The sequence below is a fragment of the Leptodactylus fuscus genome, chromosome 2 (assembly GCF_031893055.1).
Source record: "Leptodactylus fuscus isolate aLepFus1 chromosome 2, aLepFus1.hap2, whole genome shotgun sequence".
In the NCBI taxonomy this organism is placed as follows: Eukaryota; Metazoa; Chordata; class Amphibia; order Anura; family Leptodactylidae; genus Leptodactylus; species Leptodactylus fuscus.
This window is the reverse complement of record NC_134266.1, coordinates 138,472,616-138,591,427: the sequence shown is the minus strand read 5'-3', so window position 1 is coordinate 138,591,427 and position 118,812 is coordinate 138,472,616. Positions and strand designations below refer to the sequence as shown.

At 43.2% G+C, this 118,812-nt stretch overlaps 2 protein-coding genes across 6 annotated transcripts; one reads left to right on the top strand and one right to left on the bottom strand.

Moving 5' to 3' along the window:
* The first annotated feature begins 27,950 nt into the window (after positions 1-27,950).
* On the top strand, positions 27,951-77,528 carry LOC142195205 (CYFIP-related Rac1 interactor A-like). Of its 3 annotated transcripts, none has more exons than XM_075264796.1 (12): positions 27,951-28,070; positions 40,692-40,756; positions 41,420-41,500; positions 66,675-66,796; positions 68,753-68,858; positions 69,053-69,189; positions 69,459-69,536; positions 69,617-69,733; positions 69,915-69,994; positions 72,022-72,148; positions 76,253-76,323; positions 76,409-77,528. In XM_075264796.1, exons 3-12 carry the CDS (start codon positions 41,431-41,433, stop codon positions 76,470-76,472), a joined length of 972 nt encoding a protein of 323 aa, XP_075120897.1. In that variant the 5' UTR covers positions 27,951-28,070; positions 40,692-40,756; positions 41,420-41,430; the 3' UTR covers positions 76,473-77,528. The 3 variants fall into 3 exon arrangements, with proteins under 3 accessions (XP_075120897.1, XP_075120896.1, XP_075120898.1); XM_075264795.1 differs by lacking the exons at positions 27,951-28,070; positions 40,692-40,756 and adding exons at positions 41,094-41,279; positions 59,803-59,882; XM_075264797.1 differs by lacking the exons at positions 27,951-28,070; positions 40,692-40,756 and adding an exon at positions 41,094-41,279.
* A 19,446-nt stretch (positions 77,529-96,974) lies between these two features.
* TRIT1 (tRNA isopentenyltransferase 1) lies at positions 96,975-115,511 on the bottom strand. Of its 3 annotated transcripts, none has more exons than XM_075264776.1 (11): positions 115,371-115,509; positions 109,398-109,538; positions 109,225-109,324; positions 108,959-109,115; positions 106,811-106,953; positions 106,593-106,704; positions 104,210-104,319; positions 103,634-103,711; positions 102,423-102,532; positions 97,669-97,786; positions 96,977-97,556 (listed from the first exon to the last, which is right to left on the bottom strand). In XM_075264776.1, exons 1-11 carry the CDS (start codon positions 115,503-115,505, stop codon positions 97,309-97,311), a joined length of 1,452 nt encoding a protein of 483 aa, XP_075120877.1. In that variant the 5' UTR covers positions 115,506-115,509; the 3' UTR covers positions 96,977-97,308. The 3 variants fall into 3 exon arrangements, with proteins under 3 accessions (XP_075120878.1, XP_075120877.1, XP_075120880.1); XM_075264779.1 differs by having other exon boundaries at positions 96,978-97,556; positions 108,959-109,125; positions 109,229-109,324; positions 115,371-115,511; XM_075264777.1 differs by lacking the exons at positions 106,593-106,704; positions 106,811-106,953 and having other exon boundaries at positions 96,975-97,556; positions 108,959-109,125; positions 109,229-109,324.
* Between the last annotated feature and the right edge of the window lie 3,301 nt (positions 115,512-118,812).

Genomic DNA, 118,812 nt, shown 5'->3' with positions numbered 1-118,812 from the left:
GTCGGGGCAGAGGTCAAACTCTGCAGCCAGTGTAGGCCGCGGTCGCGCGATCCGCGGCCTACCCTGACAGCTTTCAGCTGTATGTGCATTTGCACATACAACTGAAGGCAGTGATCGCTCATCAACGGGGAATCCTGTACCGGATTCCCTGTTGGTGAGCGATCCGGGCGACCGCACGCGTGCCAGCATGGAGGGCTCTGCGTGCCCTCTCTGGCACGCGTGCCATAGTTTCGCCATCACTGGTTTAGGGTGAACTGGACCGCAGAGTGAAGGCAAAAGGGCCAACAAGTGCTAAGCATCTCTGGGAACTCCTTCAAGACTGTTGGAAGACCATTTCAGGTGACTACCTCTTGAAGCTCATCAAGAGAATGCCAAGAATGTGCAAAGCAGTAATCAAAGCAAAAGGTGGCTACTTTGAAGAACCTAGAATATAAGACATATTTTTAGTTGTTTCATACTTTTTTTTTAAGTATATAATTCCACATGCGTTAATTCATAGTTTTGAGGCCTTCAGTGTGAATCTACAATTTTCATAGTCATGAAAATACAGAAAACTCTTTGAATGAGAAGGTGTGTCCTAACTTTTGGTCTGTACTGTATATATATTTTCCCTATTCAATGAACATTATAAACATAATAAATAAAAATAAATGGGGAAAGTGACCATTCCTTATATAGATTAACATATTATCCAGAGGAATCTAAAGGTTTGCTTACAGGCTGATAATCTAGTGGTTTAGATCTGGGATATCTATGAGAGCATTTGGAAGCATACAAGTCCATGGAAACCACATATCTATAAAAACACGGAGCCTATCGTTTCTTACAGCAAACATCTTCTCATAAATACAATGCTCTGTCTATACTAACACTTGTCAAAAACCCAGGCATGATTTGCTTATTGTGACTGGTTTATCTTCTGATGCAGGAACACAAAAGAAGGCCAGAACAGAGAATGCATGAGATTACCCAGCCACAATAGGAGTTTGATGCATTCATCTCATGAATACATTGGACTCTTTCGTACTCAAGTTTCCATCAACCAAGTCTAGTTTGGCCCTGCAGATTCTCAGACAGGACTACAATGAAATATTTACTTCCCTGCACTCTGCATCCCAACAGCTATTAAATGATGTCCTCAGAATGGGCAACATTTTCCTACTGACTGGATCTCTTTATAGTTTACCAGTTATTTCAGGTGAATTTTGAGGTAAACTGTTATGTTAGTGTATATGAGGATTAACATTATTTCTTATTATATGATTTGCATGGTTTAGTAATTTCACTCCCTGCATGCTGTGTTACTTCTCTCTGAACTGGTGGGTAAAGACTAGTTACCATACACTGCTCACAGTGAGTACAGGAAAATCTGCCCTGTAAATGTCTCTGTCACTCAGAGCCCCAGGACATATATGACATGCAGGACATATACAGAGAAGTATTGATATGTGCCAATATCAGTAAAATATATAGGTTGTGATTGAAATCCCATACTTAGCTCCAGCATCAGTTTATGGCTCCATGCACATAACTGTGTGCTTTGTCAATGTGCTAGTCATATTTGTTTTTTAACAGCTATCATACTGACCCATTCTTTTCTTATGGACCCATATATATGACCATGTATTATAACAGGTGCTTGTGGGAGGATGTGAGTCTGTAGGCAAAACTCAGAATAGGTCCACCATTCTGAAGGTTAAGAGGATCAGTCACAAAAACATGGATCATCTCTGATATACAGGGCATCCGTTTAACTGATTGGTAACATATTTTGTCTTAAACCTAACAATTGGTTAATGGGTTTAACGGGGTCGGCTTTAGATGCGGAACAGTTTCTACATGATCTTTCCATAAAGCGGTAATAATACAAACTACCAGCAGATGGCAGACACTGATAATCCCTTGTTTCCTCACAGGGTAATGTTCAGGAATAATTTATCACATAGTGAATCAGGCCACCAGTAATGAATTTTGCATCATCTGCTAATATGTAGGGCAGTGTGTATATATGAATAAATACAGTTCTTTTTGTTGCGATATAATGACTGTTATGATGATAAAAGTGCTAGTGGACACATTATACCATATTGTCTGACATCATCTTGGCTACAGCAATGAAATGACAATTGCTGCAATTAACACACGCCGATCTATAATCCACGTCCCTTGTGCATTAACAGTTACCATTGCCCACCTAAAATATTTAGCTTGCAGAGCTTTTCTACAAAATGGATCCCTGTGCATTGGGTTAACCAAAATCATTGATATACACTTTACCTGTTTTATAATCTTTTAGGACATATTTTGCAAACAGTTTCTCCCCTACTCTTCTCTTCATTCCTGTATCATTTATTTTGCACGTCTTATATAGCCACTTCTGCATATAAGAACCAAGCAAAGGCTGCAGTTACTGCACAATGTGAGGACAGGGGGTTCCCAATCATTGGTAAGATCAAAGAGAAGCTGATAGAAGCCATCTTGCAGTAGGACCAGGACCAAGAGAGAGTTATGTACCAGGGAGGCTTCAGTCTAGCTTCAGAGACTGGCATGGGCCTGGAAATTGCTTCAGGAACTGGATTATTTTCTGAGGACTCTAAGGGCTCGTTCACACGGGGCATGAGGGGGCAGATTTTGACACTGAATCCACATCAGAATCTGCCCCCTCACAATAGAGGTCTATGTAGACCGCTAGCTTACTTTTTTGTCTATCATGCTGCTCACGGAAAAAAGAAGGGAGCTGCTCTTTCTTCAGGCTAATTCTGTGGCTGATTCAGCCCCGGCGGCAGCACGAGCAGGAAGCCGTGACTGTCAGAACTCGCGGCAGGCGTATTTTGGTCCTATTCTGACGCGGCTTCCTGTGTCAAAATCAGGACCAAAATACGCCCCCTTGCCCCGTGTGAGCTAGGCCTAACAGCTCACATATGAATAGTGCTATGGACAGATATTTGCAAACTACTTTAAAATTTCTTGGCTCCAAGTTAACCAAGTTAAAACTCATTCAACAATCTGAGGATAGAGCACAGTGGCTAGCCGAACAAGAAGCCTAGCTGAGGGAGAAGAGCTCATAACTAAGCGAGAAAAAGTGCCAAGCTATGCGAGAAGCCACAAATCGTGACACAGAAAGGCACCATCAGCTTGAGTTTGCAAAACTTGCCAGCTAACCAGAGGCCAGAGAGGCTAGTATCCACAGGCCATGTGGGGAGCATTTCACTTTTTTGGACAGTACTGGAGATCTGGACACTTTTCTGTGTGGATTTGAAAGAAAGATTATGAATGATAATCTGTTTTCCCTTAGCCCAAACTGCAGCACAACTGGGGGTATTCCTGCCCCTAATGAGCTGTTAGGACAGGTGGAATTTTTAATTACCTAACAGCTTTTGACCCCTATAAGAGGCCAGAAGACATGCTCCTCCCTTGTGTTAGTAACAAGTATGATATACAGAGAGCAATTTATGCCAAGAGCTACACACACATACACAAAATCTGTACAACAGTACCTCCTAGGGAGGGAGCCTTGTGCTGCTGTTTGGGCTAAGGGAAAACAGATTATCATTCATAATCTTTCTTTCCCCCTACGCCCAACAGCAGCACAACTGGGGATTTAGCAAGTATTGTTTCCCCTAGGGTGGGTCCTCCTGGCAGGCTGATGCCAAGACGGAGTGCCCAAATGCTGTAGCATCGGCCGTACGCCAGTCCAATCTGTAGTGTTTGGCAAAAGTCAGCTGTGAGCTCCATGAGGCTGCAGCACATATCTGGTCTAGAGAGAGGAACCGTGTCTCTGCCCATGATGTCGCCACTGCTCGGGTGGCATGGGCTCGTAAGAAATCTGGAACAGGAAGATTCTGGGCCCGTAGGGAACAGGTGATGGCTTCTCTGATCCATCTAGACAGGGTTACCTTTGATGCTTTAGCGCCTCTATTGTGGCCAAACACATTAACCAGAAGATTCTCTGATCTTCGGAATGGTGCTGTACGGTCTAGGTAAATACGTAGTGCTCTTACCAGATCCAGTGTGTGTAGCTTCTCCTCCTGCTCTGTAGCAGGAGAGGGAAAGAAGCCCGGTAGGGTGATCACTTGGTTGGTGTTCTGAAGTGTTGGTACCTTTGGCAAAAATCCTGGAACGAACCTTAGCTGTACCCTGTCAGGGAAGAAGGTTATGAAAGGTTCGGAGGCCGCTAGGGCCTGCAATTCGCCAACCCTCTTGGCGGAGGTTATTTCCAGCAGAAAAGTCACCTTAAATGACAGGTACTTCCAGTCCACTTCAGATAATGGTTCGAAGGGGGGCGCACATAGCCCTTGTAGAACCGCGGCCAGGTCCCACCTGGGGACAGGGGGCCGTACCTGGGGGCGGAGCCTGGCAGCCCCCCTAAGGAACTGTTTGACAAGAGGATCTTGTGATAACCGTGTCTCCAGGAGAGCAGATAGAGCTGACACTTGAACCTTGAGGGTGGTAGGTGCTAGTCCTCTCTCCAGGCCGTTCTGTAAGAACTCTAGGACTGCATCTCTGTCTGGATCGCGGTGGCTGCCTGTACACCAATCTCGGAATATCCGGGCGATCCTTTGGTAGCTCTGATTGGTTGCCTCTGCTCTTGAATGGGCTAAGATACTTAGTACTCCCTGGGACAATCCTCTGTCTGCGCGTATGGCGCGGTTAACCTCCAGGCAGTGAGGTTGAATTTGTCTAGGCCCAGGCACGGCCGACTGTTAAGTGACACCAGGTTCCTGACTGGTGGAAGCCTCCAGTAGTTCCCCCGACTCATAAGGATAAGGTCGGTGAACCATGCCCTTTTTGGCCACAACGGCATGATCACTATTGCCAAAGTCTGGTCCTGCCTGAGTTTCGCCAATACCTTTGGGATCATCGGGATGGGAGGGAACACGTATGCCAGTTCGAACCTCCATGGTATTGACAGGGCATCCACAGCCAAAGGGTTGTCTTCCCGGTACAGGGAGCAAACCTTTCTACTTTGGCATTGTGTTGGGTGGCCATCAGATCCACCTCGGGGAGACCCCACCTCCTGGTCAGGTAGTGGAAGATGTCCTGATTCAAGGACCATTCGCCTGCGGTCGGGCGGCCTCTGCTGAGTTGATCCACTAGGATGTTCAGGCGGCCCTGGATATGTACCGCGGCCAGCTGGGAGAGGTTCCGTTCTGCCCAGGAAAAGATCAGGTTGGTGACTTGCAGGAGCGAGGGGGACCTGGTTCCTCCCTGCTTGTTGATATAGTGGACTGTCGTCAGATTGTCTGATCTTACTTTGACCGCTTTCCCTCGTAGAAGTGGTGCAAATGACAGAAGGGCTCGATGAACTGCGGTAAGCTCGCGCCAGTTGGATGAGTGCGTCCTCTCCCGCTGATTCCATGTACCTTGAACCGGGGTCTCCCCCAGATGAGCTCCCCAGCCTGTGAGGGAGGCATCTGTAGTCAACAGGGTCCAGGCGGGCTGGACCGAGGACTTCCCATCTCGCAGATGGGTCCACCAGGGCAAGGTTTGCCGGGTGCTGATGGTTAACTGGATTGGCTTCTGTAAACCTGAAGGACTGTGAGTCCAGACTCTCAAGATCTCGTTCTGTAGAGGGCGCATATGCCATAGGGCCCAAGGAACTGCATCTAGGGTAGCGGACATCAATCCAAGGACCTTCATAGCCGTCCTGATGGTGACCTTCCGTGTAAAAGACAAATGATGTGCTGCCCGAGCAATTTTCCTTTTGCGAGGAGAGGGTAGAGAGACCGTCATGTTGAGAGAGTCTAGAATAAGTCCCAGGAACTGAACTCGTGTTGATGGCACCACTGCTGACTTCTGCCAGTTTACCAGCCACCCCAGCTTGTCTAGTAGAGCTACGACGGCCTGCACCTGCGTGGTAAGAACCTCCTTTGAATGAGCCTTCAGAAGCCAGTCGTCCAGGTACGGGACTATGAATATGCCTTGAAGGCGCAGGGCGGCAGCGACCGGAGCTATGACCTTAGTGAAGGTGTGGGGGATGGAGGATATGCCGAACGGGAGGGCTGCGAACTGGAAGTGCGCCTCTTTCCCTTCTATGTATACGGCAATCCTTAGAAACTTTCGGTGTGCCGGAAAGATGGGTACGTGGAGGTAGGCATCCTTCAGGTCCAGAGTGACGAAGGATTAGAAGGAGGTGCCCTTACGTTTACGAGAGGAGCCCCGACCTCTACCTCTGCCGGATCGTCGCTGGCCTCTAGTTCCTCTTCTGGAGGTGCCTCTTCCTCGAAAGGAGGGACTCCGACCTTCAAGGGGCTGTGGCAAATTCTTGCCTTTGGAGTCGGCCAGAGATTCCATAATCCGGTCGAGCTCCCTCCCAAACAGCCGTCCCGGCTCAAAGGGGAGACCACACAGCATATTCTTGGAGGTGAGGTCAGCCTTCCAGGGCTTCAGCCACAAGGGCCAGCGAGCAGCAGTAGCCAGTGCCATAGATCTGGCGGCCAGACGGGTCTGAAAATGGGTCGCCTCCGTCAGATGATCCACCAGCAGAGAGATGTCCGACATTGTTGCCAGGAGGTCATCTCGATCCACTCCGGAATCTATGTCCTTGGCAAGTGACGAGAGCTCTGCCCGCAGACCAGTGGCCACCTCGTTCGCAACCATGCCCAGGGAGGCCTGGGCCGAGGAGGCCGAATAGACTCGTCTCAGTGATCCTTCCACCCGACGATCCATGGGATCCTTGAGACTCGACCCGTCCTCTGTCAGGAGGACAGTGCGCTTTGACAGCTTCGCCACAGCGACGTCAACCTTCGGCGGAGGACCCCACGCCTTTAGCTGACCCTCAGGGACCGGGAATAAGGTCTTAAATCGCTTGGATGGCGCAAAGGGTTTTTCCGGGTGCCTCCATTCGCTCTCCATCAGGCGAAGCATTTCCGAGGACGGTCTGAAGGTACGAGACCTTCGACTTGGGCCTTCACCACCTTTCTGGTCTCTGATCCTAAGTGTCTTGAACACCCTGGACATCTTCTCTAAGGGGAAGATCTCCTTTTCCTCCTCAGAATCGGATGATGACTCCACGTCCCTAAGGCGCAGGTTCTCCAGGGGCAGAAGGGACAACTCGCAGTCCAGCCGTGGTCTTTTGGCTGAGGACTCCATCCTTTTCATCCAGGATACCATCTCCCGCATGGGGGTTGCCTCAGAAGGGGGGGCTCTACATCCTGGACAAAAACGAAACTGGGAGTCGTCAGGCAGTGGGACTCTGCAGGTAGCGCATGAAAGATGTTTCCTCTTTGCCACGGCCTTCCTCCGAGGAGGAACAGTAGAGAAGGAAGAAGAAGAATTTCTGAGAAGGAACAAAGAAAAAGAATACTAACAACCTTTGCCCTCCCATAGTGGGAACCGCTACCACCCCTTCCCCCTGGCCGCCTCGCCCAAACCTGAATCAACGGAGCTGCTTTCTAGGACAAATTGACCAAGGAGCTTCTCTAGTTGAGGTGCCAGTAACCGGAGCAACAGGCACTGAAAGATGGTTTTGGAGGGGATATATAGGCCAGGGGGCGGGACTAAAAAAGGGCACGCCCCTTCCTTCTTTGGGGCAATCTTTTTTTTTGGGGGGGGGCAAAGGCAAAAACTCACAGAGGGGGGGCCCCTCAATACTGACAGGATCCCCAGAAACTGGAGGGGGCCCCCCCCCCTCAGGAACCCCGGCATCTGCTCGTCTCCAGGGGGTTTCGTTCGCCCACCGCGCGAACCGCATACCGCGCATGCGCGGCGGACGAGTAGGGCGGCGGACCCGGGGAACCAAAAACAAACGGTTCCCAGGAGATAGTGTCCTAGCCGCGCAGGGAAGCCCGGCTCCGGCGCGGCAGCACTCCAGGCGCACGCATGAGCCGGCGGGCTCCCCCGGTGGGGGAGGAAGCAGCAGAGGCTCAGAAGAGCAAAAAGAAAGGAAAAATATAGCAAAGTCTTCCGCTTGTCAGGTAAGAAGGAGGGGGGAGAGAGAGTAGCAGACCCCTATGAGAGGTCAGAACCCCTGCTCCCCCTACCACCTGTCCTGTCCCACAGGACAGAAAAAAACACAAGGGAGGAGCATGTCTTCCGGCCTCTTATAGGGGTCAAAAGTGGTTAGGTAATTAAAAATTCCACCTGTCCTAACAGCTCATTAGGGGCAGGAATACCCCCAGTTGTGCTGCTGTTGGGCGTAGGGGGAAAAAACCTACAGACAGTAGTAGTTGCCTCGCAGTCAATGGGAACGGCACTTCACACCTAGACTGAAAGGGAAAGCTGTACCCCTGGTTCACACTAGCGTATGTATTCTGTCCGGGGAGAGTCTGCATGGAGACCCCCCGGACAGAATACAATTGCAATTGCAAGCGCTGTGCTGTCAAAGCACAGCACCCCATTATATTCTATGGGGCCCGTGCGCTTTGACAGCACAGTGCTTGTAATTGCGATTGTATTCCATCCGGGGGGGGTCTCCATGCAGACTGTCTCCGGATGGAATACATAAGCTAGTGTGAACCAACTCTTAGAACCCTTGCAGACCTTCCACCTGAGCTGCATCAGGATAATGACTTGATCAAAAATGCCTTGCTGTAGCATTTTAACATTAACCCCTTCCCGACAACCGCCATACTAGTACGGCGGATGCTGGGTGTTTAACTATAGAGTAGCCTGCAATAGAAGCCAGTGAATGACAATCCAGGGAACCTTCACAAGGCTACCTGCTGTCATGGCAACATGATCCTGGACCCAGAGCTTGCTCCGGGGGCTGGCGATCGCCAGGAAAATGGCGCCTCGGTCAGCTTTGACCGAGGTGCCGGAGAGGTTAATGCCACCGATTGGTGCGGGCACCAACCAGGGGCATTAGCGCTGGGTGTCTACTGTATAAAACAACAAGCTCTGGGTCCAGGATCACCTTGCCATGACAGCAGGGAGCCTTGTGAAGGCTCCCCGTTCTGTCATTCCCTGGCTTCTATTGCAGGCTAATCTATGTAGCCTGCAATAGAAGCCCTGGTATTTTGCAATGCATTAGTGATCAGACCCCCTGGCGTTCAAGACCCCTAGAGGGTCTAATAAATGCATAATTTTTTTTATTTTTTATTTATTTTTTTAAGTAAAAAAAATAATAATAATAATAAATCATAAAAATTCTAATCCCCCCCCCCTTTCCCTAGAACACATATAAAAGTATGTAAACACAGTGAAACATATGCATATTAGGTATCACTGTGTCTGAAAATGCTTGCTCTACAAATCTATAAAAATATTCTTCCTGTACGGTAAATGCCATAGCCGGAAAAAAGTCCAAAGTGCAAAACCGCCATTTTTTCAGTTTTGCCTCTGATAAAAATTTGAAGAAAAAGTGATCAAAGCAATAGCAATTCCCCAAAATGGTAGAACTAAAAATTACACCCCGCTCCTCAAAAAAAGACGCCTTATGCATCCCCGTACACTGAAGTATAAAAAAGTTAGGAGTGTCAGTATATGGCAACTATTTAAAAAAAAAAAAAAAAAAATTTTTGCAAAGTTTTGGATTTTTGTTAAGGGGTTAAAATGTAAATAAAACCATATAAATTAGGTATCCCTGGAATCGTACCAAAACATAGAATACAGGTGTCATGTCATTATGGCTGCAAAGTGAACGCTGTAAAAACGAAGCCCGTAAGAAAATTGCACAAATGCACTTTTTCTTCAAATCCACACCATTCTGATTTTTTTCCAGCTTCCCAGGACATTGTACAGCAATTTGTCCCGCAAACATTAAAACCTCATATGACTCTGAGAGACATAAAAAGTTATGGGATTTGGCAGGGGGGAGTCAAAAACGAAAATCAAAAAATGCTGTGGTTAAAGGGGTTGTCCAGGATAAACTGAGAATTAACCCCTAAACTAAACTCCCTCCCCCCCCCCCCCCCCCCCCGCCTAGCTGCTAATGTACTTCAATTAAAAAAATGTGTAATTCCCCATGCATCTGGAGCGGTCATGTGACCACCCCTTGGACACTTTCTGATAATCTGGTGACATTTCGTTTCACTCTTCCTCCTCCTGTATCCCCATCAATACTTACCAAGCCTCCCTGTGTCTGGGGAAGGGCTTCTCCTCTCTTCCTGCCTGCTAGACTGCCAAGATGGAGTCTCTGGACCTGTGCCTCAAGACTCTGTGGTTTGAGTGTGGATCTTGTGGATCTGGAAGATGCCAGGAAGAGAACCCAGAGCAGGAAGGGGGTATCCAGGTGTGAGTGACTCACAGCTTAAGCCATAGAAGTATCTCTACTAAGACTGACGAGGAAGATAATATCAGTGAGCCTGAAGCAGTACCAGAACCAACGCTAGGTAATAGAAATGGAACCTACATCACACCTGTAACCAAGACTGCATTGGGGGGAACTCAGTTAGATTTCTATGGGAGTAGTAGATGGCTTCAGCTTCCTTCTAGTACAGAGCAAGTGGAGTAGAATCTGGAGAGTAGAGGCTCTCATGAGGGTGCTCCACCTATGGTTCTGTTTAGGCCCAGGTTGCCCCAGGAAAAACAGGTAACCCACAATGGTCGCATGAAAGAGGGTTCGCCGCCAAAGGAGGTGCCATAAGAGCAGGGGTGTAACTTTAGGGGGTGGAGAGGGTGCAGTCACACCAGGGCCCACAAGCCTTAGGAGACCCATAAGCACTGGCATCAGTATAGAGATTGCAGCTTCCATCTGGACCATAAGCCAAAGAGACCCACAGATTACCCTAACCACACTAAGGTTTATTAAACTCCTTAGCACCTATAACCATCACTATCAAGAATTTGCTGTAGGGATGAGGTAGGGGGCCCAGGACAAAAGATTATACCAGGGCCCACAAGAGTTTAGTTACACCACTGCATAAGAGGTACAAGGCCACCCCATGACCCAGGACTTTGAGGGTTGTAAAGGTCATAAATTGTCAGTTGTTGGGTATGGTAATATAGTACACTGAATTCAACTGTTGTGGCATGCAGTAATTAAAAGGTTAACCATTGCACACCTTCCTGTAAGTGGAGACCAGACACTTCTAGACTATGTGCAGCAAAAAGCTTTAAAACCAGCAGGAGGCCCCAGCACAGAGTTAACAGGAGGTCTTCTTTTGTCCAGCAATGAGTTCAAAGACCCAGTTGATGTGTAAATGTGGTAATACTGTATGGGAACTGGATTTACAGTACTGACTTTTATGTAATGTCTATCCCCTGATAATGATATTTTGAAGTTTGAATGTGCCATTTTGAATTTATTCAAAAAAGAAGGAGAGATGTGGTGACATATCTAAGCAACATAATAATGCTAGTCTGGGCCTAGCCCTCCCCATGTTTATCATTTGTGGTCACTTCAAAGGGGTACTATTAGTTGTGTCACTGGTCTGTGATTTGCATAGCTGAAATCACATAATACTGACTCCCACCCCTAAAGCCATCCAAGGAAAGGGGAGGTAAACATTAAAGACAGAATGTTTAAATGTATGAGAAAACAGTGCTAATTGTCAATCCTCACAAAATGTGAACATTTGTCCTGTTTTCTCTCTGACTGCCCCTGCACAGATCCTAAATCCAACTATGTAAATTTTAGATTTCACTGTTTATTATATTATATTTATTATTGTATAATTTTACTGTGTTTTATTTATCTCCTTTTTATGTATAAACATTTTCACCCTTTTTGTCATATTAAACTTCCTTATAAGTTCTGTCCTGTTTTCTTGAAGGAATTTAAATGCTACGCTTGATGCACATATTGCCACCTATCCACATTATAGTTCCTTGCTTTCTCTAGACTGATTTCTCTGTGCATCTGCTGAAAGGTGCAAGGACGTACCGATACGTCCTTGTAGAACAGGAGAGGGACCACCAAGACGTAGCAGGTGGGATGATGTTAATCGTTAATTATGTAGATAATTAGAGATGAGCGGACACTATTCGAAACAGCCGTTTCGAATAGCACACTCCCATAGAAATGAATGCCGGCTGCTTCCATTCATTTCTATGGGAGCGTGCTATTCGAAACGGCTGTTTCGAATAGTGTTCGCTCATCTCTATAGATAATCTGTTTTCCCTTAGTCCTAACAGCAGTACAATGCCGAATACTTCTGCCCCTGTGTGCTGGTAGGACAGGCAGAACTTTAAATCAACCTAAATTGAATATGTATTACTACACCCCTATAAGAGGCACAGAGACCTCCCTCCGCGTGTTAATACAAGAGTGCAATAAAGGCGTGGCTTTTAAGGAGGGAAGCCTGTGCTACATAATCAACGATTCCCTTACATCCTACCAGAAACACCATGCGGGGATGTAGCAAGTAATCCCCCTAGGGAGGGTTTCCTCGCTTTACAGATTTCAACTCAGAACGCCCAAAGGCGGTAGCCTCTGAAGCATGGGTGCTCAACCTGTAGTGCTTGACAAAGGTAAGTTGTGAAGACCAGGAGGCCATGGAGCAGATCTGGTGCAGGGACACAGCACTATTCTCTGGCCAGGAAGTAGAAACCACCCTAGTGGAATGGGCCCTAAGAAATTCAGGGGTAGTTAACCCCTGAACATAAAAAGAAATTTTAATAGCCTCCCTAACCCACCTGGAAATGGTAGCCTTTAAGGTCCTAAGGCCCCTGAGTCTAATGAACATATTTACAAGGAGTTTTTCAAACCTCCTGAAAGAACGGCCGTGATAAATCTATGTGAAGGCACCTTACAAGGTCCAACGTCTAAAGTCTCACTTCCTCAGCAGAGGAAGGTAATGAAAAAAGGCAGGGAACCCAACAGATTGTTGTTAGATGGGGAAAGCACTTTGGGCCTGAACTCCAGAAGAAACCTCAGTTGGAACCTATCCTCAAAAAAAAAGGAGATGTAAGGCTCCTCCGAAGAGAAAGCCTGAAAGGTCGCCCACCCTTTTGTCGGAAGTAACGACCAAAAGAAAGGTGGTTTTGAAGTCAATGAAAAGAAGAAGAAGAGGGCTGGAAAAGCAGACTTTAAAAGTAAAACACACCTTCTTCCAAACCATATAGGAGGCCACAGAGCTTCCTCTACCTGTCCCACCACACAGGACAGAACAAAACATGTGGGGGGGGGAGGTCTCTGTGCCCTCTTATAGGGTTGTAGTCATACAGTCCTATGAAAAAGTTTGGGCACCCCTATTAATCTTAATCATTTTTAGTTCTAAATATTTTGGTATTTGCAACAGCCATTTCAGTTTGATATATCTAATAACTGATGGACACAGTAATATTTCAGGATTGAAATGAGGTTTATTGTACTAACAGAAAATGTGCAATATGCATTAAACCAAAATTTGACCGGTGCAAAAGTATGGGCACCTCAACAGAAAAGTGACATTAATATTTAGTAGATCCTCCTTTTGCAAAGATAACAGCCTCTAGTCACTTCCTGTAGATTTTAATCAGTTCCTGGATCCTGGATAAAGGTATTTTGGACAAACAATTCAAGTTCAGTTAAGTTAGATGGTCGCTGAGCATGGACAGCCCGCTTCAAATCATCCCACAGATGTTCAATGATATTCAGGTCTGGGGACTGGGATGGCCATTCCAGAACATTGTAATTGTTCCTCTGCATGAATGCCTGAGGATTTGGAGCGGTGTTTTGGATCATTGTCTTGCTGAAATATCCATCCCCGGCGTAACTTCAACTTCGTCACTGATTCTTGAACATTATTCTCAAGAATCTGCTGATACTGAGTGGAATCCATGCGACCCTCAACTTTAACAAGATTCCCGATGCCGGCATTGGCCACACAGCCCCAAAGCATGATGGAACCTCCACCAAATTTTACAGTGGGTAGCATGTGTTTTTCTTGGAATGCTGTTTCTTTTTGGACGCCATGCATAACGCCTTTTTTTATAACCAAACAACTCAATTTTTGTTTCCAAAATGAAGCTGCCTTGTCCAAATGTGCTTTTTCATACTTCAGGCAACTCTATTTGTGGCGTACGTGCAGAAACGGCTTCTTTCTCATCACTCTCCCATACAGCTTCTATTTGTGCAAAGTGCGCTGTATAGTTGACCGATGCACAGTGACACCATCTGCAGCAAGATGATGCTGCAGCTCTTTGGAGGTGGTCTGTGGATTGTCCTTGACTGTTCTCACCATTCTTCTTCTCTGCCTTTCTGATATTTTTCTTGGCCTGCCACTTCTGGGCTTAACAAGAACTGTCCCTGTGGTCTTCCATTTCCTTACTATGTTCCTCACAGTGGAAACTGACAGGTTAAATCTCTGAGACAACTTTTTGTATGCTTCCCCTGAACAACTATGTTGAACAATCTTTGTTTTCAGATCATTTGAGAGTTGTTTTGAGTAGCCCATGATGCCACTCTTCAGAGGAGATTCAAATAGGAGAACAACTTGCAATTGGCCACCTTAAATACCTTTTCTTATGACTGGATACATCTGGTTATGAAGGTCAAAGCTCACTGAGGTTACAAAACCAATTTTGTGCTTCAGTAAGTCAGTAAAAAGTAGTTAGGGGAATTCAAGTCAATAAAATGATAAGGGTGCCCATACTTTCGCACCGGTCAAATTTGGGTTTAATGCATATTGCACATTTTCTGTTAGTACAATAAACCTCATTTCAATCCTGAAATATTACTGTGTCCATCAGTTATTAGATATATCAAACTGAAATGGCTGTTGCAAACACCAAAATATTTAGAACAAAAAATTATTAAGATTAATAGGGGTGCCCAAACTTTTTCATAGGACTGTACATATTCAATTTATGTTCTTTAAAAGTTCTGCCTGTCCTACCAGCACACAGGGGCAGAAATACCACATATTGTGCTGCTGATAGGACGTGAGGGAAAGGGGTTGGCTATTTTCAGATCAGTATTAAGAGACAAATGTTATTGTTTGTATAATAAAAAGTTGTACAATTTTCCAATATACTTTCTGTATTAATTCCTTGCAGTTTTCTACATCTCTGCTTGCTGCCATTCATTCTGTTACCTTCTAACGAATAAAATTCTGACTATAGTCATGTGATTTGTGGCCATGGTCATGTGTTGAGTACAGAGCAGGAAAAGTCATATAAAACTAATGCCAGTAATTCATAGCGCGGCTTCTCTACACTTTCCAAAGATGTCTTTCTTATTCTGCATTATAGCCCTATTTTCATGAAAATCAGTGTTTCATTTTCATACAAATTAGCTGAAAAGCACTTTAGGGACGTTTCTTCTCCTACTGGAGATTCACTTTAGATAACCAGCCCTACTACTGCGGGTATTTAGTATGCCAAAGGACAATTGATACCTTTGGAAGTTTCATTTAGTGGTCTAATGGTGAGCTGCAGTAAATTGATCATTTACCCATATATTTTATCTATATTATGATCAAAAGTTAATTTTGCCCTTTCCCCAATGATTTATAGTTTTTACGCTGGTTGTATTCAGAGTGGTTTTGCTGCTTTAGGTCAGGACCCCCCATTGCAAAAACGCAGCCTTTTGGCTACAGCGAAAAATACTGCATTTTACATTACCTGCAAAGTGGATGGGATTCTGGCTAATCCCATCCACATATTGCAGAAAAAAAATTGCAGTGGAAATGCTGTGATTTAAAAAATAAAGTGTTTTTGCAAATCGCGGCATGTCAATTATACCTATGGAAATGCTGGTGTTTTCTGTATAGGTATAATAGAAGCAGAAAATCCGCAGAGAAAAACTCTGCAGACTTTCAGTGGAAAATGGTATTCTACAAATGGAACTTCTGCATCAAAATCCACTGTTTCACCCCCCCCCCCCCCCTTACATCACCTGTGTTTAAAGGGATTCTACCATTAAAAACTATTTTTTCTAGGTAACACGTCGGAATAGCCTTTAGAAAGGCTATTCGTCTCCTACCTTTGGAAGTGATCTCTGCCGCGCCGTTCGTTCGAAATACCGGTTTGTATCGGTATGCTAATCAGTTCTCTCGCAGCGATGGGGGCGGGCCCCAGCGCAGGAGATGCGATGGGGGCGACCCCATTGCTGCTCAAAAACCGACTCCAGCGCCGCCTCTGTCTTCTTCTGCATCCTCCCCTTCCTTCTTCGGCTGGACGTCGGACACCTGCGCAGTACGCTCTGTTCGTCGAACTTCGCCGAACGTACTGCGCATGCCCGCGGCCATAGTGCCGACACCGCAAGTTCGCCGAACAGAGCGTACTGCGCAGGCGTCTAACGTCCAGCCGAAGAAGGAAGGGGAGGATGCAGAAGAAGACAGGCGGCGCTGGAGTCGGTTTTCGAGCAGCAATGGGGACGCCCCCATCGCTGCGAGAGAACTAATTAGCATACCGGTACAAACCGGTATTTTGAACGAACGACGCGGCAGAGATCACTTCCAAAGGTAGGAGACAAATAGCCTTTCCAAAGGCTATTCCGACGTGTGACCTAGAAAAAAAAGTTTTTTTAATGGTAGAATCCCTTTAATGGCGTGGCTGTTGATGTTGTGGTTCTCAGTTGTCATGGATTTTTGGAGCCTGCTATCCAGACCATGCTCAAGGCCTGGAAACCCCATTCAGCTAAGATCTACCATTGCATGTGCAAGGCATACATCCGCTAGTGTGAGAGTAATGGAAAGGGCCCCCCAGAGTAAATTGCTCAGGGGACGCATGGTGCCACAGCATCCTTTAGGCTTTTTATTAAGGGTTAATTTTTCCTGTCAGTAGCTTGCTTCTTTCCCCTCTATATGTTAATTCTCATCACTTTTTACTTCAAGTTTGGGTCTCTTGCAGGTTTAAGTATAACAGCGGGATGCAATTTATTAAAGGCTTGGGGAGCTTTCATGTTTGACTTCTATAGGTGAAAGGGACATGGTTTCAGCTTAAAGAGTGGAGAATCAGCTGTTCACGCTTTTTACCTTCAAACCAGCCCCTCCTGCCCACCCCTGTTGTATTAGCACTGTCCCGGTGTTAGTTGGGGGGGTTAGTCTACCACCTAAGTCAGGTACGACAGCTTTCATTCATCTCAAATTGTTCCTTGTCGTTATGTTATGGATTTGATTAAAATGATTTAGGAAATAATTTTCATTTATTTATCATTAATGGAGTGTTAATGTTTTTGTGGTAACCTTAATAAACAATGCGCCCAATTATTTCTTTATAGTCATTTGTTGTGTTTTTATTTTCTCTATGGTATTAAGAGTAAATGGGTGCTTGTGGTACCGTGATTTTTATCCCCTCTCCTTTTCACTTTCCAGGATCCTAGCTTTTCTTCAATCCAGTCTGGACCAAGGTCTTGGTCTTTCTTCTCTTACGGGACAGGTTTCTGCCCTTTCCATTCTGATTCAGAAGACCCTGGTCTTCTGGCCTCAGGTGAAGACCTTCATGCAGATAGTGGGACACTATGCTCCTCCCAATCGTCCTCCCATGGAACTGAGGAACCTTATTCTAATTCTTGAGGTGCCTCAGGCTCCCACATTGAACCTTTGCGCAGTATCTCTCTTTGCCTTCTGTACTTGAAGCTTTCCATCCGCAGGGTCTCCGAGCTGGCTATCCTGTCCCAGAAGCCCTCTTTTCTTGTTCTCCACAAGGACCAGGTTGTCCTTTGTCCGCCTCCATCTTTTTGTCTAAGGTGGTTTCTTCCTACCATCTTTCTGCCTGGACCACAAGCACCCACTTGAGTGTTCCCTTCACTGCCTGGATGTGATCTATTTTTCTCTCATTGACGCCTTCTGTCATTTGGACACCTTGTTCATTCACCCCGGGGGGCCCTTGCGGGGTCCTGGATGCATCCAAAGCGTCCATCTCCTGATGGATTTGGTCTGCAATTAGGGAGGCCAGCACACAGTACCACATGCCGGAGGATTAAATACGCATCTCTGCACACAGTACCACATGCCGGAGGATTAAATACGCATCTCTGCACACAGTACCACATGCTGGAGGATTAGATACGCACCTCTCCACACAATGCTGCACGGGGGAGGATTAGATATGTGCCTCTGCATACAGTACCACATGCCAGAAGATTAGATACGTGGCTCTGCACAGAGTACCACACATTAGAGTTTTACTCTAGGTTTCCATAGCAACCCAGCCATTTTTCAGCTTTATAGAAGCAGGGCACTGTGGATGACACTATTACACAAGGTCACATTCACACAGCTTTACTCCAGGTATCCATAACAACCGATCACAGGTTTTTCACTGATATCCAAAATGAAATACACATGATCACATGACGCTTATGGACACACATACAAACGACATACAAAATACACCAGTGCAAAACTGGGCAATTCTTATGGGGCCACTACACAAACAAAAAATAAAATATACCCGTGCGAAGCCGGGTCCTCCTGCTAGTATACAATAATAAACATCACCAATAACAACCCAACTAACCCTGAAAATAATTGTATGGGGAGAGTGTCCTTGAAGCTACAAAGATCTGGCTGCCAATCTGTCCACCACACCGATTACCCAAAGCTGCAAACCACAGGCTCAGACGCACCATAAAATACAGATGGCTAAACCAAAATAAAACCACTCCCCAGGACACCACCCAGCAGGAGCCCAAAAGTAGCCAGACCAAATGCTGTTAATTTTAGGGGAAAACTAACCACAACATTCCCCTCCCCCCCCCCCCCCAGAAACTTAACCTACTCCAAGGACCCTCCCACCCTGCCACCATGAGAATACTGAAGCCGCTTCATATATGCGACTGCACCAACAAGGCTAAGGCTCGCACAACAGCCCCTGCAGCCCTATAGCTCACATATCTACCCTATCTGCCAACCAAAAACCACCATGAATGTTCTTCAGCTCATGGTGACGCACAAACAATCCCCAATGCGCATAACAAAAGCACTAACCGCCTGTTAACTAGCGATCACGCTTTATTAAGCCGCTCGACCAATCTGGAAACTCTCCATGCCCTCCTCACAGTGTCCAACCACACTATGACAACTAATGGATAGATCACCCCCAACCACAGCAAGTCATGCTTTAAGTCCCAAACTAGCTCACAAAATGGACAAATCCCCAAATCATTGCGGCTAAGATGAAGGACTAAAACATCTGGGGCCCTATCCAAATGAGCATACCAACTGAATTCCTGCAACATGCGACCCAACTGCGTGCCTCGGAAACCGTAACCAGCGTACCCCCACTTCTCACCTGGGGAAGGCAAGCTGTCTGTCATCAGGCCCCATATCCGCTCTAGCAGCCCACTCAATAGACAAATTATGTCCAAATATCCAGACCAAATGCAGGGGGAACCTAAAAATCAGTCATAAGCAACAAATGAACAAAAAGCGTGATAGCAGTACAAATAACACCCATCCCATTCTACCTATAATGAGAAAAACACCACCTATTCCCCTCATAACAGCAGAGGTTGGATGTACGATAAAAATTGCCGCAACTCCCATCTCCCAATGCGACGGACCACCTGCAGCCCCAGACTCCAAACAGATGCCTCTGTGGTGGCCTCAATCCTAAACGAATGTGGGGCAAAAGGTGATGAGTCTAGGCACAACAACGGAGCACGCAGGAAAATTGATACTATGACAGAAACTTCCCAACCCTATGACACAGTAACGGGCCACTGCAGCACAGATAGATCCTCCGAAAATCCCTAAAACACTTAATTGGACAAAGGGAAACCGAATCCTGGGCAAATGATTCTGACGGCGTCCACATCTGGGGCCAGCTGCCGAAACCACTCCCTCACATTGAGCAAGAGAATCGGCTAACACGTTGATAACCCCTGGGACACAGACAAGCATTAAGGGCCAAACAACACAAGACCAGATGCTGCAACAGACAGCGAGTTGATGGCCAACACAACCACCTGATTATCGCAGTGAAAGCGCAGCTTTCCAATCCCGGAAACGCCCCACAAATGTCCATCTGGAACAGTTCCAACAAACACAGATTACGCACTAGCTCACATTACTCTCAAACTGCCGGCCATTGCACCACACACCATTGGCCCCCGCAGTGCTCCTCAAAACCCACAGCCCCCACCATGTCCATCTACAGTTCCCAATCAAAACTGGCCGCCCCATCACCAAGGAACAGCCGTTAAACAAAACTAAAAATCTGGCCCACACCTCCAAGTCATTCCTATGCCTGGGAGACATAACCCCAGCCGTCGTCCCCGTCAGCTGTCTACAAAATACCCGGCCCATGAGCATAATCCTACAGGCGAAGTTGAGCTTGCCTAACAGCTACTGAAAGTCTTGGAGCATAATTTTATGCAGTTTTACAACTTCCACTCCACCTCCAGCTGTAGAGCTATTAATTTATCCTCCTGTAAACAACATTCCATGTGAATGGTGTCAATCAATGGAGTCAATTTTGATGCATGACGATGGATCCTCCATTTTTCCCAGGGTGAAGGGATGCCCAAACTGCAATGAAACCCACTCCAATGTACAAAGCAATGAAAAACAAACTGTTGAATCTGTGGGACCGATGCATAAAAAAATCTTCCAAATAGTGGAAAACAGACCCGACACCCATCAGATTCCTAACCACCCACTCCAAAGACAAGCTGAATGCCTCAAAATAGGCGCATGAGATATAGTAGCCCATCCACAAAATATGCCCCGTTGCACTAACACCCTAAGGGTGCATTCACATGATGTCTTTTGGCTCGTAATTTGGCACGTCTACGCTGTGAGAGCTTTTGCAGGCCGCATACGCTCCCATTGATTTCAATGGGAGCGTGGATCGTATACGCGGCGCTATTTTGCGGCCGTGATTTTGCGGCGCGTATCACATTGAAAGCAATAAGTAAAAAAGCCTCCCATTGATTTCAATGGGGAGTGCACGTATGCCGGCACCCAAAGAAATCAATGGGATCTGTTTTAACGCCGCTCATTCTGAACGAGATTACATTCAGAATGAGCGGAGCGTATACTTGGTGTGAAGGCTAACATTGTTAGCTTTTCCTACAATGCTTGGCCAGTAGCAAAGCATTGTGGGAAATAATCACTGATCTCGGTCACATCACATCTCTAGTAGCTACTTACCTGCAGAGATGGCTGGTCCGGTGCCCGGTGTTCTCGGTCTTCTTCTCCTCGCTGCCCCCGCCTCCCAGGTTAGTGTTAAAGACCTAGGAAGAAGACGGGGCTTGTGGCTTAGGAGAGTGTGGGCGGGTACTGGGAGGGGAGACATCGCAGGGGCAGCGAGGCGAAGAAGAACGAGAACACCGGGCACCTCTGCAGGTAAGTGGACACCAGGGGGGACTAAGTAGCCAGAGGATTAAAAAAAAATCCTCTGGCTACTTAGTAATTAAAAAAAATCACTACACGGCGTGGATTCTAACAATTAAAGCATTCAATTGTTAGATTTCATGCTATATAGTGAATAGGATCATTTTTAAAATCTGATTTCCGATTAGTAAAAAAACATCCCATTGACTTGCATTGGGATCGAGATCAGGTTCGAATGAAAAATGATCGGAAATCGGATTTAAAATTGATCTTGAAAAGTCAAGATCGGCTCAACCCTAGTCACCAACAATGGGTGCTGGTGTGCCTATTCCAAATTCTTAGTGTACAAGGAGGCACCCAGGACCACAGATGGGATCCGTTAACCAAATTCAAACCTGTTGTGCAACGCACCTTAAACCAGTCAAGATAGCTAGAGGTGTCATTCCCTTGTCCAGCCTCAGCCCCAGACTCTCTACCCTTCCCTTCCTAGAAACACTGAGTAACAACCCCTCACATGCGGAGCAGGAGTGCTTGAACTTACAAGCCGCTCCGAATTTGCACTGACTCTTATTAAATTACCAGCACAAACCTAACTTACCTCCAGCTACCTCCGCTGGGGAGGACTGACCTGATTGGATGGAAGAGCCGTCCCCACCACCCAAAAGGGCTGCCCAAAATGCACTGGAGCCATGACCCACAGCCATAAGCCTATACAGTGGGGCAAAAAAGTATTTAGTCAGTCACCAATAGTGCAAGTTCCACCACTTAAAAAGATGAGAGGCGTCTGTAATTTACATCATAGGTAGACCTCAACTATGAGAGACAAAATGAGAAAACAAATCCAGAAAATCACATTGTCTGATTTTGTAAGAATTTATTTGCAAATTATGGTGGAAAATCAGTATTTGGTCACCTACAAACAATCAAGATTTCTGGCTCTCACAGACCTGTAACTTCTTCTTTAAGAGTCTCCTCTTTCCTCCACTCATTACCTGTAGTAATGGCACCTGTTTAAACTTGTTATCAGTATAAAAAGACACCTGTGCACACCCTTAAACAGTCAGACTCCAAACTCCACTATGGTGAAGACCAAAGAGCTGTCAAAGGACACCAGAAACAAAATTGTAGCCCTGCACCAGGCTGGGAAGACTGAATCTGCAATAGGCAACCAGCTTGGATTGAAGAAATCAACTGTGGGAGCAATGATTAGAAAATGGAAGACATACAAGACCACTGATAATCTCCCTCGATCTGGGGCTCCACGCAAAATCTCACCCCGTGGGGTCAAAATGATCACAAGAACGGTGAGCAAAAATCCCAGAACCACGCGGGGGGACCTAGTGAATGAACTGCAGAGAGCTGGGACCAATGTAACAAAGCCTACCATCAGTAACACACTCTGCCGCCAGGGACTCAGATCCTGCAGTGCCAGACGTGTCCCCACTGCTTAAGCCAGTACATGTCCGGGCCCGTCTGAAGTTTGCTAGAGAGCATTTGGATGATCCAGAAGAGTATTGGGAGAATGTACTATGGTCTGATGAAACCAAACTGGAACTGTTTGGTAGAAACACAACTTTTCGTGTTTGGAGGAAAAAGAATACTGAGTTGCATCCATCAAACACCATACCTACTGTAAAGCATGGGGGTGGAAACATCATGCTTTGAGGCTGTTTCTCTGCAAAGGGGCCAGGACGACTGATCCGGGTACATGAAAGAATGAATGGGGCCATGTATCGTGAGATTTTGAGTGCAAACCTCCTTCCATCAGCAAGGGCATTGAAGATGAAACGTGGCTGGGTTTTTCAACATGACAATGATCCAAAGCACACCGCCAGGGCAACGAAGAAGTGGCTTTGTAAGAAGCATTTCAAGGTCCTGGAGTGGCCTAGCCAGTCTCCAGATCTCAACCCTATAGAAAACCTTTGGAGGGAGGTGAAAGTCCGTGTTGCCAAGCGACAGCCCCAAAACATCACTGCTCTAGAGGAGATCTGCATGGAGGAATGGGCCAACATACCAACAACAGTGTGTGCCAACCTTGTGAAGACTTACAGAAAACGTTTGACCTCTGTCATTGCCAACAAAGGATATATAACAAAGTATTGAGATGAAATTTTGTTACTGACCAAATACTTATTTTCCACCATAATTTGCAAATAAATTCTTACAAAATCAGACAATGTGATTTTCTGGATTTGTTTTCTCATTTTGTCTCTCATAGTTGAGGTCTACCTATGATGTAAATTACGGACGCCTCTCATCTTTTTAAGTGGTGGAACTTGCACTATTGGTGACTGACTAAATACTTTTTTGCCCCACTGTATCTTTTTGGTCCCACCTGATGGACAGGCGGAGAGCTTCCATTGCAAAAACTGCTTATCATACTACAACCACGTCTGTCCACCTTAAACTCGGTGTGCCTCACCAATCGCATCCAAGTAACAATAGTCCCGAACAATTTCAGGAGTCTTTTCAAAGATGATCCTGGCCAAAATAGCGATCGTAAGGCCAATTAGTACAAGTCTGGGGGAATAAGATGCCAACACCGCTTTTATTTCTCCTCATTCTTACTTATGTCCCTCTTCCCCTTATCCAGATTAAACTTTTCTAACGGTATCAAGGAGAAGATTTTAACGTATTCATCCCCAGCGGCCCTTCAAAACAGATGTAGACCTCCCCTCTTGTACTATTGTCCAAACAAATACTGTTTCCCTACTTCTCCATTTGCACTTACACCGTAACCATGGGCTCCCTTCACACCAAACTCTCAGATGGCAAAAGAATAACCAAGGACGACCCAGAACCCCCAACCCAGATCAAGACCAGAGACCGATCACTCTCTCTCTCTGCCTGTGTGTCTAAAAGTCTACTTCTGTAGCCACACCTTTGCTTTGCAATGTCTCCGTTCCTAATCTTTTGTTTGGAGGCATGCATGCTACCCTCCTGCCTCTATATGTGAGTTATATAAACGAGCAAAAGGGTAACAATGTTTTGAACGTTTGACTTTCAGGCTCCATGTCTTACCACCCACTAGAGCTTCAAACATGAGACTACCATCATTTTATAGACAATCATCTTGGCTATCTCATACATAAATTTGACTTGCAGCTATTGAGCATATGATTAGTTATGAACATTCTTATCATGTAACTGCACTGTCACTGTTTTGTTCTTATAAATCTAAATTTAAATTTTTATTATTTTGTTAATACTTTGTAAATCCACCTTTGGCTTTCAACACTGCCTGAAACCTTCTGGGCATGCTCTCTATCAGATTTAAGAATGTCTCCACCAAAATCTGATTCAGATCTACATGTTCCCACTGTGGTTGCTTACTGGCAGACTCACTTGGGTACGAATACAGCTTTCTCTTCTTTTCTTCGACTCTACCCACAAGTGTTCGATTGGGTTGATTATGTCTAATGCTGGAATTATTTTGAAAAGTCTGTGGACACTTGTCCTGTCTGCTATGTCTGAACTATGTTCTAGAGCAGCGGTCCTCAAACTATGGCCCGCGGGCCACATGCGGCCCGCCAAGGACATTTATCCGGCCCGCCGCATGTGGCCCGCGCTGTCGCCTGGATCGCTCACTAACGGGGAATCCGATTCCCCGTTAGTGAGCGGATCGCCGCTTTCAGTTGCATGTGCATTTGCACATACAACTGGAAGCTGTCAGAGGCCGCCCGACCGCGGCCTACACTGATGGCAGAGTGACCTCTGCCCCCGACGCAGGCACGATGACGTCATCGCTCCTGCAGTCTGGAAGGAGGAGGACGCACCGCGGCGGCTCTTCATGGGTAAGTATGACAGTGTGGGTGTGATTGTACTGATGAGCATATAATACAGGGAGGGAGGATACTGATGAGGGGGGAGGGTACTCCACCCACTGTATTATATGCTCATCAGTACCCTCCCCCCACTATATTATATGCTCATCAGTACCCTCCCCCCACTGTATTATATGCTCATCAGTACCCCCCACTGTATTATATGCTCATCAGTACCCCCCCACACACACTGTATTATATGCTCATTAGTACCCTACCCCCACTATATTATATGCTGATGAGCATATAATACAGTGGGGGAAGGGTACTGATGAGCATATAATACAGTGGGGGGAGGGTACTGATGAGCATATAATACAGTGGGGGGGGGGTACTGATGAGCATATAATACAGTGGGGGGAGGGTACTGATGAGCATATAATACAGTGGGGGGAGGGTACTGATGAGCATATAATACAGTGGGGGGGTTACTGAGGAGTATATAATACAGTGGGGGGTACTGAGGAGTATATAATACAGTGTGGGGGGTACTGAGGAGTATACAATACAGTGGGGGGTACTGAGGAGTATATAATACAGTGTGGGGGGGGTTACTGAGGAGTATATAATACAGTGGGGGGTACTGAGGAGTATATAATACAGTGTGGGGGGGTACTGAGGAGTATACAATACAGTGGGGGGTACTGAGGAGTATATAAAACAGTGTGTGGGGGGTACTGAGGAGTATACAATACAGTGGGGGAGTACTGAGGAGTATATAATACAGAGGGGGGTACTGAGGAGCATATAATACTGTGGGGTGGGGGCATACTGAGGAGCAGGGGTGAACCTAGCCTTTTTGCCGCCTGAGGCGAAATATTTCGGCCCTCCAGTGTTTTGAGGGACAGTGAACTGGCCCCGTGTTTGAAAAGTTTGAGAACCCCTGTTCTAGAGTCTGTCTGCCTGTTTGGATCCTAGTCCTTTCATCTGCCATATTCTAGTCTCTGTATACCTGTCTGCCTGTTTGTCCTTCCATTCCATATAATTGGCTTCCAGCTATGTATACATCTGTTACCATGTGGCCACAATGGAGAGGAAAAGTGGTGTAAAATAGCCGCACATTGACAATTTGCAACTTATTAATGCCACTAAATATTACTAACATTTTATATGTCTAAAATATTTGATAGGATTGTTTTTATGCCGCCATCAGCACCTTTCTGACAGTGGGTGGGGCATGGGTAGGGCCACCTCCGAAACCATAATGATGAACATGAAAGTGACAAAAATGCTGCTAGAATTTATGGCAGCTACAGGGCTGTTGTAGATTTGCTACTAGGTACAAGGGCGCCACAGGGAAGTGCCTAATTTACTATGAATTAGGTGCTCCCTCCGCTGACTAAGGGGACCTCAAAACTGTTTTATAAAGTATGCCGGCTTTTATGAATTCCCCTTGTTCTTCTGCTGATTTTACCTGTATGGATACATAGTCCTTCCACCATGTTTACATCCTTGCTCTCTGTGGCCTTTAGGCTTTCGCTATACTTCTCCAACCTGTGGCCTTTGGGATTCTGCCATGTTTGTATTTCTGCTGCCTGTCCTAATATCCTGTCCTGATTCCTGTCTTTGACCTGGCTTCTGCTTTCTAGATATTCTGGCCCTTTTTCATAACGTAATACCTCTGTTACCAGTCCTGAACACCTATTTTTAGTCTTTGCACATATATTCTGTCTGTCCTGATTATAGTCTGTATTCACAGAATGCATTTTGGCTGTTTTTGGGGTGTACTGTATTTAGTCCTGACCTGCCTGGTCAGCTGCTATCAAGCTGGGACCACCTTAGGAGGTAGTGACCTGGCAGACTCCTGACAGCAAAGTCCATATTCCCATATGGGAGATAAAGGGTGAAAACTGGGGGGTCAGCTTAGGCAACACCCTTAGAGGTGGCCCCAATCCTAAGTGGTTTGGTAACACAGTGGGTCCATGTTTTCACAGCCTCACATGGCACCATGGGGACTCATAACAAAACTTATAATGGGGCCCCACTCTACTATGACCATCTTAAGTACTAAGTTCAGCACTTGAAAAGTTTACCATCATTTTTGTCTACTTTACACACAGGGATAACCACATAGTGATTTTACAGTACAGGTATCGCACACAGTGATGTCATACTACAGGGACAGTAAATACAGTGATGTCATAATACAGGGATAATGCACACAGAGATAATGTACACACAAAAAGATCACAGTGTACACTGTGACATCACAATATATGAAAAAGTATTATGATGATGTCACACACAGGCATTATGATGTCCCAGGAAAGTTATGGAGGTGCATTCAGTTTTCCACATCTCCTTCCATCATCTATAGTCATCACTATTTGCACCCTATGTCTCAGAGGAAATGCGTCACATCCATGAACACAACCGTTTGCATCCTATGTGTTTGGTGTAAATTTCGGGAAATACTAATGGCATTTACAACTGCTTAAAGACATGTTCTGAACATTTAGAAATGACCTTAAGTAAAAGATATCTTCTTCTAGCCACATCTTACACTAAAGATGTCTTGGGTTTGTAGGACTCAGTTACTAGGCAGGGGGAGCTCTTGGCAGATTCCTATTGGTTCTCTCTACAGAAAGCGCTTTTGGTACAGAAGAGAGCTCATCCTCATCTGTGACTGACATTTCGTTCTGCAAATCCACATCCTGGATTCTTGCTTCATTCATGATTCAGATGGTGGACATGTTCTTTGACAGACACTTCCTTGAAACTAAGGAGTAAGATTTCTAGCATTTTATTTTCAGAATTTGTGGTTGATAGTATTTCTTTTCTTTTTACAGTAGTGAAAGGCAAATAAAAGCTACTGCCAGGAACAGTAGGGCAGATGTATCTGACATTCTTTAGGGTTGCGTGCATATTTTAGATGTAGTAGGGTGAAGGACTGCTGTGCTGCTATTTTAAGAAAGAGCTCCAAGGTGCTGATGCTCCATCCACATGGGGGTGATCCGCCAATTGTCAGCATACAGCAGGTTAATCTGCCCATGCACACGTCACAGTTGGTCTGGGGGGAGGGTGTCTGCTTTTGTAATGTATTTTGCACAGTTAGCAGCTGCAGGACTCCTTGGTACAGAGACATACACATACACACACACACAGCCACACTGTGCTGCTGACTCTCCTATCCTCACACGCTCCTGCAGATGGCTGTGCGGTGAGTGCTGTGTGGTAAGGGCACTAGGGGACATTGGTCATTTGTGCGTGATGTGCGGATTTATATTTATTCATTCATTCATCTTATATGATAGAAATGGAATAACAGATAGACAGATAGATACATGTGTGTCCAATGCAAGGTGCATGTTACAATGTGATATAAAACTGACATATTCATGTAATTTGGCGGTGTACATGTTACAGGAGATGGGCATGCTGTATATAGTTGCTTGCAGTTATGAAGAATAGAGTGCCTGTTATATATAATGCTTATGTTACATGTACTGAATACTACAGAGGCTTATATGTCAGCTCATTCATTTTGTTAGACATCTTCCTTATAAGATCTGTATAAAGCGGGGGCTTCTGTACAAAGCTCTATGCACATCTGGCTCTATGTTATGTGAGGTGTGCATTAAACATGGTTACCCAATAGGATAGAGAAGGTTCAAAGTATATTTGTAGACTGTACATTTTACAATAATGTTCTTTTGGTGTATATTATGTCTCAGTAATATCTATAAGGTAGGTTATTACATGACAATTTAGTGTATGTATAAAGATTTATGATATTGTTACATTACATGGAAGTCAAACCTAACACCAAGATCCTACTCTGTCCTTTTCATCCTTACCCTCAGCTTTTTATTCTTTGTAATTCTTTTATTCTACCTTTTCCCTCCATTTTTCTCTCCTTCACTTCTCCTGCCGCACTGTGCTTCAACCCCTCCTTACTGTCTTCACTCCCTCCAGTGATGCTGGAAAATGGATTTGCACTATGTAAGACACAGCTGATTCAATGGGAGAGGCAGTAGAGAGGAAGGTTGGGAGTTGTCTGCAGCCGGGTAATGTGGTACATGGCATCTACAAAGTGGAATAACCCTCTAATGGTCAGCATAGGGGATGTTTCAGCATGGGCAGGTACTGCAGCATCTCATGTCGGAACAAAGGAGGTGATTTTGTCTTTCTGGGTGGTGTTTTACAGAAGTTGCAGAAAATTACAGCTGTAAAAATAAGTTTCATGATGGTACCATTACCTTGTTGCATAAGTCACCTATGGGTTTATGAGAATATGTTATTTTGTATGCTATGGATGCAGTCCACTATGTGATGTCCTATGTATGTATATTATCTCCTATGTATGTATATTATCTGCTATGTATGTATATTAGATCCTATGTATGTATATTATGCCAGTATACTAATTTGTCCATGTTGGAGACCATTCAATTATTTAATATATCTGTCCTTAAATCTTTATTTAACACATATTTAATAAGAATATCATATTTAATAGTAATAAAAAGACTGAGAAGGTTGCATTGTGTTCTGGTTAAGATACCAATAACAGACCCAGTTATTTTGTGCCTTCATCAGGTTAACAATAGCAGTTCTGTCACAGCTTTATGTTCCCTTACTGCTTAAAGGACAGCTGCACTTATTGTCATAGTCACCAATATAAAGCTTAAAATAATCCAAATAACACAATTTTTGTTTAGTCGCCAAGGTATGGAACCCCTGGTATTCACACAGGCAACCTATTATACCACATATCTATATAGAAAACCATGCTGAACATCTATCCTGCTACAGTCTTCAGCCTTATGGTAAAGAGTACAGGGGCTGTCTGGAGAAATACCACTTCATTGATGTGTTTGGCGTTAGAATAAATGAATGGATGCCATCAGTGGCGGATCCAGGGTTTGCGGGGCCCTGGGCAATTGACTTTGGCGGGGCCCTACTTACTGGGGGTCTCGCACTTCTAACCTGTACTTCCCAACTGTTGAAGACTAGAAAGAGGGAACAAATTAGGCCCCGCCCACTTTTATGTTGACTCCGCCCATTCTCATTCAATTTTCATGTGATTCCACACAGTATAATCCTCCTACAGTCACCCGTAAATTATGTGTCCCACCTCCATCACTCCCCCATTTTCATATACACCCTTCATCTACCCCTAGTTTCATGTCCCCCCATCTCTGTCCCCAGTTTCATGCCATTCTCCACCTTTATCTGCCCACAGTTTCATGTCCCCCCGTCTCTGCCCCAGTGTCATGCCGTTCTCCCCCCTTCATCTGCCCCAGTGTCATGCCGTTCTCCCCCCTTCATCTGCCCCAGTGTCATGCCATTCTCCCCCTTCATCTGCCCCAGTGTCATGCTGTTCTCTCCCCTTCATTTTCCCCAGTGTCATGCCGTTCTCCCCCCTCCATCTGCCCCAGTGCCATGCCGTTCTCCCCCCTCCATCTGTCCCAGTGTCATGCCGTTCTCCCCCCTTCATCTGCCCCAGACCCAGTGTCATGCCGTTCTCCCCCCTCCATCTGCCCCAGTGTCATGCTGTTCTCCCCCCCTCCATCTGCCCCAGTGTCATGCTGTTCTCCCCCCCTCCATCTGCCCCAGTGTCATGCCGTTCTCCCCCCTTCATCTGCCCCAGTGTCATGCCATTCTCCCCCCTTCCATCTGCCCCAGTGTCATGCTGTTCTCCCCCCCTCCATCTGCCCCAGTGTCATGCCGTTCTCCCCCCTCCATCTGCCCCAGTGTCATGCTGTTCTCCCCCCCTCCATCTGCCCCAGTGTCATGCTGTTCTCCCCCCCTCCATCTGCCCCAGTGTCATGCTGTTCTCCCCCTCTATCTGCCCCAGTGTCATGCCGTTCTCCCCCCTCCATCTGCCCCAGTGTCATGCTGTTCTCCCCCCTCCATCTGCCCCAGTGTCATGCTGTTCTCCCCCCTCCATCTGCCCCAGTGTCATGCCATTCTCCCCCTCTATCTGCCCCAGTGTTATGCCGTTCTCCCCCCTCCATCTGCCCCAGTGTCATGCCGTTCTCCCCCCTCCATCTGCCCCAGTGTCATGCTGTTCTGCCCCAGTGTCATGCCGTTCTCCCCCCTCCATCTGCCCCAGTGTCATGCTGTTCTCCCCCCCTCCATCTGCCCCAGTGTCATGCTGTTCTCCCCCCCTCCATCTGCCCCAGTGTCATGCCATTCTCCCCCTCTATCTGCCCCAGTGTTATGCCATTCTCCCCCCTCCATCTGCCCCAGTGTCATGCCGTTCTCCCCCCTCCATCTGCCCCAGTGTCATGCCGTTCTCCCCCCTCCATCTGCCCCAGTGTCATGCTGGTCTCACACTCACTCACACACACACTCACCTTCCAGCAGCTCTCTCCCTCAGACACATATTGTAGCCGCGATGTGATGACGTCATCACATCGCGGCTACAAATGCCGGAGGCCCGGAGCTCAGCATTAAAGCAGGAGCTGAGCTGTGACAGCTCCTGCTTTAAACAGCTATGTATACAGCTCATGAGTTGAAATTGGGACATGCAGAGCAGCCGACCGGGACCATTTTGTTAGGTCCGGGCTGCGCCGCGGGGCCCCACTAAGCGCGGGGCCCCGGGCGGTTGCCCGGCTCGCCCGGCCCTGGATCCGCCCCTGGATGCCATTACCCATGGCCAGAGGTGTAAGACTTTAACCTGAAGAATAGATTTCCAGTGACTGTCAGTCTGTAGACAGCATTCATTCCCAATAAGTATTTGCTCATGGAAAAATCAGCATGTTTGTCAGACAGCAGAGCAGCATTGGTGCACAGATGCACTTTCTTGTAATGTTTTCCTTAAAAGGAAAATGGTCTATCTTTTCTTTCTTTTTTTTTTAATTTTCACCTTGCTTGCTACACATGGACAACCCCTGCCAGTGATATAAGTAAAGTATTGTGGGCCCTGGTGCAGGCTGTTCTCCAAAGCCCCCCTACCTCATCCCTACAGCGAATTCTTGATAGTGATGGTTACAGGTGCTAAGGAGTTTAATCAACCTTAGTGTGGTTAGGTTAATCTGGGGGTCTCCTTGGCATATGGGCCTGATGGAAGCTGCAATCTCTGCTGATGCCAGTGCTTACCGGCTTACTAAGATTCCTGGGCCCTGATGTAACTGCACCCTCTGCACTCCCTCAAGTTATGCCCCTGACCCCTGCTAACCTTAAATAAACATAAAGACCCTCTTATCTTCTATACAGAATCTATGCCCATTGAGATGCATTTGTCCAGTGTGGTGGCTAGGTAGTCTTTACCATCTTAGGCCCCATTCACATCAGCTTTTTTAATCTGTGGAGCATATTACATTGTGTGGAGGTCACTGTGGAACATATTATATTTTGTGGGGGGGCCACTGTGGACCATATTATACTGTGTGGAGGCTACTGTGGAGCATATTATACTGTGTGGGGGCCAGGTGGTGAGGCATTAGGAGAAGAAAGCCTGCAGTGCCCATATGTGCCTCCATCACAGGACTGGTGTTTCCCACATTAACATAGGCAAATCCCTCTGATAATGTGGCCCTACACCTGGACAGGTTGGGATTATTATGGGAACTGTAGTTTGGCACCAGCTGCAGAGCCACACAGATTGTGCAAAACTCCTTTCTACATACAAGAGTGTTGCACAGCCTATGGCCCTCTAGCAGAAGATCGACACCATAACAGTGTCAGCAGAAGATTCCCCCCCCCCCCCCCATATATTTTTTTTTCCTCACTTTCTTCCTCTAAAACCTAGGTGTAGCTTATGGTCTGGTGTGTGCAAAAAATATAGTACTTCGCTCTGCAATCCAAATGTATCCAACTGACATGGAAAGATGATGTGAAAGTGACCTTATATGGTCTTGCTATAAGATTAAAGGGGACCTTTCACCACTTGCAACAAGTCCAGCTTTTTGCATCATTTAATAGGCACTTCTCCACTGATTCCGGCATAGTTGGAATTTTTTTCTCCAGCCCTCACCTTTTCCAAGCAATCGATGCAGCTAGTTTTGGTGCCTGATGTGCTATTTAGGCTATGTTGTGTCAAGAGGGCGATGTCAGGCAGGAGCAGGCAAAGGGTGTCATTCTGAGCTCTGACACTGGCTGCCTCTGATTGGGGCTCTGCATCATACCCTGCTTAACACCACTCTTCTGACATTATAAAACTTCAAGGGGTTGACAACTTCCAGACCAATAGCGAGAGACATTTTTTTTGTTTGCATAATAATAAACTTTCTGTATCAATTCCTCGGTTTCGTAGATCTCTGCTTGCTGTCATTCATTCTTCTTACTCCCAGTGGATAAAAATCAGTCCATGGTCATGTGATGGACACACAGGTAGACAGCTCAGACTGTAATGAGTTATACGCCTGTGTATCCATCACATGACCATGGACTGATTTTTAGCCATTGGGAGTAAGAAGAATGAATGACAGCAAACAGAGATCTAGAAAACTGAGGAATCAATACAGAAAGTATATTGGAAAATTGTATAACTTTTTAATATACAAACAATAAAATTTGTCTCTCATTATTGGTCTGACAGTGGCCAATTCCTTTAACTACTTCAGTACCTATTTTCCCCGGTTCAGGATCAGACATATTTTCTATCTTTTCCTACAAGCCATTTTTAAGGGCTGAAACATTTTTTTTTTGCTCAGGTTATTCAAATAATGTATGTGTCTTCATTCGGTAGGTAGGGAAGGGCTAGTAGTTGTGAGTGGGATAGCTAGAGAAACAGGGAGGGGTGTATTGGAGTGAGTGAGAGAGAAAGGGGGGAATGAGGTGAGAGGTAGCTAGTGTGGGAGTTACATAGCAGGAAGCTGAAACATATAAACAAATGCAGAAGATAACAGGAGCTCCCAGAGACAATTGTTAAAGTTATATGGGTGCATTTATTAATCCATTAATAGCACTAACAGACTTTAAAAAAAAAAATAATTTTTGCCCGGAAAACCCCATTAATACTTCATACAAAAGCAGTTGTTGATGATGACAGCTTCAAGACGCCTCCTGTAAGGAGAAACAGATTGCTTGCATTGCTCTTATGTCGTTTTGGCTCATTCTTCCACACAAATACTCTTCAAATCCTGAGGGCTCAGTGGGCTCCTTCTATGACCTCTAAGCTTTAGTTCCTTCCATAGATTTTCTATTGGATTCAGGTCATGGGATTGGCTGGGCCATTCTAGCAGCTTTATTTTCTGAAACCAATTGAGAATTTCCTTGGCTGTATTTGGGATCATTGTTTTGCTGAAATGTCCATCCTTGTTTCAACTTCATCATCCTGATAGTTGGCAGCAGTTTTTTGTATCAAGAATGTCTCAGTACATTTGTCCATTCATCCTTCCTTCAAATACATGAAGATTGCTAGTGCCGTATGTCGAAAAACAGACCCATACCATGATGTTCCCACCTCCAAACTTCACTGTTGGTATGGTGATTTTGGAGTGATATGCTGTGCCTTTTGGTCTTGAAACATGGTATTTATAATGGCATCTAAAGAGTTCAGTTTTGGTCTCATCTGACCAGACTATATTCTCCCAGTATTTCACAAGCTTGTCTAAATGTTGTTGAGAAAACTTTAAATGCACTTGAACGTGCTTTTTGTTCAGCAATGGAGTGTTGCATGGTGAGCATGCCTACAAGCCATGGAGTTTGAGTGCATTACTTATTATTTTCTTTGAAACAATTGTACCTGTTGTTTCCAGATCTTTCTGTAGCTCTCCACTGGTGGTCCTGGACTCTTGGACAATTCTTCTGATAATTCTTTCACTCCTGTGTCTGAAATCTTGCTGGTTGTGGCCAGGAATGGTCAATTGATGTTTTTTCCACTTCTGGATTATGGCCTCAACAGTGTTCACTGGAGCCTTCAGTGGTTTAGAAAGGCCAATGAGTAAGGGACTGCATATGGCTTCTCGAAAGGCGAAAGCTACGTGTCTGGTTTTATTCCTGTTTCTTGGATCCTTGTTACCTGGATATGTTTTTTTATCATGATATGAAGTAAAAGTTATATTTTAGCAGTTTTTGTGCTTATAATGATATCAGTATGTTTTGCAACAATAAGATTGTGAAGGTCTTCAGAATGCGTAGGTGTGTTTTCTCTTCAGTGTCCTGTATGTATTGTGACCATGTTTTTTTGTTTGTATGTAGATTGTGAGCCCCATATAGGAATCAAAATGTACATTGTATTTTCCTATCAGTATGTCTTTGTAGAATGGGAGGAAATCCATGCAAACATGGGGAGAACATACAAACTCCTTGCAGATGTTGTTCCTGGCGGGATTTGAACCCAGGACTCCAGTGCTGCAAAGCTAACCACTGAGCCACCATGTTGCCCCTGTATTGTGACCATGTTTTTGTGAACTTTTTTCATTTTTTGTTTTTGTATCTGATGTTTTTATGGATATATTTATCCTATTAAAAGCTAAATTTTAATTTATGAAGAAGTTGCCTCATTGTGCTGGATTTTTTTTCTCTGTGAATAGTGTTACTTTTTTCTTATGTCATTTCTAACTATCACACATAATTTAAGTTCTGGTTTGATCTATTTGCCTGTGTGGATTGAATGGGTTGTTACTGACATTTGGTGAGAATTTCATGTCAGCAGCACCTTTAGAAATAGATTTACTTAGAAAACTGGTAAGGAAACAGATAGAGGTAAAATCAGTGCCTGGCACTTGGAACAGTGGTACATCACCCAAAATGTAAGACTGCCCTGCTGGATTTGGTTTAGCTGATGGGGCCCCAGCAACCATAGGGCTCGGTGCATCTGCATCATTGAACCTATGTTTAGAGCAGCCCTGGCCCCATAGTAATGATCTGTATCACTATGGTCTTGCAGTGTTATGTTACCATGGATGAAAAGTCATCCTGCCAGGTAATAGTACCAAAGCAGAATTTAAAATAGAATTATAATGCAAAGTCTAATGAACTTTCATTGAGTTAACTATTAGAGACCTATCCTTATGTGTTTGAAGAGACCACCACAGCAGTTGGTTGAGATACCAAGCATAATTCCGTACATTGCATAGATGCTGTGCTTGTTGTTGTAACATACCTCCATTCACTTGAATGGGACTGAGCTTCTGCTATACCATGTGACTGATGAAAGTGACCATTGTGGCCACTTCAAACATTTCAAATTCAAGTCCATTCACAAGCACATCATTATGTTTTCTTATTAACAGGAAACTTCTTTATATTCTATTTTTATACACAGCCACATTTCTGTGCAGTTTACACATTTATAAATTTGCTCTACACATATTTTAGTTGTATTTCCAAATAAAGCAGTTGTTTGGGAATGTGAGATGGGGGTTCATAAAACAGGTTGTAAAGGGGTTAAAAACTAAAGACAAGTTGTACTTACTGTCCATTTTATCAGACTTACTTGGTCCACGATGGTCTTTACTTCTTGGTCCTAGCTTGAAAACCAATTTTTTCCCTTGACATCCCCTTTAAGCCTGAAAAATTGTATTTGTCAGAGAATCAAGAAATATCAGCTAATAAAGCCATTAAGTTTGAGTATATTATACAATTTGGAGAGACTTTTGTGTTTCAAATTGACAGTAATAAGGTTCAATAGCCAGGATACCTAATACAACAACTTATTGCCTACACTCATGTTGCACACTATTTTATGGTTTTAGGTATGGTGGCAGAAACACATCAGCATTTTTACTGGTGGAGGTTTCTGCCTCTATTATACCTAGATAACTATAAACTTTTTATTTTTTTTTACACTATGATTTTTGACCTCCTAGGGGTGTTGAACTCCGGGGGTCTGATCATTAATGCAATGCATTGCAAAATGATGACACTACTATTACAGGCTACATAGAATAGGAGACAAGCCTGGAAGCCATAATTAGGGTCTTGGCTGTCATAATAATGGATCGCCAGCAATTGATCTCACTCCTAGGGCCGGTGATCCATTGCAAAATGGTGCCAAGGTGGCGGTGGGGTTAATGCCCATGTCAGTGGTAACACTGATTGTAGCCATTACAGTGGAGACATGGCAGAGGCTCAGCTCCAAGCAGCCGCCATATTTAAATATTTGACATCTACCATAATGGGAAAAGGTTAAAGGGCCTTCCAAACCTGCCAATATCAGCTGTTGACCTATTGCATCATTTTCAAGGTAAAATCTTCAGTAAAGCATTATCTATTGAAAATATGTTTGATTTATGTCCAATATCTTCTTTCCTAGGTAGGGGCAGCAAAAAGAGGAATGGTCTAAGTAAAATAAGAAACTAGTTGAATCTTTGGCTGTGAATAAAATAATTGTTCTTAATTTTCAAGGCCATCTTTTTGTTGGACAAAGGATAGGCAAGGTCAGCATAATTTCTTTAATTTCCACAACAACCTGTATTATAGAGACGCACAAATATAGCTTTCTCATTAAACAATTTAAACAATATGACATAGTGGACTTTGATATGAATGGCTAACCAATGGCTGATTTATCAATGAGATAAATCCCCAGGGTGAAGGCTGCTGCTTGTGTAGCATCCCAAGAAAGGAATGTAGGGAGGATGGGAATTGTCGTCTATCATAGTTGAGCTCATGGTGGTGGTAGTCAGCACCATTAAACATCTGGTGTGGATGTTGTTAGTAGGCATTTTCCCATCGCACTTCCTGTAATGAATCTCCTACCTGATGCTGGCTGGGGTACCCTTCATGTTGGTGCAGGATTGAAGGTTCAGTAGACACTTGTAAATGGTACAAAGAACTCACAGTTTCACTAAAGGTTTCTAACAAAACAGATGAACAGTAGAAACAGGGATTTTCTATAAAAATGGCTTTGGATACCAGGGGGCTGGAGCTGAGACTTTAGGATGGTCCTCCCTGGTGTCAGTCACTGTCTCTCAAATTCAGGCCCTCATCTCAAAGTTTCCATCATGCATTTAATTCTCCAAAGTGAGCAGAACAGAAGCACATCTCCATGTTTACTGCAATATTGACACTGGTACTAACCTTTAGCTGAGAGGCTTGGTCAGTCTATCAAGGTCACTTCAGCTCACTTGTTCTCCTGAGTTGTCTCTTCCCTTCACTAGAATGATCTAAGGTCCATCTACCTTATCACTGCTACATTGGCATAGTCCACTTAAACTTACAACAGGTTCCAAAGAGTGAATAGCATGGAACTAGACTAAAGGGATCCTATCTTTAAAACACAATTTTTTTCTGGTTGACACATAGGAATAGCCTTAAGAAAGGCTATTCTTCTCCTACCTTTAGATGTCTTTTCCATGCCGCCGTTCGGTATACAATCCGGTTTTCGTCGGTATGCAAATTAGTTATCTCGCAGCACTGGGTGCAGTCCCCAGCACTCAAACAGCACTGGGGGCGTCCCCAATGCTGCGAAAGAGAACTCTCCAGCACTGCCTCCATCTTCTTCAGGAACGGCCTCTTCATGCGTCTTCTTCTGGCGCAGGCGGGCAAACTTGTAGGCCTCGGGCAGAGCCAAGTGCGCATGCCTACGGCCACAAGAAAAATGGCCGCTTACACGGTAAGTAAGCGGCCATTTTCTTGTGGCCTGTGGGCATGCGCAGTCGCTCTGCCCGAGGCCTACAAGTTTGACCGCCTGCGCCGGAACAAGAAGCATGAAGAGGACTTTCCTGAAGAAGATGGAGGCGGCGCTAGAGAGTTCTCTCGCAGCATTGGGGATGCGCCAGTGTTGTTTGAGTGCTGGGGCCCACCCACAGTGCTGCGAGATAACTCATTTGCATACCAACAAAAATCGGGATTTCTACGGAACAGCGGCGCGGAGAAGACATCTAAAGGTAGGAGAAGAATAGAAGAAGGCTATTCCCACGTGTCAACCAGAAAAAAATTGTGTTTTAATGATAGGATCCCTTTAAAATACCAGTTTTTTAGTATCCCCCGGGACACGCTACTTCTTAGAAGATCTGCATAAAGGGGGTCGCAAGCGGCTTTAATAAGACATAGGACAAAGATTACCTTGATGGGACAACCCCTTTAATGCCAAGGTTTATGTTCTATTTCCTTGTACCTCCCAGCATGTATTGAATGTGTGTTATGATAAGGGCTATAGCTGTATGGCAGTCTGACAAATAAAAATATAACATCCATGGAATTGCAAAAGAACATTTTTACATGAAATGGATGTATTTCCTCTTTAGTCAGTGTCCTTTTATGTAGCAGAATTTACAATGGGTATAAATTACAGAAATGCAATTTATGTTGTCAAATAAGAAAGGGGGAAGACACTATGGTCTGCTTGTGTAAAAAGCAGAAGTGAAAGCTGTGAATAAAGAAGGCATTGCTCCTGCTCAAGCCACTTCCACTATGCAGTTGCAGTCCTGTGACATGCATAGAAGTGTACCTACAAATAGGAACAGCTGTCTACAGAGCAGAGCAAGAGATTCTTGTATAGCTGTAGTGTCCTCTGCAATTCACTATTCAGTGCAATAACAATAAATAATGCAGTGATTTTATAGTCTAACAGGCCATCTATTCACGTATACAAATCAGGAGTAAGAAATGCGTTGTATACTAATATATAGTAGTACCACAGCTTCCAATATCTGGAAAGTAGATACAGTGCACTGGACAATCACCTCTCAGTCCCCACACACAAACATATTTATTTTCCATATACTATCTGCATACCTCCCAACTTTCAAAGGACAGAAACAGGGACAAAATGTGTGGCATGGGGGCCACACGGTGGCTCAGTGGTTAGCATTGCAGCCTTGCAGAGCTGGAGCCCTGGTGTTCAAATCCCGCCAAAGGCAAAAAAAACATCTGCAAGGAGTTTGTATGTTCTCCCCGTGTTTGCATGGATTTCCATCCCATATTCCAATATTCCATTTGTTCAAGCCTATTTGTCCGTGAAAAACATTCAAATACCATCCATGTGCCTCCTTTTCGCTTTACATAAATCCTACACTCATGCGCATGGTAAAATAATCTTCAGAAATGTCCCCAATAGTATCTACAGAGATGCTCAACAAACTGACAGTTTTAGAAGCTGCCCAGAGTGCCTGTTACAGAGATACTCCAAAAAAAGTGCCACCAGAATGCCTGCTACAGAGATGTCCCATGTAGCGTAAGATTCCCCAGCGTACCAGGAACATATAGCGCTACAATTGCTGCTGTGGATGATCTGCCACAGAGATGCCTTGAGTCCATTCACTGAAATTCCTCATAGCTCACGCTGCACTTATAGGGAGCCTGTTGCCAGGAACATGCAGTGCAATCTGCAGGCAGCATGTTATAGAGCACTAGGAACTGGACAGATTTATACATAGTGTTGTGAGAAAAGGTTCAGTGTAATCTGTCATGAATTCATTGAAATTTCTGCTCTTCCATTGCTATATAGTCAAGGAGGTGGTCCTATCAGTCATTGACAACCTGCCCTGTATAATACAGAGAGAGCTTCCAGTATGATATGATAGGACATGATAGTCTCTTTACCTTCATACAAAGAGCAGAGAATTCAATAAATGAAATATAACTGATACTGAACATTTCCCCATCTGCTCAGTTGCTCCTGCTGACTGCACTACATTTTCCTGGTGACAGGTTCCTTTTAACTCTTGTACCAGGCTGAAAATCTTTACCTCTAGTAAATTTATTGGATTTAGTGGCAGAGTAGATCGAAGAAACTCCTTTACCGAGCTGCCAAGTGTACGACATACTGAGAATGAGATGTCTACATATATTTCTTTAATACGTCTGTGTGCTATTTGTGTATCTATATTGAGGATTATTTGGTGATGATAATAGATTTCATGTAGGATACATTGAGACTAGTCATAATTCTTTTTCTGCTATGTATAAATTACAAGATCTTCCATATTTTACCTTTCAGGTCTTTCAGGTGCTAATGAAGTGACTCCGGGTATCTGCTCTCCAGCTGTCATAGAGCTGTATCTGGTAAGGAAATAACGTTGGGTAGCAAACAACAGCCTGTGTTAGAAAATCAGAACCAAAAGACAATTGTCACCCAATGAACTCCAGCACAATTCCTAAGCAAGGAGTTGAGTAGTTATTCCCAGCCATTAGTTTAAGATCACAAGGGCATGCCGCCATAATGTCAATGCAACAGTACAATACCCTTACTGTATAACTACTATTCACAAAGGTATTGTCCATAGTAAAAATACTTTACGTAAATGAAGGTCTCCATGCCATGAATGTACATTATAAGTGGTTTAATGGTGGTTCTGTGATTGGCTGAAACTAGCCATCATTGTAATAGAAGACATAGAAAGATAGCTATCAACATACAGCATTTAGCGTGCTGATCATAGTATATCTCACACAGGAAGTGTGAAAAATACAAACTAACTCCCAGCTTCCTCCTGCTGCTCAGAAATAGACAAAAACAGAAGTGGTAACACAAAAAGCTGCATTTCCGTGAAGAAAGTATGAGAGAAATCTGCACCTAAATCATCATGTAAGCCTGAAGGATCTATACAGTTCCATTTGATTTCTAGCCTTTGAGACAGACATTGCAGGATCAGCATACACCATAGGAAGGATGTGAAGGTATTACATGCTTACAAGTCCTTTTAATCTTTTTCTAATCTTTCTTAGGTTGACGGGTCATGGGAAATCTCATTAAGGTTCTGGGCAAAGACTTAGAAAATTGTCCACATTTTTTCTTGGATTTTGAAAGTAAGTCGTCTATTCAATTAGTTTCTTGAGACTTTGCTGAGGGATCTAGTAGGACATCAGTGAGATATATGGTGTAAGCGAAGAGGGATGATCAACATGTATAACTTCTGTAACAGTTCAACATATCTGACTTATATGGTACATGTACAGTGCGATAGGGCGTTTTATCAAAAAGAATACTATCTAGGCTTCATGTTTTATCACAAATTTGCCACTGAAATTATTATATATAGACAATTGAGTCATATTTTTATTGTTATTATTTAATATTAAATAACTTTGGAGTGAAGTGTTCTCCAAAAATCGTAGACACATTTTTTACCAGCAAGAACAGTTTTGCTGTTAGGGTTATATTCCTTGTACCCGGTTTTAGTGGGTGACCCAACTACCAGTTTCACTTTAACTGTGTTGCCGTCACCTGAGCTAGACGTACTGCGCTCAGATGACAGGAAACCAGCAAAATGCAGAGTTAGACATACATGGAAAAAATGCAATACAAAAGAAACAATATATAGTATTTACAAGCAGACTCGACTAGCTCTGTAGATGGAAATCGTGGATTGGTGTAAGTGATGCTTACAGGAGTAACACAAGTCTAAAAAGAAGTTTAGAGGCGACATAAATACAGTATAATTAGCAGAATATTCAATTACAGGAATATACAGGTAATATAGAAAAAGAGTGCAGATGTATGTGTACGGCAGAGTAGGGGAACGTGCGTGAACGACTTTCATGATATGCATCATATTGATACTAAATAGGTGCAGGTATAAGAGCAAGGATTAATATGAATTATGAGCAGGAAGTGTGAACAGTTACTAAAAAAGGGGAACCATAAACTGAAGTGAAGCAGTAGGAAAAGCGAATGAACAGCACATTTGGTTACACTTTAAGGCTAAGTCCTACATAGCGAACCATGGCCAAAAAACGCTGCGGAAAAGACAGCAGCGGAAATGCTATGCTTTTTTCACCGACAATATTATAGTCTCTTTCTGTCGCTATTATACTGCCAGCGTATCCGTAGGTATAATTGACATGTTGCAATTTCCAAAAACGTGACTGCCCACGCAATGGTGGAAAAGCAATAAGATGGAGTAGCAGCATGACAGTCACACACAGGTTATAAGCTATATTCACACAACAGTGAATAACGACCATGTGACATCTGTTTTTTTATTGTATTTTGCTGAGGTTTTTCGAGCCAACGCCAGGAGTGGATTGAGCAGAAAGAAGAAGTATAAGAGTTTTCTAGATATTTCCCATTCCTTCCCAATGCCGCAATGTGGGGCTTTTGTCTGAGGCTGAAGCCTCATGTTGCGAAAATGTAGCGTTTTTACCTGAAAAGTGAATGAGATTCTGGATAATCCCATCCTCACATTGCAGAAAAATATCTGCAGCAGAAAAACTGCATTTTCAAAAACAATTGCGTTTATGAAGATCACAGCATGTCAATTATACCTGCGCAAATGATGGCGTTTTCTGTATAAGTATAATGAAGGCATACAATTTAGAGGAAAACTCTGTGAAAACACAATGAAAAACAAGATGCATTTCTACCGTGTCTTTTTCCACAGCGTTTTTTTTTTTTTTTTTTTTTTTGCTGCATACAGTTATGTTGGACCTTAGCTTTAAAGTGGTTTTCTGGCACTTTTTAGCATTAATGGCCTTCCCTCATTCACAATAACAATTCTATTTGCATGTTAAATGCCCTTTGGGCCCATTCTTGTTCTCATATTATCCAGATCACCAGTTCCTAATAGAATTCAACTGTATGTTAATGCTTAATTTCGTACATGGATGCTTTTTTGGCCTATGCAGGCATGTTGTATGAGGTCATTGTGTTTTACGTAGAAAGATATTTGCAATGAAAACTAACTTAGGCTGTATATATCAGGGGAAATATCAAGAATAGTGTACCACAAAGCAGAATAAGATGTACTTAGCCCAAATAGAAGACTACTCTCCCTTTTACCCACATAAGCAATAGGTGTTGCTTTTGTCAGTAGAACTTGCTGAATATGATGTTGAGTCCATCAGATGAATCTCCGCAGGGGTACTATATTCTTTTGTATATATGTTCAGGGTACTGAAGGCAGATGAGCTAGATGAAACCTTCAATGGATATATAAATATCAGGTAGCAACACACCAAATAATGTAGTATCTCCATCTTGTACATGTACATTCTTATAATGTAAATTCAAATTGGGAATTTATTATATGCAGTATTTGTAGATATAATGTTGATATTATTTGCAACAAATGTATCAAAGTGTCACATGATGGTGATAAATCTGTTGCATCCTCAAACATGTTTACTTCTTTTTTATTCCAACCACCTACCAAAGTGAGATTGCACAAATAATTTGGGACATTTTTATACTGTACATAAAATCATCAATCCACATGTTTGGTGAAAATGGGCCCCAACTTCTGGGACAAATATTTAATAAATATTCCCCACACTAGATTAGACTCTATTGTATTGAAATGCACCAGAAAAAAAGGTGAAAATAGATTGATAAATATGGGCTAGTATATACACAAGTACCTCTATATCTCTATATTTTTTTGTGGGAGTCATAAAATATTTAAAGAAATCTGTCACCAGAACCCAGCCCATCAACCCAGCCCAGCAGATTGATATGTTAGGGCCACTCGAGTCAGTTTTTTCCCCTTGTGAATTGGTGCCTCTATTGCTGGAATATTGCAGTTCCCTGTCGTCCCTACCAGCGGCACAATGTGGGGTATTTCGTGCCCCTGTGTGCTGGTAGGACAGGCGGAATTTTAATTAGCCATGTATTAATTTCACATGGCTTGTTCCCTTTAAGAGGGCACAGATACCTCCCCCCTGTGCGTTTTTTTCTGTCCTGTGTAAAGGATCGGACAGGTGGGGAGGACTCTGTGTCCTCCTAAAGAGAAAGAGTAAGAAGAAGTTTCAGGTACTTACCTGCTCAGACCTGTTCAGGTGTCTTCAATGATGCACTCTGCCCCTTTGGACTTCTGTCGGTCCTGCAAAGAGAATAGGTAAGATTAAAGTTACCTATTTTGCCCACCTCCCTCACGCAATCCTACCTCCTGTTCCCCGGCATCCAGTCCTGCTGGGCTTCGGAGCCGCGCGCAGCCAGCCGGCGTGTTCGCGCGGCTCCATGAGGGGAACTTCCGGTTTTCGCGGAACCTTTCCTCTGTGTAGGAGGGTTCCGGCCGGTCGTTTAGAAGTGTAACACCGGCAACTTCCGGTTTTCGGCATTCGCCGCTCCGGGACCACGCGAACAGCAGCGTTGGACACTGGAGGTCCTCAGGAGATTAAGGTACGTGCCAATGTAGTTGGCTCAAAGGGGGAGCGTGACTTGAAGGGCTAGGAGTGTTATGAAGGGCAAAGGAACGGAGCTTTTGACTAAGGCCACGCCCCTTCCGGATATGGGGCTGTAAAAAAGGGGGCAGGTTGCATCCCTCATTGCCTGCTAGTCTAATCCCTAGCTGGTTTCTCCGCTGTGGCTTGTGGTTACCGCTTCAATCTGCATTTATTCTACTGCAAACTCTGCTGAAGGTTGGTAAGTGGCCTGCAGAAGCTGGGTGAGTCTCCTCATATGGTTTCTTGAATGTACTCCTCTGATGTTTCATATTCCATGCTTAGGTATCGCTGAAAGCTAGCTTCTATTTGTCATGTCTTCCTCTTCTACCCCTCCCGGGGATCAAGTAAGACGGAAGAAGTCTTCTAAAAGGAGACACCTGGCTTGCATTGATTGTGACGTTCCACTACCTGATGGTAGGTGCGGTTTTTTCGTCTGCTAATTCTCCCAATGGTGGGAGTATCCTGAATGTCATTGTTTTGCCTTTAGGCTATGACTGGTCACGCTGCCAGCAATGCAGGGGACCTCTGCGGGAGGAACCCGTTACCAGTGATATGGTAGCATGGGTCAAGGAGTACATGGTGAGTACGGTTGCCGCAAAGAGGGGAAGGGTCCCCTCCGGCTTCTAAGTATCCTTGTGTTTTTTGCAGGATGATTCTTTAAAGGATATCCGTACTTCACTGGCTCAGCTCACCAAGAAGCAGCGCGTGGAAAGGCGTTCTGCTTCACTGCCCTCCCTGGAGCGCCTCCAGGTGGAGGAGGTGTCCATATCATCGGACGATCAGTCCTCCTGTACCAGCAGACCAATTTTCCATCGGGAAAAGACTAATAAACTGCTGAAGGCCATCCGGTCGTGGGACCAGGTTGGCGAGGGGGAAGCCTCTGCGTCCACCTCTGGGAAGCGGAGGGTTTTCCAAGTGGACGCCTCCATGGCCAGCCTAATGGAACAAGAATGGAAGCAGCCGGAGAAGGCTTACGTCACCACCAGAGCTTTCAAAGCAGTGTATCCGATTGATCCCTCCCAGCTGGATCGCTGGGGTCCGCCACCCAAGGTGGATTTAGCCATCTCTAAGCTTTCCCGTCGCACTGTCGTGCCCATCGATGACGGGTCAAATCTTCAGGATTTGCTTGATAGAAGAGTGGATTCAACGCTCAAGAAGGCGTATTCGTCTGCTTCAGCCCAGGTGACGGTGGGCATCGCCTCAACGGAAGTAGCTGATAAGCTTCAAGCCCGGCTGGACCGCCTGGAACGGGATATCGACTCCGGGGTTAACAGGGACGACATCCTGGCATCCATGGGGGAGATCCGTCTCGCTACGGATTTCCTGAGAGAATCGGCAAGACAGCAGGTGAAGCTGGCTTCCAAGGCCATGGCCCTCAATACCGCCGCCAGGAGGCCCTTGTGGCTCAAACCTTGGCGGGCTGATGTCGCCTCCAAGTTTTCTTTGTGTTCCCTCCCCTTTCAACCTGGGAAGGTTTTCGGCCAAGGGCTGGACGATCTGATGGAGGGATTGGCTGATGGTAGAGGGAGATCACTACCACAAGCAACCAGAGAAAGAAGGCCTCCCCCTTCTAGGGGTCGAGGCTCCACGTCTCAATACAGGCCTCAACAAGGAAGCCAGAGACGCCCCAGATACCGTCCGAAAGGGGCGGGTCGCGGGATCCCCAAGGAGGACCCTAAGAAGAAGGGGTTTTGAGGAGACGCCGCTCTCTGTGACCAGCTCTCCCGTAGGAGGGCGCCTTTCGAATTTCCTTGTGGCATGGCATCTTCACATTCTGGACCCATGGGTCTTTCAAGTTGTTCAGCGAGGATACGCAATAGAGTTCTCCCATCCTCCGGTGGATCGTTTCATCACTACGCGGGTCTTACCAGCCCTACAACAAGACTGCCTGGAGGCTTCCGTCGCAGAATATCTCTTAAAGGGGGCCCTGGAAAGGGTCCCTCCTCCCGAAGTGGGTCAAGGAGTTTATTCACCCGTGTTCTTGGTTCCAAAGTCCACAGGAGGGTGGCGGATGATTATAGATCTTCGGTTCCTCAACCTCTTCATAAAGAAAAAACCTTTCAGGATGGAGTCCATAGACTCAGTAACCAATTTCCTATTGCGCAACGAGGTCATGGTCACCCTGGACCTGAAGGATGCCTACTTACATATCCCCATCTTCCCGCCACACAGGAAATATCTACGTATAGCCGTTCTTATGGCTGGTCACAGAGAGCACCTACAGTTCACTGCTCTGCCATTCGGCATATCGTCAGCTCCGTATGTATTCACCAAGATGGTCGCACCAGTTGCCGCCGCTCTCAGACTTCAAGGCCTCTTCGTGGTTCCCTACCTCGACGACTGGCTTATAAAAGCTCAGTCTACTTCAATTCTCCATCACCACCTCCAGATAGCCATCGCCTTCCTCCAGGAGTTAGGTTGGCTGATCAATTGGGAGACGTCAGAAATAGTGCCATCCACCCGGAAGAAATTCCTAGGGTTTGTTCTGGATTCCCAGAGCATGCAGATTTTCCTATCTCGTCCAAGGCGAGCAAAAATAGAAGCTTCGGTTCGGGGCCTCCTCAGGTCCCGATGGATCACCATTCGCACCGCCATGCGGGTCCTAGGCCTGATGTCTTCTTCAGCCAAGGCGGTCCCTTGGGCTTTATGGCACTTGCGTCCCCTTCAGATGGAAGTGTTGAGAGCCTGGAACGGATCTCCACGGGGACTGCACAGGAAGATCTGCCTTTCTCCCGGTACCCGTCTTTCCCTCAGATGGTGGAGACACCTGAAAGACGGAAGGTCCTCGGTTCAACCTCGTTGGACCCTGTTGACAACAGATGCGTCCCATTCGGGATGGGGAGCCCACCTGGACGGCAGGACTGTCCAGGGTCTGTGGAGGAATCCAGAGGTAGGAACCTCCAACCTGAAGGAGCTAAAAGCAGTGTATCTGGCGCTGAAGTACTTCGCCCCCTTTCTCGAAGGGAAGGCAGTCAAGGTCCGGTCAGACAATATGACGACGGTAATATACTTGAGCAAACAGGGCGGCACCAGGGTTCCAGCCCTACTGAGAGAGGCGAACTTGATCTTCACGTGGGCAGAGAAGAATCTGACCCACCTATCCGCTGTTCACATCAAGGGCTCCCTGAACATAGTAGCGGATCAGTTGAGTCGGGGTATCCCTGTATCAGGAGAATGGTCTCTCAATCAAGACATATTCCATCAGATTGTCCAAACATGGGGCCTTCCGGATGTCGACCTCATGGCAACCCGACTCAACGCCAAGGTGGAAACCTTCTGCTCTCTGTACCAGGAGGACAATGCCTTGGCAGTGGATGCCCTGTCCATCCCATGGAGGTTCAGGCTGATATACATTTTCCCTCCAGTTTCCATCATACCCAAGGTATTGATGAAAATCAGACAGGACCAAGTCTCGGGAATTGCCATAATCCCGTTCTGGCCGAAAAGGACTTGGTTTGCCCAGCTCATGTGGATGAGTCAAGGCAGGTATTGGAGGCTTCCCCCCCTCCCAGATCTGGTGACACAAGGAGAGCTGAGACACCACGATCTGAGGAGATTCAATCTGACAGCCTGGAGGTTGACCAGTCCCTATTAAGGAATAGAGGACTGTCTCAAGGCGTCCTAAGGACTTTAGCCAGCGCCAGAGCCACCTCGACCAATAAGAATTACCGTAGGATCGGTAATATTTTCCAGGCCTGGTGCACGGAACACGAAGTGGACTCCTCCGATCCCCCTGTGAGGGCGATCCTGGATTTCCTGCAGGACGGCCTAGACAGAGGGCTTGCAGCTTCTACCCTGAAGGTACATGTAGCCGCTTTGTCCGCCTATCTGGGGAGGCGGTTGTCTCAGGATCCTTTAGTGAGCACCTTTATCAAAGGGGCAACTAGGCTGAGACCAGCAGTTTCTGCTCCTGTCCACCAATGGGACCTCAGCAAGGTCCTAACGGCACTTTGTGTTGCTCCATTCGAACCTCTGGAGGAGGTGGATCTAAAGTGGCTGACCTATAAGGTATCTTTTCTCCTCGCTATCACCTCGGCAAAAAGAGTAGGGGAGCTTCAAGCACTCTCATCGGAAGCTCCTTACATTGCCTTCTTTGAAGACCGTGTTCAGTTGAGATTTCTGCCAGGATTCAGGCCGAAAGTTTCTTCTAGGGCGAATGTGAGTCAGCTCATTTGCTTGCCAACCTTTTTTCCCGTGCCCACTTCCCCTGAGGAGGAGAAGTGGCATACCCTAGATTTAGTCCGGAACCTGCAGATTTACCTTCAGCGCACACGCGCTTTCAGGAGATCTGAGAACTTGTTAATAAATTATGTAGGGGGCCATAAAGGCCGCAAGGCTTCTAAGGTCACCATCTCTCGCTGGGTGAAGGAAGCAATCAAGTTGGCGTTTGTGAGTCAGAACTTACCTCCGCCGACTGCCCTAAGGGCCCATTCGACGCGGGCAGTATCGACCTCTTGGGCAGAGGTCAAGGCTCTCACCTTGGACCAGATTTGTGCAGCAGCATCCTGGTCTTCAGAATTGACCTTTGTGAAGCACTACCGACTTGATCGGTATGGCTCAGAAGCTACTGCCTTCGGGCGTACTGTATTACATTCTGCTTGTGTTTAATCTCCCACCCTTATGGGGATTACTTGCTATTTCCCCACATTGTGCCGCTGGTAGGGACGACAGGGAACAAAGGATTATGTAGATAATCTTGTTTCCCTTAGTCCTAACAGCGGCACAAGGATTCCCCCCCTATTGTTGTTTATTTTGGAATGTATGTATTATTACTTGTTATTTACGCACAGGGGGGAGGTATCTGTGCCCTCTTAAAGGGAACAAGCCATGTGAAATTAATACATGGCTAATTAAAATTCCGCCTGTCCTACCAGCACACAGGGGCACGAAATACCCCACATTGTGCCGCTGTTAGGACTAAGGGAAACAAGATTATCTACATAATCCTTTGTTTTTGTCAATACGCAAATGAGCTCTTTGGCGCAAAAAGGGCACTGCCATTGTCTCAAAGAGGTGACAATGTTCTCATTGCTCCAAAAAGCTCATTTGTATATTAACAAAAACAGAGATAACTTGGCAACACAGGCACCAATTTGCAAGGAGAAAACATTGTGTGATTCAGCATACTCTAACCCAGGGGTAGGGAACGTACGGCTCTCCAGCTGTTGCAAAACTACAACTCCCAGCATGCATACTGGCTCTGTTCTTCTGGGAACTCCCATGGAAGTGAATGGAGCATGCTGGGAGTTGTAGTTTCACAGCAGCTGGAGAGCCAAAGGTTCCCTACCCCTGCTCTAACCTATCTGTTGGCTGGGTTATGATGACAGACTCTCTTTAACCCCTTCACAACATCCTACATACTATTATGCCATTTTCCCAGTAGAACATGGGCGCTGACACTATTGGGAGGATCGCGGAACCTGGAACGAGATCCAGCGCCAGTAATCTGTTGCCATGACACCTGGGAGCCTAATGAATGTGCCCAAGCTTTTCTGTAATATATTGCTGTTTCAGGCTGTTCTAGGCCTAAAAATAAAAGGTTAAAATGAAAATAAAAGTATATAAATTTGATATCCTTGGAATCGTATCGAAACAGAGTATAGGTGTTGGCTGCACAGTGAATTCTGTAAAAATTAAGTCCATAAGGAAGTCACACAAATGCACTTTTTCTCCAATTCCACCCCATTCTCCATTGTTTTTATAGCTTCCCAGGACATTGTACAGAATTTCAAATGGTACCATTATAAAGTACAATTTATCCCTAAAACAATAAGCCCTTATATAGCTTTGTAGATGGAAAATTTTAAAAAAATTATGGAGTTTAGAAGATGGGGAGTCAAAAACAAAATGCAAAAAATGCCTCCAGCAGGAAGGGGTTAAAGTAGTCTACCACCTTCCTAAGCATATTTAACTGACTCCACTGTATTGTAGAGCACATTACAGTAATAGATAATATAATTTTGTATATTTTGTGCAAAATTACCGTACTTTGAATAATTCAGTTTAGTGACTTATGTCACTTTGGTCTTTACTGCACTTTATGGATCAAAACTAGATTACATATGCTCAGATGCACTTTATTGTTTTGTTGATTTGTATATGATATATTTTTACACTATATTTATGAGATTTGTATAAATATTGAATAAATTGATATTATTTATGATGAATTACACAAACACTTTGTATATGCTATATAATGTTGCTGTAGTCACTTGCCTGAGAAAGGTTCAGGTTGGGACCGAAACGTCACCGTGCTGCTGTTTTTTATTTGTTATATATTTTTATAGATAGATTGATATTGATATAGATATATTTTATTGATCCAAAAAGGAAATTGGTTGTTCAGCAGCTCCTGTAAAAGACATAGTAAGACTCCAAAAGCCATAAACACGAGTGATAGTAGTAAGGGCCCCTTCACACGGCATAAGCGCTCGGATCATTCCGAGCCGTACACGCGAGCGCTTCTAAAAATTTCCCATTCACTTCAATGGGAGCGCGCGTAAAGCCGGCTTTACGAGCGCTCCCATTGAAGTGAATGGGAAGTGTTTAGAAGCGCTCGCGTGTACGGCTCGGAATGAGCCGAGCACTTACGCCGTGTGAAGGGGCCCTAAGATATTCTGGATAGTACTACAAGATGTCCCCTACATTGCCCTAACATTATATATTTGTCAAATTATTAAGGTGTTGTATGAGATTACCTGTGGAATAAATGATCTTCTGAACCTTTCCCTGCCACAGCAAACTTGGGTTAACCCTTCTCACGCAATAAACCAACTGATCAATGTGTGTCCATGCTATATTATATCTGGGCAAAACGTCTAACAGGACATCCATTTGATTGACAGTCATTGATTTTTTTGACAATACTTAGGGTAATAATGCTAGGACACTGAACTTCTAAGATTTACCATGATTCTTACCCCTCGTTCACATCTGCGTTTGGTAATCTGTTCGGGGTGTCCGCATGGAGACCCTCCGAACGGAATACCAAACACATTGACAAGCGGTGAGCAGTGAAAGTACATGGACCCTATAGACTATAATGGGGTCTGTGTGCTCTCCGCTTGTTGCCCACACGAATCATGCAGACATGAAAGTAGATCACAAAGTACTTTTCCGTCTGCATATTCTGTGCGGACACCACACGGAAAGCACACGGACCCCATTATAGTCTATGAGGTCTGCTTGCTTTCACTGCTCACCGCTTGTCAATGCGTTTGGTAGTCCTTTCAGAGGGTGCCCATGCGGACTACCGAAACAGATTACCGAATGCAGATGTGAACCAGGCCTTAGGCTAAGGTCCCATGTTGTGGAAAATCTGCTTTTTGCAGGTTTTGCTAAGTTTTTCTGAGCCAAACCTAGGGGTGGCTACAGATGTAATGTGGAAAATAAATGAAGCTCCTAGGCTAAGGCCTCACGTTGTGTTTTTTTGAGCCAAAGCCAAGAATGGCTATAAGAGGAATGGGAAATATATAGGAAGTTCTTATACTTTTCCCTTCTATTCAATCCACTCCTGGCTTTCGCTCTAATAACTGAAGTAAAATCTGCAACACAAACAGCAGCGTAGCCTTAGGAAGCTATACATCATGCTTTTTTTTTTTTTCTTTTTAAAGCAAACGTGTTAGGTATTTATGATCAGTGTTAATCATTTTTGTTGGTGTAGAAAACACCATATCCATTATTGCAAGTAAAAAGCTGCTATGTAATGCATGCCTAGACCCCATGCACAGGACCATATTTTTCATCTGTGTACTATCTGTTTTCATGGATCCATGAAAGTTGATAGAATATGAATCGATTAATTTCTATGGCCCCATATACATGTCCATGGTTTTCACAGATCAGGGTCCGGGCCATAGAAATTGTCAGAAAAATATGTAGCGCATCCTATCCTGTGTTTGATTATTGGGCTTGCCCATACAGGTCTCTGATTGTGATAGATTAATGCAAAAATGTATTTCCCTATATGTTTTTTGTGGAATAAAGATCCTTTTTTTGTGGAGCATAAAAACCACTACGGTCAGCTGCATGTATTCTAAGGCTGAGCTAAGACTGTGTTGTTTTTTTTATACAATAACTGCTTGCTTTTGCAGTAATATGTTGTACATTATTAAGTATTTCAGCTGGGCAGTACATTTTTACTATGTAATTTGATGGCCATTATAACAAAGAAAAGGACACTGGACACATAGTCCAAAATGATGCGCAATACAATCATAAAAAAGCCAAGATCCAGTGGGTGATAAGTAAGGAAAGGGGATAGGGAGATGTGAGGGTCAGAGCAGAACAATATGAAGCATGGGTAATTGATTGAACGAAGAGAAGCAAGTGATGGGGGGGGAGCATGAAGGAGAAGAAAAAGGGAAGTGAAGGAAAAAAAAACATGTACAGTTCTAATTACAGAGAAAATAGCCAATACAAGCAGGAGTGAAAGGGTGGGATTGTGTCCATGAGTGACCCCTCCTAGTGATCCTGAGTTTCTGACAGCAGTCTCAAGGAGAGTGAGGTATCCTCTGGATGACTGGGGCTCAGTACAGTAGCACCATGTTTTGTAGAATTCCTCATGTGAGCCTGTAATAGAGGATTTAAGATTTAAGATCGTACATTAGCTCATTGACCTTTGAAATTCAGGGAGGGAGGTTCTACTTGTTTCCAACAGAGAGGAATGCAAGTGCGTGCTGCCATGATTATTAATCTAAGCAAAGGGCACTTGTAATTTCACATCAGAGTCTCACAGTAATGATGGAGGAGCAAAGACAAGATTGCTTGCATCTCCATGCATCTGCCATTGCCTGGCCCACTGCAACCAATCAAAAAATATTAAGTCTAAGAGGCCCGGTGTAAATCTTGGAGGCAGCATATAGTACCAATTGGCAGAAGATATGCACATACTGGGCATGAGGAGCATACCCTCAGTGTAGGTACAATAGTTGGATGCAGGGGAGCTAGGTACGCTGGCTCAATCTAGGGAGCTGTATAAAATGGTATGGACGTAAAACAAACAAAGACCAAAGTATCAGTAACCCAAGAGATCATGTCAGAGTTTGAATCAGAAGACAAGGCTTATCTGGTCACAAGTCAAAGTACAATTTCCAGGAGATGCGTCTGAAGCAGCAATACACAAAGGCACAAGTCACAAAGACAAAGAAGGAAAATAATAGCAGGCAGGTGGCGGAGTAGGGAGGAGGTTTCAATAGGCCTTCTGAGCTGATAATTGGAAAGCCTCCCAATAGAGTTCTTTGGAGGCTGATTTTGAGGTGGATTCCTGACCAAATTCCTGACCAAAAAACTCCGTATGAACTCACCATAAAGTGTCCACCAGATGATATGCATTGAGGTCACACTTAATGCTGCTGACCTTTTGTGAGAGATGGGATGTGTTGGAGCATGTATTTAGTGCAGGATCAAGGGCCATATTAAAATCACTGCCCATCACCAGGACGCTCTCCATAAATTCTCCAGATATTTTCATAAGCAGTGGCTCTGTCCAGATTTGGGGAGGAAGAGCGAGGTAAAAGTATAGGTCTGCAAACTATACGCCCCTTTAATTATAATGAAACAGTCTTCCCCATCAGTGCGAGTCTCCAGGTGCTCCCAAGAAAGGAAACAAGAAGCTATAGTACAAGAGAAGGAACCACAGATTAGTACTTTTGAATGGTTTCCAGGAGCAAAGGTTGGTTTATGAAAGGTTGAGAAAACACAGCATTGAGTGCAAACTCCAAAAATTTGTGGTCACCCCGCTATATGAGACAGCTACTGCCCAGCACATTTGCAGAGGGGAGAGAAATGAGTAATGTTCCCCTGAGGATACCTGGTTACTGAGATGGTCTTCAGGGGGCATCTCCAGCTGGTCACAAAATGGGGAGAGGAATGTGGGTCCTTGAGAGGTAATGTCACACACCATTTGTAAAGATAAGTGGTTCTATTTAGTCTTGTCTACAGGTATGAACAGGCCTCTGATGGCAAGTGCACAGAAAGGTCTGGAATATCCGGCACAACTGGGTCTTGTACATGGCTACTCGGCTTCCGAGTAAAAGGGCTACTATCCCGACTTGAGATAGAGGATGAGTGTCAGGATTGGCGTCTGTATCGTGGTAGTAGCAGAAAGTTGCCCACGGAGAGCTATTTAGGTAATGAAATGGGGCCAGCATTCATGAATGCAAACAGGCTTGTAAAGTCATCTGATGTTTGCAGCAGAAAAGAGGCAGAGTCCTGGTAAGTGCCTATGCGGTCTTTAATGAGGCCCAAGAGGTGATTGTGAGTTTTGGCCCCACTGACTTGATATTGAGCCCCATTGATCTGATATCTTTGACAGAAAAAAGGACATACAGAGATACACAAAGTAGAAAAATACAAGATACCAGCAAAAAAGCAGTGGTCAGGTTCCACTTACTGAAGTGCTAAATGAAGGCTCAAGCAGCTGATTGCTATAGTTCTGACTGTGATTACCTCCTGCTATACATATACAGTGGAAGTGTATAGTCTTAGGATAGATCTATAAAATTGAGTTTGTGGGGATCTGACCCCTTGGCCCCCCTCAAATCAGCTATTTTACCAAAGTGTATGACGCATATGTCTCTGTACACTGTGGAGTGTCTAGTCCCCACTATTACAGCTCAGCCCTGTTCATCTGGATGAGATGGAAATACACTGACCTAAATCCTGACCACCAAGCTAAATTCAAATTGTTCTGCACTGATTCCATAACTCCCTTAGAAGTACATTGGGGATACAGAGGCAGCATAACACATCCAAGTCTGCTGTTTTTTTAACTCCATATTACTTCTATGAGAGTTACAGAAACAGCGTATATTTCTGCTGTGTCTGTAACTCCTGACCACCGCAGGTTGCTGGATACATAGGTATTCTCATCTCGGCCATGAAGGATTAAGATAAGAATATCTCTTTAAGTCTATGTCTATTTAATTGTCTAGTATAGTTTTTCACTAAGTCTACAAGAGCGGTGTTGTGTCAAATAATACTCTAAAAGAACAATGGCACTCCACTAAGTAACTGAAAAGTCCATAGTTTATGTGACTTGTGGGGGATCAGACTCAGCAGTCACACATTGATCCTGGTAATTTGCTCTTCTGCATATGATTTTGTACTTCTAAGGGAGCTTTCACACTACTGTCGGTGTCCGACATCTAGTGTCCGCTGCTAATGTCCATTCAAAATCTTGTGCGGACATTAGCAGCGGACACGAGCTATATCCGTGACATTTTGCATTCATTTAAATGGACACCGGATGCGTTCTTTTACTGTCAGTGGGTATCCTTAGCTGTCTGTTCCCAAAGATGTCCGACTTTTCAAGCGGACAGCAAAACCCGACATGTAGTCGGACATGTTTGGGAACGGACAGTTAAGGACAGACGTGGACAGTAAAAGAACGCACCCTATGTCCATTTAAACCAATGCAAAATGTCACGGACGCAGCTAGTGTCCACTGCTAATGTCCGCACAAGATTTTGAACTGACATTAGCAGCGGACACTAGCTGTCAGACACCGGCGGTAGTGTGAATGACCCCTTAGCTGTGTCGCTATGTTACAGTTTATAGCATGCTTATTTATGGCCGCTGGTGTGACTTAAGCACATGGTTTGCAGCTTGGAAATCTTCTAGATTTAGATTTGTCAATAAAAAGAAATTCTTAACATTTAACATCAGTAGACCTTTCTTACAGTCATAAACCTGCTGGGATCATCATTATGAACAGACTTTCTTGCTGGATTGATAAAAAAAGCTCCTACGTGGAGGACTTTTTCCTCTATCTGTTTCAGTTTAAGGCTGAGGCCCCACGTTGCAAAAACACCCTCAAAACGTGGCGTTTTATAGTCACAGCAAAGTGGATGAGATTCTAGCAAATCCCCTTGCCCACTTTTCAGTAAAATACGTAAATTCCATTGATTATATCCACAGAAATGCTGGCGGTTTCCCTGTAGATATAATCAAGCAGAAGGTCTGCAGCGGAAACCTCTGAGAACTTTCTGTGCAAAGCGCTCCGAGAACAACTGCGATGTGCTGCCGCCACGGCTTTTCCCACAGCACTTTTTTTGATGTGGGGTCTTAGAGCCTTAAAATGAAGAATTCCCATCAGACCCCATTATAGTCAACGGAGACCGCCGGGCTCCTTATGTCACCGCTGTTTTAGCGGTTCACTTGTCCATTGTTCGAGCCCCTAATGTGGTGTACTAACTGAAAATTCATCAGAACGGCTGTATAATCCTAAAATTAAAATGAGAATTATGGTCTAGAGACTGGCTTCATCAGGTCTAAGTTAGTAACAAACATTTGTAAAGTACTTTTCTTGCAAAGACTCAAAGCACAGCGAGCATTGTGGAGTAGGGGAATTAGTGGCTGCCATACAAGCACCCATCCCCAACACCTACAAGAGTCAATTCTTTGTACAGGCTGCCCATTTACTTATCGGTATATTTTTAGTGTATGGGAAGAAACCAATGCAACGCGCCCTTTTCCATAGCGTGACAGCATTTCCTCTGGCACAGCGTCTTCTTAAAACTGACCATCCTTTTGCTTCCATAGCGGACCCTTGGTGGCATATACGCGGAGAATCAGCTAATTGCCACATTGAACATACAAGAGCATTTTTCTCTATGCTATCTTCATCCACTACCAAGAGTCTGATGAAGGTATCTTCTGATACCGAAAAACGTTTTACTCTGTCTCTACTGACAAATAAAAACATAAATCCTTGTTTTGGCACAATCCAAGTGTGACGTACTGTTATTACTGCAATGCAAACACAGGGACAACATACAAACTCCATGCAGATCCCTTGGTGGGATTGGAGCCCAGGACTCCAGCGCTAACTGCTCATGATTTATTTAATACTGTATGCACTTTGTACATTTTAGCAAACTTTGTCAATATGTTTTCAAGCTTTCTTCATGCATTAAGGAGGCTAAAAACCTGTAAAATACTAATATGCCTAACAGTTGATAGTTTGCTATATAAGTATCTGTCTAGGCTGTCTTCTGTGAACTAAAATCCTGGACTCTGTTGTATTACATTTGACCTAAAGTAATATGCTGCAGCATAACATCAAGCAATATTGGATTGTTCTCTGTCAACTAGAAACAACTATTGTAATAGGCCAACATCCACTTATAAGCACCGTGCCATTTTTACGCAAACTTTGGTTTTTTGAAGTTTCATAACAGGACATATTATTAGTAAGAGCTAACAAGTTATTAGTGAATCAACCCAAAAAATAGATCTTAGTGGCAACTGGCTCCAAAGTGAGCCCCAGATGGTTTGATTTCTACTGGAGTTATTATTATGTTGGAGCCTGTTCCCAACAGGGTTCCTTTGTTACTATGATAGGCCATTCCAAACCCTACCCTAAGCTCAGAAGAGAGATATGTGCTGTTATTTAGTTATATACTAACTTTAGATTTGTTACTCAAAAAGGCAAAGAAACATCCAGACTGCAGGAAAGAGATGAGATTTCTCATAGCCTAGGGCTACATGGCCACTTTAGCAGTGACAGTTGTGCTGCCTTGCAACATTGCATCTAATGTAAATGTATGAGATGCATTGCAATGCCACGTTTGGCACTTACATATATTAAGATGTTGCAATATAACACTGCAATCTTTAGTTGTTTGACAAAATGTATCCCTAGCCTAAGGAGTTTTTAATAAAGATAATCCATAAATATCTGTAGCTATAATGTTCTTTGGGGTTTGGACAGTTGAAGCTTTTGTTTAAATAAAAAAAAAATGCAATGCATTGTACATTATAGTGTTGTAGTGGTTTTCCCAGAAACACAGCTAGGGAAATACTAATAAGGGAGCGTTCACACTACCGTCGGTGTCCGACATGTAGTGTCCGCTCCTAGTGTCCGCTCAAAATCTGTCGCGGACACTGGCTGTGTCCGTGACACCTGTCATTTATTTCAATGGGCATCGGGTGCGTTCTTTTGCACTCCGTGCCCGTCCTTTCCTGTCCGCAAGTGAAGATGTCCGACTTCTCAAGCGGACAGAAAAACCCTGTATGCAGGGTTCCTCTGTCCGCTTGAGAAGTCGGACATGTTCACTTGCGGACAGGAAAGGACGGGCACGAAGTGCAAAAGAACGCACCCGATGCCCATTGAAATAAATGACAGGTGTCACGGACACAGCCAGTGTCCGCTCCTAGTGTCCGTGACAGATTTTGAGCGGACACTAGGAGCGGACACTACATGTCGGACACCGACGGTAGTGTGAACGCCCCCTTAGAAACAATAGACAGCACTGTATGGAGCAGCAGTTTGCATGCCTTGCTTTACTGTTGATCCATTCAAACAGGGATACACAAGACCCTAATTCTTGTGATCAGTGGGGGATCTTTCACTACTTTCATCATCTCGAGCCCTTAGCATTCTGTAATAAGTGCCACTCCACAAATTCTGCTGCAACTGGAATTTTTTATTTAGCCCTCACCTTTCCTGGGCAATCAATGCAGTTAGTTTTGGTTACTGCAACTACACTCTCTAATGTCAAGTAGGTGGTGTTAAAAAGGTACAAGAAAGGGGGCATGACTGAAAGCTCCAATAAGAGACGGATAGTTTCAGAGCTCAGATTCATGCCCCTTTGTCTGCTCCTGCCTGACACCACTCACATTAGAGAGTCTAGTAGGCATATCAGGCACCAAAACTTACAGCGCTCATTGCTCGGGAATTGTGTGTGTGTGTGGGGGGGGGGGGGGGGGGGTTATAGAAAAAAAATCCATCTATGCTGAATCACTGGAATGACACCAATTAAAGGATGAAAAGAGCTCGAGTTGGTGAAAGTGGTAAAAGGTCCCCTTTAAGCACTTTTATACTGAAACAAACGCTCTCTATTTCCAAATCCTGAAAAAAAAAACCTTTAAGGTCATACTTTCCCCTGCTTATTGCACTGTTTCCCCTCCATCATACCCTCCTTTTTGTCTTTTTTTTCCAGGTGTCAGATGGGGAACCTTCTAAAAGTCTTGTCTTATAACGACCTAGAACAGTGTCCCACTTTTTTCCTTGACTTTGAACGTGAGATCATTTTATTTTTTCCATGTTTTTTAATTTTGTGTTCATTTTATTTTTCTGTTGGTTTTATTTAATGTCATCATGAAGCACTGCATTTGTATTGTGACAATTCACTTAAGGTTTCTTTATTTCTATACACTGTCCCATGTTACAAGATAACATGGGTTGCAATGAAGTAGAGAGGTGTTACAAATGGCCTCCTCTACATTCTCATTTATGGCATGTCATAATTATGTTTTTTTCATGTGGTTATTATTTAGTTCCTTATATCTCTGCAGAATAGATCAACATATACAACTTGAAAGTGTAATGCTAAAAAGTTTCCTTTGGTTCCTTTGCATATTTTACCTACACCTGACTTCTCCATTGCAACCAAGTGTAACCTTTTATGCTTTGATCAGTTTCGAGATTTACGCTAGCTCATATTACAAGGAACGCTTTGAGCCATATTGGTGGATATTCATGAAATGAAGTGTATGGAACAATATCTAATGTTTATGAGAGAGTCAGAAGAGGTAGTTATTGGTAGATTATATTTTCCAGTATGCTTAATCTGAAATCCTTGATGGAAACCTGATAAGTCTAAGGAAACGCAGCAAAGAAAAGAAACACTCCATTTCATAGCAGTAGCAAGGAGAACGAGATTTCATTAATCTTACCCACACATTGTAGAAAAAAAGAGCTGCAAAAAAAATCTTCATTTTAAAAAATTTATGCATTCTTGTAAAACTCAGCACATTCATTATAACTGCCTAATCGCAGTTTCCTATATTTTTAATAGGGGAAAAAATACAGAGAAAAATGCTGCAAAACTTTATGAAAAATTCTAGAGAAAGCAAGCAATGTGTTTTTGCTGCTTCTTTTCGGAGTATTTTTTAGCTATATTTCGGTATGTGGAGCCTTAGCTTAAGGCTGGGGAAACATGGGGTGAATACTCAGCAGAATTTCTATCAGAGAAATTCCACAGTGTGTCCTTCTGCAAGTTGCAGCAGCAAAATCACTTGAAGTTGGGTGGAGTTTTTTTTTTTACTGTCACATACCTGTAGTTTTCTTTAAGGCTGGGTTCACACAGGGATTTTTGGACTGGATTTTGACATGGAATCCGCCTTAGAATCCGGTACAAAAAACACCTCCCATTGACTTCAAAGGGAGCTGTTCAAAAAGAAAAGAAGCGACCTGCCCTTCCTTGCCATGAATTCCGCGGCGGAATCCGCCGCAGCGTCCACGGCGCGACCTCTCGACTAGGCCCATTCATTTGGGCCTAATCCGTAACGGAATGCCGCAACTAGATGCCAATGCATCCAGTAGCAGCTAGCCGTTTTTTGGACCGGATTCTGAGGTCGCCTCCGTGTCAGAATCCAGTTAAAAAATCCCTGTATACGTGCGTATCACATTGGTAATAGGTAAAAAAAAACAAACAACTTCCCATTGAGTTCAATGTGTAGCGTGCATAAGCCGGCACCCATTGAAGTCAATGGGATCTGTTTTGAAGTGCCTCACTCTGACACGTGTGTTTACGTGTTAGAATGAGCGGCGCGTTACTCTGTGGGAACGGAGCCTTAAAGAGCTAACTCCTCAATCCAGAGAAAGGCAAGTTACATAAGACTGCCTGATAATTTGTGATGCCATCTTTATTACCTTGACTTTGTACAAGCATACTCGATCTACCATTATCTAGATGACAGGATTGCACATTCTCTAGCTTTTCAGTGTTCAGGAAAGTTAACATTAAAGTGACTCATTCAGAGACAGATTTACCGCAACTCAAAGATGGTGTAGAGCTGTATCTATTACCAAGACACCCTATAAATCTGTAGTGCAAGTTAAAAATGATCAAAACTGTTCATGTGTGTTGGCATATTGCCCCAATATACTATTTTCCCCAAGCCCTACCATTATATCTTCATACAAGTGTACAGGTGTTACCAGTTGTTTTTTCTTGAAAATCAATAAAATTGTTATTTTCAGATTCCATAAGATAAGATGCAAAGCAGAAAATTCTCTGCAATGTTGTTTCATAAGTATTATAATTTTTTTTTATTGTTTCATTTTCTTTTTTTTGTTGATTGATTCCCATACTATCATTAAATCAATAAGTTCATGTCACTAGAGCTGGCTATAAACACAAACATCTGGAAAGTTTGTAATATTTCCCATTATATTAATTTTTAGCATTGCCCACTTGTGCATTTGTTCACTATTAGTATTGCAACATTTTCTTAGCATGAGCGAGAACAATCTTGAAGGATAAGCTAGCACTTGTAGATTTCATTTGGAGGCCATTGTTGTTGTACAATAGCTGTAATTGTTTTGGCTATTGCCAGCTTTAGCCCACATCATAACCATTCATGTTTCCACAATTCACCAGATCCATCTCACAATTCCATACCCTTAGTAACATGGAAAACAAAAATATACTGGGGTAATTCATCAAAGGCTGTACACAAGTTTTCTGGCATAAATGTTATAATTTGGCACATCTTTGGCACAAGGAACTCTGATGCACCAAAGGTGTGCCACATTCCCAATTTTCTGCCTCACTTTCCTCTTTCCGTGAATATAGGCAGAGAATGGAGCGGGCTGGGAAAGGAACGACTCAGCCGGTATATTTATTATAACTCATGCCAGTTTTCTGGTATGAATTACACAGGAAATCTGCACCAGTGCCAGACTGGCCCATTCTGGGCACGCACCTGATTTATTGAGAGGCTGGAACTTCTTGATAATTTAGGTGTTCCCTGAATCTGTCGGGGTCTTTATTAAAGAGGACCTTTCACGTCCCTTAACATTGGCGGTATTATATACTGTTCTATACTAAGGGACTCTAAGGGACTGCTTTGATATAACTTTATGGGAAGTGTTTCAAGACTCATTTCCAGAGGACATTGAGGGACTCACACATTGCATAACGGACTACATTAATTTCTGTGTGGACAGCACGGTACCAACTAGGAAGGTGAGGTGTTTCTCCAATAACAAACCATGGATTAACTCTGAGATTAAAACTCTCCTCAAGCAAAAAAAGAGAATTTTTAGGTCTGGGGACAGAGATGGCCTGGGGGCGGTTCAGAAACAGCTGAGACAATTGATCAGGGAATGGAAAGCCAACTACAGACGGAAGATGGAGCTACAGATGGGGGAGGGTAGAATCTCTGAGGTGTGGGACAGCCTTAAGGCAATTTCAGGACACAAGGAAAAGACAAGGCACCGAACAGTAGGGGACAGGAAGTGGCTTAACGAGCTTAATCTATTCTTCAATAGATTCGACTCCAAGCAAATGCTCCCTCCACCAGCATGTCAGCCAACCGTCCTCCCCTCACACACCAAGACCCAACCCCCACCGACCTGCGGTCAACTGCAATCTGACTATCTGATCCTGCAGGAGTCTCAGGTGTGTAAGGAAATGAAGAACATTAGAGCGAACAAAGCGGGGGGACCTGATGGTATAAGCGCAAGAGTTCTTAAAATGTGCAGTGACCAGCTGTGTGGTATTATAACGCACATGTACAATATGAGCCTGAAGCTGGGGGTGGTACCTCAACTGTGGAAAACATCTTGCGTGGTACCAGTCCCAAAGAAACCCAACCCGATGGGCTACAATGACTACCGACCTGTAGCACTGACATCACACCTAATGAAGGTCCTAGAGAGACTGGTCCTGACACACCTACGCCCCCTAGTGAGCTCCGCTCTGGACCCCCTCCAGTTTGCCTACCGGCCAGGCATTGGGGTAGATGATGCCATCATCCACCTTCTTCACAGAGCTCTCTCTCACCTGGAGAAACCCGGGAACACTGTGAGAATAATGTTCTTTGATTTCTCCAGTGCGTTCAACACCATTCAGCCAGGGCTACTGAGGGAGAAGCTGAACCTTGGTGGTGTGGACCATCACCTGTCCAACTGGATCCTAGACTACCTGACAAACCGCCCTCAGTATGTGAGAGCCCAGGACTGTGTGTCTGACACTGTGATCTGTAGTACGGGGGCACCTCAAGGTACAGTTCTTGCCCCATTCCTCTTCACACTGTACACTGCTGACTTCAGGCACAACTCATCCAGCTGTTACTTACAGAAGTACTCCGATGACTCTGCTATAGTCGGCCTTATCACTGATGGCGATGATAGGGAATACAGAGACTTAAACCGGGATTTTGTTGAATGGTGCCAGCAGAACCAGCTCAGGATTAATGCTGGGAAGACCAAGGAGATGGTGGTGGACTTTAGTAAACGGAGAGGTGCTCCGACCCCGGTGGAGATCCAAGGAACATGTATTGAGATAGTCAGGACCTATAAGTACCTGGGCGTGCTCCTCAATAATAAACTAGACTGGGCTGATCACCTGGAGGCGCTGCACAGAAAGGGCCACAGCAGACTCTACCTGCTCAGGAGGCTGAGGGCCTTCGGAGTCCGGGGGACACTTCTTAGGGCCTTCTTCAACTCTGTGGTTGCCTCAGCCATCTTTTTCGGTGTGGCCTGCTGGGGAAGCAGTATATCAACCAGGGACAGAAATAGACTTGACAGGCTGATCAGGAGGGCCAGCTCTGTCCTGGGGAGCCCCTTGGACCCAGTACAGGTGGTGGGTGACAGAAGGATACTGTCTGTGGTGACCTCCATGCGGGGGAACAAATCCCACCCCATGTATGGGACCCTGATGGGACTTGGCAGCACTGTAAGCGACCGTCTGCTTCACCCCAAGTGTGAGAAGGAGCGCTATCGCAGGTCCTTCCTTCCAACCGCGACCAGGCTGTATAATCTACATCAGACCAAACGAAGAGCTCTCCGCACAGAGAACTAATGATTATGAGGATGACCATGAGGTCTTCCTCTTTCTCTTCTGTTTTTCCTTAGCTGCCATGGACTCCTAGTATATCTTCTCTTCTCAGCTTATCTGTGTCTACGTCTGTAACATATTACTCTGTATTATCCTGTATCTGTATTACTATGCTGCTGTAACACGCTGAAATTTCCCCAAGGTGGGACTATTAAAGGATTATCTTATACTGCTGGGTAACTGACAGTGTGCTGAATTCAGAACACTGTGAACTTTGCTGGTATGTAGAGATATCTTGTCCCATTTGTAGAGATATCAGTGCCATTAGTTTCACCATCGAGGGTCCAAAATAAAAAATGCATATTCCCCTGTCCCCGACGCTCAGGTTTCCTCCTAGTGCGTTCCTGTACTTCTGCTAAATGGGTCTCTTCCAGAGAGCCGGTCACCACTGAGGCTAATCAGCGTAGGGCCTGCGATGTCACTACCTGTAGCATCACAGGTCTTTTCCTGAGGCCTCAAAAGCAATGGGGACTGGTGAATATGCATTTTTTTAATATTTTTCACTGCCCCGGCTGATTTAATAGTTAAAGGGGTTGTCCAATTTTTCCTGGACAACCTCTTTAAGTAGCGTTACAGTCTTCATCTTTTATTCTGAGGATTGGTGGGGCTCCAGGGGGTCTGTAATATGAAGGCAAAATATTATAAAAAGAAAAATATATAAGATGTCCTTTATTAAAGATAAAAAAGAAGTTTATTAGTAACAAACATGATCTCTACTGCAGCTCCCCTACTTTAGTGTTCCTTGGCAGACATTGATTTACTATCTAAAGCAATGTCCACATGTAATTGGATCCTAACAACAGAATGCAGGTATTGATATGAATGATAATTTGTATACACAAAGTATATGGGACTTTACATGAAGAACATGGAAGTCTTGTCATGGCCACTCTGAAGCTAAGAAGTGTCACACGTTGGTCTTGTACGTCACTTACTAAAAATGTTGCATTGTTTTCAATTATTTCTGTAAAAAAACTTTTATTGTTAAATGTGTTATGAGGTTTATTCTGTGGAAAATAAATAAGATTTATAGCTACAAATGATAACATTTAAAGTCATTGGAAATTTCTCAAAAACTAGCATAGCAAACATATTAAAATAACATTTTCCATAAGCTGCAGGTTCACACTTGGGCAACATTCACGCGTCTGTCCTGTCCAGATCTATCAGAAACTGTCGGCCGAAAAAGTGCTGCATGCCTGACTTTTTCATCCAGCAATTTTAGTTGAAAAAGGGGACACATGACAGACCCCATTATAGTCAATGAAGTTTCTTGGGCTCTGTTAGTGTCTGTCTTTGCATTTTCGAGTTATTCTGGTCTTCCAAAGGACTAGAAGAATAGAAAAGAAGATGTGATTGTAGCATAAGTATGTTGTGTACACTACACATATACACCAGGAACATCTCCCATATATAAATAACAAGCCTATAGACTTCAGTAGCCAAAAGTGTGCTAAAACTGCGCTTGATTTGTAATTTTTTTGTACTGGCAGACATATCCAAATGCATAGGCATACAATCGCATATGTCTGGGCAGTAGGTAAGGTGTAGTCAAAGAGCATGGTTTGAGCCTACTCTTGCCTAGGCACAATAGCTTTCCAGTGCCTTTTTAACAGGTAGCTCATGTCATTTTACTGTCATTGTAGGAGAATTTGGGATATTTTTAGTTAATGGTTAAGGGGTTTCAATCTGACCTGTAGGCAGTACATGAAAAATGGCTTAAGTATATAAGCAATAGTTTGGAGTTATAATATATTGATATCTGCTTATTTCTCACACATTCCCAGGGTCATTTATTGTAATTTTTCTATGTTAGATATTCACAAGTTCTAAAATCCTTACTGATCTCTGTACCAAACTCTGTCTGACTGACATATAACCTGACCCTCAAACATCTACTTACTTATCTGCAGTTTTCTGTATTTCTAACAGTGCGCAATATTTCCTCTGTTTACTGCCTGCAGATGCTCAGCCTACGGAGGCAGAGACTGTAGTGTGGAATCAAGTCAACTCTGTGCTGGAAGAGGCCCAGGGTATCTTGGCTGAACTGCAGTCATATCGGGGAGCTGGGCAGGAAATACGACAGGTGAGACTTCCTATAAGTATCACCCTCTTCCATATGGGTGAAGGGCTGGAAGTAATGCTAAGGTGGTGTTTATTATATTTCATTAAGAATACCCTTGTGTTTTGTACATGGCCCGTCAGCGATAATTTAATTATGGCGTTTGTTGCTAATTACTATTTATTCAAGTTATAATTATAAATAGGACAGGAAGGCTTGTTGGCGTCTTCGTCTTGTACTCTGAAAGATGGAGCGAATGCTTTCAATACATCAGGAAATGATTAGGGCAATATCTGCCTTTTAATGAACTGACATACAGAGATGTGCAAAAGTTTTAAGCATGTGTGGAAAAAATGCAGAGTGAGAATGTTTTGGTGTGACCACCTTGTCTTTAAAATAACATTAATTCTTCTATGTACACTTGTACAAGTTTCTGAAGGAAATCAGCAGATAGTTTGTTCCAAGCATCTTGGAAAACTAACCACAGATCTTCTATGGATATAGGCTTGCTCAAATCCTTCTTTCTGTTCATGTTATCTGAGACAGACTTGATGATATTGAAATCAGTGCTCTGTGGGGGCCATGTCATCACTTCCAGGACTCCAATCTCCAAAGGGTGGTCACACCAAATATTAATTTAATTTAAGTTTAGAGTTCCTTTGCTAATTTTCCATTTCCATCATGGTACGCACATCTATAAACATGGCACCAAAGCTGGCGTTACATTGGATGCTTCTCAGTGCTTTGCCTTTTTGTACCTCTCACCTTTATATAGTGTACCTTTATACAGTGTGCAAAAAATCATGTCATACAGTGCCTAATAAAAAGCTGTTTATAGTACAGTATTTAAAGGGCTATCCCCATCTTGGCATATCATGGCAGAGACATGAATAACTGTCTGTTAACCATAAGGATGGCATTAAGAGGTACAGCTGAGTGCTGCTGCTCCACATTGTCTCTGTACCTCCCATAGAGGTGAATAGGAGCGACTGAAACAGAGTAGCACAACTGAGGTATTCTGCTCCATAGTTCACAGTTACAGAAAGTGTGTCGCTAAATGTGCTAGGCTCTTTCTGTAGCTTCTTCACTTCTATTGGAGTTACAGAAACAGAATCTTGTTTTCTGTATCCATACGTTGCAACCTGGTTGTTGGAACTTGTGGCCGTTTCTTTCCTTCCCTGCTATGATTTGCTGAGATGAGAGTAACGCCTGGTTCACATCTGCGTTCGGTATTCCATTCGGGTAGTCCGCTTGGGGACACACACTCCCCAAACAGAATACTGAACGCATTGACAAGCGGTGAGCAATGAAAGCACACAAACCCCATAGACTATAATGGGGTCCGTGTGTTTTCATGCGGTGTCCACACGAGTCATGCAAAGAGTAAATGAGCAAATATACTTCAAGAACTACTTTCCTCTCCAAATGATTAGTGCGGACACTGCATGGAAAACACATGGATTCTATTATAGTCTATGGGGTGCGTGGGCTTTCATTGCTCACCACATTTTAATGCATTCGGTATTCTGTTCAGGGGATCCCCAAGCAGACTCCCCAAATGGATTAGCAAACGCAGATGTAAACCGGACCTAACCCAATAAAACAGTTTTATACATTGGTAGAATCACACATCGATAGAATTGTTAAAATAACAATACTTTACAGTTCAGATAGCATTATATGTTGCAAAAATAATATACATTTCTACCAAGTAGCAATGCCTCACAATACCCAGGTAAATCCCACAATTCATTGCCAATACCAACAAACAGTGACCAAAGAAGATTTCAATGCAAATGTAATCTAATAATATCATTATATAATTATAATAATAATGATCACATTGTCTAATTAATACAGCTAGGAGCTGGAATGTAGTCTGAAGTAGCATTATTATAGTATATCATCCTGATTCATTAGAATAGGCGATAAGGCAGTTATATGGACAACACCTTAGTCTTGTCATTTTAACTGTGCTAGGCCATCCAGAACCCATCAGATGTGCACCTACAAGAAGAAGCATGGAGAGCGGTCTGTCCTCTTGTAGCTAAACTAAAGCGATTCTATGAATTTTCTTTACGACTTGGTAAGTTGGTCATTGCTCTTATTGATCTAAAACAGGAAAAAAATAGATTACAGTCTCAATTAAAAAAATAAATAAATAATTGCTATGGATAAACCCATATATGTACTCCAGTATTCTATTAATATCACACATTTAATGTGGCATTACTCTGTTCCTCACAAGTATCTATATGACACTAATATGTTTTCTCACAGAAAATGCCCTGCACAGCCTCCTGGAAGCTCTTACATCGCCCCCATATGCTCCGACACAGCACCTGGAGAGGGAGCAGGCCCTGGCCAAACAGTTTGCTGAAATCCTGCACTTCACTCTTAGCTTTGATGAACTTAAGGTATGGTATAAGGGAACCAATTGAACTTAAGATTTTTTTTTTTACTATGATAGAAAAATTAGGTTTACTAATATTATGTAGTTTCGCAGCCTGTTTCTAATAAGTTGCAATATACTAGCTCATAGGTTCCCAAACTTTTGTTCACTGTGGGTGTCATCGAACTTGGCTGGTGGTTGAGAGCCACTTTCAAGTAAAAAGTAAATTCCGCTTTCTCATGAAAGTTAATCTCTTAAATTGGAATTGATCAAGAATAATTATTTTTCCCTTAGATGACAAATCCTGCAATACAAAATGACTTTAGCTACTATAGAAGGACTGTGAGTCGCAATCGATTGAATAATTTCCAGGTAATGGCTACTTGGTTTATGATCAGTTTAAGTCAAGAAAGTTCTTCTTATTATATAAGGAGGTTTGCTTTGTCTCTTAGGTGGACTCTGACTGTGATGTTAACAATGAGATGGCCAATCGCATGTCCCTGTTTTATGCAGACGCCACTCCTATGCTGAAAACTTTGAGCAATGCAACCACTAAGTTTGTCTCTGAGGTAAGTTTGATGGGTACAAAAGCAACTATAAACTGAACTGTGGTAGATGGGGAACTGCAGGACATGTTTGCAAACAGAAGAACATATTGTGGTGGATATAGAAATTGACACACAGGCTGATAGGCCTCATGTCCTGGATATATACAGTAATGACATTTATACTTTTTGTTATTCTCTGTAGAACAAGTCTTTGCCAATTGAGGACACAACAGATTGCCTGAGCACAATGGCATGTGTGTGCAGAGTGATGCTGGAGACTCCGTAAGTATTCAGACATGATCCGTAACCACTGCTCCAATAGACAGGCATAATAAAGCCTAAATATTCTGCGCACTCACCCCGTGCCCGCCTGACACAACAAAAGTGACAATGGGGGAGATTTACTACAAGGAGCAATACATATCCTTCCTTTATAGTTTCCATTTCATGTTAACACACTCCTAGCTTTAGCATAAAAACTGCAGCAAAATCTGCAACTAAAACTTTTTTTTTTTTTTTTTGTGCCATTTGTGTCATTTGACACGGGCATGGTTTAGCAAGACATTGCTGTGGCTTACTATAAAATGTGACTATTTTGCCACAACCAGAGCAAAATTCTGGAGCAAAGAAAATCAACTAATAGGTGGGATAAACTAAGACTACATATGCAATCTGAATATGCATAGAGTTTATCATTCAGCATCCGCCGCTGTAATACGTCTCACATATTTTAGACTATTCAGCCTAGGTTTGGGATATAGAATCCCTGCATAATGTTTCGGTGTAACAGTTCAAAATTATCATTATTATGAAGTTTTATTCTGAAGTCATACTGGTCATATAATGTCATATAATTGTCAGTCATAAGCCTTCTAGGGGTATTTTAGATTAAAAAAATCTTAATTATTGCATAATGAGAATTTCAGAAACTTCTTAATATACTTGTGGTTAAATTTTTCACTATTTTCAAGATCCTTGAATAAATAAGGACAGTTTACATTGTGTACATTTAGTTCTAGAAAATAACATTTTATATCATTGCCCACAATGCCATCAACGGTCCTAAAAATAAAATATATACCTATACATATAGCCTAGTATACAGCTTTGCCTTAGCTCTGACCTCCATCCACCCCCAGTCACTAAATGTGTAAGGGCTGGGGGTTAATTGAATTTTATCTGTTCATGCTCCGTATTTTTTGAACTATAAGACGCACTGGACTATAAGACGCACCTAGGTTTTAGAGGAGGAAAATAGGGAAAAAAAAATTTGAAGCAAAAACTGGTAAAATATTTAATATATGGGAGTTGTAGTTTTGCAACAGCTGCAAGGCCACATTGACAGGTGACCCTGCAGCTGTACGGGGATGCATAGAGTGTTTTTTTTTGCGGGGCCAGATGTACTTTTTAGTTATACCATTTTGGGGAATGTCTATTTCTTAGATCACCTTGTATTGAAAAAAAAACAGGAGGTGATTTAGAACTTTTATTTATTTCATATTTTTATTATATATTTTTAAAGCTTTTTTTTTTTTTTTTTTTTTTTTACTATTTTATTCCCCCCCGGGGGCTTGAACCTGCGGTCACTTGATTGCAAGTCCCATAGACGGCAATACAAGTGTATTGCCGTCTATGGGACATTCTGTTTATTAGTATTACGGCTGGTCATAGAGACCAGCCGCAATACTAATATAGCCGTGACAGGCCAGGGAGCCTCATTAGGCTCCCGGCTGTCACCCGAACAGGTCGGCTCCTGCGATATCGCCGCGCAGGAGCCGGCCTGCAACTTCAGAGGTACGGGGCCGGTGGGGACCGGCCCCGAGGGAGAAGGGGCCACCGATACTGACCCGGCATCCGCTGTACTAGAGAGGCGGGTGCCGGCAAGGGATAGACGCTGGCACAGGTGCCGGGGCCTGCGACATCGCTGTGCTCCTCTGCCCTGCCTGAAGCCAGCGGCGGGGGGACGGAGGAGCGGAATAGCAGCATCACTCCTCCCGCTGCTGGCTTCATGCAGGGCAGAGGAGCGCAGCGATGTCTCAGGCCCCGGCGTCTATCCCTTGCCGGCTTCCGCCTCTCTATTACAGCGGATGCCAGGCGCCACATTCAGACTATAAGACGCACCCTTCTTTTCCCCCCAAATTTTGGGGGAAAAAAAGTGCGTCTTATAGTCCAAAAAATACGGTAATAATGCTTTATAGCATTTAAAGAATATTTAAAAGTTTACTACGTATTTAGTCATGTAGAGATTTAGATTTGTATTAAGATATATCACACCTTTATAAAAATGTACTTGTTTCTTTACAATGCAGAGGGTACCGCAGCCGTTTTACGAGTACCGAAACACTTCTCTTCTGTATGCGAGTGATGGTTGGTGTTATCATTCTGTATGATCATGTGCATCCTGTTGGAGCTTTTGCAAAAACCTCCAAAATTGATGTAAGTATATGAACTTTATTTAGGGGTCTGCTTAAAATGCAGACATGATGAACTTGTATTCCCTTCCCTTTTGTAACAAAATTGAAGACAGACAGCACCTACCATAAACATTGCAACCTTATGTACACAGCTTTATTAAAATGAGTCTGTCATCAGAACCAAGCATATCAACCCAGTCCCAGATATATAAGTTAGAGTCTCTAGTCAAAGTCTAGTCAAAAGAGGGCATTGTGCTTGCCTCTTTGGAGCAATGGTAGAACCCTAATCGGGGTTGATGTGCTGGGTTCTTATGACATACTCCTTTTAATACTACATATTTTACTGAATCATAAGAGGTTTCCCATGGATGTGAATGGGAACTTTGCTTGGATCCCTGATTTCATATGGCATGTTCCATCACAAATTATATTGCATGCCTTATGTATTCGACTATGGCCTGGATGAGATTTGGTACTGTTGTCTTGTTCACTGCATGAACTGAAAACTTTCTCACATAAATTACACATTCACTGTGTTCATATTTAATATGGTTTGCACAACTCAAGTTTAGCTTGACATTTATCATGAAAGATGTACTATTGCTAAAATAAGTTAAAGGGGATTTCCAGGCAAAAAAAAAAAAATTTTTAGAAAAAAAAAAAAGAGGTGAGCTCCAGGCATCCTCTGCATTTGTTTACATGGTGTAATTTCCTGCTTTCTTATCTCATGCATTGTATCATGGTATTTGTAGGTTGACTCACACTACCTCCCTCCCTCCCTCACAACTCCCTGTTTCCTTAGATATCCCACCCACTGCTAGCCCTTCCCAACTAACTAACTGAACCCACCCTTCCACCCCATCATACTTACCTGTCTTCCTGTCCAGACTTCATTTTGCGGGGACAGCTCCTATTCTTCTTTGACTCTTTACTAAGTATTACGTCTTGTTTGCAGAGGGATCAAATACTTATTTCTCTATGCAAAATGCAAATAAATTTATAAAGTTTATAGAATGTGATTTTCTGGATTTTATTTTTGATATTCTATCTCACTGTTAAAATTAACCTACCCTTAAATTTAAAGACTGTTCATGTCTTTGTCAGTGGGAAAACTTATAAAATCAGCAAGTGATCAAATATATTCCCTTCACTATATATTCGTAGCAATCCCATCGGTTTTCCACAGAGTAAAATATTAGAACACCAGTCACATTCTGAAAACTGCCTGGTCAGCTTAATAAAAGTAAATATATAAATACTATCAATAATGGTGTATATAACTTTTCAGAATTATTTTTATCTGCATCCCTGTCTTTGTTCTCTGTGAAAGTTGACAGGACCAGTGTAAATTATTCATTTATGTTGGAGAATTTTATGACTGATATTATAAAACAGTTGTTCTCATTATACTAGCTGTCACTGTAACCAATATAAAAGCATATATGAGAAGAGAATATATTGGATAAAATGACTGGAGCATGTGAGGAATGTCAGAAAGGTGATTGATAATGGGATTTCTTAGCACTAAGTCATCCCAGAGGTGGCAGGTTGCACATTACTAACCTATTATTTGTGAACTGTATGAAGATGCTGTACGCAGTTTTACTGATCACCATCAGAAGACCGGAAAGGAGTTGACTCTTACTGTTATCTGTTCTGTAGGTCATGGGTTTAGAGATAGTGGTCTTATCATTAAAGTGTTTTTCTGTTGTTTTTTTTTTTTTTTTCCTTTAATAAATGTATACTTTATGCTAGGTTCACACTAGCGTTCAGCTCTCCATCATTCAGGTCCCCATGGGGACCCAAAAGACGGAGAGTCTGTCTTCTTATAAAGTGAAGGGTAAGAACACAAGCATAGTCACTATACAATGTACAGTGCTCTGCTTGGCAAACAAGTGATTGTTGGGGGTTCCGGGTGTTGGACCCCAACAATCTAATATTGATCATCTATCCTTATAATAAATCAATATCATAATCTTGGAAAAACCCTTTAATGCTGCCCTATCTGAGGGCAGTATAAAGTAGTGACGGGCATCCTGACTCTATCAGGGTAGTACTTACCTGCTAGAATACAGTAGTTTTCAGAGCACAGTGTCAGCCTTCAGTACTAGTATTCCTGAGTGGTGGACTGATTGACAACTTCCTCCTTATGCACAGTAACAGAGAGAAATCTGTCAATCAACAGTGGGTGGGAGGGGGAACCTACTACACATTAATACAAGAACACCAGTCTCACACACATTGCTCAGCATGTGCTATACCGAATACCCTGTGATTATATGGAAATTGATACATATTTCCCAAGAATGCAATATACCTTTAGAATCAGGAAGGATTTTACCATTATTTATGCTTCCTTCATAGAGCTTAAACCTGGCGACATATACCATTTAAGGATAGATCTGAAATAAATTATAGAAATTATTACAAATAATTAGCCATAACATAATAACTTAATGATGTTATACACAATCCATAGAAAGTAATTTTTGTTGCACACACCATTGAGATAGGTGAAAAAAATAGTGTTTTATTTATACAAAATTGTTAACGCCATTGACAGTGCAAAAGAATGTTGACAGAAAACTAGATCCGCAATATACTTGACGTTTCGGTCCTTAGACCTTCCTCAGAAAAAATCTATTTTACTGTATTAAGTTGGAGGCTTGAGGCAAGTGATATGAGATGGGTACAGTCTAGTGTAAGGGAGCTAGGGTATCTAGCAGGCAGGAGTAGTGTCAAGGCATTAACAATTTTGTATAAATAATACACTATTTATTTCACCTATCCCAATGGTGTGTGCAACAAAAATTACTTTCTATTGATACTGATGGGTCGAAGGACCCTTTTTGTTAGCACCAAATAAAATTACAGTGTGCGGTACCACTGATTTTCCTAGCTTAGTTATACACAATCCAGTCACATTAACGTAACCACCTGTCAAAATACAGAATAACCACTTTTTGCAGAGCGGACTGCTGCGAGACGTGCAGGAAGAGAGGGGATGTTGTGATGATGTTCACTGGGATGTTGAGTAGAGATGAGCGAGTACTGTTCGGATCAGCCGATCCGAACAGCACGCTCCATAGAAATGAATGGATGCACCTGGTACTTCCACTTTGACGGCGGCCGGCCGCTTAACCCCCCGCTTGCCGGCTACGTCCATTCATTTCTATGCGAGCGTGCTGTTCGGATCGGCCGATCCGAACAGTACTTGCTCATCTCTAATGTTGAGCCATGCCAACTCCAGTGCCGTAGCCAGCTGCGCTAGGTTATGCGGTTGAGAATCCTTGGCACGAACAACCCAATCGAGGTGGTCCCACAGATTCTCTATTGGGTTCAAGTCCGGGGAACTTGCTGGCCAAGGAAATACGGTAAACTCATCCTGTTGCTCCTTGAATCACGCACGTACGCTGCGAGCTTTATGACACATCACATTGTCCTGCTGGTAGATGCCATCGTCCTGAGGAAAAACAATTCGCATGTAGGGGTGAACATGGTCCGCAAGGATAGATGCATATTTGTGTTGATCCATCGTGCCTTCCACAATGATACGTAGAAGGCACTGTGTGTGTATATATATATATATATATATATATATATATATATATATATATATATATATATTGGTTATTTAACTTTGACTTCAAAAGTAGGTGGTGGTCACATTAATATGACTGGACTGTATATGTAAGTTATTACAATATTAGAGCAGTTGGGCATGGAGACATACAGGTTCTGTATGGTATACTTTGGCACAGATGTTGCTGCTGGACCAGTATATCCTGCACGCTTGTAGGTGACTGATGCTAGCATCCCAAGTGGTCCCATATTGGTCCCAAAATGCTCATCTGGCAGTGTTGCAGTCTGGCTGGAACATTCCTGGGAAGCCTTGATGAGCATTATCCTGCTGAATGCCATGAAAGGAGCATATAGTGTCCTTGGTATCCACCAGATGGGGCATTGTGTTGCTCCACAGCAAAGGCAAGATTGAAGCATTCACCATGAGGCTTCCATACTAGAAAATTCAGAAAATGTGAAGGATAAACAATATCTTTAAGGCACATATTCTTTTATGCTGTTTATATAACAGTTATATCTGGATATTCATATTTCTTACTTGTAGATGAAAGGCTGTATCAAAGTGCTAAAAGATCAGCCATCAACAAGCACAGAAGGTCTACTGAATGCTCTGCGGTAAGTTCTGAATTTTACAATAAGACCTAGAATTGAGGCAACAAATAGGGCATGTTTAATAACAAACTATTTTCTTCTGTCTTAGATATACAACCCGTCACCTCCATGATGAGACCACATCAAAACAGATCAGAGCTCTTCTCCAATGAGCCACTGCATGTGAGCCACCCATGCAACAACACTGTGTGAGAGAGAAGAGGGGCTTTGTTCCTGATCTAGTGGATGCCTTGACCCTACATCACTTATTAGTTCTGCTCATATAGAGTGACATGTCATGTAGTGAGGCTGTGAACACCAATGATCCTTGTAAGGGCCTGTACTAGAGCTTCACTGTGGTCTGTGTTCATGACTTTACTGCAGAGTACTAGAGTCCTCCATGTCCCTACAGGTCTACTGTCTGTTACTGTTTTGTAAAGACATCTGCAAATATTTCTGTAAAATAGCTTTACAATGTATACAATCCCCATGCATTGCCCCTTGCTGTGGAATGCGAAAGGGCTATAAATATATATATTTTTAACGTCAGTAACTGTCGCTGTTCTATAAGAGAGAATCCCTACTATGTTATTGGTGTCCACAGCCTTGTAACTACTGCAGATACTCTATAGTTCTCCCTACAGCACAGAGTTCTGAGGTTATTCTTTGTTGCCCTTTAGAGTCATATGTATCAATACAACTCTGAGTGTCAATATAACATTCTAAAACTGATCCATCAATCGGTATCATCATGTGACAGTGAGATACATATCTAAGATGTGCAAGTGCTGGGCACACGTTATTAGAAATAGCGCTGTATGAAGAGTTGTATATATACCTACAAGCACACTGTGTCCAGAGTTTTCCATATTATACGCAATATGGCAGTCGGTTACAAAGCCTTGTCAATCTATAAGCCTGGATCAGAGTTTCAACCAAAAACACAAATATGCACAAATATCCATCATCAGGTAGAATAGTGGATTATGCCATCACATGAGCCTGATATACATATATATGTGCGTGTGTGTGGACACTGTATATCTCAAAGTCATGTAATTTAGTATTACACGTGCCAAGATGGAACATTTGTAAGAGTACAAAGAATACATACACATGGACTCTCTATAAGGACTCCAGCTGGACTCTGTGTCTCATGAGACATTATAGCTTCTGGTCTCTCCAGTGATCCTTCTGAAAATCTGATTCAATAAAATGTCCTGTTCTGATTTGGTGGTGTCTTCTGAAATCCTCTTCTCTCTATCACAGCTAACACCAGCAGGGGGCAGCATGGTCTAAAGATATGAAAATGTGTAACATTTTGTGAACGTCTGCTTAGCTATGCTGAACCATAGTGTTAGCACATAAGTCCACACTTAGGCCTGGTTCACATCTGTATTCAGTATTCCATTCGGGGAGTCCACTTGGGGACCCCCCGAATGGAATACCAAACGCATTAAAGAGTGCTGAGCAAAGAAAGCGCACAGACCCCATAGACTATAATGGGATCCATGTGTTTTCCGCGCGGTGTCCACACCATTCATGCGGAGAGAAAAGTACCATTATAGTCTATGAGGTCCATGTATTTAATTGTTTACCGCTCTTTAATACATTCGGTACTACAGCGCTGCGGAATATGTTGGCGCTATATAAATAAAAATTATTATATTCCGTTCGGGGGTCCCCAAGCGGACTTCCCAAATGGAATACCGAACACAGATGTGAACCAGGCCTGAACGACAGTCTTCCTACAAACTAAACATGTATTAAAGGATTCCTGTTACATTGGTTTACAGAAGAACTCCTACTATTCTTGCTCACATAAAATTTCTTAAGCAATTCAAAAAGCCATAACTCCAATTTTTGATTTGAAATGATAATACCACACCCTCGACAATATATTATTATACAGAGCTACCATTATATATTATTATTTAGCAATATGCCATGAACCGCTCCCCAAATGTACTTCTCACAAGACAAGTCATAGCGTAACTAGTGTGAAATTGCATGAAAAAGGGATTCCAACAGGCTGGGACCCAAAAAACAAACAAAAAAAACTGGTCATGGTGTTTGACAAACAATTTGGTTTCAACACTGGATGATAGTTGTAGAAATTTTATGAATTAATTGACAATTTTGGTGCAAATACATCTTAGAGCTCCTTTACACATACATACATACATTATATATATATATATATATATACACACACACACACACATATACAGACACACATTGTATGTGTACTTATACATTAGAACCACAAGCAAGTGAAGTAAATAACATTATTTGGCATTAGTTTCTGTTACGCTAAGTTCACACTAGCGTTCAGGTTTCTGTTCATGAGGTCCGTCTGTAAAATGGACATCCTATTCACTTAAAGGGATCCTATCATTGAATACCTTTATAACCCATTGATTTCAATGCGTAGACCGGCACCCATTGAAGTCAATGGGATCTGTTTTGAAGCACCTCGCTCTGACATGTGTATACGTGTCTAAATGAGCGGCGCGTTACTCCGTGGGAATGGGGCCTTAAAGGGATTCTGTGATACAGAGCCAGCTCCAGACTTATGTGGGCCCTTAGGGGACAGAGTCTCAGTGGGCCCCTTTGTGGTATGGTAAAACATGTTGGAAGCTTTCCTCTATCATTTTTCTTAACATTTCTAATGGAAGAAAAAGTCCTGAATACATAACTTTTTCTTCTGTGAGAAAAGTAAAAACCATAACAAAAGATATAGGTCATCAGTATAAAAAAAATCATTATGGGGCCAGAAAGCCCCTTTCATTACCCAGAATAAGACTCCAGGGGAGGAGGGAGTCATCAGCTCAGACATTTGAGGCAGGGTAATGTTGAGGAAGCAGGATCACTTTAAGGGGATTCTGAGGAAAGGTTGCACAGGCATGGGTATGGCAGATAGCAAGGAGGTGATGCTACACAGGAGCATCCGAAAGCATACAGCAGCAAAGAGTAAGGGAGCGTTCACACTACCGTCTGTGTCCGACAGGTAGTGTCCGCTCCTAGTGTCCGTGACACCTGTCATTTATTTAAATGGGCATCGGGTGCGTTCTTTTGCACTCCGTGCCTTTCCTTCACTGTCTGCATGTAAAAATGTCCGACTTTTCAAGCGGACAGAAAAACCTGACATGCAGGGAACGCCCCCTTAGATGCAGGGAACGCCCCCTTAGATGCAGGGAAGCCCATGCAGACAGTGTTAATTGTGTAGTTACCCAAAAATATCCTTTAATTAAAACTGCAAGGCCAAAAAGATAAAGTGAAGCAGTCAGCACCCGGCAGCTCGGTGAGCCCCCCAGGAGCACGGGTCCAAGGCAGAGACAAACCAGGTACAATAATAACAGAGACATTATGAACAATTAAAATTGTGTTCACCACAACTACATCCTTGTTTTGTGTCACTGTGAAGTCAGAACAAAGAAACCGCCTAACCAAGGTTTTTACTTAGTGGTTAACAAACAGAGGTAGAAACACACAAAACCGTAATAGTACAGATGAGACTCAATCTCATGAGCTAGTGTGCCCCCCCTGTTATCACAGGCAACCCTCACAGAATAGGCCATTCATTAGCTATTCCCTTGGAACAACATGGACCAACCAACTAGAACTGACTCCTCATGCAAACTCAGAAAGACGCGGAGTCCACTCTTTATACAGTTGTTAGGGCAGATTGACATTTCACTTTTTCTGGTGAGACTCAAGCATTCTCTTTATTCATCTGCAGGTCCATATTAGTAGTAGTTTATGGTATACCAGAGAGAAGGTAAAACATAAATTCATGAGATTTTGTGTATCAAGACTGTTTATAAAAAGAATCTTACGCAGTTATAGCTAAGAGGGGGTTGGCTGTGGGCTAGCCAATCTCTGACACAAAGCTTATCAACAAATTTGTGCGAAGATATTCCATAGAAGAAAAAATCTACCCATTATGACCTCTGAAAATGTTATATAGTTTGGTTGAAAAAAGACATACGTCTATGAAGAACAGGGGATGGGAAACGTCATGACAATCTATGTTGTAAAAGACAATAGAGCAAAATACAAACAAGACCAAGGCAACTGGATGGTAAGCTGATAGCTACAAAAGTCAATAATAAGGGACCAAAATGGGAGAAAAAGTTGCAGGAAGAGGATGAGTTAGAGTGATGTTGCAGGAAATATAAATTGCTGTTCCAGATGTTTTACGGCCTTGCAAGGCAAATGGAGAGGGGTTGTAGTGATTTATATGATTTGGTAAATTGGGAAGTGAGAGCGCTAACAAAAGTAGATAAGCTTGGAAGACAAATAATATGGAGGCCATGATGGGAGGGGTATAGAAGCTCAATGGGAATGAGGAGGAAAAGGGGAAATCCAATGATAAAAAATTAAAATAAAGGATTTTTGAGTCTAAAATAGAAAAATAAAAGCTACATTTTAGATGATATTGGGGACATGGAAAATTTTGACTTCATGGGAAAAAAAATCAGACAACTAAAAAGGGAAGGAGGCACAATGGGGATATTGGAAATGGACATAATCAAAAGGAAGACTCAATTATCACGGTATTCAATTGACTCGCATTGAATAAGGTGTAAATGACAGTCTGAAATACAATCAGTTCGGTAACACTGGTCAACAAATTTTCAAAAATTGTTTGTTTCTGAAATGAAATGAGTCATTCCCTAATGATTTTTATGTGCTGAATTCAAATATCACAAGGAAAACTGTCAATTGGCTCTAGTTTCTATGATATCGAAGAGTTCTCATTTTACAGTTTTGTGAATTGTATAGAATATGATACATATTTATTACTTCTGCAATAATAGAGGTGCAAGTTTACTGTTCTTAAAATTTTGGAAATATATTCTTAGGAAACTTAGTTCTATCTAAAATCAACTATAATTTATAGTCATATCTAAGAATTTTTTACAAATGAAGTATGTTTATTGAACTTTGGAACGTAGATCCTTATTGAATTGCTATTCGGCTCCTTTACTCAGGTCTCTTGTATTCAGACATGGGATTGTCTCTGATAATTGTCCAGCAGTAGTCTGCAAGCATTGATGGGTTCCATTTACCCTGATATCTCTTTTCCACAGTAGCAATTTCCTGATGAAATTGTTCACCATGTTCATCGCTCACCGCTCCACAGTTTGGTGCAAAGAAGTCTAGATGAGAGTGTAAGAAATGAATCTTTAAAGACATGTTACATCCCAGGTTTTTATATGCCTTCAGGAGATTTTCAACCAACTCTTCATAATTATCTGCTTTGGTGTTTCCCAAGAAATTAGTCATGACTAACTTGAATGCTTCCCATGCAGTCGTTTCTTTGCCATGCAGCAAATGGTAAAACTCGTCATCTTGAAGAAGCTTATGAATCTGAGGACCAATAAAGACTCCTGCTTTTATCTTTGCTTCACTCAACCTTGGAAACTTACAGAGGAGATATTTAAATGCCTCTTCATTTCTATCCATTGCCTTTACAAAATTCTTCATAAGACCAAGCTTGATATGTAAAGGAGGTAACAGAATCTTTCCTGCTTGAACAAGTGCTGGATGCATAACATTTTTAGTCCCTGGCTGCAGTGACTTTCTGAGTGGCCAGTCTATTTTCTTGTAGTGTTCTGATCTTGCACGACTGTCCCACTCACATAGGAAGCAGCAGTACTTGGTGTATCCTCCCTATAGACCAAGCACTAGCGCTACCACCTTCAAGTCACCACAGAGGCACCACAGATGTTGATCATAGTTTATGCATCTCAAGAGCTCTTTCATGTTGTTATAGGTTTCCTTCATGTGAACAGCATAACCAATTGGAACTGATGGTAGTGCATTGCCATTGTGAAGTAAGACAGCTTTAAGACTTAGCTTTGATGAATCGATAAATAGCCTCCACTCATCGGGGTTATAGCTGATTTTGAGAGCATCCATTAAACCACAAACGTTATTGCATACAACAAGATCACCCTCCATGAAGAAGAATTGGACAAGAGACTGTTGACGGTTCCTAAAGAAAGAAATTCGAACATCATCTGCCAACAGATTCCACTGTTGAAGTCTGGAACCTAAGAGCTCGGCCTTACTCTTGGGCAGGTCTAGATCTCTAACAAGATCGTTAAGTTCACTTTGCGATATAAGGTGCGGTTCAGTGGAGAGTGATGCAGGAAAGTCTGGATCTGACGAGGTAGATGGTTCATGACAAACTCCTTCTTCTTCCTCGTCAGTGGAATCGAGCGAGAATGTTTCTGGAGCATTTGGAACTGGCAATTCTTCAGAATGAGCTACTGGGTGTATCACAGATGGAATATTCGGATACTGTAAAGGCCACTTCTTTCTTTTTGAAATTCCTTTCCCAATTGGAGGCACCTTGCAGAAGTAGCAATTGTTGCATACAATAACTATATTCCAACAAATATGCCAGTGGATGATGCAATACTGATGATGCCAACTTTTCTCAGTATTGTATTACAGGCTGTCAGAAATATAAAGTGCACGTCTATATCATGAAAAGTAAAGCCAATTTTAAAATTTTAGCATCAATTTCAATCTCAGCACCCCAAAATTAGTTAAGAACAACTGGTTTGATGCCCGAAACATTTTGGCTGTTAACCAGTGTAATTTAATAAAGAACCTTAAGTTGAAATTCAGTTCAGAATAGGTATTTTTTTCTTATGACTGATCCTAGCACAACAAAGACAATGACATTTATATAAACCTGTCACATCAGGAAACATAATAACCAATTTGGGATTGTTTTACATGTACAGTTTGGGGTTAACAAGCTGTGTATATTGATTTACCTAATAGGGAGACCTCTGAATATATTCAACAACCGCTATTTTTCATTGCACATTTTGCTTTATCATTAATTCATTGGCATCTTGTTCTTATGGAAAGTGTTGCATCAGCTCAAGCTATTATCAATACCCTTAACAAAAATTATTTTAGCACTACGCAGCTAAAAAGCGCTGCAGAAAAAATTGCGGAGGCAATACATCCTGTTTTTTCCCGCAACGCTTTGCAGAGAAAGTTCGAGCAGTTTCCTCTGGGAGTTTCTGCTTCAATTATACCTACCGTATTTTTCGGACTATAAGACTGAATGTGGGTTTGCAGCATGGCCACGCTTCTGCCACCGCTGGTTTTCTTCAGCGGCAGTAGCGCGGCAATCCGCAGGCCCCGGCAGTTAAGACAGTCCCCGGCATCTGCTGTAATAGACCGGCGGATGCCGGGGAGTGTCTTAGCTGCCGGGACCTGCAGATTGCCGCGCTACTGCCACCGCTGGTTTTCTTCAGCGGCAGGAGTGTGACTATACTGCAGGCCCCGGCAGCTAAGAGACACCCCGGCATCCGCCGGTCTATTACAGCAGATGCCGGGGACTGTCTTAGCTGAAGAAAACCAGCGGTGGCAGTAGCACGGCCATGCTGCAAACCCACTGCTCCTCCGCAGGTCCCGGCAGTCAGTTAGCCCCCCCCGGCCTCATACCTTTAGTGATGCAGGCCGGCTCCTGCACGGCGAGGCCGCAGGAGCCGACCTGTTCCGATGACAGCTGGGAGCCTAATGAAGGCTCCCAGGCTTGTCATAGATATATATTACTATCGCGGCTGGTCTATGACCCTCCGCGATAGTAATGTATAGAATCTCCCATAGACGGCAATACACTTGTATTGCCGTCTATGGGACTTGCAATCAAATGATTGCAGGTTCAAGCCCCCTAGGCGGGGGATAATAAAATAGTAAAAAAAAAAAAAAAAACACAAAAAAAATATAATATAAAATAAATAAAAGTTCACCTCCTTTCCCTAGAATACATATAAAAGTATAACATTACTGTGAAACATATACATTAGGTATCCCTGTGTCTGAAAATGCCCAGTCTACACCTGGCCCCACAAAAAAAACGCCCTATACATCCCCGTACAGCTGCAGGGTCACCTGTCAATGTGGCCTTGCAGCTGTTCCAAAACTACAACTCCCATATATTAAATATTTTACCATTTTTTGCCTGAAAATTTTTTTTCCCTATTTTTCTCCTCTAAAACCTGGGTGCGTCTTATAGTCCAGTGCGTCTTATAGTCCGAAAAATACGGTATATATTAATCACACTATGCAATTTGCTATTTCAAATTAGTTCACGGAAATCACATTGGGGGGATTCATTATTATTATGTGATTTTTTGGGGCGCAAAATCAAAAATATGCGACTATTTAACACCACCTGTGAATAAAATAGTTTTGTACTTTTCTCCCAACATTTCTATAAAAGCGGCCTAAATTATGTGACATCTAAACCGGCATGGAGCTTATATAGATTTTCATCTCTAGATGCAAGGACACCAAGAGGATGCACCTAACTCATGATGAGACTCAGCCACATCATCAATTAAGCATGTTCTTGAGTGGCACAGGAGACATAAAGACTGCCATATGAAACACCAGTCTTCACGAATCCCATATTGCCTTTTTTGTGCCAGCATCACAACAATAATACTTCTAGGCCCCCGACACTTAATAGTGAAAAATGGACGTGACTGACTTTTTTAAAAACTTTTTTCATTGGTCCGTTATTAGAACAATGGAAGTCAAGTCCATACACGTCAGACACTCAGTGAAGCAGATAGCATCCCTTTATGGCCACGTAATTACTTTTTTTCCATTTAGCCAGTGACATTTTTTTTTTTTTTTTTTTTTTTAACATGATACAGGGAGTCTAGGGTTGAGAAACTTAGGTCCTTGGTCTGTAATTTGATAGTCCCTTTAGTCGAAGGCTCACCGATGAGACTTGGTATCCCCAGCATCAGGTCAGGGACAGACTAGGGCTTTCTTCATTTTTCTAGCGTGAGCCTGGGTACTGTCCTATTTAGGGCAGGAGTGTTGTTCAGAACAGAGGGAAAGCCTGACAGAGCATAATATGGCTAGTAGTCCAAGAGGACTGGAGGAACCCACAAATGTGGCTGAGGACTCCAGTACCAGAATGGTGATCCCCTTTGTACATCCAATAACTTACTGGTATCCAGGCGTACATATCTTGTGAAGGATGGAAGATCAATCCATTTATATCTGTGGTTGATGGCACAATATTAAGGCATATGATATAACTACTCAGCCCCCCATATGGTCGTCCTGTCCACTCTGTTTGCCTGGTAATATATATATATATATATATATATATATATATATATATATATATATCCCTATATTATAAAAATGAATTTCTGTCTGTCTGTCCGTCTGTCCGTCTGTCTGTGCTCTAATGCGAACCAAACGACTGGACCGATCTTCACCAAATTTGGTACAGAGATACTTCAGATATCCGGGAAGGTTTAAGACGAGACTCCAACTCGCTCGGACGTACCGTTGCTGAGATACAGCATTCCAAACACAATGCCCCCCCCCCTTAGCCAATACAAACCTGAAAGTCTTTCACTCATATTCCAACTGCAATACACATGGTCACTCCACATGCACAATACAACACTGATATCCAAACTGAGATACACGCATCAGAGGATTAGATACACAGATCAGCACACAGTATCACACGCCAGAGGATTAGATACACGAGTCTGCACACAGTCCCACAAACCAGAGGATTAAATAAGCGCTTCTGCACACAGTTCCACATGCCGAAGGATTAGATACACGTGTCTGCACAAAGTACCACACACCAGAGCATAAGATATGCACATCTGCACACAGTACCACATGCCGTAGGATTAGATACGTGCATCTACACACAGTTCCACATGCCGTAGGATTAGATACGTGCCTCTTCACACAATACCACACAGGGGAGGATTAGATACGTGTGTCTGCACACAGTACCACACTTTGGAGGATTAGATACATGCCTCTGCACACAGTACCACAAGCCAGAGAATTACATACATGTCTCAGCACACAGTACCACACGGGGGAGGATTAGATACGCACATCTGCACACAGTACCACATGCCAGAGGATTAGATATGCGCATCTGCACACAGTACCACATGCCAGAGGATTAGATACGCGCATCTGCACACAGTACCACTCGCCAGAGGATTAGATACGCGCGTCTGCACACAGTACCACATGCTGTAGGATTAGATACGCGCATCTACACACAGTTCCACATGCCGTAGGATTAGATACGCACCTCTTCACATAGTACCACACAGGGGAGGATTAGATACGTGTGTCTGCATACAGTACCACACTTTGGAGGATTAGATACATGCCTCTGCACACAGTACCACAAGCCAGAGAATTAGATACGCGCATCAGCACACAGTACCACACAGGAAAGAATTAGATACGCGCATCTGCACACAGTACCACACGCCAAAGGATTAGATACGCACGTCTACACACAGTTCCACACGCCGTAGGATTAGATATGCGACTCTTCACACAATACCACACAGGGAAGGATTAGATACGTGTGTCTGCATACAGTACCACACTTTGGAGGATTAGATACAAGCCTCAGCACACAGTACCACAAGCCAGAGAATTAGATACGCATCTCAATACACAGTACCACACGCAAGAGGATTAGATACACGCATCTGCACACAGTACCACATGCCGTAGGATTAGATACGCGCGTCTACACACAGTTCCACTTGCCGTAGGATTAGATACACGCCTCATCACACAATACCACACAGGGGAGGATTAGCTACGCGCATCTGCACACAGTTCCACACACCAGAGGATTAGATAAGCACGTGTGCACACAGTACCACATGCCGTAGGATTAGATACGCGCGTCTGCTTACAGTTCCACATGTCAGACGATTAGATACGCACATCTTCACACAGTTGTACACGCTATAGGATTAGATACACACGTCTGCATACAGTACCACATGCTGTAGGATTAGATACGTGCGTCTACACACAGTTCCACATGTCAGACGATTAGATACGCACATCTTCACACAGTTGTACACGCTATAGGATTAGATACACACGTCTGCATACAGTACCACATGCCGTAGGATTAGATACGCGCGTCTGCTTACAGTTCCACATGTCAGACGATTAGATACGCACATCTTCACACAGTTGTACACGCTATAGGATTAGATACACACGTCTGCATACAGTACCACATGCTGTAGGATTAGATACGTGCGTCTACACACAGTTCCACATGCCGTAGGATTAGATACGCGCCTCTTCACACAATACCACACAGGGGAGGATTAGATACGTGCGTCTGAACACAGTACCACACTTTGGAGGATTAGATACATGCCACTGCACACAGTACCACATGCCAGATAATTAGATACGCGTCTCAGCACACAGTACCACACGGGGGAGGATTAGATACGTGCATCTGCACACAGTACCACATGCCAGAGGATTAGATACACCTATCTGCACACAGTACCACACGCCAGAGGATTAGATACACGCATCTGCACATAGTACCACATGCCGTAAGATTAGATATGCACGTCTGCACACAGTTTCACTTACCGGAGGATTAGATACGTGCCTCTTCACACAATGCCACACGGGGGAGGATTAGATACACACATCTGCACACAGTACCACACCAACAAGGATTAGATACTAGCATCTAAACACAGTACTACACGGGGAAGGATTAAATACAGCTTTACTCCAGGTATCCATAACAACTGATCACAGGTTTTTCACTGATATCCAAAATGAGATACACATAATCACATGACGCTTATGGACATACACACAAACCACATACAAAATACACCAGTGCAAAATTGGACATTTCTTATGGGGCCACTACACAAACATAAAATGTAATATACCCGTGCGAAGCCGGGTCCTCCATCTAGTATATATATATATATATATCTCCCTATATTATAAAAATGAATTTCTGTCTGTCTGTCTGTCTGTCTGTGCTCTAATGCGAACCAAACGACTGGACCGATCTTCACCAAATTTGGCACAGAGATACTTCAGGTATCCGGGAAGGTTTAAGACGAGACTCCAACTCGCTTGGACGTACCGTTGCTGAGATACAGCATTCCAAACACAGTGCCCCCCCCCCTTAGCCAATACAAAGTCTTTCACTCATATTCCAACTGCAATACACATGGTCACTCCACATACACAAACCAACACTGATATCCAAACTGAGATACATGCATCAGAGGATTAGATACACAGTTCAGCACACAGTATCACACGCCAGAGGATTAGATACACGCGTCTGCACACAGTCCCACAAACCAGAGGATTAAATACGCGCTTCTGCACACATTTCCACATGCCGAAGGATTAGATACACGCGTCTGCATAAAGTACCACACGCCGGGGGATTGGATACATGCGTCTGCACACAGTACCACATGCCAAAGGATTGGATACACGCATCTGCACACAGTTCCACACACCAGAGCATAAGATATGCACATCTGCACACAGTACCACATGCCGTAGGATTAGATACGTGCATCTACACACAGTTCCACATGCCGTAGGATTAGATACGCGCCACTTCACACAATACCACACAGGGGAGGATTAGATACGTGTGTCTGCACACAGTACCACACTTTGGAGGATTAGATACATGCCTCTTCACACAGTACCACAAGCCAGAGAATTACATACACGTCTCAGCACACAGTACCACACAGGGAGGATTAGATACACGCGTCTGCACACAGTACCACATGCCGTAGGATTAGATACGCGCGTCTACACACAATTCCACATGCCGTAGGATTAGATATGTGCCTCTTAACACAATACCACACAGGTGAGGATTAGATACGTGTGTCTGCACACAGTACCACAAGCCAAAGAATTAGATACGTGTCTAAGCACATAGTACAACACGGGGAGGATTAGATACGCGCGTCTGCACACAGTACCACATGCCGTAGGATTAGATACACGCGTCTACACACAGTTACACACGTCGTAGGGTTAGATACGCGCCTTTTCACACAATACCACACAAGGGAGGATTAGATATGCACATCTGCACACAGTTCCACACACCAGAGGATTAGATAAGCACGTCTGCACACAGTACTACATGCCGTAGGATTAGATACACGCCTCTGCTTACAGTTTCACATGCCAGACGATGAGATACGCACGTCTTCACACAGTTGTACACGCTATGGGATTAGATACATGCGTCTGCATACAGTACCACATGCTGTAGGATTAGATACGCGTGTCTACACACAGTTCCACACGCCGTAGGATTAGATACGCACCTCTTCACACAGTACCACATGCCAGATAATTAGATACGCATCTCAGCACACAGTACCACACTGGGGAGGATTAGATACTTGCATCTGCACAAAGTATCTCACGCCAGAGGATTAGATACACCTGTCTGCACACGGTACCACAACGCCAGAAGATTAGATATGTGCATCTGCACATAGTACCACATGCCGTAAGATTAGATATGCACGTCTGCACACAGTTTCACTTACCGGAGGATTAGATACGTGCCTCTTCACACAATGCCACACAGGGGAGGATTAGATACACACATCTGCACACAGTACCACACGCCGGAGGATTAGATATGTGCATCTGCAAACAGTACCACACCAACAAGGATTAGATACTTGAGTCTAAACACAGTACTACACGGGGAAGGATTAGATACAGCTTTACTCCAGGTATCCATAACAACTGATCATAGGTTTTTCACTGATATCCAAAATGAGATACACACAATCACATGACGCTTATGGACATACACACAAACCACATACAAAATACACCAGTGCAAAATTGGACATTTCTTATGGGGCCACTACACAAACATGAAATGTAATATACCCGTGCAAAGCCGGGTCCTCCCTCTAGTATATATATATATATATATATATATATATATATATATATATATATATATATATATATATGTGTGTGCTTTCCCATCTCCCTTGCTCAGAAGTTTGCTGTTCTCTCTACTTTCTATTTCCTTTATTCTTCAACAAACTGATGGTCGGACTTTGACCGTTTCATGAACAAGACACAATGAAGTATTTCAGTAGATCTAGACATTACCTTTACCATGAGAGATTATTAGCATTACTAGAAATCTAACATGAATGCATATCAAATAATATACACAGTATTACATATTACTTATCCTACAACTTATCAGATATAGGAGGGGGGACACAGTGTTTCAATAGAGGCAATGTCAACTGCAGTCCACTACAGGTATTAGTGTCAAAATCAGCAGGAGACAGAAGTCTAAGGAACAAATACGGATTAGAGACAGTCCTAGTCCCAATGTGATGTTGAGGTCAAGCTCCAAAGTCTCCATTTATGGTATTATACTATAAATCAATAACCATCGACAAGTGTTGACTAAATGTATAGAGTTGAATACAAAGGAGAAATAGACTAGAACATTTATCGCCTATAGGTTCTGTGGCCTAGCAGTCAAGCTAACATCCTTATCAGTCAGATAGCAAGTACAAATAAACAGAAGCAATGAAGGTCATGAAGACAAGAAAACAGAAATAAACAAACAAGGAAACAAAAGTTGACCTTCTCTCCAACCATACTCTGTTCTCACATGGTCCCCACCAGATTTGTAAATAGCCGCTTTAAGGCATGAGCACCAAGCAACAGATTCTATCCCTCTCATACTACCCATAAGTTACATCCCTTGTTAACCAATGGGGGATTCCCAATCAGTATCCACTCGATACCAAGTTGTTAGTTGGAAACAAGTCATTGACATGCTGCGGCAATAGGGAAATATGGCCTTCCCATAATTCAAGGAACTGCTGAACTTTTATTTTCTTTTGGTATGCTGCCTCTGCCCATACTATTTTCACTATAAATGATAATCCACACCAAAAATAAACATAGTGAGAGTTCCCAAGGTTTGCTCCACACCTAATAAGTACTTAGTGATGGATCCTACCCTATTTCCCCAATGATAGAACCTGTTTATGAAGCCTTGTCTTCCCATATGGTGTGCAATTGGAGGAAGGTATTCAGTAAGGCCTGCATCTACGGCAACTTTTCTCTGGAGTCTGAGGTTGAGGTTTGGGCATGAAGCACCTAGGCTTTCAGGGGATTACGCTGGGTTCACACTAGCGCCCAGACTCCGTTCTGAGCTTTCCGTCTTCTATGATTGCAATCACAAATTCTTTGGTATTATAATCTTCATTTAATTTGTCTTCAATGGAAAACCACAAAAAGAATTGTCAAAAAGCCAAATTGGATATAATTCCACACCAAACATAAAAAAGGGGAGGACAAAGGTATTGGCACTGTTTGAAAAATCATGTGATGCTTCTCTAATTTGTGTAATTAACAGCACCTGTTACTTACCTGAGGCACCTAACAAGTGGTGGCAATAACAATCACACTTGCAGCCAGTTGAAATGGATTAAAGTTGACTCAACCTCTGTCTTGTGTCCTTGTGTGCACCACATTGAGCATAGAGAAAAGAAAGAAGACCAAAGAACTGTCTGAGGACTTGAGAAGCAAAATTGTGAGGAAGCATGAGCAATCTCAAGGCTACAAGTCCATCTCCAAAGACCTGAATGTTCCTGTGTCTACTGTGGGCAGTGTCATCAAGAAAAGCCCATGGCACTGTGGCTAACCTCCCTAGATGTGGACGGAAAAGAAAAATTGACGAGAGATATCAACGTAAGATTGTGTGGATGGTGGATAAAGAACCTTGACTAACATCCAAACAAGTTCAAGCTGCCCTGCAGTCCGAGAGTACAACAGTGTCAACCCAAGTGGGGGCAAAAACCCCAGTCCTCAAGCTCAGGCAAGGGGCAGATAGACAACCAATCAAACCACCACCTCCCCTTCCCCAGCGTCTACTGCACCCAAAAACTCCGGCCATTTTAAATTTTTGAAATTTTCCAGTAGCTGCTGAATTTACCCCCTAGGCTTATACTCGAGTCAATAAGTTTTCCCTGTTTTTTTGTGGTAAAATTAGGGGTCTCGGCTTATATTCGGGTCAGCTTATACTCGAGTATATACGATGGTAATGCATAAAAATATATATATAAATTAGGTACTGCCATATTCGTACCAATCCACAAAATAAAAGCAACATGTTCTACATTGCATGCCAAAAAATTTAAAAGGCAAAATGCAATGCCAGAAGTGACGGTTTTTTCGTCTATTTTTATCCACCAAAAATAGTTAATATTTATTCAAGAAGTTGCAGGCACCCAAATATGGTGTCATCACATAATGCATCTCATTCCCCAAAAAACAGCTCTCAGATGGCTTCATCACCAGAAAAATACCAAAAATATAGCTTGCACAATATGAAGTCAAATATCCCCAAAATCGCCAAATCATTAGAAAAAAAAATTGGCTGTGATAGGAAGGGAATGTATAAGTTGTGTGAGCGTATATCAGGGCACACCCCAGATTTAGAGCTTATGAGGGAAAAGACACCAGAAGTGACCCCAAGAGTTTACTTTTCACCATCCGCTGTGCACTCACGTCTTTGAAGGGTGCAGTTTTAAAAATGGGGTCACTCCTTCGGGGAATCCACTTTTCTTGTAGCTTAGAAGCTCTGCAAACATGAGATGGCATCCAGATACCAAACATCTAAATCTGCTCTCCAAAAGCAACATAGTGCTCTTTCCCTTCTGTCCCCTAATTGAAGTTTCTGCTCACATGGATGGCACTGTTGTTTCCAGAATTAATTTCTGGAAATTATTTTAATGCAAGGCTCAAGGGTTAAAAATGCCATGTTTCCAAAATGGGGTCACATGTCTGCAGATTTCACATTACTGGCAACTCAGTGGCTCTGCAAAAGTGGGATTGCGTGCAAAAAGTATGCTAAAAAAAATAGCGCTTTCTCTGCTGTGCCCAAAAAACTGTTTCTACCCACATATGACATTAAGTACAATTGTGTCATACATGTGGGCATAAACTGCCGTTTTGGCACACAGCATGGTGCAGATGTAAAGGAGCACTATGTGCTTTTGGAGCACAGATTTAGATTGTTGATTTTTGGACGCCACGTCACTTTTCAGAGACCGTAAAATTGCCCCCTACAAATTGTGGTCCCTTCTTGGAGAATTCAAATTTACTGGCAGCTCCAAGACTTTACAAAACCAACATGGTGTCCAGAAAGTCCCTCTAAATCTATTCTGCAAAAACTAAAAAGAGCAGTGCTCCTTCCCTTCTGAGCCCTGCTGTGTGGCCAAGCAGCAGTTTATGCCCACATATACAATTTTATTTTTGCACCTGGGATAGCCCAGATAATAGTTTCAGGAGTGAGTGTCTCTGAAAACACAGATTGGGCACAATATGTTAGCAACTGAAACTGCATATTTCTATAAAAATTAAAATTTTTACTTTATACATAAATTTTTGCAAAGCATTCCTGGGCTCAAAATGATAATACCCACATGAGAAATTATCTGAGGCATGTAGTTTGTAAAATGGGGTCACTTTTTGAGGTGTTTCCATTGTACTGGTACTTTAGGGCTCTGTAAATGCTACATGGCACCTGAAAACTATTCCAGAAAAATCTGCCCTCCAAAAGCCAAATAGTACTTTTTCCATTCTGGGCTCCAACACATTACCATACAGCAGATTACAACTACATGTAAGGTATTGCCATGTTCAAAAGAAATTGTATAACAAACTTTGGGGAGCTTTTACTCCTTTATCCTCTTGTGCAAATGAATAAAAATGGGGCTGAATTGATATTTTATTGGGGAAAAAAAAGTAATTTTTCATTTTCATGTCCTAATGTTAATAAAATCTGTTAAACAGCTTTAAGGAAAAATGCTCACTATACCCCTTCATATGTTCTGTAAGGGATGTAGTTTCCAAAACTGGATCCCACTTGAGGGGTTTTCATTATATTGGTGCTCTAGTGGCTCTGCAACTGAGACATGGCAGCTGAAAACTATTGCTGCAAAACTGCCCGCCAAAACCCAAATAGCGCTCCTTCCATTCCATAGAGCAGGTTACACTTGTAAGCCTTACAACATGCAAAATAAATGAAAGGATGATTAAAAGCTGATGCCACTATAAAGCAGAAGTAAGGTAGATAATATTTATTAATATATTTGTGTGGCACGAGTAAAGAATTTCACATTTTGAAAATTGCGATTTAAAAAAAAAATTCCATCAAATTTGCAGTTTTGTCTTAATATAAATAAAACACAAAAATATTGATCAATGTTTACCACTAAAATGAAGTATAATGTGCCAAGAAAAAAATAATCTCAAAATCACTCATGGCATCCCAAAGATATTGCCATATAAAATGACACTTTATATAGTGAAAATTGATGCTGTGCCCTTAAAGGGATTTCCCACTTTCAGGCCAATATTCAGAGACCAAAGTTATAATATAAAGTTATAATAAATAATTATAATAAAATTTTATAATAAAAATATATAATTAAAATGGTAAAATTATAATAAAAAGTTGTACAATTTCCCAATATACTTTCGGTATCAATCCCTCAGTTTTCTAGCTCTCTGCTTCCTGTCATTCATTCTGCTTACCAGGTAGAAGGCTGATTACTGTGCTGTGACTATAATGAGTTGTGTGTGTCCATCACATGATCATGGTCAGTATTTTAGCCACTTGTGGTAAGCAGAATGAATGACAGCAAGCAGAGATCTAGTAAATCGTGAGGAATTGATACAGAAAGTATATTGGAGAATTGTACAACTTTTTATTATACAAACAATAATATTTGTCTCTCAGTATTGATGTGAAAGTGGCCAACCCCTTTAAGGTACTTTTAGGCTGTTTGTATAAGGGGTTAAGTACCATCTAATCACTACTGTTTTACATGTTACTATTCCATCACCATTTCACAGTTTAGGTGTAATTATGTACAAAGGATACACTCTTTGTGCTCACCTTGGGCTAACTGCCAGGCTACAGGGTGTGTCAAACTTTCCCCGCGTACAAAACAAAGGCTTTGCCGCCAAGAAATGTGGAGCGCAAAGTGGCGGGAGTTTGCTATGAGTAATGAAGGTGGGGAAGGCACATAAAAGGAGGAAGTTAGAGAACATTACAGTTAAAGAAAATGTATGGGAAAAAAAAAATACAACCTTTTAGAACGTGGTGAACAATTAGGTACAGGTTAAACAAGCAGCGTAGCATGGAAGAACTGGCATGCTGCACCAGTTAATACATGACTAGCATAAAGAACTGAAGTCTTTATATCGTCAGCGAAACAGCCACCTTGTTTATGAAGAGACATATACCTCTTTATACATGTGAAGACTACAGGCTCCTCTGTTGAACTCTATGCCAGTTTATAGCTGACGCAGATTTCAGGCATCATTTGCACCAGTAAATTTATGTAAAAGATATTAAATTTAGTGCAACCCCCCACACTACTTTTGCTACTGGTGTTTATAAAATCACAAACTCGATTTTTGCAGTCAGGTGGATCTCCACTTTAGAATACAGTGGGGAAATGCTATTGACAGTTCACGATGACAATTGTATACATGTACACAATAGTGGTGGGTACAGTCTATGGGGGAGCTGGCTTTGGCTTATTTAAACCAGGAAGTAGACACGGCCCAGTGTTTATGGAAATTATCACACATGGTGCTCACCACTGTGCAGGGAACTTGGGCTCCCTCTCTGAAATCTGTTCAGATATAATGGAGTGCATATGGCACAGGATCTCTGAGGAGACGGATTCTTCACACATTCGATTTTTCAGTCATTACTGTTTGGATGCTTTTCAGATCCGCATATGAGTCCTATTCATCTGGGACAAAACAAGTAGGGTATTGGTGGACTGTAACATTGGTCAAGGTTGTACCTTTCCTTGACCGATGTTATCCACAGAGCTAACTCCGTCATGCTTCACGAAAAAATTAATACCACTATTTCTGACACTCCCCTTGATTTCAATGAGTTTTTCAAGACAGAATCCATCCGAGCATGGGTCATGTCACTTTTTTTTTCCTCCAGCTGAAAAAAAAAAAAAAAAAAAACTGCTACTGACTCCCTCTAAAATGAATAGGAGGAGTTTTTTGAAGCAGATTCCACTTCAAAGTCAGCCTGTAAAACATACCCTTACAGTTCTAAGGCTTAAAGGGGTTTTTCCATGAACCTAACAATATTTAAAATTATAGACCGCTAAAAGTTTAACTTTTTTGCAAATATAAATAAATCAAAATGTTGCAGCTTTCTAAAGATTTCTTCTAAACAACTTAGTGGGGACAATCTGTTGTCTTGATCAGTTGCCTATGGATACGACCATGAATGCAGGAACTTTCTAAACTGTGAACCCCGGGGGGGGGGGGGGGGGGGGGTTGTGGGCTGAGTGCTCGGCAGCAGGTCTGAGCTGTGTATGTTTCTGCCACAGACAAGTATCGAAGCTCCTCATATAGGAGAGGGGGAGGTGAGAGCTCCAGTATTTCTGAGCTGTTTTATCTCCTGCTCTTCCACTTATCAGTTGGTTAATTGAATTTGGCTAATAAGGGCTGAGATAGGGAGTCCAGTACCTCTGTATGTATTACAAACTGACTGCAAACATAGCAGAGCAAGTGAAACCCCGCCCACCAATTTACCAAGAAAATCAGTAAGTGAAGAGAGCACACCGACTGCAGGTTGGTGAACAAGCGAGATGGGAATACCCCTTTAAAGTAAGTTTGTTGCTTGTCTGCTTTTTAAGTGCAACATACTGCACGTTGTTAATGGACTACACTGGTTTAATAAAATATAGCTGTGCTGTACATGCACTTGAACCACACATTGAACCAATTTTAATTCATATCATAAATGTTTAATAAATATATATAGCTACTGAAAATCCATATATTCTATGTCTTAGGAGGAAATGTTGCTTATTAAAATATATTTGTAACTCCACTAAGGAGAAAATATGTCACTCTAAATATAGCAAGTTGAATACATAAAAAAACACAGAACAGCAACTAAAGTCAGAATTTTAGTGGGTATCCACTTCAGCACTTTTGCATAGATTAACATAATCCAGACCAGAAAAAATAAAAATAATCTTCTTAATCTTGGTTATTTTGGTAAAACAAAATGTGTGGTCATAAACCCTGAGAATCAGTTAAAGTTTGCTTTGGAGAATGTGAGTCTTGAATATCAGATGTGTAGTTTGCATGATAGGTACACGCTCTTTTTTCCTGCACGTCATGTACACAGTCTATAAGAGAAGTCTCTTCCACCTCCTGTAGACTTTCTGTATTACAGCTCATCTTCTTTTCTACATTTCTCATTTCTTCTTCCTGTTTCCTTTTTCTCATATGACGAAGATGCGATTTTGATTTTGTGTGTGCTAAAAGGTAATAATGAAAAACATTTTCAAGCTCCATTTCAACCCAGAACTAAATTATTCTCTCTTTTTTATGAGAACTATCACATTGAGGGGTTCAGTGTCTGCCACCCACCTGCCCATTCACGGTCACCAATGATAATTCGATTGCACAAATCACACAGTCGACTAGTTCTCTTGCCCTCATTATTGTCGGAAGCAATCTCCATGGGCTTCATGTCAGGAAGCTGACCCTAGAGGTAGATACAAGGTGGTCTGTTCAAAGAGTGTCTTCATTTATAAGTAAATATATATTTCAGCATTCACTATAAGAACTCAGTTTGCCTTCAATTTGTAAAATAGCAAGTTCCTTTCCTTTGGTATTTGTGTCTCCTAAACATCCTCCTACTAATCTACTAGTTATACGGGAGATATTTTCAGCTTTAAAAGCTCCAAGAGAGCAAGTTAAGTAATACTGGATAGATTTGTTATGCCTTGTATGCCAGTGTTGCAAATTTTTACAACTCTGCTCGTCCTTCCCCACTTTCTTGAAAAGGGACATTGCAACAGCATGCAGGGGTGAGGCCACTTGCCCTGCTAAATTATTATTTATTTACTTTTTAAACTGTAATTTTTATTAAGGCTTAATTTCAATGGGAGACAGATCACAGCAAGACGTGGAAAAAACAATCATCTTGCCCGATCTTGCCACAGATTCCGCAGCTGATTCAGCCACAGTGTCTGTGGCTCGAGACTCCCTCCTGATTAGGCCCATTCATCCAAGCCTAATCAGTAAGGAGATGCCGCTACGCAATGCCGATGAACTACATTGGCATCCCGTCACACCTAGACCGTGGCGAAAATGCAGTGACAGAGAATGAAGAGGAATTCCTCTTCATTTTCAACCCGTGTGAACATACCCTAAGAGTTTTGAAACATTTACAAAGTGAGGTCAAACAAGGAATAAAGTCTATCATAACAAATAACCAGTTAAATGAACAAAGAGCAGCAATACAAAGAATCTCAAGACACAGATACATAAAGCAAAGACAAACGTAAAGAACAGATATGGGGAAAGGGACAGGCTTCAGACACCTTGTGTGATACAGTAAGTATCCCAGTTGGACCAGATCACATCAAACGCCTCCACCCTATGGTTAAGGGAGTCAGTCAAATACTCCAGGCTATGAATATCTTTCATTCAGGCAATTCATTCAGGAGTCGTGGGGTGGGGTGGGGGGGACTCCTCTCCAATGAAGAGCTATGAGCATTTTAGCCGTGGTGCACAAGAAATAACTTAGACTTTTTTTACTTAAATGTCTTGGGGGGGGGATTTAGTAAGTAGACAACAGGGTCCAGAGGCAAGCCGTGAAGGAAAAGAGTATCAGTGATCTTCCTGACCTCAAACCAGAAAGGACTTATTAGGGGACGCTCCTAAAAGATATGAAATTGTATTCCAGCCACCGCTTGGCATCACCAGACGGGAGAAATAGTAGGAGTAAGAGGATTAAGTTAAGTAGGGGCATGATACCAATTCATAAGCAGTTTGTATTGCGTCTCCCTAAACGTCACACAGGAAGAGGACTTAGCTGCATGGGACCAAATAATCTGCCACTCTTCATGCGAGATCTGCCTGTCCAAAGCCTCAGACCACATATATTTGTGGACCACGTGAGTCTGCCCTGCCAGAGAGTACAAGAGCCTATAAATATCAGAAACCAAACCTATAGCAGGGGTACCTGCACGGCATAGTCATTCAAAGGCTGTAGGGACAGAGACTTGAGTGGTTCCAACCTGAGTAACAACAAAATGGACTATCTGTTGATAGTGAAACCACTCTGAGGTAGGCAAGTGCAGCATGGAGGTGAAATAGTCAAAGTCAGCTCTTAGGGCGACGACTCCACTAAATCAACCAAGTGAAAAAAATCCAACCTGCTCCAGGGCTGGAACATAGTAGCCATGAGTCCACCCGGGAGAAGTGGGTTATAGCGCCCTGCCAAATTTATCATATTTTACAGAAGAAATCTGGCGTAAATGATGGGGAAAATGTACACCAGGGGTGCACAGCCGATGCCCCATTTATTAGGAGCCACAAACCTTGTCATAAATTACGTGAAACCCTCAATCTGAGTTATTAAATCTTCCCCATCTTCATAAATCTTAACCACCTGTACTGGGCAGTAACAGAACCATAAAGCAAAGGCTGAGTTGCTAACAAAGAGACCCTAAAAATGGGGAGTTTGAGCAGCACCTGTAAAAATAGCATAATACAATGTAATTCAAACTCAAAATCTTACATTTTTCATACACCTGACAATAGATATCCCACCAATTTCAAAACTGTCTGTAGGAGAATTGGTGCTGACTACCAACAGTCTAAAACATTCACCAAACCGCTATTGTAGTCTATGGCCCCTCAGAGTAAGAAGGATGTTACACGCAACACTGTTAGCTGAGGAAAGGGAATTCGACAGTTCATAATTGGGTTTAGTTTTTTTTATAGGATGTGATAAAGCTAGTGGGATACAGGTAAAAGGTACATTCAGGTTTTTTTTGTTTTTTTTAAATTTATTATTAAATATATAAAAGTTTCAATCCAAAAATAGGACAGAAGGGATCACTGTTATTTAGGCGGTTGGCCACTTTTCAACAAACAAAAGGGGGTCGCCTAATCAGATACATACAAGTTCTTTAAGAATATGGCCTACAGTCCCAGTTCCTCCTCCAAGACCTCAAGCGAATAGCCGATTTGCTAATTATTACAGATGAGCGAGTACTGTTCGGATCAGCCGATCCGAACAGCACGCTCGCATAGAAATGAATGGACGTAGCCGGCACGCAGGGGGTTAAGCGGCCGGCGTCAAAGCGGAAGTACCAGGTGCATCCATTCATTTCTATGGTGCGTGCTGTTCGGATCGGCTGATCCGAACAGTACTCGCTCATCTCTACTAATTATTAATAAGGGAAGCAGTGGCCAGCCACCCAGTTTTCCAGCAGTCACAGATGAAACCTAGTATTACAAAGTAGCCATTCAGATAAAAGGCTGGCATTGTAATACACAGAATCCACCAAAATGGAAACTATTCATACATATTACTCTGTTCGGGCTCACAGAAAATGTAAAACCCACAATTTTCTAACTTCAAATGTTAGCTGATCCCTTTAATATTTTGTTATCTACTACTACTACTACATTCTAGATATAGCAAACATAATGCGAGTAGCACAGCGGTCAACGTCCATAGGCCCTAATAGGGAATGTGTCAGGGGTTATCTTTATTTTATTGACTCTACTGCACCATTAACGACACCTACTAATAGTAACAGCTTTTTAATTTAGTTTGCTAGATTCACACAACAGGGTTTCAGAGTTTGTTGAAACTTGGTCTGTGTGTACTCTAGATTTTCCGGCATGATCATCATGCAGGGAGAGTGTCTCCTAGCACAATAGTTCTATCCATAACTCTATTTGTAAGCCTAGCCTAAGTCTTTGTCTTTTAATCTGGCTGAGCAAAGTGTTGAATTCTGTTGCATACACTTTATCCTGATGCCTGTCTGTCCTGTTTGATAATTTGGTTTCTGAGTTCTGTGTCTGAAGTGCTTGCTGCTCAGTTTTTTTATGCCAGAGTCCTTTTCTACCCAATTTTATACTTTCCCATCTGTCTCCTTTTATCTCTTTTTGACCCTTCTCATACCAGTGCCTTCTATTACCTGTGTTTGTCCTGTCCTGATCCCCATCTGATTTTAGCCTGTCCATCCTGGTTTTAGTCTGTGTACACATTTGGTGTTTTTATTCAGTTTCTGTGGTGCCCAGTATGAGGGTTAAAGTTTGAAGACCAGGAAGTCTGTTCAGATAATGCCCTTAGAAGTGACCCCAAGCCATTTCTGTCTAGCATCCAAGCAGATCCACACGCTGCTGTTCATAACAATAATATAAGAGAGTCATATATCACTCCCATTAGTTCATAGAAGTAGCATAGAATTAAGGTCCCATGCACACAACCAATGCTCTTCTGCTGTGGGGCAGAGTTTGCAGCAGAACGTACACGGATGACACTGATGCTAGGTTCAAACTAGCGTTCATCTCTCAGTCATTCGTGTTCGCTAAAAAAGCGGTTACCCTCGGACACCATAGACTATAATGGGGTCTGCCAGGTGTCTGTGCAGGGCTGTTCTCTCTGATGATTTTAGATGGAATATGTGGTATCTTCTACATAGACTCCAACACAGAAGTGAACCTTGCCAGCGTCTGGACTCTGTTATCAGGTTTCTGTCTTCTGCATGCAGAAGACGGAAACCTGTCATGCCGAGTCCCGCCGTGAGCGCCGGTGAGCATTTTATGCTCTCCGCGTCGAAACAGTTTTTTTAAACCGGGCACAGAGTACTGCATGTCCGACTCTGTGTCCGGTTTAAAAAAAAACTGTTTCACCGCGGAGAGCATAAAACGCTCACCGGCCGGACACTTTTCAAACCCATTCAAATGAATGAGTTTGAAAGATGCCTGCAGGTTTCCGTCTCCTGCCCTGTTTTGTGCAGGAAACGCAAACCTGCAGAACGGAGTCCTGGGCGCAGATGTGAACAATCCCTGAGTGACATCAGAGTTCATTCAGTGATGCGCTCAATTCTACGGGGGCTTCCAATCCATTCTGTTTCACGACATGAAGCAGATAGGACCTGCTCTATGAGCATCTGTGTGAATTGAACAGAATGGATTGGAAGCCCCCATAGTAGTGAGCACAGCATGGAATGCATTCAGACGTCACGGAGTGCATTCCCTGGCAAACTTTGTCCCACATCGGAAACTCACTTACAACAGACATGTTTATATTTAGTGCAGTGTCTGACAGCTTCTAATTCTCTCTGTATGTAGAGTCATTTACAAAAACAAACCTTTAAAAAGCTGCTGACAATTTTTATGGCAGGTTGCAGAACATGTTTGTCCCAAGCAGAGACATCAGTCACATCCAGTCCATATACACGGGGTACATTTGGTCCAGGACCTACAAATTAAGTAAAGCTTACTGTTTAAAAGATATACAATGGCCCATATTTTCTATAAAAACAGATAACTGTACCAGTAAATAATAAAACATACAGCAGGTCAGCAAAGGAGCTGAATACATTTATTACTAATCAAGACTATTTGCAAAATTGCTTAATTTTATTTTATGGTGCATTTGAGCTTATCCATTCCCATAGAAACCATCCACTAGGAGTATAAATGTATGAAGTAAGCATAGCTTAAAAGGGGTTGTCCAGGCAAAAAAAAATATATTTTAAGTAGACGGCGGAGGTAAAAAAAAAATAAAAAAATTCTCACTCACCTTTCCTCAGTGCTCCAATGCCTCCCAGTGCAGTCTGGTTCTGCTGGTCCATTGTAGTTTTCTGGTGGAAGTCCTCACCACACGTGACTACCTGTGATGCCCTGGGGTCACTTCCTGATGGCACTGATTAGCCTCAGCGGTCACGTGACACGTCCAGGACATCACAGCTGGCAAGAAGTTTCACTTCGAGAAGACAGCCCAGCAGTAGGACTGGACCAGGCTGGGAGGACACCAGAGCACCAGGGACTGGCGAGTATGATTTTTTTTTTTTTTTTTTTGTCACCTCCTCTGGCCTGTTTTAATGTTATTTTTTTTGTCTGGACAACCCTCTTTAACATAATCCAATATGAACCTTTTCTACATAGCAACACAAAATAGCATGAACGGGAATTGTGCCTTCTTCATGGTACGTACGGAACCTGCTTTCCATCTGCTCTTCCTTAAGTACAAAACTTTGGACAAGCACCTGCTTCATGCCCTGCTTTGTACCATAATATGCGAAGAGCAGCTGCTCAAATTGGCTAGAATCCAAAAATTAAATGGGTGGGGAGAAGAAACTGAGGGAACTGGAAAAAAAAAACCCTATGAGAAGCCTCAATATTTACAAAAAGTTATGTATTCTTTTGGCATTGCATGTCAGAGGACAGTATATTGGAGGCAAAAACTTCCAGATAACATACAAACTACACAAGTAAGTATGAGAAAAGGATAGAATTTACTGAGACATAAAAGCAGTCACAAGCAGTGCAAAAGTGAACATTCAATGAACCTACGTACGTTTTAAGAATCTGCTTTGAACCCACTTATTTTGCTTTTTCGCATATTTTTGCGTTCTCTGCTTGAGGGCCTCAATACCTGGAAAATAAGTTTCGATAGAGAATTGTATACACGAGAATTAAACATATTAACAGCCTTGCAGCAAAAGTTGCTTTTAGCTTTGTTGCAAAAATTTAACAAGTATTAAGAATATTCACCATAATCAATGAAGAAATGAGAAAAACAAAAGTTTACTGTCCACTTGGAGAATAAGATCTAAAGCCAGAAATCCCTTAATATTCTAGAATAAGTATAGAAATTTAAGAGAAAAAAAACACCACTCAAATTATGCCCTCTTATGTAGAGATGAGCGAGTAGTATTCGATCGAATACTACTATTCGATCGAATACTCGTATCGGTCGAATACCACGCGGGAAAATTCAATTGAATCCAATGGAGGATCCAAGGTGTCGAACTTTGGTTTCCATGGAAACCGGAACAACATTCCCATTTTTTTCCCATAGACTATAATAGGATTCGATATTCGAACGAATACTACTCGCTCATCTCTACTGTTATGTACAAGAATGATGTACCTTTCTGTAGAAGAATGTCTGCTTTATCTGGCGTAATATCCTTTGTCACCAGGTATTCATGAAACTCTTTAAAACCAATAGATTGGAAGATTCCATGCTGGTAATTTTGGCTAGGAAGAAGAAAATAAATAGGCTGTATACATATACCTAGATATTGTTGACATAGCTAACTTAAAAAGCATAGATGACCTTCAAAATACACTATAGGAGCAAAGCTATTGAGACACCTGCACATTACGCCCACAGGAGAGTTTAGGCCACCCAAGTCTAAATCCATAAGCATGGATTTGGTTCCCTCTTTCCACACACTACAAGATTTTGTAGTGTGTCTATGATGCTTGATTCAAGAGAGCATGTGTGAGGTAGGGCTGGGCAATTATCACCTACATCAAAATCATGACTAATTGAATATTGTACCTCGCTGACCTTCCATTTTGGTTATTCTGCTATCAATAGCCCAATCCTACCGTGAGGTCAGATCAGTATCTGATGTTGGACAAGATGGCCTAAATAACAATTTCCCTTCTAGTTCACCCCACGGATGTTCAATTTGGTTGTGATTAGGGTCAAGGTCTTCCTTTTATGGCTGAGTTTCCCAACCTTTTCAGACTTGGGCACCCACGGAGGGAAAAAAAATTCTCGGGAACCCCCTGCAAAGTAATTTTTCACCAAAAAGACAAAAAAAAACCAAAACCCAACCACCTTTTTTTTTAACCAATTTTTGAATTTACAGCTGGCACATACATTTGTTCCACTTGTAAATTTAGAAAATTTTACCATTAACCATTTCAAAACTTCAAACATTTTCCTACTGCAGTTTTTATACAATTGTGAGACTGCATCACATGAATGTACCCTCAAAGCTACACCATTCTATAATTTCCACCCAACACGTATAAAAATTCACCTTTTACCATCACTAAGCTCCCTTAGTGGCCCAATATGCAGTATATGCTCCGCAGTGGCCCTCAGATACATAATAATGCTTGTCAGTGGATCTCAGACATTTAATACTACTCCCTAATGTGCCCGAGGCACCTAATAATGCTCCCCAGTAGCCTCCAGACACCTGATAATGCCTTCTAGTGGCCCCAGACAAATAATATCCCCAGTGTTCCCCAGGCAAGTAGTAATTCTCTCCAGTGGCCCCCAGGCAACTAATAATGTCCTCCAGACAACACACACTTTCCACCAATCCATGCCACACTTGCCATTGTGCTTGGTGATAAAAGGCTTGGATATAGCTGATCATACATGGAAACCAATGCCATGAATCACCTTATTTCACAAATTTTTATTAAGGCAGACTGCATGGCTAGGCACCAGATTTTATACCCCTATGGCAATGGGAATGACTAAAACACCAAATGAAATTATTAAGTGTGTTCCACAGTATTTTTCTCTATATAGTGCGCTATATAGGGCTTCTGAAACTTTTTCAACTCTGGCCTCACTACGTCACGCTGGGGGCCTCAGCAACAAAGAAATACTACCACAGGGCGCTGAACAAATGCCACTGAACAGCAAATATAATACCCTTACCAGTGGCAACCATATAGAGCTGCTGCACCAGGACCAGGAAGGTAAGGACCAATAAACAAATAATGTAGGACACTGTAGCCCACAATACCCCTAACAGCAGCAAATCCTATACTACAGGACAATATAACTCACCAGCAAACACCAAATACTAGCATCTAGTAGAGAATAACATACCAGAGGTGCCAAATAATATCTCACCCTTGTACCACCAAATATCACTGTGAAGTAATAAAAATACCTCCATAGAAGCACCAACCTCAACAATACAGAATCACTAATAGCAGCACTGTCATCAACCTTCTCCTCACCTCATGGCAGCAGTAGTGTCCCCATATATAACCTCACGTACTTGCAGCAAATCTTTCCCCAATTCCACCCCCTTCTACACTATCTGCAGTATCCCTACAATAGAGAAAAGAGAAGAGCACTTCCAGTACCAGTCTATGAAGCCTCTGCCTCTACATAACACCATTTACTCTAAAGACGCTGACTAAGCTGCCCGCAGGTAAATAACCTGTGGACTCTGGTGATGTCATCACAAGTCTTTCAGACCTTCTAACTACGGAGACTGCACTGTTAATGTCAGCATGGCATTATCAGTGGTGTTTCTCCTTTAGAGTCCCTGCTTTGTGCCAAAGCTGACAAAGGCAGGGACCCGCGCCTGACCAGTGAGGCCCACCTAACATTTTGAAAAGCACAGGTGTACATCTTTACCTAGCCAAAGATCTCTGAAATGGTCCCTTGCCCTACATTGTGCTAACTTTCCCATTTAGCAACATTATAAACACCCCTTACCAAAAATAGCTCCCAGAGGAACTGCATCTTTAGGCACAAGACCTACCCTGATTGTGCAATGATCTGCTCATTGTAGCGTTTGTGAAAGTCTTGAAGCTCCTTTATCAGACCAATCTCCAGCATTTCATCCACCCTGGCACTTAGTCTGGTATTAAGGACTGAAAAACAGAGAGACGTGCAGAAAACTCTCAATTAAATAAACTCATGGATTCAGGTTAAGCAGCTTTTGGTGTCCTACATTATTGGTTAATTGGTCTTATTTACCTTCCTGGTCTGAGTGCAGCCAAAAGATGCAGTGGTGCAGATATCTTAAGGCCCCTCCTAATGGGCCACCTCCATCTTCTTCCTGCTGTCGTCTTATATGTTCTGTATGGGAGATACCAGTCTCCTCATAAACCTGTAGGCTCCTGTGTGCAGGACAAACTGTCATTGGGTCATCATGCACTGTGTTTAGGGCATAGTAGAATTCTCATCCCCAAAGTCACAAAAGGTCCCACTCATCATCAAATTAAACAAGATGCAGACAAATCCCTCAGAGGCCCTAGGGAAGGGAGAAGTACAAACTATCTAGATTTTCTAAATGGGTTACAGCAAGTCACATCTCGCTGAAAAGTATGTCACTAGACAGGCTTAGCAACTATTCACCTGCCGTTCATAAAAAGATCAACATAATACAAAGGAAGCTGCCAAGCTCTGTGTTCTTCCATTCAGAATGGCACTCTACGCTCACAGGCTCTGCTGCACATGCTTCCAAAAGCACAGACAAACAAACAGGTGAAAGGACACAAATATTTTAGAAGGGCATTTTTGACAAGAGAAATTAAGCACAGTTAAAGGATGTGTCATAAATCTTTCATAGGTTGGGTATATAGGCTCTATGACCCTCACCTATCAGAAAAAAAGGTCAAATGATCCATGTTTAGCTGTTAATCCTTTAGCGACTGGTCTGTTTTAGGGCTTGGTGACCAAACCATTTTTTGTGTTTTCCCATTGTAAGATAACAGGACCTACAGGTTTTTTTTTATTTTTTGGTCAATGTACGACTGAATGAGGGCTTGTAACTACCCCGTTTCTCCAAAAATAAACCCTACTCCAAAAAGAAGTCCTAGCTTGATTTTCAAGTTGTTTTTTTTTTTTTTTTTTTTGAGTAGGCTTGAAATATAAGCCCTATTCTGAAAATAAACCCTAGTTACAGTCAGCGCCTCTGGTGCTAGGTCTGTTATGTGACATCACGAAAACAGAGATTAGGCATACCATAGCTCCCAACTGTCCTGGACAAGTGCCCCGCTATCTCCTATCATGGCAGGGCAAAATCTGCACATCAACTCCCAAGTCCTGCCTCTCAAGTGCGCCTCCCGGCCACTCTTATACTATGGGTTTGGCTACCTATGTGATTAGACGTCAGATGCCACTCCTGCTTTCTCCCACAGAAGGAGCAACAGCACTACGGCACCTCCAACTTAGGCCCAGTTTACATCTGCATTTGGGGAGTCAACTTGGGGATCCCCCAAATGGAAACCGAAACGGATAAAAAAAGTGGTTACATGGGAAACCCGCAGACCCCATAGACAATAATGGGGTCTGTGTGGTTTCCACAGAAAACATGCAGAGGGAAAAGTCCTGCAAGTATCATGTGCACAGTCTCCAAGCGCACTCCCTGAATGGAAATCCGATGTGAACTGGGCCTTAGTGTGAAGGAGAGGAGATAGAGATGACACGGACCACTGCCATTGTTTAGAGAGATAGTACCAATAAGTTTGCTTAAGATCCACAGACACTGCACCATCAAATGTGAATGTAAGTTAGTTACTAACCCTAACCATTTTAAAAGATTCGTTCAGAGCGAATCAGAAAAGATTAGGATTCGTTCTGGTGTTTAAAATAAATAAATAAATAAATAAATAAATAAATAAATAGGACCTACTCTGAAAATAAGCCCTTGCCCTTTTTTCGGAGAGAAGAATAATATAAGACCCTGTCATATTTTCGGAGAAACACGGTACATGTGGGCTCGTAACTATAAGAGGGCTTGTTTTGTCACGGGACAAGTGTTTAGTAGCATTACTTTGTAGTATACCTCAGATTCATTTTTATTATCTCTTTCTGGCAAGAAATAAAAAAAAAAGGAACAGCAATTTTGCTATAAATATTTCACAATTTACCATGTGGATTAAATAACATGTTAAATGTATTAACTGGGTCCATAAGATTACATCGAAACCAAATACGTATAGGCATGATATTGATCACGATAATGTGATGTGACACAGAGTTGAATACGGTTGGGAGACGTGGATTATCTTTAGTTGTAAAGGGACAGCATAGCTTAGTAAGATTTAATGCTCAACCTAAGTAGAATTTAAAATTCTCTATAATATATACAAAATTACTAACAGTCAGTATGTTGCTCACCTTGCCACTTTACGTTTATCATGTGGGTGCAATTTTGCTGCCATCTCTGGGTCCACATTTTTGAGACGTGCATGAAGTTCGGAATAGTCTAATTTCTCCAATTCAGTTTTCCTATCAGTAATGGCTTGATCTCCATGAGCAGCTGTCTTTCCTCCAGCTGGAGATCCCTGTAGTGTATAAAATATTTAATTCATGAACCAGCGAGGAAAAGCAAAATCAATAAGTAACAAAACGTTTAGACAAGCAGTAAAATGGATATAGTATACATACCGAGTTAACTAGAACTTTCCATAGGAGTGACTCAATGTAGTAATTTGTCCCTCCGACCACAATTGGAATTTTATCTCTTGAAAATATATCTTCAATGTGTCCAATTAAGGAGAACAGCTATAGAAGTATAAATAAATACAGTCATGGTCGCCACACGAGGAAAGGATATCAGTGCCACCGCTTTATTTCTGAAGTCAACTACTGTAAAATCTGTGACAAGTGGATCCACGCAGCTGATCATGTGATGCTTGCAGAGTTGTTGCTCCTCAGCCGTCACTTTATTAGTGATAATATCCAAACCCTGGTATACCTAGAAGACACATCACAATATAATGAGCTTATTATTGTTTACAACTCCAGTACTACAAGGGTCGAACACAGTAGAATTTCCTGCAGACGTATTGTTCCACCTATCATAGTAGCAAAAAACCATCAGAAATGTAGGTGGTAGAGGTAGAACTTTTTACCACCTCCACCAGGTCCAGCTCTTTAGATCATTTAAGAGGCGCAGTTCCACCAATTCCAGCACACTTAGAATTTGATGTGCTATTTAGGTTCTATACTGTCAGGTGGGTGGAATCCAGCAGGAGCAGGAAACGCGGCAAGATTGTGAAATCAGACTCAGGCACAATCCCTTCCTGCCACATTTTTCAATTTTCATTTTTTACTCCCTTCCAAAAGCCATAATTTTTCACTTTTCTGTTCACATTGCTGTTTGAGGGGCTATTTTTTGCAGGACAGATTGTACTTCATAATGGTACCATTTAATATTCTGTGCTGGGACGCAGCAAAAAAATTCTGAATGTAGGGGGTTAAAACAAACACATTTACACCATTTTATTTTTACAGCGCTCACTGTTCAGCCAAAAGGACATATAACCTATATTCTGTGAATTGTTACAATTATGGCGATTCCAAATTTATATAGATTTTGTTTTGTTTAAACAACTTAGCAAAAATTCAAATCTTAGCAAAAATTCAAGTTTGCATTTAGGCTGATTTCCCAACAGCATTAAAATAACCCCATTTAACAGGACTGGTGGGTATCTCAGCAGTCTGCACCCCGCTGATCAGCTTTTTATATTCTATTCTAAGGATAAAGAATAAACATGCCTTGTGCCATAATTCCTTCAAATCACAAATCCTTTGAAGTCAGAACGTAAACCCTGACGCTCCCAACTGAATGACAGAGGTGTACTTTAAAGGGTTTATCCTGGAAGTAATAAAACTTACCAGTGCATTCCCTGCAATACTTACAGAGATTGCCCAGGATAAAAAATAATTTTAAATTAGGCTGCTCTACTGTCTTCTGATGCCAAAAGCCTTTGCTGGTCATGATGTCCCATGTCCCTTCCACTGAGGCTGATGATTGTCCTAAGTGGTCACGTGTGGCAGGGACTTCTGCTGGAAGAGAATAGCAGAGCTGCAGGACCGCACCGTGCTGGGAGGCAGCAAAGCACCAGGGACAGGAGTGTGTGGATTTTTATAGTCTACCCATCCTAAGATAATACAAAATATATATATATATATATATATATATATATATATATATATATATATATATATATATATATATATCCTGTACAACCCCCTTAAGGTTTTTTTTTTTTTTTACTAATGTAAACCCTGATCATCGCTTTTGAGGAGGACTGCAGGGGACGCTCTTTCCAGTCTCTCCTGCAACCACTTGGTCACATTGCCAACTCCATTTTACTGAATGGAGCTGCTGTATGAGTTGCTGGGAGGTCAGGGAAACAAAAGCTCCGGCCTCCCTGGCATAAATAACGAACAGAGCTCCAGGCTGGACATTAGTAAAGAAGCTTAAAAGGGTTGTCCAGGGAGTTGTAATTGATTTACCTGGCCAGAGATTGCCAATGATAAACCCTGAGGCTTCTGGTGGGGCAGAGCAATCCAGGGGACACAATGGAACCTGGGTCCATCATCAGGGAACAATTACAACTACCCCAGATAATCCCATTAACCATTGCAGGTAAAGGTTTCTTACTCCACAGATAACCCTTTTAAAGGGAAAAAAAATAAATAAAAAAATCCCTGCACTTTAATCACAAGTGACCGTTCTGGTATTTTATAGGACATGCTTTATAAATATAGAACACAAGTTGGAAGATCCTCAGGCTGTGCATGAGGGCGAGACAGCTTGACTGGCGGTGGACACATTAGCAAAGAAACTTTAATTATTTTAAAACTTTTCTCAATTGTCTCTATTACAAATTTACTACCTAGCTAAATGTCTTGCTGCTTCTCATATAGAGCAGACACCATACTGCTCCTGGTTGTGTCTGGTCTCACTCCTCTCAGTGTCACAGACTCGGCTGTAGAGTCAGACCAGTGGGGGCCCAACATCTAGTAGTCACGCCGATCAGCTGTTATTAGCAGCTGATATAAAAAGAATGGAGCAGGAAGCAGACAGCTCTGCTTTCTGTGCAGTGGTCAGATATGGTTACTGCAGGCAAATCCCTATTGACTTTAATGGGAACTAAGCTGTAATGACAAAACTGTCTGCTTCCTACTAAAGTACAATCCTTGTTTATCAGCTACAGCAAATAATTGAATGGAGGAACTGTTAGATGTTGTATTCCCACTAATCTGATATTGAAGACCCCATTGCAATGTCAACGGAAAAAAGCCCAGAACGGAAGACTTTTTGTCAAACGGTTTCCATTTAAAACAATGGACTTGTGACAATCTCTGTGTGTAACTGCAATTATAGCAGTCCGCTTGTCTCTTGTTCTGGTCCTCCAACAGATCAGGACAACAGACAGTTCAACGCAAGTGCGAACTTACCAAATTCTGCAGTTATTCTGTACATCAAGACCCAAATCACCTATACTAACAAGTCTTTTATTTCCCTCCTTGAAAGACTCAAATATATACTATATAAGCCTATGACTGTTGACAATTTCTACCTTACTTTTGCCCACACAAGCAGTATGCCTATGTGAATCCAATTATACATTCAAACATGAAAATAAACATTAAGGCTAAGGCCTCACGGGCCCGCTAAAGTGCTGCGGGAACAACTGCGGCGTGAACACATTGCGGTTCTTCCCGCAGCGTTTTGAACAGAAAGTTCACAGAGTTTTCCTCCGCAGACTTTCTGTTAGGCTCGCCGCGTCTCTCTCTGTGTCAAAACCCACGCGGCCACCAACGTGTGAACTAGCCCTTACAATTATATCTACGGGAAAGCCGCCAGCATTTCTGTAGATACAATTGACATGCTACAGCATGTCCACACAGATTGTTTCCGCAAAGTGGGCACATTTCTGCTTAGGCCCATTCATTCGGGCCTAGTTAGGAGCGGGATACTGATGCATGGCATCCCGTTGGGGCTAGCTGCTCGGAAAAGTCACACAGTGGAATTCCACACCAAATTCCTCACCATTTTCTTCTGTGTGAATGAACCCTTAATGGGTCAAAAGGACCATATTTTTAGTTCTATATGATGCACCTAGGTTGTAGAGAAGGAAAATAGTGGCTGCCATTATCTTTACAGATCCGACATCGACTGTAAGGGTCCATTCACATAGAGGAAAATAGCACTGTATTTGGTGCTGAATTTCCGCGCTGAAAAAAAAGCCTCCTATTGATTTTAATGGGTTCCACTAGCTTTTTTATCTACTCGCGGAAAGGTTTGTGCGGCGGGGATACGTCCAGGGCCCGCAGCATCACCCCACAAAACCCACTAATTTTTATTTTTTTTAAATTTCATTTTTTGTAGATTGTGAGCCCCATACAGGGATCACAACGTACATTTATTTTCCTATCAGTATATTTTTGTAGAATGGGAGCAAATCCATGCAAACACGGGGAGAACATACAAACTCCTTGCAGATATTGTTCCTGGCGGGATTCGAACCCAGAATTCCATCGCTGAAAGGCTGCAGTACCAACCACTAAGCCACTGTGTTGCCCCTCAAAACCCACTAATTTATCACAAAGTGCCAACACACCAATTTAACTTTAATACTGTGCGGATCCACAAATACGGATAATTACAGACCTGCAAAATACAGTCGTGTGAATGGGGCTTTACAGACCTTTCAGTGATACAAACAACTTTGTACTGCATTTGGTATCATTTTGAACACTATTTATACTGCACAAGATCTGTTTTATAGTGACCGTGCAATGTTATTATGACCTGTAATAAAATCACCTCTGCTATAAAACAGATACTGTGTGATATAAATAATGAGGGACCCCTACTCAGACCAGTCTACTCCACAGTGCCCACCACACAGTCCAATCTGCTCCACAGTGCCCACCACACAGTCCAATCTGCTCCACAGTGCCCACCACACAGTCCAATCTGCTCCACAGTGACCACCACACAGTCCAATCTGCTCCACAGTGACCACCACACAGTCCAATCTGCTCCACAGTGCCCACCACACAGTCCAATCTGCTCCACAGTGCCCACCACACAGTCCAATCTGCTCCACAGTGACCACCACACAGTCCAATCTGCTCCACAGTGACCACCACACAGTCCAATCTGCTCCACAGTGGCCACCACACAGTCCGATCTGCTCCACAGTGGCCACCACACAGTCCAATCTGCTCCACAGTGGCCACCGCACAGTCCAATCTGCTCCACAGTGGCCACCGCACAGTCCAATCTGCTCCACAGTGGCCACCGCACAGTCCAATCTGCTCCACAGTGCCCACCACACAGTCCAGTCTACTCCACAGTGCCCACCACACAGTCCAATCTGCTCCACAGTGACCACCACACAGTCCAATCTGCTCCACAGTGGCCACCACACAGTCCAATCTGCTGCACAGTGGCCACCACACAGTCCAATCTGCTCCACAGTGGCCACCACACAGTCCAATCTGCTCCACAGTGGCCACCGCACAGTCCAATCTGCTCCACAGTGGCCACCGCACAGTCCAATCTGCTCCACAGTGGCCACCGCACAGTCCAATCTGCTCCACAGTGGCCACCGCACAGTCCAATCTGCTCCACAGTGGCCACCACACAGTCCAATCTGCTCCACAGTGGCCACCACACAGTCCAATCTGCTCCACAGTGGCCACCACACAGTCCAATCTGCTCCACAGTGGCCACCACACAGTCCAATCTGCTCCACAGTGGCCACCACACAGTCCAATCTGCTCCACAGTGGCCACCACACAGTCCAATCTGCTCCACAGTGGCCACCACACAGTCCAATCTGCTCCACAGTGGCCACCGCACAGTCCAATCTGCTCCACAGTGGCCACCGCACAGTCCAATCTGCTCCACAGTAACCACCGCACAGTCCAATCTGCTCCACAGTGACCACCACACAGTCCAATCTGCTCCACAGTGGCCACCGCACAGTCCAATCTGCTCCACAGTGGCCACCACACAGTCCAATCTGCTCCACAGTGGCCACCACACAGTCCAATCTGCTCCACAGTGGCCACCACACAGTCCAATCTGCTCCACAGTGGCCACCACACAGTCCAATCTGCTCCACAGTGGCCACCACACAGTCCAATCTGCTCCACAGTGGCCACCGCACAGTCCAATCTGCTCCACAGTGGCCACCGCACAGTCCAATCTGCTCCACAGTAACCACCACACAGTCCAATCTGCTCCACAGTGACCACCACACAGTCCAATCTGCTCCACAGTGGCCACCGCACAGTCCAATCTGCTCCACAGTGGCCACCGCACAGTCCAATCTGCTCCACAGTGGCCACCGCACAGTCCAATCTGCTCCACAGTGGCCACCGCACAGTCCAATCTGCTCCACAGTGGTCCCCACACAGTATAATCTGCTCCACAGATGGGTGCCCACAGAGAGGGCTCTGGGTGCTGCCACATGTTCGCCATCACAGGGCTAGGTTCACCACTAGAGCTTAATACAAGTTCCACTGGTGTTATTTGTACACAAAATCACTATGTCTAGATGTTACTTTGACGCTAGGTTCACTGATACCGTTCCATGTGAACGTGACCTAACCCTATAGGAACTTCCAGCCTTTTACTACCACATGGATAGAATAAAACTACAGAGCAGTTCCAGGCATGAGTCTCATAGCCAGTGTCCAGGTCAGGACAGTAATCTATAGACTACACGAGACAGATGTTATCACTGTACACAGCCTACAGTGAGGCGCAAGGTGTCACCTGCATGGAGTCCGCGCTGATCAATTCTCCTCCGAGTCTTCGGCCCAGCTGAACAGCCAACTTGGATTTGCCGGTTCCAGTGGCTCCGAGAATAACTACAAGCGGTAGGGAACGCTTCACACCGTGCGCCGCCATCTTCCCGTCGTCACTGCATGTACGCCGAGTGAGCAGGAGGACACAGGCCCCGCCCCCTAACAACCAGCCCTCCCCTAGCGACGGCCCTAACAAAGGCAATCAGTCTACGTTTATTCAAGGTGTCCCCGCTGTTCCCCGGCCATGTACAGTGTATGGATGTGACAGGGAGAGAATACAACCATTTATTTATATATGCCAGGGATACCAAGGCGGCCATTTCCCATATCATAGAAGAGTGTTTTACTTCATACAACAGAGAACCTGGCCACAGTTTCCTGTCTGTAAAAACCATCAAAACATGATGCAGCAGTGTCCTTCATCTACCACTACCCCTATAGAACTCCTATGGACCCCATTATATTGTAATGAAGTCTATCAGTCACTGGTTTAGGTGACTGATAGATTGTGGAACTGCGGCAGCAAAACATCTGCATTTTACTGTATCTGCAAAGTGAAGGATTCTGGCTATACCCATCCACACACGCCAGAAAAAAAATCTGCAGCAGAAAACTGTGTTTTTAAAAATGCAAGTATCCTTCAAAATCGCAGTATGTCAATCCATCTTGCTGGCTGTAACGTCAGCCAAAGGAAACGGGAACGTCACAGGTAGTGACATCGCGTGTCCTTCACTGAGGCTGCTGATTGGCCACGGTGTCATATGTGGTGGAGACTTCTGCTGGGATAAAAAAAACGAGCTGCCGGAATGGGCCGCGCTGGGAGACACCAAAGCACCTGAGGGCGGGTTCACACCTGCGCCCGGTCTCCGCTTTGTGGGTTTCTGTCTTCTGCCCGAGAAACTGGACAGGAGACCGAAACCTGGCAGCCACTGTCCGCCTGTGAGCATCTTCTGGTCTCCTCGGCAAAACTGTTTTGTTTTTGTTTGTTTTTTTATGTCCAACTTTGTGTCCGGTTAAAAAAACGGTTTCGCCGCGGAGAGGCAGAAGATGCTCACGGGCGGTTACTTAAAAACTAACTGCCGGTTTACGTCTTCTGTCCAGTTACTTGGGCAGAAAATGGAAACCTGCAAAGCAGAGACTGGGTGCTGGTGTGAACTTGCGCTGAGACAGGCAAGTATGTTTTTTTTGTTTGTTTTGTTATTTTCACCTCCCCCGGACTAATTTTTTTTTAAAAAGCCTCATATAAAGACATACAGCACTAATTATAAAATGATGCCGTGTGAGAATCAATCTTTTACTTCCTGTTTGTATTCTCTTTTTATCTCATGCAGAGACACACAAACTGGACCTAATCTTCACCTGCCTCTGACCTCTCTACCTAACTTTCCCACCACACTCTCTGATTACAACTTAAAGGGGTATTCCCAGCTACATAACTATTTTTAAAGGGGCTCTATCAGCAAAATTCTGCTAATAGAGCCCCACATATGCGTGAATAGCTTTTAAAAAGGCTATTCAGGCACCGTAAATGTTACATTTAAGCCCGGTCCCGTTTTTAAAATAAAAGTATTAAAACATATATGCAAAACTTACCTATCGTGCACCATGGGCGGGGATGCACGATGCAACGTCAGCTTCGGGCACACCTGCCTCTTCTGTCTTCTTGCAGCGACGCCCTCTGGTTCCGTGTCTTCCGGCTTCTTCTCTTTAAATCCCGCGCCTGCGTAGTAGCGCTTCCCTCCGAAACGCTGCTGCGCAGGCTCACTCGCGAACTGCCATTAAGTAAAATGGCGAGTGAGCCTGCGCAGGGGTGTCCGATGCTGACGTCGCATCCTTTATTCCCGCCCAGGGTGCACGTTCAGGTAAGTTTTGCATATATGTTTTAATACTTTTATTTAAAAACGGGACCGGGATTAAATGTAACATTTACGGTGCCTGAATAGCCATTTTAAAGGCTATTCACACATATGTGGGGCTCTATTAGCATAATTTTGCTGATAGAGCCCCTTTAAATGTGTAGATAATAAAAAGTTAAACATTTTTGCAGAGTCTTAAAGATTTTCCCTAAATATCTTGTAGTCACAGTCTTGTTGTCTTGATCAGTTGCCACTGGATACGACCATGAATGCAGGAACTTTTTAAGGACAGAAAATCCACCATGATTTTGTTATTGTGGCCGGGATATCTTCTGATACATGTAGTGTCCCTGCCTGATAAGCCAGATACAATAAGAAAATCATAGCTGAGTTCCTGACAAGTCCCAGACCATAGAAAGTTTCTACATTGGTAGTCATAACCATTGGCAACCGAGCAAGACAACAGACTGTCACCACTAAGATAGTTAGAGAAAATCTTCAAAATTCTGCAGAATTTTAAAACTACTTATAATTGCAAAAAATGGTTTAACTTTTAATTATCTACAAATATAGATATGGTTATATTCATGGGAATACCCCTTTAATAACATTCTCATCCCTCATTTCTGTAACATGCACCCCAAATCAGAAAATAACTTCCCTCCCCCATGAACCTTAACCATCTTGATATCTGCACACTCTCTGACTCTCTTCTAACACAATCATGCATATCCTCACTCCAAGATGCAGATACTACTTCATCTTTGTATAACACCACCATTACCAGTGCCCCCTCACACACATCAGAGTTCAACAGATCTATAAGCAACCCTGTCACACAGTTCTGACTAATAAGCTGAAACGTGGTTAACGGATTGCAGAATACCTCTGCATAGCTCTCAACCGTCCCACATTTAGCAGGAAAGTCCCACTTTTATACTCCGGTCCCGCCCTGCATGTCCCGCTATGTACCTTTAGTGTTTTACTTAACAAACTTTTCTCTGATCACCCCCCACTCTTATAACAGCGATAAAAGCGGTGGGTGATTGGTGGAAAGCTTGTACTACTGTAAACTGAGGGACCTGTGTGACGTCAGACGTCACGTGACTAGGGAGACGTGTCTTAGTGTGCCGGCCGGAAGATGGAGAGATGCCGTCTAAAGGTACTGAGAGGGGAGGGGAATGTGAGATGCAGGGTGGAGTGTGTGTGTGTGTGTGTGTGTGTGTGTGTGTCTCTCTTTCTCAGTAACCTAGGGGCAGAGATGGAAGGGGAACGTTATACTGGGGGCAGAAATGGAGGGGGGTTCCTCTGTCCGCTTGAGAAGTCGGACATCTTCTCTTGCGGACAGGGAAGGACGGGCACGGAGTGCAAAAGAACGCACCCGATGCCCATTAACCCCTTAACGCTCTGGTCAGTAATAGTACGTCCTGGCAAGTAGCACGTTCGCGCTCAGGTCAGTACTATTACTGACCAGTAATGGCGCCGGCACAGAAGCTGTGCCTGCGCCATTACACCCGGCACTCGGCTGCATTACACAGCCGAGGGCCTTGACGA

Coding starts and splice junctions, on each gene's coding strand:
- TRIT1 (XM_075264779.1), bottom strand. CDS start 115,505: ATGGCGGCGCACGGTGTGAAGCGTTCCCTACCGCTTGTAGTTATTCTC. Junction 109,539..115,370: donor TCAGCGCGGACTCCATGCAG/GTGACACCTTGC, acceptor TGTGTCTTCTAG/GTATACCAGGGTTTGGATAT. Junction 97,557..97,668: donor TGGTGACCGTGAATGGGCAG/GTGGGTGGCAGA, acceptor ATTACCTTTTAG/CACACACAAAATCAAAATCG.
- LOC142195205 (XM_075264795.1), top strand. CDS start 59,810: ATGGGGAACCTTCTAAAAGTCTTGTCTTATAACGACCTAGAACAGTGT. Junction 69,537..69,616: donor ATCGATTGAATAATTTCCAG/GTAATGGCTACT, acceptor TTTGTCTCTTAG/GTGGACTCTGACTGTGATGT. Junction 72,149..76,252: donor CAAAAACCTCCAAAATTGAT/GTAAGTATATGA, acceptor TCTTACTTGTAG/ATGAAAGGCTGTATCAAAGT.